General features: G+C 37.0%; 12 protein-coding genes and 4 long non-coding RNA genes across 17 annotated transcripts; 10 read left to right on the top strand and 6 right to left on the bottom strand.

Moving 5' to 3' along the window:
- Nucleotides 1–7,958: 7,958 nt before the first annotated feature.
- On the bottom strand, nucleotides 7,959–9,953 carry LOC130710366 (uncharacterized). The gene is made up of 2 exons (XM_057559599.1): nucleotides 9,893–9,953; nucleotides 7,959–9,766 (listed from the first exon to the last, which is right to left on the bottom strand). Exon 2 carries the CDS (start codon nucleotides 9,759–9,761, stop codon nucleotides 8,193–8,195), a length of 1,569 nt encoding a protein of 522 aa, XP_057415582.1. The 5' UTR covers nucleotides 9,762–9,766; nucleotides 9,893–9,953; the 3' UTR covers nucleotides 7,959–8,192.
- Nucleotides 9,954–18,151: 8,198 nt separating this feature from the next.
- Nucleotides 18,152–19,511, bottom strand: LOC130746263 (uncharacterized). Its single transcript, XM_057598832.1, has 2 exons — nucleotides 18,645–19,511; nucleotides 18,152–18,394 (listed from the first exon to the last, which is right to left on the bottom strand). Exons 1-2 carry the CDS (start codon nucleotides 19,509–19,511, stop codon nucleotides 18,152–18,154), a joined length of 1,110 nt encoding a protein of 369 aa, XP_057454815.1.
- Nucleotides 19,512–28,498: 8,987 nt separating this feature from the next.
- On the top strand, nucleotides 28,499–31,063 carry LOC130746255 (uncharacterized). The gene is made up of 3 exons (XM_057598824.1): nucleotides 28,499–29,336; nucleotides 29,466–29,596; nucleotides 29,966–31,063. Exons 1-3 carry the CDS (start codon nucleotides 28,499–28,501, stop codon nucleotides 31,061–31,063), a joined length of 2,067 nt encoding a protein of 688 aa, XP_057454807.1.
- Nucleotides 31,064–36,505: 5,442 nt separating this feature from the next.
- On the top strand, nucleotides 36,506–36,952 carry LOC130746220 (DNA topoisomerase 3-alpha-like). The gene is made up of 2 exons (XM_057598777.1): nucleotides 36,506–36,685; nucleotides 36,782–36,952. The coding sequence occupies exons 1-2, from the start codon at nucleotides 36,518–36,520 to the stop codon at nucleotides 36,950–36,952; spliced, it is 339 nt and encodes a 112-aa protein (XP_057454760.1). The 5' UTR covers nucleotides 36,506–36,517.
- A 417-nt stretch (nucleotides 36,953–37,369) lies between these two features.
- On the top strand, nucleotides 37,370–38,055 carry LOC130732044 (uncharacterized). Its single transcript, XR_009016929.1, has 2 exons — nucleotides 37,370–37,878; nucleotides 37,982–38,055. It is a non-coding gene; the product is annotated as an uncharacterized LOC130732044 (long non-coding RNA).
- LOC130746211 (uncharacterized) lies at nucleotides 38,053–40,059 on the bottom strand. Its single transcript, XM_057598768.1, has 4 exons — nucleotides 39,460–40,059; nucleotides 38,368–39,375; nucleotides 38,193–38,253; nucleotides 38,053–38,075 (listed from the first exon to the last, which is right to left on the bottom strand). Exons 1-4 carry the CDS (start codon nucleotides 40,057–40,059, stop codon nucleotides 38,053–38,055), a joined length of 1,692 nt encoding a protein of 563 aa, XP_057454751.1.
- A 9,724-nt stretch (nucleotides 40,060–49,783) lies between these two features.
- Nucleotides 49,784–50,730, top strand: LOC130732043 (uncharacterized). Its single transcript, XR_009016928.1, has 2 exons — nucleotides 49,784–50,141; nucleotides 50,446–50,730. It is a non-coding gene; the product is annotated as an uncharacterized LOC130732043 (long non-coding RNA).
- A 1,865-nt stretch (nucleotides 50,731–52,595) lies between these two features.
- Nucleotides 52,596–53,435, top strand: LOC130746201 (uncharacterized). Its single transcript, XM_057598755.1, has one exon. It carries the CDS (start codon nucleotides 52,596–52,598, stop codon nucleotides 53,433–53,435), a length of 840 nt encoding a protein of 279 aa, XP_057454738.1.
- A 17,298-nt stretch (nucleotides 53,436–70,733) lies between these two features.
- LOC130746186 (CDP-diacylglycerol--inositol 3-phosphatidyltransferase 1-like) lies at nucleotides 70,734–71,501 on the top strand (the record flags this gene model as incomplete). Its single annotated transcript, XM_057598738.1, has 5 exons — nucleotides 70,734–70,756; nucleotides 70,843–70,908; nucleotides 71,026–71,140; nucleotides 71,229–71,285; nucleotides 71,391–71,501. Coding segments are annotated over 5 exons (372 nt in total), but the record flags the coding sequence as incomplete, so codon positions are not given.
- Nucleotides 71,502–73,765: 2,264 nt separating this feature from the next.
- On the top strand, nucleotides 73,766–74,308 carry LOC130746177 (uncharacterized protein At4g04775-like). Its single transcript, XM_057598728.1, has 2 exons — nucleotides 73,766–73,933; nucleotides 74,015–74,308. Exons 1-2 carry the CDS (start codon nucleotides 73,766–73,768, stop codon nucleotides 74,306–74,308), a joined length of 462 nt encoding a protein of 153 aa, XP_057454711.1.
- Nucleotides 74,309–74,598: 290 nt separating this feature from the next.
- LOC130710261 (uncharacterized) lies at nucleotides 74,599–75,471 on the bottom strand. The gene is made up of 3 exons (XR_009010339.1): nucleotides 75,301–75,471; nucleotides 75,045–75,206; nucleotides 74,599–74,966 (listed from the first exon to the last, which is right to left on the bottom strand). It is a non-coding gene; the product is annotated as an uncharacterized LOC130710261 (long non-coding RNA).
- A 1,614-nt stretch (nucleotides 75,472–77,085) lies between these two features.
- Nucleotides 77,086–83,484, top strand: LOC130710244 (potassium transporter 2). Of its 2 annotated transcripts, none has more exons than XM_057559456.1 (10): nucleotides 77,086–79,174; nucleotides 79,319–79,427; nucleotides 79,626–79,860; nucleotides 79,944–80,186; nucleotides 80,264–80,311; nucleotides 80,534–80,794; nucleotides 81,207–81,259; nucleotides 81,386–81,503; nucleotides 81,727–81,981; nucleotides 82,161–83,484. In XM_057559456.1, the coding sequence occupies exons 2-10, from the start codon at nucleotides 79,389–79,391 to the stop codon at nucleotides 83,276–83,278; spliced, it is 2,370 nt and encodes a 789-aa protein (XP_057415439.1). In that variant the 5' UTR covers nucleotides 77,086–79,174; nucleotides 79,319–79,388; the 3' UTR covers nucleotides 83,279–83,484. The 2 variants fall into 2 exon arrangements, with proteins under 2 accessions (XP_057415439.1, XP_057415431.1); XM_057559448.1 differs by having other exon boundaries at nucleotides 79,316–79,427.
- A 1,022-nt stretch (nucleotides 83,485–84,506) lies between these two features.
- LOC130710237 (uncharacterized) lies at nucleotides 84,507–85,846 on the top strand. The gene is made up of 3 exons (XM_057559438.1): nucleotides 84,507–84,854; nucleotides 84,977–85,040; nucleotides 85,535–85,846. The coding sequence occupies exons 1-3, from the start codon at nucleotides 84,549–84,551 to the stop codon at nucleotides 85,702–85,704; spliced, it is 540 nt and encodes a 179-aa protein (XP_057415421.1). The 5' UTR covers nucleotides 84,507–84,548; the 3' UTR covers nucleotides 85,705–85,846.
- Nucleotides 85,847–89,220: 3,374 nt separating this feature from the next.
- On the top strand, nucleotides 89,221–94,252 carry LOC130710219 (mini-chromosome maintenance complex-binding protein). The gene is made up of 14 exons (XM_057559417.1): nucleotides 89,221–89,470; nucleotides 89,559–89,672; nucleotides 89,767–89,877; nucleotides 90,034–90,141; nucleotides 90,336–90,380; nucleotides 91,330–91,449; nucleotides 91,552–91,707; nucleotides 91,913–91,987; nucleotides 92,188–92,301; nucleotides 92,480–92,685; nucleotides 92,777–92,912; nucleotides 93,129–93,356; nucleotides 93,718–93,785; nucleotides 93,873–94,252. The coding sequence occupies exons 1-14, from the start codon at nucleotides 89,303–89,305 to the stop codon at nucleotides 93,985–93,987; spliced, it is 1,764 nt and encodes a 587-aa protein (XP_057415400.1). The 5' UTR covers nucleotides 89,221–89,302; the 3' UTR covers nucleotides 93,988–94,252.
- A 4,976-nt stretch (nucleotides 94,253–99,228) lies between these two features.
- Nucleotides 99,229–100,873, bottom strand: LOC130710208 (expansin-A10-like). Its single transcript, XM_057559393.1, has 3 exons — nucleotides 100,631–100,873; nucleotides 100,087–100,399; nucleotides 99,229–99,979 (listed from the first exon to the last, which is right to left on the bottom strand). The coding sequence occupies exons 1-3, from the start codon at nucleotides 100,773–100,775 to the stop codon at nucleotides 99,676–99,678; spliced, it is 762 nt and encodes a 253-aa protein (XP_057415376.1). The 5' UTR covers nucleotides 100,776–100,873; the 3' UTR covers nucleotides 99,229–99,675.
- Nucleotides 100,874–107,179: 6,306 nt separating this feature from the next.
- On the bottom strand, nucleotides 107,180–110,293 carry LOC130732042 (uncharacterized). The gene is made up of 3 exons (XR_009016927.1): nucleotides 110,184–110,293; nucleotides 109,443–109,520; nucleotides 107,180–107,998 (listed from the first exon to the last, which is right to left on the bottom strand). It is a non-coding gene; the product is annotated as an uncharacterized LOC130732042 (long non-coding RNA).
- Between the last annotated feature and the right edge of the window lie 9,565 nt (nucleotides 110,294–119,858).

Below are 119,858 nucleotides of genomic sequence, written 5' to 3'. Positions count from 1 at the left end.
ACAAATCTACGAATATTGAGAAAGGATAAAACGAAATAGAGAAAGGACATGACGAACAAACCTCACCTTGTGTGATAATCGCGTGGCTGAGCAGATGAGAGAATGGAGGGAGTGTGTGAGAAGAACTCATAAATTAGATTCAGCAAAATATCAAGTGATGATGGAATAATCAACAATATCGAGTGATCAAATAGACAAATACTACTGAGTGATTTATATACAAAACACTGTTAGATGTTGAAAGCAATGGTGATTGTCATGCATAATGGTAATCAAAACATTATGTATAATTAGAATTTGAGAATGAATACACGACGACAACCAGTAGCTAGGATGCACTGTATGTTGTAATGTTAACTTCCTTTTGGCATGAAATGACTTTTATGATGTACTGGGTTGTCTCTTAAGACTATTGACCTGGACAATGGAATATCTTACCTTTTATTAAGTGAAGAATTTAGTTTGGACAAGGAAAATTGTGAAGAAATTCTCACCGTGCAAAGCACGGGTTACTATACTAGTGTTTCTTCAAAGGAGAATGGTAACTTACTTTTGAGTCCTGGAGGGGAGGCCTAGTTGAGCTGAGTTTTCTTGTGGTCACTTTGGTAGAATGATAGTTTCATTGCTCCTAAATAAATAATTTTTTATTTAATTTTGATTCATTATTGATCTGAAAGAGAACAGATCTTTCAATCTATAAGGCATGGATATTGTTTAAGGAAATTGGACCCACAAAAGATGTCATGGTTTGTAAGAAAAAACAAGCAATTTCTCTTTGGGATTGGTTATTTGTGATTTTGTGTGCGCGTGTTTAACATTTGTTTACCTTTCGTAACGCATTGTTTGGCAACAAAGGGAAATGAGGGAGATGAGGTAGAGAAACAAGTCATTCATATTTGGATGAGTGTGAGAATGAAAGAGGTGAGCAAATCATGTGAGATCCATCATCTTTTGTGGTTCCTCATTGTGCGAAGAAATCCAAAGAGGCGTGGGTCATTTTATTGTTTCTTCTGTTTATTCCTTCATTTCTAGAGTGAGTTGAGTGTTGACACTCACCGACGTGCAATAAGCACCTAGCAATGACATTGACATAATCTTCGGGGCTTCAACATTGGCATTAATCCATCAGCAAAAAGTCTTTGGTCTTTTGTCAACAAGTGGATCGGTCTTCCCAACACCTGTTTCGACCCATTATCTAATTGCCCACAAACCCGACCTTTGATGACAGACCGACATCGAAGTGTCCGACGATACCCAACCATAAACCATGCTTTCTTCTATCACCAAGCTCATGCAGAGTCAATCTCTATTTTGTTCACCATTTTTATGTCTTTGGTAAATCACTTTGCTTCTTCTAAAGGACCCGTTTCTATACTCTATTTTTGGTATTAATTTGTTAAATGAGATTCATTTTTTGTTTTTTTTTTATATTGATGTTGTTCTTTGGTATACCAAAGTTGTAATAAGGATAATTAATATTATAGTAGGAAAATGTTTGGTTTTATCTATATATATATATGTAAAGCTCACTTGAGCTATAAGTATTAAATGCATTAAAGAATGAAATTTAAACAAATTTTTATTCAACTTTCAATATACATCCACTTATTATTAATTATTAATGAGTAATTGTTAAACTTTTCAATTTCTCATATTTTAAATTAAATATTAATATTATTTTAATTTTAATTATTAATTACTACCAGAGATAATTTTTAAATAATAATAATAACTGAAATTGACTAACTTTACATTAATAAAAAATTTGATTTATTTGTGCTTCCTAAAAGAAAATTAGATAGCTAATAGTAATTGTTTTTTTAAAGCAAAAAAGATTGATATTAAAAATGAATAAATTTGTCTAAGTCATTATTTTTTTTTTTTTGACAGAAAACCACATTCATTCAATAATCAGGCATGGACATAATATCCTTGAGCACACAGTGCTGAATACAATAGGGTGTAACACCCATCCAAGTACAATCCGCATGAGACAAAGCAAATTTAGATAAATCATGAGCCACAGTATTGGCTTTTCTACCTATATGAACAACATCAAAAGACTGAAAACTACCACCTAATTCAATTATATCTTTTAAGACAGAGCCCAGATATGAGCCATGAGAACCACCTCTTGCAATAGCATCCACTACACCTTTACAATCTGATTCCACAGTTGCAGCATTAAAACCGTGTTCCAAAGCAAACCCAATTCCAAATTTAATAGCACAGGCTTCTGCATATTCAGCTCCCAATTCAGCCATGAGAGCCCTTGTACCAGCAGCCACTACATTACCAAAGTGATTTCGCACCACCACCGCCAACCCCCATTCCGAGCCAGTCCCTGAGGCATCAACATTGATCTTCAATTGCTGAGTGGATGGTGCTTTCCATATCTGTTGGGCTTTCTGAGGCTGCCCCTCCAAACTTTGATGAACCTGCAACTGTGTTAGCTGATACGCCATTAAATCCCCCATAGCCTTTGCAGCAACATTTTGTTCTGAGCTCTCCCGGCCTTCAAAACATAGCAGATTACGAGCTCGCCAAATGTGGTAGCATATGGCCGCAAACATTTCCCCAACATCCTTTGGAGCATTTACAATCAAATCCCGACACCAATCACTCATAGTTTGACTCATAGCACCCTGCCATGAGAAGCCCAAGGGGGATGCAAACCACACTCTTCTGGCCCATGGGCAATCCCTTAGAGCATGCTCCGCTGATTCTGCAATCTGTTCACATCGAGGACAAAACAGCGGACAACGAACACCTCTGTTCCATAATCGTTGACGCGTCGGGACTATCCCTTTCAATACCTTCCATAAAAAGTGACCATAGCGAGGAAGCACTTTCAAGTCCCATAACCCTTGTGGTCGCTGATGAAGACCCAACATCCTGTAGCTCCCATTTTCTGATGCAACGGTATGCTGACTGCACTGAAAAGAAACCATTCTGCGTGGCTACCCAGACCAGATTATCCTCCCGTGCACCATCTAGAGGAATTCGCTGAATTTGCATTGCCTCAAAAGGTAGAAAAATCTGCTGCACTAAATCATTTATCCAAGATCCAGTAGCATGGTTTATCAGTTCAAAAACATGAGAGAACACACACCCATCAGGCTTGGGGGACCAGACCTTATAACCTTGTTGATTTGGAAGCCAATTCGTGTCCCAAATCTTGACCTCCAACCCTGAACCAATTCGCCAGAAAGACCCATTTTTAACTACCCAAGATGCTTGATATATGTTGCGCCATGTGTAGCTTGACAAAGTACTAACCGATGAATCAAGGAAATTTGTTCTGGGAAAGTACCTCGCTTTTAGACATTTATATACCAAGGAATCTGAGCATGTGGCCAGCCGCCACCCTTGTTTTGCAAGGAGAGCATCGTTAAAAGCTTTAAAACTTCTGAAACCCATTCCACCATCGTTCTTTGGTTGACAAAGAAAGTCCCACTTAACCCAATGAATCTTCTTCTCCCCTTGCTTACTCCCCCACCAGAACCTACTAATCATACTCTCTATATGATGACACAAACCCATGGGCAAAGAGAAACAACTCATAATATAAGTCGGGATAGCTTGGGCTACAGATTTAATTAACACCTCCCGCCCTGCCATAGATAGAGTCTTCTCCTTCCACCCTTTCAATTTCTTCCATACTCTCTCTTGAATGAAGTTAAAAACTTGAGTCTTTGATCTTCCCACAAAAGCCGGTAAGCCAAGATACTTAGATTGAACCTCCACTGCCTTAATATGCAATCTCCCCTGTATGACATGTTTACTTTCTTCTAGAACATGTCATTAGCTATTTAACTACCCACTAAAATGTATAATTCAATTGAAATTTTATTATAAATACAACAAAAAAAACAAAAAATTCTTTGTATTATATATACATTAAACTAAACTAAAAACTCATCAATACATTTTTTAGATCAATTAGTAAGTCAATTGATTTTCATGTTTGTTGTATAAGGTATAATAGAACATGACAAAAGACTCCTGAAACTTAACACTTTAGTTCTCTAAAAAAGAGTGAAGAAAAATGAACAAGACACTCTAATATAAAAAAAACCACACTTTTATTTAAGGTAGGAAGGTTAATACGAGTTAATACAACGATTTGATAAAATATTTAATTAGATACACAAATATTTTTTTAAAATATTTTAGTCATAGTCATTTATTTTTTAATCTAATTATCATAAAAAATTAGTTAAATGCATTAAGCAGTAAAATCTTCCTACCTTTGTAGTAAAATAAAGGAAGCCATAGCAAATTTCTTCGTAATTAATATATTAAATAATAAAATTAAAAACTGAAAAAATTTGTATTTTCAAAATTAATTCAATTATCTAAATTGAATAATAATATTCATAAACATAAAAATTGACTTGAATTTTGCATTAGGGAAAAATAACTAAAAATAAACTTGATTAATGACAAAATAATGTTATCAATAAATAATTTAGATAAAATTATTTAAATTAAAAAAATGAAGCTATAAGGTATTTACTATTAACTATAACATATGTGTGATTTATTTGAAGAAACAATCCCAATATAATTTTACGATCTTATTATATATTAGTAAAAACGATTTTGAGCAAGGTTAATAGAGAAAAAACGTTATGACCAAAGTTGAATAAATATAAATTTACTACATAATACTTAATTTATATCTTATTATAGTTGAAAAAGATGAAATTAATTTATTTTAACATGTGTAAACCTGATTCGGAAATTGTGATCGCCCTTCCCAAAAAATGGTTTTCTCGGTAAAAAGTAAAAAAATGGTAAAACAACTATTTTGATGTCATTAAATTTTTTTTGCTTAATTATGTTTTTTAGGGGCCTTGTGATAGTTTTGTGGGTTGTGCCTTTGTTCTTGGGACCTCTATGGGCTTTGGGTTTTTGTTTCTTGCTCTTTCGGGTGGCAGGCTTTAGGCTTTGGGTTTTTCTTTTCTTCTTAAGGGCTTATCAGGGTTGGTAGATGATTGTTTTTTGGGTTGGATTGGGTGTTTTTTTTGTGGTCTTTTGCTTCCTATTGAGGCGGGCTGTATATCTTGACTTTTTTCCTCATTAATTTTATTATCTTTTGCTTTCGAAAAAAAAAAATTCACATTATTAAATAATTAATTAATTAAATTTTAAAAATGATCCAATGCTGATTATTAAATATTAATTATTAAATTTGAGTAATATTAATTATTTACAAAGAGAACTCCAATACTATTTATTGAAAAGTATTTTTTTTTGAAATTATTGAAATGGTTTAGGGAAATTATTATTATTTATTTTAAAATAAAAACTATTTTAATATTTATGTAATAATTTAAACTATAATCATTATTATTTTATGTTAAAAATGTTGAAAACAAACTCGTGCATCGCACGGGTATAATATCTAGTTTCAATAGTAAATATCTTGAGCCACATCTATTCTCTATGTATGTTCTTTGAAAACCATGGGTGGAACTTTGTTCCTTGATGATGATTTTTTGCAGTATCTCAATATAGAATAAAATTTTCAAGAAAACAAATGTTCTTAATCATGCGATTACCAAGGGGTAAGCTTAGGTGCATTTATGTAAACACTAAGATGAAATACCTAAAAGGTGGTGAATTAGGTATGTGCAAATTCGAAAAATTTCAAAGAAACTTTATGTAATTTGTTATTGTTCATTGGTAATTTGTTACCGACAATGTAATAATCCGTTATTCATGCCCAGTTTCAGGTTACGTAACTAAAAATTCAAAACGAATCAGTAATCACAACAACGGAAATGCAATCAACTAGTAATTAAGTCATGATCAGTGTTAACAAATATCTGCCATGGCGCCGCCATGGCAGTTCCTCATGGCGGTTTGTTGGGTTTCCGCCATGGCCGATATCGCGCCATATGGCGGCCATATTCCATCATATTCCGCCACATCCCGCCATATTCCATCATATGGCGGGATTTTGGCTTTCCGCCATGAACCGCCATCCGCAATTAACAACACTGGTCATGTTTATTAAAGAAATAATGAATACAACTCAATTCATGTGAATCTTGATACACAAATATGATCAACCAAAGAACCCTAAGATTGCAAAATACTCAAACCAAATATAAGCCAAATTTAGAAATTAAAAGGATAGAGTTAGAGAACTATAGATTTATCCTTATTTACCTTTGCATCGCCAGAAGGCTACATCCAAGATGCAACTTGCAATGCAATTTGTTTACCTTTTTAAAAAATCAATTATAGAACTCACACAAAAATTTCTCTCGAAAAACACTCGAGTAAGCACATTACTTACTTTCACATTAATCTCACCAAATTCTAAGGTGAAGAATTTGAGAAGTATACTAGCTCATGAATTCTAATTCATGGCATGTGGTTCCTTTAAATTATAAGGCTGAATTATGAAATTTAAATATCCGTTCGAAAACAAGGCGAGGCGGATATCCGCATCCGCTATAGAAAAATTACATAAATGCCCTTATTATATACTTAATTGTGGGAGTGTCGGTGGGAGTGGGGATCCCACCTAAGGCATTGGTGGGAGATCCCAAGGCCATGGGCATCCCTATCCAGCAAACAATTTACAGGGACGCGCTTGCTCCCTTCAAGTTCAACTATCATTATTGTTGTAACATTGGTCTCACTAACGTCAGGTATTAATATTATTAAATTTCTAATTTTCATTTCACTATGCTCATTGCTCTGATCAAATCATCTCCGTTCTCATGCATGTTTCATGATGTTCATTTGCTTTGATCAAATCATCTTAATTAGGCATGTATGCAAGATAACAAATATATTGTTTTGTTTGTCCATTTATCTCGTGCTATCTGGCTGTATGTGTGGTTAAATCTGCCTCTTTATATGTCAATTAGTAGGTAGTAGCTAGTTATAAAAGAAGATCTTGCTTGAGGTTTATGTGAGAGTCAGAGTACACTTCAGGCTTTCCATCTTTAGGTTGTGTAAGAGAAGGATTTATGGTTTGAGGTTTCAACTGACTGACTACAATTACAATTAGTTGAGTATTGAAACAGTGAAACTTACATATATTGTTTGGTTATAGGGGAATGGAGGGGAGGGGAATAGAGGGGATCAAATCCCCTCATAACTTAATTTTGTGTCCCTGCGAAACTATGGGGAATAGGTGGGAAAACATTTTATTGGACAGAAATATCATCATCTACTATCGAATATCGAGGGTTGGGATTTTTGGTGTGACGTTTCCTTAGAAGAAAAATAGCAGACGCAGCTGCTACTAGAATACCATAGAAGCAAAATGAACATTGTAATTCTTGTTACACCCCCAATAAACAGAGCCAAAGGTATTGCCATTTAGTAAAGCCCCCCAAAACATGACAGTACCCAACCTTTTATTCTCTACCATTACTAGAAAGACCAGATCAAATAAATTGCCCATGCCTTCAACTATATGCCAGAAACAAAATGATCTCCACCACCAAATTGTTTCGCCCTTTCACTCACTGATTGAAACAATGATACCATTAAGAACCTTCAAAGCCCTTCTCATTAAACCAATTTCTTCTGTAGAAATGTTAATACTGACATGAGAGTTTCTAACCAATGAAGCAAATATGTTTTAAAATAAGGGTCGTTAAAGTAATTATATTTTAAATTTCTGTGAACAAAAATTAAAAATAGGCTTGGCAGTTTTGACATTGAGGAGGGAGGCTACTTGGGTGCTCAGCTAGAAGTCAAGAATCTGAAACCCCAGTTCCAAGACAAACACTTCTAATTCTGAGGGTCAGAACTTATAGAAAACATGCATTGTGACTTTAGGAGTGGCTGTCAGAAGTGATGATCAATAACAAAAACTGGGCAATAATAATATAAGCTAATCTTAAACAAATAATAAAATGATGATCAATAACAAAAACTAGGCAATAATAATACTTGTCCATACTCAAGAAAAGCACATCAGGCCATAATCAAAATAAGGGAACAACTTGCCATAATAAAACAGGTCCAAGAGCAAGATAAATAAAAATAAAATAAAGAGAGCATTACAGACCAATCCAGAACTTGACTAAAATAGTCACAAAGTTTCCCAACGCAACTTTCACCCCATCATTACAAATTAAAACAAATATGAAAAACACCATTAAAGTAAATAATACCAAGTTTCATAAAATTCTCTGTTATGATAGAGCTGCTATTGTTTATTCCATCATGAAGTCCTCCTCATCTTCATCCTCGCCCAGCTCAAGATCAGCCAATAACTCCTCCAATGGAACAGAAGGTAGCTCTTCCCCATCAGTCACAGATGCCATCTCTGATGGTTGGAACTCTATATTTTGGTACAGTGATAGGTTGAACCTCAGGTCAGGGTTTTCTTCCAGATCATTTAAGAATTGTTCATATTCTGAGTTCATCTTGTCTGGGTCAATTCTACCCTTATCATCAACCTCCATGTTGAGTGATTTAAGCTTCCATGAACGAGGCTTCCCACGTTTCTTCAAGCGCTTCTCTTCATAACTCTTCTTTACTAAAATTGCATGAGGAAGGTCACCTTTGTATATGTCCAATTCAATGTTGTTACAATTAGCCCCATATAGATCATAACCAAGAGCATAATCACCAGGATTTAAAAGATGGCCAAGATGAGTCTTGATGGAGAATATTGTGTCATTCTTTCCAAAATCTGACACACGAGCCACTTCAACAACAGCTAAGGCATATTTCGTGCCACCAACAGTAACCACCTCAGATGGCACAACCTCCTCCACATCCAGGACCACATACTCCACTAGCTGTCTACTAGTAAGTAAAGACTTGAAGGATGCTCCCCAATACTGATTGGCATCTAAGGAACAGTGTCTCAAGGTGAATGGATCAAGCAGAACAATGCTGTTGGTAACCTTAGTGCAAATCACCAATGGGCCAATATTTCCCAAACTTAGAGCAACATGATGAGGCAGACATATTAAATCCTCACGGCAAATGGGGCTAATTTCAACAGAATAAGTATATCTGTAGTTGTAGGTGTTGCTCTTTGTATCATGAGAAACAAGCTGCCTATTATCACCATTGCTCCTTATAGGGGCTACTTTCTGTATAAATTGCACAAACTTGTTACCATGGCTTTTGTTGGAGAAATAGAAATCAATGCCCTCATCCATTTGTTTGATTCTTATAGCCGTGGCCGCAACACCGTGCTTGAGAATCAACTGCTCCAAATAAAAGAAGGTTCGCCTATGCGAAACATGTTGCCTGAGTTGCACAACAGCAACCCACTGATCAGGGTTAGCCGCCAACCTGGTGCAAGAGTCACACAAGTGTTCCAGCTGAACATACTCGACGAGGTAAGACTGTTCAAGAATCACCCCATTCAGAACCTCTTTCTGAACCTTGACATTGACCTTAATCCTCTTGGAGTGAGGCTCAGTCCAGATGAAACGAGCATCCACCACCCTCACTTTGTTGGTACTCAATTTCTTCTTCAACATATTCAAGCAGAATTTGAGTAGCTCATCAGATTCCAAACGAAGATATTTGATCCAAGTTTTTGGTTGTTGCTGCAAGTAACTCTCGCACTCAGGGCAGTGATAGATTTTGATTTGCTTTTGGAGCCCCTCTGTGATGTCCTCTTGGGAGCTTAAACACTTGACACACATGTTTGCAGCGTTCGGTTGCATCGGAATTCCACATATGCAGCACAAAATATTGCAGATTGTTTGGGGAACCGAGAACATACCAGCTTCAATCTCCATGCCCAATGAACCTAACATGGTGACTGAAAAAGAAGACACAAAACAGAAAAATGAGAATACTAAAAGGAAAGCTTAATTGGAAAATTAAAGTTCAACGAAAGGAACAGAATATAATATGATGAGCAAAAAATTCACATGTCAAATCTAACCTTGTGTGATAATCGCGTGGCTGAGCAGATGAGAGAATAGGGTTTAGTCTTTTTTTTTATAAATAAAACTAGTGTTTATTGTAGGCAGTTATTTGTTGGGCTTTTTAATAAAATAGACAAATAAAAAAGCAACTACACTTCAAACAGCCACTAAATAATTTACATGGCCCAAGTCCATAATGCTTTATACCAATTTCTTTTCATTTCTATCTACCAAAAATAAAATTTCTTTTCATTTCTCTAACTCCTAAATAAAAAAATGGGAGTTATACGGATTTTATCACATTTATTCGAACCTTTCTTTAAAATATAAAACAAGATATTGTTTCGCCAAGCCTCCTGCAGTGTCCCAGGAGAAGGATCAAACAACATATTGTTTCGCCACCTCCAAATGCCCCACAACACCACCACAAGTTGAACTCTGCAGTTGCTTCGAGCTAGTTTAGTGACCCATCTTCTGGGACCTTGCTGCAGAAAATCATCTCTGGACAAGATTCTCAAACGAAGCCAGATTTCCCTCGAATGAGGGAAATCCCGCATGCAGTGAAGGATCGTTTCTTCCCCTCCTGAGCATCGGGTAAACCGCAAGTCATGGCTCAAATTGCACCTGAATCGATAAGTATTAACATGCAAAGATTCATGACAGATAATCCAGATAAAAAAACGCAACTTCTCAGGGACCGCAAGCTTCCAAATCCAGTTCCACATCCCTGATGGAGCCTGCGGATGATCCTAGGCATGGAGCCAGGCATATGTGTCCCTAGTGGTGTAGCACCCTGTCGGATTTCCATCCCAAATCCAAAGGTCAGCTCCTCCCTCTCGAAGCACTGGAGCAATCAGGTTCAATTTATCTCTGTAGATGGGAGGCATCTCCGTATAGGCCCGTTCAAGATTCCACTAGTTGCCTTGAATCAGGTCTCGAAGACGCAACCTGGTGTCTGTAATATTAACGAAAGGAAGCTGGTGGGATAGGGCACCCAACCCGCTCTAATCCACATACCAAACGGAAGTGTCACAGCTCCCAAGACGAAACTGAAAGTGTTGTTCCTTTGTTCATGATTGTCAGCATTTTAACTAAGTGTGTTTGTGCCAACATGTCGGACACGATGTTGTAACATCTTGACTATGACATGTGTCCCTGCGGATCTGATAGGAGCTGACTGAGTTTTCTGTGAAGCTGTGCTTTGATTACGTGGTATTCCAGCTAGGGTTATTGATTTGGTTTGGTTTACCTTTGGAAACATTTTCCTAAAAAACCAAACCGAAGCAACCATGTTTGATTAATTCAGTTACTTTTTTTCACCTATAATCATATTGTGATTTTATCACTTTACTGGTAAAACTTCATTACTAGGACTTCTTCACAAGAGGGTTAATACCTAAGCACCACTACTAGCCCATCTAGGAAGTTTTTTTTTTTTTTTAACAGTAGGAAGTTGAAAATGCAAGTCCATTAATTTTGCAGTGGAATTTGGGGTAATAATAACAAGAAAAATGTAATCTTCTTTTAACATGATTAGTATCGAAACATATTAAGGCCAAAAAAAGTATCCAAACATATCATACATACATACGTAGTCCGAAATGAGAAGCATCTGTTTGATTTAAAATAAAGATTGAAAAGAGATAAATAAATAAGAGAAAAAATGAGTAGAGAAAAATGTGTGAAAAAAAAGTAGATTTTGAGGTTCTTTAATCAATCAATACCAATATTAATATTAATATCAATATCATCAATATATAATAGAAAAGAAGAACTTCTATCAGACTCATTTAGTGATGTGGCAGAACCAGATTAATTTTCATAAAAATAATTCCACGTGTCAATTTGTTAGATGGTTTTTTATGTTTAAATATGAGAAACTTTTTCATAAAATATTAAGATTTTAAAAGATTTGCCCTAATTATCTAAGATTTACCTAGATTAAATAAAAAACCAAAAAATACCATAAAATGTATTAATAAAAACTATCAAAATCTACCAAATCACAATAAAAACTCATGAAATTATGAATTAAATAAAAATCCGAAAATTCTATAAAAATATTATAGAATTTAATTAATACTCTAAAAATAAACTTTTTCTTCACCTAAAGTTTATTTCCATAACAAATCTTGAAACCGATTTTTTAAAGGTAATTTTAAATATGAGAAACTTTTTCATAAAATATTAAAATTTTAAAAGATTTTCCCTCATTATCTAAGATTGCGTCTTCCTCCTTCGAAGATTTTTGTGCATATTGTGATTACGTTCTTTTGATTTCAAAAATTGATTAAGTTTTTTTCCTTTAAAACTCTTTGTGATTCTTTAGGGTCTGAAACGTAGCCAATATTCCCGATCCGATTCCAGTTTTGATTCTTACGAAGAAGCAGGGTTGATGATTTTTTTTATGATGCACATGTCACTCAAATTGATGAAAGCATATGAATAGCTCATATTTAATCTTCATGAGCATGTCTAGCTCATTCTTAAGGGTCAAACTCATCAGCTTTACATATAATCAATCATGTTTTAGTACGCCAATTGGGTGACATGTCTTACTTTGCTTTATATATTTCCTTAAGTTCAATTTAAATTGATTTTTAGTATATTCATTGGTGAAGTAACCACAATTACTTTTGACATTACAAAACTTATGAATTAACCTGTCTTGATACTTGATAGTTGATCTTATTGATAGAATTATTTTCGATGGGGGGAATTTTGACTTTGGATGGGAGAATTATTTTATTCTTTTCTCACATATATGAATAATTTGTTGGGGTGTTCACATGAGGGGCATTACATCATTTTTTTGTTTCACTTGACTGAAATGTGCCTTTGATTTTTGTAACTTATGATGTGAATCGGATTTACGCGATTTGATTAGTAGCACTATTGTACTCTAGTGTTGATTATCACACAGAAAATATCAGAAGTGTTTTATGCTGATAGGCCCGGTCAAAATTTGGTGTCAAATGCAGTCTTATTTCTTATTTCTTATCATTCTTATACATGTGCTAAGTAAAAGCTTGAGCATTTTCTTATTTTTGCGTTACATGTTGGGTTCATATCAAAAATCTTTGAAATCTTTGTATTAGAGTCAAACAGTGTGAGAAGGAATGCTTGAGAAACTGCTGTCATACAACCCATGCAGTTGCTGATGTGAGGAGTGGTGGAAACATGGACGGAGCCACACCAATTTTTTTTTTCTTTTTTTTTAAAAAAAAAAATTATTTGCTCTCACAATTGTGTGTTGCTTTCATTCTATTATCTTCTTGAATGTATTTGATACTGCGTCTGTTGTTCATATCTATCATGAAATTAATGTTTACTCAAATTATTGTGCTCATCATATCATCCAATACAATACATATATAAAGAAGAATATACTCAAACATATAAATTATAATAAACGGAAAAACCTTCACTCAGCACTTTGCAAGCTACTCAAAAGATTCATTAGAAGAAATTTTGCTGTAACCTGCTATGTGTTGTTGTGGATTTCTCATGCACCTCCTATTTTTCGGCCTCCACTATTAGTGTAGTATAGATTGTTGTCTTCCTATTGTATTTTCCCTGTTTTATTGTTCTTGTTTCTTTACTGTACTGTTGTTTTCACTTTGTTTCTTTTGTTATATTTCGTTGTAAGCCTAGTCCTTCTTGGACTGTAAACTCTTCTATTTCCATGAGAAACTTTCTCTCATGGTTTTATCTATAATATTTCTCTTGTTCAAAAAAAAATTTTCAATATATTTAGCATATGATTTCTTTATGTTTAACCACACTGATATAGTAGGTCTGGATCCGCCCCTGGGTGGAAACTACGTAGATTAGACACAGTTCATGAATTGGAGTTTGGGGTTTTTGTGTAACAGTGAATTTTTCTTAATTTAAGGGTTTTTGTGAATTGATTATTCGAATCTTTAGTGTTATATTTTTCTATTTCTGTATTAATTAGTTTGCTTTGAGTTTTTTGTTATTGTAATCTACTATGATAAGTGGGCCGAGCCCTGAATTTTCTATTTATTTTCTGTTGTAGTTTAAAGAGGTTGATACAAGGATTTGAGTATGTGGGTGGTGGCGCTAGCCCTGAACCACCTGACTGAAGTACGTTTTTTTGGTATGTCTCTTTTACTTTTAAACAATGAGCCTCTTTACCTGTGGTTTTGTAATGTGTGATTTTTCTCACGAAGAAGTATTGCATCTTTGAACAGGTTGTAGAAAGTGAGGACGAATGCAATATGTGGTTCTCCCTGTGTATTTCTCTTTTGATGACCTCTACTCGCTGTGATTTGCAGAAGTTCTTTAGGTACCCTACAATGTTGACTCAAACTTGGATGACTTGGAATAAACACAATAATGTCATACTTTATGTTTTATCTTTCACAATCCTGATTTGTACTACTAGCACATTCTTTTTTTTTAAGATTAATATGTTGGTAATTCCTTATACCTATGATTTATGCTATTGTTTTCATATTCACGAAGAATGTGAAACGAGTTCCTGTTGGTCTCAATCAGGCTTAGAATAAAAGTCTTTATGTCCACTTTGCTTAACATTTCTAACTCATATTTTATCCGTTATTTAATATATTTTTAATAATCAAGGTATTAATTTACGTATCAAATACAATAGACATATTCCCCGTGCAACGCGCAGGTAAAAAAAACACTAGTTTTGATAAAGATAGAAGAGAGAAAATTACATAAATAGTGCCAAAAAGAAAACTTTGTGTTTTGACTTTATTTCCTTTTATAGCAATCTCCAACAGTTTCATATTTCATATTGCAGATATTTTTTTAAAAATTTGTGTTATTTTTATTAATTTTATCAAAAGATATTTTATGGATTAAAAGAAAAAAATTAATAAATTAGATTTAAGAAAACAAAAACTTGTAATTTCGTGATGAATGTATATGATTTTATTTTGTAAAAATGAAATCATTTTATTTATTTGTGGCTTTTGTCACTGTTGATCTAAATGTTTCACAATTTTATTTTATTTTCTATATTTTTTTATAAGCTTTTATTTTTTATATAAAATTTAATAGTTTTTAAGTCATTTTTAAATAAAATTTTTACTACTTTGAATTACTGTTTATTCTATATAATTGTTTTTTACTTACAAACAAAATGTAGGGTTATGTAAATAATAAAATTTTAATATAAAGTACTGAAATATAATTATATTAAAATTTCATTATGTGACAATTTTTTTAAAATGATTATTTAGTTGGCATAGATATCACCAATCGGATTTCGAAGATATGAGAATTTTTTTTTTATTTAATTTCATTAATTAACCTGGCACATCCTTTCAATCTGATTGGTTGACGGTGTAAAAATTTTCACAATATCAGTGCATCATCCTTTTTCTCTAGATCTTTTTGTAACAAAAACAAAGTTGGCGTAGATATTTTCTCCATTGTTTAATGAAATTATGTATTTAAATACTGAAAAATAACTTATATAAATAGTAAATTAGTTTAGAAAAATAATTTTAATTATAATCAAGAAGTCAAAATGATTAGTTTTGAACCATTTTAGGTTTTATACAATTTACACTTAGAGGCTTTCTTGTATTGTATCTTGAAAACAATTTCTAATCTAACAAAACAACCATGGTTTTAATGGATCTATCCTTCAAATAGCTTTTCATTTTCATTTTTTACATATCTGCATACTAAAAGAATGCCCGTCAATAAATTGTAAGTTTAGTCATACTAAATCATGTAGAAGATGGATCTTAAGATTTCATAGTCTTCACATAATAAGAATGGTTATGAGGTACTAACCTCTATCCATAATGTGAAATTGATCCTCTTGAAGTTGTTGTAGAATGTTATTGATCAGTGATGGAGAAACACTTCTATCTCTTTCCATTTCCTTATATGCTCAATCTTTACATTTGTCGCCTCATTAAAAACCTCCTCGAGGAAAAAAGAGTGGGACTTCTTTGTTCGTTCTTTTTAACTGAAATATTGCCTCAGGTGCGAGGCGTTCCATGTTCGAGGAACTTTCTTGCCATCTAACTGTTCTAGCTTATAGGCTCCATTTCCCATGTATCATATGACCCTAAAGGGTCCATCCCAGTTTGGCGAGAGTTTGTTATGTTTGGTGGGCATTGTTCTTTTCCGAAGCACTAAGTCTCCCGCCTTCATAGTCCTTGGAACCACCTTCGTTGCGTACTTCCGGGCGATCCTCCCTTTGTATGCTTCATTCCTTATGTGGGCTTCTCTATGCTCCTCTGGTAGCAAGATCAAATTGGAAATCAAGTTTTCCTCATTCTCTTCTTCATTGAACCTTGATACTCTCCAACTTTGATTTTCGATTTCCACAGGTAACATGGCATATGTCTCATAGGTCAGCCGATATGGCGTTTCTTTGGTGCTTGTTTGCTATGTTGTGTTATAAGCTCATAAGACGCCTGACAGTTCTTCAGCCCATAGGCCTTTCGCCTCATCTTGCTTCTTCTTTAAACCATTCAGAATTACTTTGTTTGCTGATTCAGCTTGCCCATTGGTCTGAGGATGCTCCACCGATGCAAACCTCATTTCAATCCCAAGATCCGCACAAAACTCTCTTGTCAAATTACTGGTGAACTGAGTCTCCTTGTCCATTATCAATGCCATAGGAACACCAAATCTGCATACTATCCTTCGCCATAGAAAATTCCTGACCTTGGCGACTGTAATGGTTGTCAATGCTTCGGCTTCTATCCATTTAGTGAAATAATCCACCACCACTACAATGTATTTCATTTGCGCCTTTGCCACTGGGAATGGACCTAGAATGTCCGTCCCCCACATGGCGAATTGCCATGGTGCCATCATGGTTGTTAATTGTTCAGGCGGGGCTTTATGCAAATCGGAAAAAACTTGGCACTTGACACATTTTTGACGTATTCTAGACAATCTTTCTTTACCGTTGGCCAATAAAACCCTGCTCTTAGTAACTTGATTGCCAAAGACAACCCACCTATGTGGCTGGAGCACACACCGTCGTGGACTTCTGCCATGATACCTTGAGCATCCTTAATGTCCACGTACTTGAGTAATTGTGACATTATTCCTCGCCTATATAGTTCATTTCCCACTAGCGTGTAGAAACTGGCCTCCCTACGCTTCTCTCTTGTATTCAAAGTGTCCTCTTTTGGAGGGTTTTGGAGAAAAGCTTTGATTGGCTCCAACCATGAAGTCTCGCCTTCGACTATTGCTTTTACTGCTTTCACCTTTATTTCCACTAAGTCAATGCTAGGGCAAGGAAGAGTTTCTTGTATTACTATTTGATAACTTCCCAATCTGCCCGTGCTTGCCAATTTTTCTAACACATCTGCCCGCTCATTTTGACTTCTTGGGATATGTTCTATCCTAACTTCTTTGATAGCCATCATTAATCTGTAAACAACTTCTAAGTACTTAGAAAGTTGTGGGTCTTTCACTTGATATTCTCCTTTGACTTGTTTAACCACCAACTGAGAATCACCCTTTATGAACAATTTTTGGACTCGCAGTTCAATGGCAAGCCTTAAGCCAGCGATTAAAGCTTCATACTCTGCTTGGTTATTGTTTTCCCTAAACTCAAACTTCAGTGATTGCTCAATCGTCATTTTGTCCGGGCCTTCAATGGTAACACCCGCCCCACTTCCAATGTCATTTGACGATCCATCGACATATAATTCATTCGCTGTCCACTCCCTCGCCTTCTGAAGGAGTCACCTCCGGCACAAAATGAATTAGAGTTGAATTGTGACGGTTCCCCTTGGCTCGTATTGGATATCATACTTTGACAACTCTACTGACAAACTGACTAAGCGCCCTGATAAATATGGCTTTTGCAATATTTGTCTTAACGGGATATCAGTTTTTACTTTGACTTGAAAACTCTGAAATTATGGTCTGAGTCTCCTTGCCGTTTTCAAGATTGCCAAGACCGACTTTTCTATTTTTTGGTATCTTACTTCAGCACCTTGCAAAGTATGACTGACGAAGTAGATAACTTTGTATTTCTTCTTCTCTTCTTGCAGTAAGACTGTGCTGACCGCCTTATCGGTGACCGCCAAGTAGAGAATTAAGGGAACAGTTGGAGTGGGCTTGGATAAGATTGGAGGTGTTGCTAATAACTCTTTTAACTTGGTGAATGCTTGCTCACACAAGTCAGTCCACTGGAATGATGAGTTTTTCTTTAGGCATGCAAAGAATGGGGCTGCTTTGTCACCCGCCATAGGCAAAAAACGAGACAAAGCAGCCAAATGTCCTGTTAACCGTTGTACTTCTCAGACATTAGCTAGGCTTTTCATGTCCAAAATCGCCTTGCACTTGTCTGGATTTACTTCAATTCCCCTTGATGTTATCATGAATCCTAAAAACTTCCCCCCTTGAATTCCAAAGGAACATTTTTCAAGATTCAATTTCATGCTGTACTTTCTTAACTGAGCAAAGGCTTCCTTTAGATCTTCACCATGATCCCCGGCCATTGGAGACTTAACAATCAACATACACCTCCATGTTTCTTCCAACTTGATTTGCAAAAATTTTGTCTATCAGGCGTTGATAAGTGGCACCCGCATTCTTCAAGCCAAAAGGCATGGTTCTGTAGCAGAAATTAGACTGATTAGTCATGAACGCCGTGCTTTCTTCATCTGGGGGGTGCATCATGATTTGATTATAGCCAGAATATGCATCCATGAGAGTCAAGAGTTCATTCCCTGAAGCTCCATTCACCAACTTATCAACATTGGGTAATGGGTAAGAATCTTTGGGACATACTTTGCTCAAACTCGTATAATCGGTACACATTCTCCACTTTCCGTTAGCCTCCCTGAACATCACAACATTGGCTAGCCATGTTGGATATTGTACTTCACGAATAAACAGAGCCTTCATAAGTTTATTGGTCTCTACTTGCACCGCCTTATCTTTCTCCTCACTCATTCGCCGCCGTGCCTGCATAACTGGTTTCGCTCCTGGGCGTATGCCCAATTTATGAGTGATTACACTTGGGTCTATTCCAGGTACGTCATTGATTGTCCAGGCAAATAGATCCAAATTGTCGCCCAACAGGGTGATCAACCGGTCTTCTTGATTTTTTGATAATCTACTTCCAATTTTTAATATCTTGTCCTTGACTCTTACTGACTTTGTTTCTTCCAGCGGCTGAGGGCGAAGATCTTCCTGTGTGAAAATTCCAGTGATTCTATGACTCTCTTTGGCGGCTTTCTTCCCATAGAGGGCCACACTTTTGAGGTAACATCCTCTTGCTGCTTCTTGATCAACACGTAGAATTCCTATCTTTCCATTACATGCTGGATATTTTATGGTCAAATGACTTGTAGAGATTATTGCACCCAACTTGTTGAGCGTATCCCGTCCAAGCAGGGCATTGTTGTTTGCCCGACTCGCGATAACAAGGTACTTGAGTTGAAATTTCTTGAAAAATTCTCCCTCGCCAAAGGCAGTTGGGATTTCTACATAACCTCGTACGCTCACTCGACCGCCTGTAAATCCTACTAGAGTTCCTCGATAAGGCTTTAGGTCTGACTCCTTAAGACCCAAACGATCGAACGCATCACCATAAATAATGTCAGCAGCAGATCCCTGGTCTAAGAACACTTTCTTAGTTTTGTAATTATTCATCCTGATTGTTACTACTATTGGATCATTGTCATGTGGGATTACATGAGCGAAATCTTGAGGGCTGAATGTGATGGGTGAATGATTCAACTAGCATGCTCCTTCATATGCATGGTGAACAAAATGCACCGCCGCCGCATGTCTTTTTCTAGCCTTGCTGGAAAGCTCGCCACCACCAAATCCGCCTGCTATAGACGCACATTCCCCCACGAGATCGCCTTATTCTTCCACTACCTCTTTGCCGTTTCCTTTTTCACCTTGAGTGGCCTTGGCGGGCTCCTGAACAGAGGCGTCCTTGATAAAATTTGCGAGATGTCCTATGATGACCCGAATTTAGTAGTGTTTTTAGGGTCATTTCGTAGTTTATTTTAAGTCTTTTTCTTGTGTCTCATGTAGTGTTTCATGCATTTCCATGCATTTTTATCTTTATTAGTGCTTTTGCATTGCTTTGGTAATTTCATAGTTTTATAGGGTCTTTAATGGTATTTTAGTAGAGTTTAGGGGTCTAGTTTAATTCCTAGTTGATTTTATACTCTTGTGCAAATTAACCTTTGAGTTTCTTGGCTTTATTTCTAGTCTTTTTGAGCAAGTAATTAGGTTGTAACAGCTGAAGGAAGAAAGCCAAGGGGTTTAGAGACTCGAAGGAGGCACTAAAGAGGAGTTAAAATGCAGTTTAAGAGGTTTTCAGGCGAGCTGGGGCGCTCACGCGCCCATGTGGGCGCCTGAGCGCTAGGGAGGCAGAAGCCAAATGCTGGGAAAATTAGGCCTGGCGTTTGAGCGCCTGGCACACAGAAAACACGTTTTTTTGCATATAAATTGTATCTTTTCATACTTTGAAAAATTCAGAGGTAGAGGATCATCTAGGAGAGTGAGAGAGGGCTTCCAAGCTTGTAATTTAGGTTCTTAGCCAGCTTGGCTAATCTCTCTTCTTATGCTTTGGTTTTTATGTAAGACTTTTCATCTTTAAGTTATAATCTTAAGTTCTTTCCCACATGTCCTTTTTCTTTCCTTGAATCCCATTTTCTGAACTTCAATCTAAGCTTGTATGCATGCTTGCTTTATGATTTTGTATAATCAGAACGGAAGTTTGTTATAGATTAGGGAACCGATTTGCGATTACCCCTTCAATCTTGGCTACTAGGAATAGAGGAAGGGTTGGGGTTTTGAAATTCTGGCACATGCGGACAGATGTTCTACCAGATGTCTTAGATGTCTAAGACATCTTGTACAACATGATATAAAACAGTTAATTGAATATGCAATATAAAGAACATAAATAGAGACAAGACACACATGATTGTTAATCCAGCTCGGTGCAAAATCACCTACGTCTGGAGGGTTTTCACCCAAGAGAAAGATAATCCACTATTCAGAGAAATTGTACACAAAAGGTCTTAACCGAACTGCTCCAGTTCACAGCCTTTTCTACCTATCTCTACAAGTGTTTATTACTTAATCCTCGCCTTAAGTATGAGAGCCCCTCTCACTTTCTCTCAATCACTTCCACAGTGATTCAACAGCTCAACACAAGAGCAAAGACAGATCTCATGATCAAACAACAAAAACTCAACTCTCAGCAAAAGAATCAATACGTGAATATGCTGAGATAACAACAAGTGTGAACACAGAAAAGAGTAAACCCTAGTTTTACTCAACAGAAGCTCTCTACCTAAACACTAGGTTTCGGTCTTCATATATAGTAGTCATCCAGGCCTTGTCTTCGATGGGCTTGGACGAGCAAAGGTCCACACAACAAACAGGGAGTTACTAGGAAACAAATCTGCAGAAAAGTCTTCAATAAAAAGTTTCCTATTCCAGAAATAAAACTCCCACACACTCTCAGATCAAATCATTGAAACCGATTTGATCACATAGAATATAATCCTTGAATGACGCATAGAAGCTTCCAGAAATACCCTAGCTTGATCACCAAGTAATCAAAATGAAGCTTCACAGAAAACCTAGCCAACTCATTGCAGATTTCGCAAGGACAGATGTCACAGGCAAGATGTTGTGACATCGGTCCGACATGTGGGCCAAAAACTTAACTTAGCTAAAATGCAGACAGCATAACAAAAGAACAACAAGTTTGTTGGCCTGAATTTGCATGATCTAAAATCTCATATAAATGACTATGTACACAAGCAATTGGGCTTAACTTTTAGTATGGGAGAATTGCATATATGAGGAATCAATAAGTGAGTAACTAGGCTATAACATCAAAGAGAGATTCATGAGTTCATGTGCTTAGATAGATGTGCTTAAATTGACTAGTTGAACAAGAACCCAAAGCATGTTATTTTCTGAATTGTCTTTTTATTTTCCTTTTTCCTTATTACTACTTCGACATATCTCTTTTTCAATAAAACAAACCTTTGAACTCCAGGCTTAAACCGAATCTATTCACTCACAATCTATGTGGTTCGATAATTATAACCGGGTGGATTCGTACACTTGTGGATTTACCAACAAGTTTTTGGCGACGTTGCCGAGGATTGTTTGTGATTTTTGGTTTGAGTTACGAGTTTGAAGTAGTGTCTACCCAAGACTATAACTTAGGGCTAAATGGGAGACAACCCATGTTTTTTTTTTCAGGTTTACGTTTTTGTTTCTTTTGTTAGTTTTTCAGGAAATAAAAGTGGAGAACACTTGGAGGCACTCAATCACTTGAAATGAGGTTCTTTTCTTACTCTGAGTTTTAGTCCATGCATTTTTAGCATATTTTTCTTTTATAGATTTTGTTCATCTCAACTTAACCCATATTTTGGCAGATTGGCGGGACTGACGCACTTAAAAACATTGTAAAATAAAACAAGTTCTGCAATGAGCAATGTTAAGAAATCTTTCACATTTTGTATGTTGATACATGTAGAAATTAGGATCATTACAATATATACTTATTCTTTATCACTAAAGGTTATGAGCTCAACAAGAAAGTTTCATTGATGACAATATCAGACAAATATTTATCGTGAGTTTCTATTTAAAACTGTAATTGTAATTTTAATATCAACTATCAAGTGTAGGTGTTAATGATGTTCACCAAATAATTCGTAAATATACATTTTTCTTTAATACAAGCTCACTTAATTTCAAAAAAAGCTCACTTAATGTTCATAACATCAATAAATGTGCTATATAACCATCAACAAAAATTCACTTCAGTCAATAATAATAAGCCAACAAAAAATAATGTTATGTAAATATGAAAATCTTAGACAAAATTAAACTACAAATAACAGTGAAAATATGGGTTGGCGGGCTAACTCAATTCACCATTAGCTCGCCAAAATGTGAGTTGGGTTAGGTTAACCCACTTCAAGATTTAGATTCAAAGTCTCAACCCAACTCGCCTAAAAAAGGTGGGACAAGTGGGCTGACCTAGCAGGCCAAGCCCATTTTACCACCCCTTCATGCTAGATACTTTTATTCCATGAAATATGATGGTGCCACATGCCTGTATGACCCTTCTTTGTTTAACCTAAAGATTGATTGATTCTTGAATATTCCTCTCCCAATCTATATTTCCTTAACCGCGTAAAGTATATTTAATGCTAAAGTTAAAACAACAACATGCTAAAAAAAAAACCTTAGTTCAATATATATATATATGGATCACTTGTTTTTTAAAGGAGTAAGTTAGCAACCAACACCTTTTCACTTAGACAAAAAAACACAATTCTTTTAATTCCAAACTAACACAAATGTTAGGGTATTAAAGTAATTTGCATTTAAATTTTTTTAAATCTGAAAAAAATACAATTTCTCTCCTCCTAATCCCTAACCCTTCTGCTTCTCTATTCAACAGAGTGAAACGATTTCACTCTTCCTCCGTTATCACTCCTCTTTTTCATTCTCGATCCACCACTATCATTTTTTTCTTTCAATTCATTTTTTTCTTCTTCTTTCAATTTTCTTTCTGGCACTACGTCTCCTTTTCCTTCAAGTAAATTTGTTTTCAAGTTATGGAAATGAAAAGGAAAAGGAGAAATGGGTTTGTTTACTTTGAAGGTAGGAGAGGCAAGGCCACACATGCTTGAAGAAAGAGAAGAATGAGAAGAAAAAAATGTGAGTGCAGGTCTGATGGAGTTTTTGGAAGTTGATAGAGGATGAAGAAATTGGGGAAGGAGAGAGAGAAAGAGGAGAGAGAGTTGAACAGAAATCAAAGTTGGAAATGTAATGATGAGAGAGAAATTCAGTTTTTTAAATTAAAAACTGAACCCAAAATTACATTAGAACCCTGTAATTTAAGTTGGTTTTAATACAGAGTGTTGGTTTTTTTGTAAAAAAAAGGTGTTGGTTGCTAATTTACTCCTCCTGAAAAACAAGTGGGAGTAATTAAGTTAGCATTCCCCTATATATATGTGTGTGAATATTTTAATTAGTAATTTTAGCATGGTCAACCATAATATTCGATTAATAAGTGGATTGTAAAAAATATTTATTAAAGATATGATACAGCGGAAGTCATACTAGGATTGCAAGCGCAAATCCTAAGGAAAAGGTTTCTGGAATCCACCAGAAAGGGAATTAGCAAGCGCTAAAACCCTAGAAAATACACTGGAATCCACCAGAGAAGAAGAGAAAACTCTTAAATTTTATTATCAATCAAAACTGAAAAGGGATATGTCTTACAAGTGCTTAAATAGGAAAAGAAAATATCCTAATAGAAAAATAAATAATATCCTAAAAGATCCTAATTGAAAATAAATAAGTTCCTAACAAAAAATAATTAGGATCCTAAAAGATCCTAATTACAAATAAGTAAAATTACTAAAATACTAAAATTATCTTAAAAAGCTCCTACATCAGTCTCCTCTTCTTGTAAAGAACTCGACCTCGAGTTCACATCACGATAAAGGACTTCAGTTGCCTCAAAATACTAGGATCAAAAGGCTTCCAAATTAAACCAAGGAGAGTGAGTGTTGAATATCTAATAAAAGCACATGGAAAAGAGTGTGGAGACTCCTGTTTTGAAAAACTAGCATCCATCTTGTTGATTCCAGGATCAAATTGTTTTCGCCAAATACCATGAAATTGAAGGAGTGTTATTTCTGGATGAACTAGCCGTGATTGAAACAACTTCCAGTGGCATGGAATAAATTGTATGAATTGCGAGTTAGACAAGTTGGATTGCAGTTCCTTTTTCTCAGGCATATTACCAAACAAATGGGGTGCAAACTTGGGAACAAGGACATATCGAACCTGAGGCACAACCATAAGTGTTAGATTGTAAGGTGTGAACACTGCCTCGATGCCCAAATTGACAGAGGTGTCTGACTCAGATATAACATGGGGTACAACCTCTAAGATGTCATCAGATCCAGATAAAAGAGAACTGTGTGTTGGTGTTGGTGTGCTCTCGCTGCACAAATCATCCATCAACGTTTTTGCCTCATCTTCCAGGCCAAAAACAGAGGATGGCGCAAATGAAATTTGAGAATCAGATTCTGAAGAAGTTGCGTACATAGGTCTTGTAGAGGGACATGAATTTAAAGTAGGTTTTGGTAGGGGTTGTGGTAAGGAAATTTGATCTGCAGTCGGTGATATGTTGGGGTAAGGATTGATAAGGTTTGGAGTAGCAGGTTGGGGGTGTGGAGTTTCGGTGGTTTTAGAGGTTGGGTACTGAACTTGGTAATAAGGATGAGATACGGATGGTGAATGCAAAGATTGGGAAGGTAAAGATATAGCGGAACGATTGTTGTTGTTGTCGCGCGGAAACCTATGTGGTTTCCCTCTCCTGTCTCGTCGCCGGTTACCGTTGTTGGTATTGTTGATCTGCGCCGTTAAAGCCGCCGTGAACGTCGCCATATGTTGTGTCATATGTTGCGTAATAGCAGTTAGGGCCGCGGTAAGAGCCGCGGTAACATCCTTCAGGTCTGCTTTGGTCATTGGTTGATCTTCCATGGTTGATCAAGCAAAGAAAAGAGACAGGAGAAAGCCTGCTCTGATGCCACTTGATACAGCGGAAGTCGTACTAGGATTGCAAGCGCAAATCCTAAGGAAAAGGTTTCTGGAATCCACCAGAAAGGAAATTAGCAAGCGCTAAAACCCTAGAAAATACACTGGAATCCACCAGAGAAGAAGAGAAAACTCTTAAATTTTATTATCAATCAAAACTGAAATAGGCTATGCCTTACAAGTGCTTAAATAGGAAAAGAAAATATCCTAATAGAAAAATAAATAATATCCTAAAAGATCCTAATTGAAAATAAAAGATCCTAATTGAAAATAAATAAGTTCCTAACAAAAAATAATTAAGATCCTAAAAAATCCTAATTACAAATAAATAAAATTACTAAAATACTAAAATTATCTTAAAAAGCTCCTACATCAAGATATATGTGGATACTTATAAGTGTGGATAATTTTACCTATAATGAATTTTGATCTGAGTTGTTGGGATTTTGGACTCCCTTCCTATGCGGAGAAATGCCCAAATATGTAAGCCTACTTTGTCTCTTAAACAAGTGGAGAGAGGTCAGCTAGGGTTAAGAGAGAGATCTAATTTGGCAAGAGAAGCAAAGAGAAAAGTGAGAGAGAAGAGAGGCAAAACTGGTTCGCACAAACCCACACCAGTCAGACGAAATTCCCGATATCTCCTTCTTCACCGTCGGATTGGGCCGAAACGTTTACAGCAGGTTCGTGGCTCATAGTACTTCATTCTGGACGGTTGGATCGACGAGAAGTTGTCTGAGATGGGAGAAATTGAGCTCGGACAGTAACAATGTTTTCTGGTTTTTCAGATTCTCGATCTATGTTCTCTATTTTGAGTTTCTTACTTTATTGTTAGGTCAATTGTTCAGCACGTTTTGTGCTATATTTTGATGCTCTCTTGTAACCTAATTTGATCATGGTGGAGCTTGATTACTGGCTTGGTCCCGTGGTTGTATTACTGCTCACACTGAGAAGGTTTTTACCACGTTGAAAATCTTGGTGTCTTTTAATTGTAATTTTAGTTGCTGCATTATTTGTTATTGCTCCTCACAGATTCAATAAGTTGGGGAAATTATTATTTACTATGCATTGCTCTGTTAGAGTTATTGTTGTTATTTGTGTTGAATTTTCCGGTCTCCGCAGCACTAAGGCATATTAATTTTAACATCTCAAGCTCTAACATAAATTGTATTTTGTTAATTTAGAGCTACAAGTAACAAGTATAACGTATTTGGATTTTGGACACACAAAAACAAGTTTTGGATACCATTTCAGCAGCTAAATGAATTGTCCGACAGCTAAATACATCTCGTGAATACGCGTGTCACGCATACGTACTGGTGGCATTGATTAAATACATGCATAAAATTTAAAGGAACACCTCCAATTGTATAAATAAAAAGTATAATATATGGTATATACATAACAAAATAAATCAATAAAGAACAAACAAAATAGATAGAAAAAATTGAAAATAAAGTGAGACTAGCAACTAGATGACAAGCGTTGATGCATCCACCAATAGTAGTGTTGTAATAAGTAAAGTCATAGTTGACTAGTTGTTGATGTTGTTGCTTCGTTTGCTTGGACCAGAAGATGGGACAGTCCCCTTGGGTAGCATGTTCAGGATCATTATTGGCCTATATTTTCCACCGCGGATTCTCATTACCGGCGGCGATGGAAGCTTTCCGGTGACCCTCCCGTGTCCAGCTGTGATCTCTTCCTTTTCCGGCACCGCCGTGTCACTTGGGAGCGCAAGGTTGAAATCATTCAAAAGCCTAGCAGATGATGAAAGTGATGATGAAGATATCAGAATCAGAAACACTAGCAGCACCGCTGCATGGTGGAGGTGGTGGTGGTGGTTTGAGGGTGGGTTTGCCATTACTAAAGGCTAGCTAGCTCTTAGTGTGAGATGAGATTTGTGGTAGCTAGTGAGAGAGATTGAGAATTTGAGAAGATTTAATTTTCTCAATGTTTGATTTGTAGGGTGAGGTTGGGTTATGACTTATGATTTATATATATATAATGTGGGAGAATTGTGAAGAGGAGGTGAGAGGAACTGCATAGGAAGTATCCTTGATTGACAAGCCAACTTGGTATAGAGTAAATGGAGATATATATGTGGAAATTTTGACAAGGTCAGACATATGAGAAAATACAACACTAATTAGACTAATAGAGTGTGAAACTTGTTCACACATTTGCAGACTTTTCTTTTCTTATCCTTGTATGACTTCTTCTCTGACTACTGTTAATTGTGGTGACTTTAATTTCTCAATAGACAATGTGAATAGGTTAAACTTTCAATTTAAAAATTTGAGCCGTCCTTGTAAAAATATTAAAATATTATGTGAATTAATTAATGTGACGCGTTTGTATATATTTGAGTACGTAATCCTTGAAAAAAATCCAACAAATATAGAAACTACGCTTTCAATCTATCTATTCACCATGAATCTATCTGTTGCGTTCTTGTGAAATCGATTTGTAACTAGCTGGAGTGGCAGTGCCAGCTCACTATACTATAGCATGGTCCATGAACCAATTTCCACCATGGTTCCAATGGTCAATTTCAAATTTCCAATACAAAGTCGCCGAGTCCGCGTACTCAAAACGGAATGGAATTAAACCTTCACCGCCTACTTTCATTTAGTGTTGTTACTGTGTAAAAATACTAGAGTGTTCACTGTTCAAGGACTAGTATGTAATAAAAGCAAGAGTTCAGGACTCTTTGTAATAATTAGTAGTTAATTAGATTGTTAGCTCCAGCTGTTAAGTTTGTTATAGCAGTTATAACTGCAATTAGTTCAGAGTTTACTATATAAGCAAGCTTAGCATAAACACATTGTAATCTGAATATTCATTTCTACAAGATTCAATACACTTTCTTCTTCTTCTTCTTCTTCTTCTTCCTTCAGCTTCCTCTGTAAGCCAGGTTAAGATTTCTTTTAATTTCTTCTTCTTCTTTCTTGAGCTTCCTCTATAAGCTAGGTTAAGATTTCTGTTATGGTATCAAGAGCATAATCATCGTAGAGCTTCCGCAATCTGCAACAATGGTGAATCGTCAAAATCAAAATCAAAATGTTGTTCCTCATGCGGTGCTTGATCCTGCTCAGAATCCAGCATCACCTTACTATATACATTCAAGTGATAATCTCGCAGCAACAATGGTGAATCCACCTCTGAATGACAAGAACTACAACGCTTGGGCGAGATCGATGAAGCGCGCTTTGGTCGCGAAGAACAAGTTTCGATTCGTCAGCGATGAAATTTCAGTACCAACAGCAACCGATGCAAACTTTGAGGCTTGGGATCGCTGCAATAGCTTGATCCATTCGTGGATTCTTAACTCGGTAACAATCTCTATAGCAAATAGCATAGTTTTCCTTGAAAATGCATGTGATGCTTGGAGAGACTTGCGAGATCGATTTTCTCAAGGGGATCTAGTTAGGATTTTCGAATTGCATAATGAAATCAGTAATTTGAAGCAAAATTCAATGTCTGTGAGTGAGTATTATACTGAGTTGAAGATACTCTTGGAGGAATTGGAACATTATCGTCCAATTCCACAATGTAGATGCACTGTCCCTTGTAGATGTGATGTTATTGAGAGTGTGAAGTTGTTCAGAGAACAGGATAACGCTATCAGATTCCTTTTAGGGTTGAATGATAGCTTTGGAGTGGTGAAATCACCGATTCTAATGAGTCATCCTCTACCGTCATTAGCTAAGGTTGTTTCTCTAGCCACACAACATGAGAGGCAAACTGAGACAGAAGAGAAAGGAGATTCACTAACAATAGTGAATGTTGCAGAAGGAAAGAAACCACCATATGGAAAAGGTCAATTTGGTGGTTCTTCCTACAGAAACACAAGAAAATTTTGCACTCATTGTAAGAAGTCAGGACACACTGTTGAGATATGTTATAGGCTACATGGATATCCAACTACTTTCAATTCCTGAGGTAGTACAAGTCATGTCAACAATACATCCAGAAATTCTGATTCCACTGATGATCCAGATTATGATGATGTTTACTCACAAAGAGGAGTTGAAGAACCTTTTACTGCATATCAGTATAAAAGAATCATAGACATGATTCATCATGAGACCACAGCTTCAAAGAAAGGATCAGAGAATGGTAGTGCTTCTGTAAATCATGTAGTGAAGGCAGTTGCTTGTGAAGGAGATGCTACATGACATGGTAATCCCATTGCTCTATCTTGCTTTCAACATTATGAAAATAAAGATTGGATTATAGACTCAGGTGCAAGTGATCATATATGCTTTGATAAAATGTCTTTTAACACACTCACTGAAGTGAAACCAATTAGTGTTTAATTGCCTAATGGTACTATCATCAAAACATGCTATGCTGGAACTGTTAGAATCACACATACCATTCTCTTGACACATGTTCTTTTTGTGCCTGAATTCACATGCAACTTAGTCTCAGTACATAAGTTAGCAAAGCACCATGATGTTGATGTGATTTTTGGTAAATTTCACTGTTTTGTTCAGGAAGTGCAAACCAAGAGGAGGATTGGTTTGGGTAGTTTGCAGCCTGATGAACTCTATCACCTTGTAGTTAGTAGTTCTTCTAGTACCTGTTTTTCAATTCAGCATAGTTCTATTTCTGAAATAAATGACTTTAGTCATATCATTCCACCTGGTGCTTTATGGCACTTCAGGTTAGTGCACTTATCCCATGATAGACTACTTGCTTTACACACTGTAAATAATTCCATTGATGTTAGTAAGTCCATTGTCTGTGATGTTTGTCATTTGGCCAAACAAAAGAGAAAAATGTTCACTGTTAGCTTTAGTAAAGCACAAAAATGCTTTCGCCTGGTTCATATGGATATTTGGGGTCCTCTTGCTCAAGCTTCTGTTCACAATCACATGTATTTCCTCACTATTCTGGATGATTGTAGCCGATTTGTTTGGGTTGTATTACTCAATAACAAGGGTGAGGTTCAGCAACAAGTGAATAATTTCATCACATTGGTTAAGACTCAGTTTGGACAGACAGTAAAAGCTATCAGAAGTGACAATGGGCCAGAATTTCTTCTTCCTGCATTCTATTCTGCTCAGGGCATTGTTCATCAAAGATCTTGTGTGAGCACCCCTCAGCAGAATGGGAGGGTTGAGAGGAAGCATCAGCATATTCTCAATATTGCAAGAGCTTTATTGTTTCAATCTAAACTGCCTAAGAAAATGTGGTGTTACTTTGTGTTGCATGTTGTATTCCTTATGAATAGGATACCTAGTAAGCTTTTGAAGAATAAGTCACCATATGAGTTGCTATATCAAGAAGCAGTGGATCTGGAAATGATGAAGGTCTTTGGATCACTTTGCTTTGCTAACAATCTGGCAAATAACAGATCCAAATTAGATCCAAGGGCTAGGAAAAGCATTTTCTTGGGATACAAGCAAGGAATGAAAGGTTATGTCTTGATGGATCTTATATCACAAGAAATTTTTATCTCAAGAGATGTTATCTTCCATGAGCATGTGCTGCCTTACAAAGGTTCCAACTCACCTGCTTGGAATTGTCTTGATCTACAAACACATGGAGATTCTACAGGTGAGAAACTGAATGTTGCTCTAGAAATTTAATTAGCTGAAGGAGATGAGAGAGAGAGAGATGACTTCAAGTGATTCTACTGAAGATATAGCACAGAATGAGATAACCTCAGGAGCTTCCATTGAGAATGCCATCCCTGGTACTCAAGTAGTAGATGAGATTCCTCAACCTGGTTCAATCACAGCTGAAGCAGAAGTTGAAATCAGAAGATCCAGAAGACCACTCAAAAGGCCTGCACACTTGGGCAAATTTTCAATATAGTGCTCTACCTACTCGCAGCAGCACTGCTCACAATATTTTTCATCATTATTCTGATGAAAGACTATCTGCTGCACACAAAACTTATGCTCTCAACATTTCTCAGGATCAGGAGCCTTCTACTTTTGCAGAAGCAAACAGAGATTTACACTGGCAAGAAGCTATGCAGGCAGAAATTAGAGCACTTGAGAGAAATGGTACTTGGAAATCGGTAGATTTACCTGAAGGAGTAAAGCTAATAGGAAAAAAATGGGTTTACAGAATTAAAAGGAATACAGATGAGACTCTTACTAGGTATAAAGCAAGGTTAGTAGAAAAGAGCTATAATCAGGTGGAAGGTTTGGATTACTTTGACACTTTTTCACCATTGGCAAAGTTAACCACAGTAAGAGTGATTTTGGCCTTGGCAGCTTCTCAGAATTGGCATCTTCATCAGCTTGGTGTAGATAATGCTTTCTTACATGGCAACTAGGATGAAGATGTGTATATGAGTATACCAGCAGGGGTGACTTCAGAAAAGCCAAATTAAACTTGCAAATTATTGAAGTCTCTTTATGGACTTAAGCAGGCTAGCAGAAAGTGGTACAAAAAATTGTCAGCTCATCTAGAAGCTCTCGGCTTTACAAAAATTGCATCAGATCATTCTCTCTTTATTAATTTCCAAGACTCTTCTTTCACAGGCTTGCTGGTATATGTGGATGATGTGATATTGTTTGGTAACACAATGACTGAATTTCAGTCAGTCAAGGACTCTCTTGATCAGGCTTTTGGAATCAAGGATCTAGGAGTGTTGAAGTATTTTCTTGGTCTTGAAGTTGCTCATTCTTCCTCAGGAACCTTAGGAAGTAAGCCAGTTGCTACTCCACTTGATCCTTCTATCAGATTATCTCAAGAACAAGGAAAGCCATATGAGGATCCAGCTGCTTATAGAAGACTAGTGGGAAGGCTTTTGTATCTCACTACTACTAGGCGTGATATTTCACATGCAACACAACCGCTTAGCCAGTACATGAGTAATCCTATGGATGGATATTTCAAAGCTGCACAGAGGGTTCTCAGATACTTGAAAGCTTCACCTGGGTTAAGATTGCTGTTTCCTAGAAATTCTTCTATCAATATACAAGGTTATTCATATGCTAATTGGGCAGGATGCTCAGATACAAGGAGGTCCATCTCAGGATATTGTTTCTATATTGGAAGATCTTTAGTTTCTTGGAAGGCAAAGAAACAAACTACTGTGTCTCGATCTTCCAGTGAAGCAGAGTACATGGCATTGGCTTATGATGCTTGTGAGCTTCAATAGTTGTTATATCTTTTGAAGGATCTTAAAGTCTCTTGCACTGCAACACTAGTTCTGTTCTGTGATAACCAAAGTGCTCTTCGCATTGCTGCTAATCCTGTTTTTCATGAGAGAACCAAGCATTTAGATATTGATTGCCATGTGGTTCGGGAAAAGCTGCAAGTTGAAATTCTCAAGTTGCTACCTATTCCTACAGCACTACAAGTTGCAAATGTTTTTACCAAGGTACTCCAGCCACGAGTCTTTCAAGATTTTGCAGCTAAACTGGCCATGATAGATATCTTTCGACCTCCAGCTTGTGGGAGGGTGTGAAAATACTAGAGTGTTCAAGGACTAGTATGTAATAAAAGCAAGTGTTCAGGGACTCTTTGTAATAATTAGTAGTTAGTTTGTTAGCTCCAGCTGTCAAGTTTATTATAGCAGTTATAACTGCAATTAGTTCAGAGTTTACTATATAAGCAAGCTTAGCATAAACACATTGTAATATGAATATTCATTTCTACAAGATTCAATACACTTTCTTCTTCTTCTTCTTCTTCCCTGAGCTTCCTCTGTAAGTTAGGTTAAGATTTCTGTTAATTTCTTCTTCTTCTTTCTTGAGCTTCCTCTGTAACTATTGTAAAATTCAGACCGGTCATTAAGTCAAAGTATTGTTTTAATTAGTGAATTATTGGTTGGATTGATGATCACTGGTTGACTCATGTATTAATATATTAATATATATATATATATATATATATATTAAATAACATATAGTGTGTGGTCTAGTGGTTAACAGACTTCATTTTCCTCTTAGATTCAAGGTTCATATCTTAGGGAAGACATTTTATTTTAATGTTATGTTTTCCTCAAAATCGAAATGTAAATCGGTTTGATCAAGTTAAGGGTTGATTCAATCGTCAGATTAAGATCGACTCACAACTCGAGTTTGACCGAGTCAATTGCAAAACTAATTAGATTGAATCATTGATTCAGTCACATGTTCGGATTCTGATCTAGCAAATCTGACCGGTCAATCTGGTTTGAGTCTTTAAACACATGTCCCTCCTGAAATAGAGCTTTAAACACCTTTGAAATCGAACTTCAAACACAAATTTGATGATCTTTGTATGGTGGATATGGATTGAATGTACATGTCCACGATATAGTTTGACAAAGAATGGTAGAAGTGTACTTGGAAAAGATAGTCCAACGCTCAAGTCAATTTCTATATCGCATGTAAAAGATACTAACGCTCAAGTCAATTTCTAAATCAGATAGAAAATCTCTTGGTCTAAGAAAATTATTCAAGTAGAAAACTGATAAATTCCTATGTAAATCAACGATCAATTTGTATTTATAGACATGATAAGATCTGCAAGTGAGACATTAACTGAGCCTTATTGGAACTCTTATGTAAGGCTTTTAAATTGATAACTACACTTGAGTAGCTCACATTTGTTTGGAAAGTGTGTCGGTTTTGTTCCGTTCGGTTAACTGTTAGATAAAATAAATCTTTGTTTTAGTCGTCTATAACCATACCAATATAATAATACTAACTTAATTAAATGTAAAACTTTTGAGTAATCTAAAACAATTTTTTTACGGAAACAAAAGAGAATTTATTAAAATAGTAGTGAAATCACAGTGTACAAAGAGATTGAAAAAGAAAGCCCAACAAACAGGCCAGCCCAAGAAAACCAAACAATAAAAGACCAATAAAGAAAACCAAGCAAACGACCAGCTCAACAAAGAGTTGCTGAACCACCCGCCAAAACACAAAAAAACAAAACAAAGAACTGTATTATGCCTCATCCATTTGGGCCGGAAAAATCAGATGTCATGATCTCAATTTATGTCCACAAACTGTGTTATGTTATATTTATAATCGTCATATTCATAAGTTTTTAATTAACACAAGTACAATTACTGACAAAAAAAAAACACAAATACAATTTAATTGTTAGTCAAGGAAATGGACACATGATTTCTAGTCCTCTACCAAATACAACCCTTTTATTCTCCAAATTTAAATGAGTAAATAGTCATTTTGGTCCTTTAATATGTTCACTTATGACGGTTCAGTCCTCATACTTAAGAAATTATTTTTTTTGGTCCCTAAATGTGTTACCGTCGGTCAAGTTGGTCTTGGATTTTGTTTTCCGTTAGTCTTTGAAACGGAAAATGCCAAATGACAGGTTTTTTCTACGTTGAATTGCCACGTCGTGCTCCAACAGTCAGATGTCAATGGGTACGGGTGGGCATGGATAGTATATACCCACCACCCGCTCCACATGTAAAAATTTATATCCATACCCGCTCCATACCCACATGGATATCTATTTAGTGGGTTTTAGACGGATTTTAAACTATCCGTGGATATCTATGGGCACCCGACACCCATGAACATAAATGAATTACATATATTTGTTCAAAAGAAAATTATGTTAAATATAAAATTTAACATTGGACTTTACAGTCAATCAATGTGTAAAGGAAAATACTTCTTTTCTACTCTTTTTTGGGTCTAAGGGCTTCTTTTTACCATTACCATTGTATAAGTTTACTTGAAAGAGAACTATAACTCAAACACAAATTCATTAGATATTTAATATACATCTATGTATATACATATAAAAGATATTTTAGTATTTTATATATCGGGTGGGTATTCGTGGGTATGGATACATCAATATTCGTACCCGCCCCATTAATAAATGGATAGTGAAAATAGCCATGAAATAAATCCATGGATACCTGTGGCCTGTGGGCATGAGTAATTTTACCCATAGCGGGTTTTTATCCGCGGGTATCCACGGGTGTGGGTAATTTTGACATGCCGAGATGTGAAGTTTTGAAAACAGTCAATTTAGTGCTCGAGTCAATCTTCCAACGTATAAGGACTGGATCGTAATAAGTGAACACATTCGAGGACCAAAATGACAGTTTACTCATTTCATCATCTTCAACCTCATCTTCATCTTCAACCTCATCTTCATCTTCACCCTCAACATCACCTTCTTTCATCATTTCCAAAAAACGAACACAAAATCCCCAAATCTTCATCCTCCCTCATCTTTTTCCATATTCAACCATTAAACTTTAAAATCTCAAAAAAAATGTTTCTTCAACTTCATGTTACTCATCTTCTTATTCTTTATCTCTTTTAATTCTAATTCTTAAAATTCTCAAACCCAGAAATTTAAAAAGCGAGACCCACCTTAACCCTGAAATAAGAGAAGAGTGTCTTGATCTTATCCAAAGTTGCAAAGATGGATCTAGTGGTTCGAGGTCACTTACATGTTGTTGTGTCAATTCCAATTATACAATGATGATATTGATTATTTAGTGAGGCTTTAATTTCTGCTGAGCAAGATTGTGCCAACCCTTTATTTGACCTTAACATGTGATATTCCATATTTAAAAGAAGGGAAAAATATGTAAATGGTCCCTAAACTTTGGTCACCGGACGTTTTTGGTCCCTCCCCGGAGGAACTTCCGGAAATAGTCCCTCCGGTGACTCTAACCACCGTGCCTGAGAAACTTTCCGGCCACCGTGCAGACATGGACATGCCACGTCAATTATTGAGCTGACGTGGCATTTTATTTTATTTAATATTTAATTTTTTTCTGTAATTAAAAAACATTTTAAAAAAAATAAAACCCTAATTAACTAAATCCCTAATAACAAAATCCCACTAACCCTAAAACCTATTCCATTTCCAATACAATAAGATCTGAAACTAAGATCCCCAATTCATGAGTTAGGGTTCTTGAGTTTCCCCCAAATTCAACCTTCCTCCTCAAATTCGAGTTCATCCCTAAATTTGACCTTCCTCTTCATCATCGCAATCATCTCTCATCTCTCTCTGTTAGTAATCGAGTTCGACGTGGTCTGCCTTGCATCATCTTCATCCTCACATCATATTCATCGATCTCATCGGGCTTCATGGCAAGGACGACGTCTTGCAGTTCTTCGTCTCCGTCACTTGGTCGATCCACTGCTACTGCCGTCCTGCGTCGAGGCTTCTGTGACTGTGGAGAAAGGATCTTGTACCTGACCTCCCACAGTGATGCCAATCCTGGAAGGAAGTTCTGGAGGTGCAAAAATTGGAAGGTATGCATCCTCATCCTTATTATGGTTCCTCTTCCTTATTATGCATCCTTATTCTGCATTGTCATCGTTTTTATGAATCTCCATTTTAATTTGCAGTCACCAACAGAGTGTGGCTTCTTCTTGTGGGACGATGAAACTGTGTTTGACGCAGCACATAGAAGAACTGCAATTGAACTCACCAAAACACTACATGAGCTGGGTGAGATGAAGAAGAAAGTGGATGATAGCAAGAAGGACTTGGACGAGATGAAGATTAAAGCAGAATAATTGAAGATGAAGAATGATAAGGTTCATAGGAAGCTTGAGAAAGAAATTTGGAAGAAGAATATGGTCATTGTGTGTCTTGTTGTGTCTTGGTTTTGGTTTGTGGTTATGTCAGGAAAAGAAAATGTTTCTGTGTAAGGTAGATGAAAGAGGTATTGTTGTGTATGTAGATGAAAGGGATATGGATGAAATACTGATGGAGATTAAGTGTGGTTGTTGGATTGTACCTAAATGTATGACTGGTTTTCCCTTTAATTAATGTAGGTTGGTTCTGAATTCATTTGTTTATCATTCTTTCCCTGCCTTTCTTGCTTCCAATGAAATACAGAAAGTGACATATAACAGATAACATAACATAACATAATGAGAATCTCAACTATTCATGCACTGACAAAATGGGATAACTTGTTGGGACTATTGTCAACAACAACACATGACTAATCCAATGAGAATCTCAATGATTCATGTCTTGACAAAGGAAAAATATGTGGTCCAGCCACTCTTAAACAACAACACAATAAACAAAAGCTAAAAGGTCTAAGTGGTCCACAATACACAAAGTTTTTCAAAAGATGCACCCCATGTGCAGGCTAAACAATATTACATTTCTTCTGGATCTACTCTTCTACCCTAACCCTTCACAATTCTTGTTCCTTTTTTGAGTTTCTTTGCTCCTCCTACACGACCAGCAACTCCAACATAATTGACTTCATGATCTGCAACTTGATCTTGGAGCTAAGAGTTATGAGGGATTGCAGCAGTATCTACAGGTTGAGTACTTGCAACAGCAGCAACACCTTCTGTGATCTGAACTCTCCCCTTCATAAAAGAACAAGTTTGAGGGTTCTGGACATCAAAAATTTGGAAAAAAAATTGCAGATCTAGGTAGTATAATTACCCCATGTGTTTGATCTGCAGCTGCAACTGAGGTTTTTCCTTTTTTCTTTGAAGGTCCTCTTGTATTCTTACTTACCTGTAAATAATGTCACATGCTTATTACTTCAATACACTGAAATTGGTTAAACTTAGCAGATGTGTGCAGGATATTTACCTTCCCAACTGGCTGTGTTGAATCAATCACTTGGCTAGCATCTGCATTAGCACTAGTTCCTGGCTTTGTCTTCACCTGAAATTTTAACAGTTTTAAATTTCCAACAACATGTTTGAGAATAGGATAAAGAAAGGAAAAAAATGAGTTTGTATTTTACCCTCTTAGCAGTCTGCCTTCTTGTTCTTGCAGCACCTTGAGTAATACTTTCAGGAACTTCAGAAAACCCTGCATCAGCTACTGAGTTTGTCCTCACCTGTTTCAAGGTTAGTCATCCACATGAGTTTAAAATTGTCATTGAACAAAGAAAATAGGATTTTCTTTGGATAAAGAAAGGATCAAAATGAGTTTAAATGATTTTGTTATTTACCCTCTTAGCAGTCTGGCTTCTTGGTCTTGTTGCACCTTGATTGCTACTTTCAGGAGGTTGAGATTCTGGGCTAACAAATGGATTCTTGCAGCTTCTTAAGTTGTGGCCAAACTCTCCACACCGACTGCACTTGTTCCTTGAAACCCCACCTCTATGCAACCTTGTGTGATTTTCAGGTGTGTCCTCATGTGGGTCTCTCCTCCTGAGTTTCTTAGGTCTCCCTGGTGCTCTCTTGTACAAGGGAGGGAGGATGTATTCATCATTGGTTGTTGGCCACATTTTCTGACCATTAATGGGAGTTATCAAATGGCCATAAGTTGCTCTATATGCTTCCCTCCTATAGTATGCATTCACAAAATCTTCTGGCTTTTGTCTATTATGTGAAATGGCAGCAACTGCATGCCTACAAGGGATCCCCACCAACTCCCAGAAGTTGCAACTACATCTGTGTTTCTCCAAATCAACAACAAACTGGTCCTGTGTCAGCATGTTCTTCACCTCAAACTTATTTTGCCCAAAAGCTGTAGGCACCCAGTATCTAGTCATTTCAATCTCATGGTTTAGTCTTTTCAATGGCTTCGGCATCACATCCCCCGGGTACTTATCTAGCTTTTCATTCATGGTAGCAAACCTCCCCATGATGTAGCTTCTTATCCAGTCAACCATTGTCAGAATTGGCTTATCCCTAGCCAACAGTATTGTAGCATTGAATGACTCAGACAGGTTATTCATCAACACATCACATTTAGGATAAAATGTGAAAGCATGTTTGCACCATGCCCTTGTAGGTATTTGCATCAGATATGTGTAAGCTTCTGGATTCAATCCCTGCAGCTCTGTCATCTTCTCTGTCCACAGCTGGTGATAGGTTGCTTTTGCAGCAGCCATCATCAAGTTCCTGATCACAACTCCTCCTCCAAATTTTTTCTTAAAATTGGCATATAAATGCCTCAGACAGAACCTATGCTCAACCCCTCCAAGTAGATCATCAAAAACTGTCAGCAAACCCTGAAAACAACAGACATATTACTATTACATTTTAGGAAAAAACAAGATCAAATGTCAACAACTGAGATAATAGTGAAAATTTACCTTCTGTTGATCTGATATGAAGATCCACCTCCTATCAGGGCCAATGTCATCTAACAAGAGCTCAAGGAACCATCTCCAACTCTCCTTGCATTCTGACTCAACAACTGCAAATGCTAAGGGAAAATACTGATCATTGGGGTCCCTGGCTACTGCACACAGTAAAATCCCCCCATACTGTGTTTTCAAGTGGCAACCATCAAGACCTATAAATGGCCTGCACCCTCCAATAAAACCCTTCTTGCAACCCTCCAAGCACATATAAAATCTCTTAAACCTGGGTTGTAGTGTTCCAGGCAACCTTTCAATATTGATCTTACATGTATTTCCTTTAGACTTTTGCAATAGCTCTGCACTGAACCTATACAGAAGATAGTACTGTCTGCTTGCATCTCCCTCTACAATCTCCATGGCAATCTGTCTTCCCTTCCATGCTCTCCATTTAGTGATTCCAGTAGAAAACCCAATTCTGACCTCATCAACCACCTCAGACAATCTCAGCTTCCTTGTCATCCTCACCTTCTCAAGCATTTTGCTAGCTACCCACTTACTATTTGCAGACTTGTTGTTGAAAACCCTTGGACATGAATGTGGTCCATGCATTGTCTTGATACTGAATGTGTGTTTTCCTCCCACCTTACTGCAAAGCATCAGCCAAGGACATTTATTCTCAGATTTTTTCTTACATTCAACCCTGCACCTAACACCATCATTCTTCTCATACTTAATTTGCCTTCCATTACGAATAGCATGATCCCTCACAGCTACTTTAAACTAATTCAAAGATTTGAACTCCATCCCTATTTTGAACTTAAAATCCTCCCTCATGTCTTCTTTGTAATATTGTGGGAATTTTTTCCTCTTAATAGGTAGTTCCTCATCATCACTTCTAGAAACACTGTCCAGCTCATCAGTCTCCCACTCATACTCCATGTCATGGTCACTGTGTAAAAAACTTCCACCTTCTTCATCACCAAGAACCACAGAAGGCTCACCACCAGCAATTTCATATACCCCCTTCATGCATCTTCTGCACCTGCTCATTCAACAAAGCCTCAGCCACCCCAATGTTGTTACTTTGAAACCCATCATTATCATCTGCTATCCTTTCTTCTTCAGAGTCACTAAAGTGAATATCATCAACATAATCCTTCTCTGAATCATCAACAGAGTCCTGATCTGATTCATCTCCATCATGATCAACATCAGCAATGTTTTGAGTAGCTTCTTCACGAGCTACCATCTTCTCAAGAACTCTATCAAAGGCTTCATCAAATTCTCTTCTCATGTTTTCTTCATGTGCATCACCTTGTAAGGTAGTTAAGGTAAGGGTATTAAGTAAGGCACATATTACCTAACATATAAGTAAGCTAGTTAATTAAGGGAAATAACTTCTTAAATTTACCTTGTTGCTTGACCCCTTTCCCTTTGTCATGTACTCCACCTTCATCAAAAAGGTTTTCATTGTGTGGAATGTCCTCATGTACATCACCTTGCATCCTCACTGGAACTGTATCACCACCTAGCAGTTCAAAATACATTAAGTTAACATATATATAGGATTTGAAAATAAATTAAGGTCACATTAAGGATATTTACCTTGCTGCTGGAACACTTCAACATGTGGTCCATTTTCATCAATAACTTGACTCTTAAGAACCACTTGACTATCACCAAGCACTTGATTTTGAGTCTCACCATCCAGTTGACCTTCACCATCAAAAGCAAAATTGGCAGCAAAGTGTGGATTTTCATGCCCATCTCCTCCAACAACTTCTTCATCATCACTAGACAAGATTAATAGTTCAGGCTGGCTATTGTTCCTTTTTGCTCTAGATTGCTGCCATTGGACCCTAACTGATCTTCTAGGAGGCTGTGTGGAAGAAGCATGTCTTTTGGCAGCAGTATTTGACTTCTTTGGAGGAGCAGTAGGTTGAGCAACCTTCTTTGGTGGAGCAGTAGGCTTTGTTGTGTTCTTGGTTGACAAAGTAACATGTTTGGGTCTTGTTGTGCCATCCATGAAACGGAGAAGACCAAGTGGAGAAATAGGCAACTCATCTGCTTCATGTTCCACAAACAAATGCACCAACCCTCGATTATCAACAGCATATGTGCGGGCATCATTGTCAGTCAAAACAGGGTGAAACTTCTGAGCAATGGCATCCTCTTGGGTCCTCCACCATAGTTTGAACTTGCCTGCCCTATACCCTATATCTTTAACAAGATCAACACATTCAGGGTAGCTCCACCGGTCCAGATCAACATCAGTAAAGGTTGTGACTTTTCCGTCCCGGTAATGAGGATGTGGTTCCAAAGCAAAGATCCCATAATGGTGCACAACCAGTGTGAACGGCATATCCCTAAACTCGTATTCTCCTCGTCGACGAGAGCGATAGCAGAGAGCACAGACCACGTCGAACTCGATTACTAATAGAGAGAGATGAGAGATGATTGCGATGATGAAGAGGAAGGTCAAATTTGGGGATGAACTCGAATTTGAGGAGGAAGGTTGAATTTGGGGGAAACTCAAGAACCCTAACTCATGAATTAGGGATCTTTGTTTCAGATCTTATTGTATTGGAAATGGAATAGGTTTTAGGGTTAGTGGGATTTAGTTATTAGGGATTTAGTTAATTAGGGTTTTATTTTTTTAAAAATGTTTTTTAATTACAGAAAAAAAATTAAATATTAAATAAAATAAAATGCCACGTCAGCTCAATAATTGACGTGGCATGTCCATGTCTGCACGGTGGCCGGAAAGTTTCTCAGGCACGGTGGTTAGAGTCAACGGAGGGACTATTTCCGAAAGTTCCTCCGGGGAGGGACCAAAAACGTCCGGTGACCAAAGTTTAGGGACCATTTACATATTTTTCCCTTAAAAGAATCATATATTGCATCTAGGGTCTCAAGTTTAAACTTTTTACATACTTGTAGAAGCTTTGTGCCTTTGTCACTCAATATGGTTCTACATAACTGAAACGTCATCCAATTTCTGGGTTAGGGTGGGTTTGAGCTAGGGGTGGGTTTTAAAGTTAGGGGTGGATTTTTTATTTCTGGGTTAGGGTGGGTTTGGCTTTTTAAAATTCTGGGTTTGGGGTTTTAAGAATTAGAATTAAAGAAGATGAAGAATAATAAGATGAGTAACATGAAGTTGAAGAAACACCTTTTTTGGGTTTTTAAAGTTTAATGGTTGAATATGGATAAAGATGAGGGAGGATGAAGATTTGGGGATTTTGTGTTTGTTTTTTTGGAAATGATGATAGAAGAAGGTGAGGTTGAGGATGAAGATGAAGATGAAGATGAGATTGAAGATGGTGACTAAGTGATTTTTTGGAGTAAACCGTCATTTTAGTCTCCGAATGTGTTCACTTATTACGATTTAGTTCTCATATTTTGGAAGATTGGCTCGAAGACTAAATTGACTGTTTTCGAAACATCACATCTAACCGTTGGAGCATGACGTGGCAATCCAACGTGGAAAAACCTGTCATTTGGCATTTTCCGTTTCAGAGACTAACGAAAAACACAACCAAAGACCAACTTAACCTACGGTAACACATTCAAGGACAAAAACAGACCATTTCCAACATATGGGGGGATTGGACCGTCATAAGTGAACACATTCAGGTATCAAAATGACCCTTTACTCAAATTTAAACTATGGAGTTGAATGTCAGTCTTATATTAAATTGCTCAGTATTTTAAAACCAACAAATTATATGTAACTTGCATGATGAGTAAGGATTCAGTTACTTTAGAAGGACTATCCAAAAATTACTGTTTAATAGTACGAACTACGAAATTAGCTGTTTCAAGACATGGTCAAAACATGCATGTATAACCGTTCCACATTAAAATGTTCAACTTCAAAGATCAAAGATAAAAAAGAACATACTCCGTAATAATACAATATGTGCTGGTGGAGTAAAGAGAGAGGTGAAGTAGTCAATAGAAGTATTCTTAAAAGCCTCAATCTTCTATTTACTAATGGGAAAATGTATATAGACACACACTAATTCAGTCAGAAATATTCATCGATCATGGCCAAAATGTTATTGTCAAAATAACTATTCAGTTATATATATATATATATATATATATATATATATATATATATGTTTTCGTCCCTGCATTCGTAATATGGGTACAGTTAATGTTGTTGTCCAATAAAAAAACTCAATTACTTTCTTTTTTATTGACTTTGTAAATTAGTTTTTCTCCCATTTATATTCATCGATCATGGCCAAAATGTTATTGTCAAAATAACTATATATATATATATATATATATATATATATATATATATATATATATGTTTTCGTCCCTGCATTCGTAATATGGGTACAGTTAATGTTGTTGTCCAATAAAAAAACTCAATTACTTTCTTTTTTATTGACTTTGTAAATTAGTTTTTCTCCCATTTTTTCACTTTTTAATCAACGTGTCAATGATGTCATCATGTTGTAATTGGCCAAAAGCCCAAAGCTAAAAATAACACCTAAGAACCGCTTCTAAGTTTTTGTTCTAAAAAAATGGGGTGATTGTAATTTCATTTTTTAATTTTAATTATCTTAAATTGAAAAATTAACGTGGATGGCCCACCAACCTCATTTTAACATGGGGAAAATACCAGTGTTATGAAAACCGGACCGGCCGGTTCAACCGGTTCAACCGGGAACCGGGCACAGTACCGGTCCGGAACACTGTAAAAACCGGCTACACAGTGGACCGGAGTTGAACCGGAAAAGCCGGAACTGGACCGGTCAAAACCGTGGGTTACCCGATTTTTTCCGGTTCAGTATAACCAAGCCAAAAGCCCAAAACGACAGCATTTTGGGGGGAAAAAAATCCAGAACCAAATTCCATAGGGACAACGAGAAAGATTGAAAGAGGGAACAACGTAATCTGCAACAGAAACCCTTGCCTTGAGCGCCGGCTTCCACCCTCCCTGCGACGGCCGTTTCCGGCGACCGTGGTGGCATCTGCGGTGGCGTTTTCCAGTGAGTAGCAAGCACAACAAGCGGATCGAACAGAAGAAGTGAAAAACAGAGGATCTGGTGGGTTCTAATTTCAAAGGGACAGATCGACATCGTTTTAGAAGCCAAGTACAATTTGGAGTTGCGTTCTTTGATTTTCTCTTCAAAAACAGAGGAATTGCAGAGAAAAGTTATTAGAAAATCAAGTTTTACATCCTCTGTTTTAGAAGCCAAGTGTGGTGGCGGGCCATGTACTGTATTAGGATGGGTATTGGAGTCATGCAAGTCAAGTTACATGTATGCTATATTGGATATCAATGGGAGGGATCAAATTGCTGATGCAATTATTTGGTGGCAAACACACTAGCTGGTACCGTAGGCTTGGAGGAGTGAGTATGTTAGGCGTTGCGGGTAATTAGAATGGCAGAGAGCTTGTAGGTTGTTTTTTTATGATGGGTTGTTTTTTTGCTGTGTTGTTCTCATGTAGTTTGGGCTTGATCAAAAAAATTCAATGAAGAAAGGATCGTTTTAACAAAAGATCATTTTTTGTTTAAAACAATTACCACTCTTGGTATTTTCTATTTGGTATTTAGTAGTCACAAAGATGTCATATATTGTCTATATTTTTTATATGTATATAAATTATATTATTTAAGTTAATAGGGTTCGACCTCGGTTCAACCTCGGTTCAACCTTTAAACCTTAAATCGGTGCCTCGGCCGGTTTGATGACCGGTCCGGTTTTCAGAACATTGGAAAATACCATGCATGCGCTCACTACTCACTAGACATGTAAGCATTTCATCTCAGCTTATTCTCAAGTGAGGACTAAAATTAAACAACTATGTAACTGTTCGGACCAAATTATAATTTTTCTCATTTGAGGACCAAAATGAAAATTTGTTACAAATGTAGGGATCAAAAACATATTTAACTTAGAACCATTTTACCACAAATGACTATGAGCAAATATCCGCATCTCATGTATGTGGGCTTTGGGAACCTAGTTCAGGGCAAGGGACGTCAAAACAACGTCGATTTCTCCGTCCCCGCAGTCAGGTAAAAGGCTTAATTAGTTGGTCTTGGATGCAGTTGGGCACTAGGGACCGATCAAGTCATTAGTCGTCTCAAGGTGGTTGTTAGCTGAGTTGTTTGATGCCTAGTTCCTTGGGCACTCAGGGATTATGGCCAGGTACGGTATATTCGGGGATATTGAGGTAGGTGCTTGTGTAATGGTGGCGATTTTCTGAGTAGCGGAACAAATATGGCAATTGACAATATCTGCAAATTGTCATAGTTTCTACCCAAAGTGAACATGGTTGGCTATACTATCACACCACTTTAATTTTTGGCTTTAAATCTGCTACAAGACTTAATGCCCGCAATGTAATTATACTTTATATGAGACTTTCAAACAAGTAAAAGATTCAAGAAAGCTCTAAAGATGTAGGTGTAATTCTGACTCGATCACAAGCTTCCTCGTGCCCTTGGCCTTTTTCAGTTTTTCTTAATTTTATGCTGATTAGCTAACCCTTCTACCTTTCTAAATGGACTTGATCATCCTCAGCTTTCGATGTGATGTTTGGGTTAGGTTTGGATTATTAAAGTGCATTAGTGTTAATGACATTAGCATGACCAAAGAATATAATTAAGCAGACACACAGAATTAATTATAGTGGTCGCTTATAGAAAAGCAAAATCGATGTGATACTCACCGATTAAGAAGTGGCATTTGGCTGCTTGATAATCGAAAGTAAAAAGAGGCATAGGGATTGAAAAGCAGAGGACCCCAAAGCCAAAACCAAGATAAAGAAATTTAACACAGAAAATTCCTCTTCTGAGTGGCAAAAAATCAACATGACGCACCATAAGCTCTACTTTTAATGCATGTCTCGCCAATCTGATTTCAACTTTCCCCCAATATGTATTCATTGCAAAAGCTCGGTATTTCAATCTTTAACTTATTTGATTCTCATACGTATGTCCTAAAGGGATAGAAACATAGCTCTCATAGCCGCGATAAACCTTCATATCTTCTAATGTAAAAGTTGCTTCTCTTTAAGGGAACTATAACATTTCATTAGGAGGAAGCAACTATCACATTAGAAGACGTACATAAAGGTTTGGGCCTTTGGGGAACTATTCTATTATGAAAGTTCCTGTTTCTAACCCTCTTGAGATTGGCATTGGGAGAAAAGAAGTAAAACTTAGCTTGTTGTAGTAAAAAGAACGTCTAATAGCTCTAAAGTTTAAAAAAGTGGTTCATAAGTCATGTGTAATGCATCTCATGACTAATGAAGACAAAGGAGCGCATGAGTTTTTTTTTTTTTTTAATATTGATTGTTAATGTTTGTGCTTCATACAAATGTATTTGAGACAAATTTGAAGAGTGTTTTTCTTTAATATCATACATCTAATTCATTTCGATAAACTCTTCAGTTCATTAGTTTAACATCTAAATGGTACACTTATATTGTTTTTTTACAAATAATATCAGCTCATCACACCCTATATCATTTAGTTTCACTTTGTGTAGTAATTATATATAGTAGTATTAGGAAAATTGTAATTTTAGATGATGAGTAAGTTTGTTCAAAAAATAAGCATATTTTATATGATGGGTGCATTTTGTCATAATTTGGGATGTCATGCAGATTATCTTCACCTTGTTGCTCGTAATGCAAATATGATGATGACTTACATATTTGCAAATTGTTTGGAGGTCTCTATGTTGGCGGCCACATGTGTTACGATATATTAGGGGTGCCTATATAAATAGGTTTAGGCCTTGTAGAATAGTTATGTTGTTGATAGTTATGTGATAATGAAACTCTTTTCTATTCCCCTATTGTCTCTGATCTTCTCCCCCTTTCTCCCTCTGTGATTCTTGGTCGTAACATTGGTATCAGAGCACCGATCCGGTGCACCTGAACCAGAAAAAAAAAAGAAAAAGGAAAAAAAGAAAAGAAAATGGAAGCTTGGTGGGAAAAATATGAAAGCATGTGTGAATCCTGGAACCGGGAGCATGAGGAACGACGCAGGTTCTGGGCGGAGCGTGACGCCGCACATGAGCGATACCTGGCGGAGCAAGCGGCGAGGTATGAGGCGGAAGCGGCGCCGGCAATAGCCATGGCCGAAGAAGAAGACGCAGCGGCGGCAGAACGAGCGTCGGCGGAGGAAGAGCGAGAAGCTACAGCAAAGGCAGAACGCGTAGCAGAGGCGCTCTCAGAGGCGGAGCATGCGATGACGGTGAAGGAGGAGGACGAGCCGGCGATGGTTATCGACGGCAAACTTCCCCAAATCGGTTCGGCGACGATTCTTGACAGCATTATTTCCCCAATTGACACCGTTCTTCCTCAAATTGACGGTGTTCTTCTTCAAATTGACGATAATCTGCTTCAAACTCGTGAATTATGGTTTTCTTTTCCTCAAATTCACAAGTTCGTGCATTCCCAAATTGGAGAATTAGGGTTCGCAATTGAGTCACAGATTGGGAATTCAGAGCTTCATGGCAGCGTTCTGGGCAATTACGGCAGCGATTTCATGTTCTGCGGCGTCGTTTGGTCTCGTGTTGAGGATTCCAAGTCCGACGATGTGAGAAGACCGCCGCGAAAACCGCCAGATTCGCTTTCTCTCTGATCTTCTCCCCCTTTCTCCCTCTCTGATTCTTGGTCGTAACAACATGCAAGACAAGGAGTACCTCTAACTTGAAGACACTAAGCATATCAACTCCAAGTTAGGGGTATTGTTTGTCCAGGACGATGACAATCAATTTACAGGCCCCTAAGCATTGAGTAAATCTTTGTAAGCCTCGACCACAACCGATGCTAATATTTGTCCACGTTTTTTACAATGCCATAAATAGCATTGGCTTTAGAGTCGGCCTATATAACCGATGCTAATTATTATGAATTTGCGTTGGTCAAAGTGTCAATGAGTTGTGTCGGCCACCGGGACCGTTGCTAAATCATTAGCTTTAGTCTATTTAACACTGAGTCATGGCACTGTCGTTAAGTCGACGCTAAATCAGCTTTAACATCACCTTTGGTCTAACACTAAGAGCCACTTTTCTTCATGCTAAAAAGTTTCAGGCTAAATAGTCTTTCTCTAAAGAATGGAAAATTACTATTTGACACCAGACGAAAGAAAAACATTGCACGATGTATGCAGTGGTGGATCCAGGACTCGGGGTGAGGGGTTAATATATTTATACATCAGAAATTATACAAGTCATAGTTGTGCAAATAGGGGTCTTTAATTGGTGCAAATTGGTGCAAAACTTAGTTTACCAGTATAAATAAAAAATTTCATGGAGCTCAAAAAAAACTATACACGAAAGTAAGTGCAATTTTTTTTGTTCAGGGTTCATGAACCTCCTCAAAGCTAGATCCACCCCTGGATGTAAGTATGCATTCTCATTTACCAATGATATTAGTAACTGTTGTTAAATATCATTTACATTTTCCCTCTCCATGTGATTGGTTGAATTATCTCAACCTCATCTCTTCCGTGCTAACAGCTATCAGCCTAAAAGGCCTTACTCTACTGAAAGGAAATCACAATTTGGCATGAGATGATGAACGATGTATGTATTTTCATTTATCAATGTTATTAGTAACTGTAAACATGATTTCCACTTTCTCTTTCTGTGTGATTGGTTGAATCTCAACCTCATCTCTTTCATGGTAAAAAATTTAGGCTAAATAAGGTTTCGGGGGTAAATAGCTCTGCTCTACTAAAAGGAAAACACTATTTGGCAAAGAAAACGAGGTGTAAAATGCATGTACTATCAATTATTAATATTTTTTAATATGATTTTCAGCACTGTCATATTGAAATTATTAATAAAAGAATAAGTAACTTTCTTTACAAGTATTCAACTAAACCAGACATTCAATATTGTTTACAACCTTTTGCACCCTTCCAAGGTTGGGGAAATTAAGGGTGGAGTAAAGTAAATTTTAGATCTTAGAATACCGCAATGATTTCTTGGCCCTATTAACCTATGCACCATGATTTATCAGACAAGCATTTTCAATGCATGTAGAGGTATTTGATATAATTAAAGGGATCAGGCCAGACAGATAAACACAAAACCTCATTATTACCTTGAGATAAAATTGAAACAAGGAGGATGATGTGTATGGTCAAAAGAGAGGACCTTACCAATCTTTATTTCTTTAAGTGGATCAACATGAAGAGAAGAAGTTGCCTTTTGTCATTAAAAAAATTAATTTATTCATAACATAGTCAATAATCAAGACAGATCATGACCCTTAATTAAAGCCCTACTTTATGAAAAACTAATTATACCAGGTACCCTACTTTTTGAACAAAGACTAAACATGCTATGATCATAGATTTATAGTGGCCTATAAATTATTGAAACACTACAACTTTTGAAGTTACACTCTGATCTTCTATACTTTTTTCATAGACAATAAAATGGGATCTACAAGGAGGTTTATGCTAATTGTGCTACCTCTTCTTCTGTTTTTGATGTGCCAAGAGGTTGCAGCTACGAGCAGATTAAGGAGCAAGGAGAATTGTGCTTCAGCTGGCATTGCATGCCATGTCAAAGTCACAGAGTTGCACAAGATGGATTACAGTGACGGCAATGAATCTCCACCTCATGAGGATTATGGTTATGACTATGATTTCTATAGAAAACATGGTGATATTCCAAGCCCTGGTGCTGGTCACTGATGAAGTGAGTATATTGATCTATATATATAAGTCTTCAATTTAATTTGTTTCTTCACATATTACATATATACATAAGGGGTTTGGATTTTCTCCAATGACACGATTATTGGAGAGTGGTTTCAACCATTCAAAATATGTTAGAAAAAATTATTTTGAACGGCTGAGATCTCCTATACTCATGTCATTTGGAGAGAATTCATACCTTTAGATAAAAAATAAAGTTCATTCCAGCCCTTTCTCCCCTTTGTCTTTTTTATCTTTACCAATGTGCCATTTGGTGATACTGTTCTTGAATTGCATGTTCCTAGATGGGCTTATGATTATATGCTACCAACTTGCTTACTGGCCATACCTTGCCAAAGAAGATTCCAGAAAAGTTTCCTATATATAGTATGTGGGTTTTTAGTTGTTGTTACATAAATTGATTATCAGATGAGATTTTGTAAAAGTTTGTAAATTTACTTGGTGGGGAGATGATGCAATTGCTGTGTATTTTATGTCTGGTGAAGTGAATAACATTTGAATTTCAATCCTGTCCTTAAACTTGATGTGAAATAAAGATGAGCAATACAGCTTGCTTGTTTCTTCTGTTATTCACTTTGCACTTGCAGTCCCCAGTTTTGTACCCTATATATACACTCTTTTTTCTATCTCTTCATTCCCGTCATATTGTATTGCATATCACATATATTATTTTTCTCTCTTCTTTTCCTATGTTTAGGTGTTTAGTGTTTACACACAAAATGGTACAAAAAAATTGTTTACTTTGTAAGAACTTGAGGAGTGGGACCAACACACTCTTTTAAAGACACACTTCAACATACTCAATGTAATTAACTTATTTTTTCAAAATTAAAGCCTAATATTTCTCTCAAATTGTGAAGAGGAAAAAATAGACACAAAATTGCAACTTGATGAAATTGGAGGGAGTTTACAATTGAGAGAATCTTGGTCCACTGTTCTGGTAGTCGCCAAACCCTTGTTGTCATCATGTCCCATTAATAGCTCAATCACCACCTTTGATGTCGACTAAAGCTAGAGGTCTACTGTTCTGGTGGTCACAAATCGACACATATTCACTGTAGGAAGTAAAACCTCAATCGAAATGTAAAAGCAAACTCTGCCATGACCGTCGAGGTATTGAGTGCTAAAAATAACCTACCACGTACCTTGCTGAGATATTCCTCGATCTCAACATACTACATGCCTTGTCGAGGTATTGAGACTTGGTCCCAATCTACCCCCTTACCATCATATGGTCAGATTACTAGACGTTGCGATGAAGCTACTCAATAGCGGACAAGTCACTCAACCTCCCTTATCCACTCTGAACCTTAGTAAAATCAAAGGACATAAAGGCTCATACCTTTTCAGCCTCACAACAGTTGACCATAAACACTAACCGAGGTCGAGCAATATGCCTGAGGAAAGGATGTCCATTGGGCAGGCTAACCCTCATGGCTCATATTTGAAACTTTAGGAGATATGAAGAAGATTGAAGAGTCAGTCGTAAAGCACGCAACTAGTGAGCATGGGACGATGTGGACTTAACATTGTTAGAGTGACACCTTTTTGTGTAATTGGTGACTTGATCATCCAATCTCAAAACTCAAAACCTACTTTTTGTCGAATTTCCAGCTATAATTAATTAAAAAGAATTTTGAGTATTGCTGATTCAAAAAATATAAAAACTAACCAAATTAATGGGTCCCAACTTAATAATTTCTGAAACATGTTTATAATTTCTATCTTTCAAAAAAAAATGATAAATTCTAACTTTTGTTAAGGTAAAAATTTTATGTTCTACTCTATAAGTTATCAAATGCTATTAGCTAATACTAATAAGGTGTTTGGTCTAGTGGTAGTTAATCAGATTTCACAAAGGTAATATATAAGTTTGGACTCTAGAAAAGTTACTTGTTAAGAAGGATTGCCACATCGATTGAGTTTACACTCATCAAATACAAAAAAAAAATGCTATGAGCTAATGCTACACTTGCCTTTCCAACTTTCCATAGAAAGCTAGATAATTTGTCAACTTCTTCATTCCTTTTTTTTTTGTCAAGTTAACTTCTTCTTTCTTTTGTTTTTGTCAAAACTTCTTCATTCTTTTTTTTTCAAAGGTAGTTATTTCATTGATAGAGAGAAAGGGCAAAGCCCAAATTGGTCTAGCCCATAATACAACCAATACTACAAGGCCTAAGATACATCTCGTCAAAGCACTATTAGAGAAAAAAGAGTTATTACAGCTGAGATCTGCAACTCTTTTCTCTTTTAGCGTCCTCTGCTAGGGTTTTTCGTCTAGGGTTTTGACCTTAACGGAAACCAAGGGGTTTTGTCTAAGAAGAGTTCATTGCTTCACTGTGGGAGCTCCTTCTTCCTCTAGGGAAGCTGCTGGGATATTCCTTGGATCCCATCTTTCTTTAGATACCCTTTTAAATCTGGGAAATCTCACTCAATGAACACTAACACTGAACCTATGAGAGATCCAGCCACGGAAGAGCAAACGAATGTTCAACCCTCGAACAGCAAGCACCCGGGAGTAGATGACCATGTCGCCTTGGTAGAAAGAGGACTGATTGAACTACAGAGTGAAGCTGAGAGTAGCGAGGATCTCGCACGCCGCACACTTGTTGGTAAAGCCATCACAGACAAGACACTAAACAAAACGACGATGAAAACGATACTTGACAAGGCCTGGGGATCTCCTCCAGGGCTGCAAATGATAGATATGGGCCCTAACTGCCTCCTCTTCACCTTTCAAGAGGAAAGCACAGCACAATACATCCTAAAGGAAGGACCTTGGAGTGTTATGGGGAACCTTCTCAGCTTACAGCTATGGGCACCGCAAATGACTATCTTTGAAGTGAGATTCCATAGAATCCCCTTTTGGGTTCAGCTTCATGGAATCCCTCTAGACATGATGACAACTAGCAATGCTACAGGCATAGCCTCGATCCTGGGAGAACCTCTAGAAGTGGAAGACCCTAGGGTGGGGGGAAAGCTCCTCAGGCCTTTCTTTAGGGTTAAAGTTAGCATAAACACAAATAACCCTTTCGTAACAGGGTTCTGGGTACCGAGGAGGAACTTGCCTAAGGTCTGGATAACTTTGAGGTATGAAAAACTTCAAGGTTACTGCTATAATTGCGGCGTTGCCGGACATGAGCAAAAGGGCTGCAAAGCCGCCAAGGCAAGATCCATGGTCAATCCAAGCCTACCACGATACAACCAAGGTCTGGGGGTTCCCCCGGCGAGAAGCCTAACGTCAATTGCTTCCTCACAAGGATACAGAGGGTAACCAAAGCAACAGACCACAAAGAGCTACTCTGAGGACACAAGCGATGATGCATCTCCACCAAACTCTAATGATGCCCAGGTAGATCGAGAACTCAAATTCTGGCAACAGAAATTAAGTTCTCAGACGAGATTTGAGGTAGAAATTGAAGGCGAATCAAGCCAAAGTGGGAAAATGGAGGGTTGCTTTTACAAAACAGGAACGGGGCGCAATGAAGTAGATATGACCACGGGTCCTTTAACTGAGTTCCCAGTGCCACAAGAAAACAATGACCATAGCCTCTTGGTTGAAAAAGGAAATCAGGAAGAAGCAAGGAATGAGGCGGCCTCGGTAAGCTCCACAGTGGGATTGGCAAGCGATGAAGAAGACAAGGATACGGGGGAATCTTCACGGAATGAAGGAAACCATGAGGGGCTCCAACTCACAAAAGAAAGCCAGGAAGGGGAAAGTGCTGAGAGGAATCTGATCTCTCGGGAGATACACCCTGGGCCTGATCCTCTTCAGGGGCAAAATGAAGCAAGCTCCAACGCAGAACCAAGATTTGCTCGCTCAATGACCAACATAGGACCCCCCATGGTAAAGGTCCACTACTCAAAGGCAATAATCTTATACGACTGCACCAAAGATTACTTTGTGGATTTCCCTGATGAGGAGCAAACTGATGACAACTCCCCGCTACAGTCACTAGAATCAGTGAATGAACATGCCTTAGCAAAAGACTTTACTGAAACATTATCCTTAAAAAGGAAAAGAGATGCTAACCTTGGAGAAGACAGGGTTGAACCAGGAGAAGAGAGACATCCCAAGAGACTCCTGCTGCAATACCAAGTAGAAGAGTCAAGTTCCAAAACTTCTAAGGCTGAGGAGGCGGGCCAGTCCATGTTGGTATATGCACTAGTAGCTTAATATTTATATTTAAATATTACAACCTAAATATGTAAGAGATACCTATAGGGTCACACGCATAGAATTAGCCCACTAGAATTATGTCTTATTGGACCAGCCCATTGGATAAGCCCAATAAGGCTCCAATAAGAATTAGGGTTAGCCTCCTTGCAGGTGCTTATAAATAGAGCATGAGATGCTCAAAACCTAGATAAGAAAATTACACACTCTTGTCTCTGCTAGTACAAAGAGCCGCAAGGGAGATCTAGTGGGAGAGTTCGCGTGGACTTCTGTAGAGACAAGACTACCAGTGCTTTGTTTGCCCAAATTGTCTCCAAGAGGTAATCCTTATTACTCCTTTACATGTTTGATTGCAACATGAACTTTGAAACATGTGTTTTGCAAGATCTTCTCATATAGGGAATTTTATTCCGCTGCGGTAATCAACCACATGATTCCCTTCAGTCCATGCCCCCAACGCCTAAATGAGCCTACTCAGCTGGAATTGTCGCGGCTTGGCGGCTGCCGCGACAATTGATGAGTTAAAGAACCTCTCAAAAAGGTTTAAGCCGTCCATAGTGTTCTTGATGGAAACAAGAGCACAAAAAATATGGGTTGAAAACACAAAGAGATTACTACACTATGACCATTACTACTGTGTTGAGGCAAAAGGAAGAGTGGAGGGCTGGCTCTCATGTGGAACAAGAGCACCAAAGTTAACATTCTTGGGAGTTCTCAAAATTACATTCACACCCTAGTGACGGAAGGTCACAACTCTTGGCATGTAACTTGGGTCTATGGTCACCCAACCTTCACCCAAAGACGTGAGCTTTGGGGTGAACTTGCGGCCCTTCATACAACTGATGATCCTTGGTGTTTGATAGGAGACTTTAATGAGATCTTGGAACAACACGAAAAGGAAGGGTTGAGGCCGCAGCACAGAAACCGTATGGAGCTCTTTAGAGATTTCATTGACTCGAGAAACTTGATGGATCTTGACCTGAAAGGATGCAGGTTCACGTGGGTTAGCAATCCAAGGCAAGGCCAGGTCACTAAGGAAAAGATTGACAGGATACTCTTTAACTGGAAAATGCGGGCTCTATTTCAATATGCAGTGGGAATTGCCCTTCCCATTGTAAGCTCGGACCACTCTCCTCTTGTTCTTCGTTTAAAATCTGCAAGTAAACACACAAAGATGTTCAGATTTGAGGCTTATTGGGAGGAAAATCCAGCTTGCAAGGATACCATTAAAAAAGCTTGGGAAAGTAATAGTGCAGCCGATCATTGGAACAACTTATCTGGGAAAACACAAAACACAAAACGGGCACTCACTGATTGGCATCATATGAACTTCTCTAGGGCTGATAAGGAAATAGCCGAGCTCAAGAACCAGCTGGAGCACCTGCAAAACCACAGCAACTCTGAGGCGGACTGGCAAGAAATTAAGAGATTGCAAGTGAGGCTAAAAGATCTCTGGAGGCAAGAGGAACTTTTCTGGAGCCAAAGGTCACGAATCAAATGACTGAAAAGCGGTGACAAGAACACAAAGTTCTTTCACGCTTCCACTGTCCAACGAAGAGAGCCAAAGGTCACGAAACAAATGACTGAAAAGCGGTGACAAGAACACAAAGTTCTTTCACGCTTCCACTGTCCAACGAAGAGAAAGGAACCGGATTGAGAGGATCAAGGACACTCACGGAAACTGGGTCAGAGGCCAATTTGCCATTCATAGAGCTATGCTTGACTTTTATACCGATATTTACAAAAGTGAGAACTGCCAGAATATCACTGAATGCCTCAGCGCGGTGCCCACAGTCATCACTGAAAGCTTAAACAAGGATCTTTTGGAGCAGGTAACGGAAAGCGAAGTCAAGGAAGCTGCCTTCTGCCTGGGGAGCATGAAAGCTCCGGGACTGGACGGATTGAACGACCTTTTCTACCAAAAACATTGGGATACAGTGGGGGAAGAAGTTAGCAAGGCAGTTATTTCCTTCTTCGACACAGGGATCTTGCTAGAAGATGTTAACGAGGCTCTAGTGACCTTGGCTCCAAAAACCCAAAACCCAGAATCCCTCTCTAATTTCCGGCCCATCAATTGTTGCAACTTCATCGGTAAAATCATCTCCAGGATCCTGGTCACACGGCTGAAACCAGCAATGAACTATATAATTACCCCCCAGCAAAGTGCTTTTATCGGAGGAAGACAAATTCAGGACAATCTTGTCATTGTGCAAGAGGCTTTTAACGCACTGAAGAAGAGAGGAAGAATAGGAAGGGATCATTTGAGTGTCAAGCTCGACATGAATAAGGCCTTTGATCGCGTAGAGTGGATGTTCCTGGAAAAAGCATTGTTAGCTTACGGTTTTCACCAGAGCTGGGTTAAATTAGTCATGAAGCTGGTCACGGGAGTTACTTACCGTTACAAGATCAATGGTGTGTGTGGAGAAAAGCTCAAGCCTGAGAGAGGCCTTCGCCAAGGCGGCCCTCTCTCACCTTACCTGTTCTTACTGGTTATGGACGTTCTTTCTCACATGATAATTAGAAGCAAGGAGACAGGGGGAATTCAGGGCATCAAACTGGCACCACACTCACCAGCACTAACGCATTTGTTTTTTGCAGATGACGCTATACTTTTCGCCCAAGCCACGGAACCGGAAATGTATAAATGGCAACAAATTCTCCAGCTCTTTTCTACAGGGTCTGGACAAAGGATCAATTGCTTAAAATCCGGTCTGATTGGGGGCAAGGATGTTCCAAGTGATAAGAAAAGAAGACTAGCAGCCATTCTTCAAGTGCAGGTTTGGGACAACCCCGGTATGTACTTGGGCATGCCGGGTGAATGGGGGCGTTCAAAAATCAGCTCACTAGGATGGATAAAAGATAAGGTACTGAACAAGCTTCAGGGTTGGAAGGGTAACTTCTTAAACCAATCGGGTAAAGAGACCCTGATCAAGGCAGTGATCCAGGCTATACCTTCATACGCTATGGCGATACTCAAATTTCCCAAGGCCTTTTGCAAGGACCTTTGTTCCAAAGTAGCGTGTTTTTGGTGGACTTCCAAAGGAGACAAAGGTATTCATTGGTGGAAGTGGGAGCTGTTGACGGAACTTAAGAATGAAGGAGGGCTGGGCTTCAAAGATTTTGAAGCACATAATCAGGCCCTGCTGGCTAAGCAGGCCTGGAGGATTATGCATAACCCTGATTCCCTCTGGGTCCAGGTCCTGAAAGGAATCTACTTTCCTAACGAAGACTTCTTACACGCTCCAAAGCGCTCTGGTTCCTCGTGGGTCTGGACCAGCATCGTCCATGGCCGCGATATCTTACTTAATCAAGGACATTGGCAAATTGGAAATGGGGAGACAGTGCAAGTTTGGAACTGGAGATGGGTGGCCACTGGAGAAGTCCTCCAGCCGGTACCTGGAAAACAGAACATGAAGGTAGGTGAGCTAATTGATAAAACAACTAAAAGCTGGGACACAAGCAAAATCAGAGAAGCACTTCCCAGCGTGGACTTAGGCAAAGTAATGCAGACTCATTTCAGATGGGGAGATGGATCTGATGAGCTTATTTGGCCCCATCATCCTTCAGGTCATTATGGAGTTAAATCAGGGTACAGGAAAGTGAAGGAACTATCTAGACCAAGAGAACTCATAGCTTCATCGTCTGAAGCAGCCTCAACAGTACTCTGGAACAGCATCTGGGGGGCGCAGGTACCTGAAAAAATTAAAATGTTTATCTGGAAGGTCGCTCACAATGCACTACCAGTCAAACAAAATCTGAAAAAGAGGAACTGCTCACCAGATGAAATTTGCCCGATTTGTGGAGAAGAACCTGAATCCATAGAACATATGCTCCTCAAGTGCCACTGGACCACCCTAGTCTGGTTCGGAAGCCAGCTTCAATTGAATGCTCAAGTTGCAGCAAACCAAAGTATCCAAAGTTGGCTCTCAGAAACATTTCAAAGACTAAGCGGCTTAGAAGACACCGCGGATTTCTACATCGGGGTATTTTGCTTCACGATTTGGGAAATTTGGAAAACTAGGAACAAGATGGTCTTCGAAGGCACCAAGCCTAACCCGTCCCTCTCTATTGCAAAAATCAATTCTGCTCATGAGGAATACTTGGCAGCAATCACCCCTCCCCCCACTCCAATCACTCAGGGTGGAAGCGCTAGAACCCCCCTATCTGGCATCTTCCTCCTCCAGAGCACCTCAAATGTAATACTGATGCGGCTTTTCAAAGAGACCGGAGGAAAGCTAGCGGGGGAATCATCCTTAGAGACGATAGAGGAAACACCGTCTGTACCTGTGCAAAGATCTTTGCTGCCACCTCTCCTTTAATTGCTGAGGCCATCTCGCTTCGCGAAGCCATGGTTATCGCAATAAACTTAGACCTTCAGAACATCATCTTTGAGTCTGATTGCCGGCATCTGGTTCAGGCTTGCAAAGGGGAAATGCTCTATGGGGAGATCCAACATATTGTGAAGGATCTCCGCCTCTGGCAAAGTAATCACCATAACTGGAGCTTCGCTTGGATAGGTAGAGATGGAAACAAAGGTGCCCACACCATTGCAAAACTGGCCCTCAACGGTGATTTGATGGGCAACTGGGCTTTTAACCATCCGGCAGCACTTAGAGAGACACTGCAACGTGATAGAGCGATGGCACCAAGGATGGAGCACAACGGAGGAAGATAGGAAGCTCTTTAGATCTAACCTCGAAAACTTACTCTAGAACAGGGAAAGAAAGCTTCTTTATCAGTTGGGAAGTGTGTTCACATGGGCCACCCTGCTTTGACTGACAGGCTTATCTCCCACTGAATTTCCATGTGCAGATGCAATCTTTATTAGATCTTGTCAGTAGATAGTTTGATTAGTGAGTAGAAGTAAGCTTACAAGGGCCTCGGGCTAATTTCCTTCTACAGTGTCACTAATGTATTGTTTCAGTGTTTTTGGGCCTAGACCCATTAATCAATGATAACTCAATCTTTGTCCAAGAAAAAAGCACTATTAGTGGTTCAATTTCTCACTCCATTAGCATGTTTTGACATCCCCTTTAACATTTCAAGATATAAAACTCGGAAGCTAAAATTTTCAGGATTTAAAACCAGAAAGGTAAAAGTAGGGGTTTATTGGGTATGAATTTAAGTTGGTGGGATGAGAAATTTAACATCGTAAGAATAGTTTTTTTGGTCTAAATGTCAACTCTCAAGATCCTTTCACTTCGGGGGAAGGCCCAGCTCCTTTTAGTTATGGACACAACACACTGTCCCAAAAAAAACCTTTAAAACAAAAAGAAAAGGAAGAAAAGCAGGGGCATTGTGGCCTTAGGCCTTGTTATGGAAATTTGGATCCTGTTATTTATAATTTGCTCATATTTTCGTCAATATCTGTCTTATGGTCCATATGTTAAAAATATTAGTCTCATGACTTCTGTAAGTGTGATATCTTGGTAACCAAAAAAGTTATGTTAAATATTAGTATAGAATCTTAATAATATATAAAGTCAATCCACCAAAGTGGGCCACATTGCTACATAATTTCCACATGTTTGCATTCTATTGGTTGTTACCATTGAATTTCCAAATGGCATCGTTTGATTGGGCCACATGTTTAATTTTCATTGGTCGAATTTAATGAGTCAATAAATCAATAATTAAATAAATCAATAAATTAATCAATTAATAGTTTTTTTTTCGACAAAAGAGAATAGAATAACATTAAAAATATAGTAGTCAATATAGCACAAGTCTAGACAAACAAAAGGAAGCAAAAATCTAAACTACACTTACGGCAAAGAATGCCAAACAAGAAAAAGTAGCAGCTAGTGAAACTAGAAAGAACAAGCTGTAGAAGTACTACAAGGCCACAAGCAGAGAAGAATTGAACCAGCTGCAGCAGCAAAAAAATAGACTCGGCCTTAATAGTTGATACCTTTTGATTCCTTTCATGTGGAATCAATTAATTTGATACCATTGGTTTGACTTTTTTATTGACAGAATAGTCAATCACGTTAATAAAATAGTCAATCACGTTTTTTTTACAGAATAGTCAATCACGTTAATTGCTATTTATTTTCTAAATCTAATAGATATTTTTAATCTTTTTTTGGATACATTTTTAATTTTAAAACATAATTATTTTAAATTTTGATTTTTTCGAATTTTTGCAATTTAATTCAATAGGTAACCTGTTTTAAATGTGTGTGTGTGTATATATATATATATATAAGTTTTTTATTCTGAATTAAATTTTTCAACATCTCATTAACTAAACAAAATAAACCATTTACTTTTTTTAATGCACTCAACTTGAAAGGTTTAGAAGATCATACTGATTAATGAAAAATTATTCAAATTTGAAATTATTCATAAGATTAATTATTATTACTATTTAATGCAAAATTTCAAAAGAAAAAATTAAATTAAAAATTTCAAATTACTTATACGGTTCCAATAAAAATTTATTTCCATTTTTTTTTAATTTTAAATTTTAAATGAAATATTAATATTCAATTTTTTATCATTAATAAATAAATTCTCAAACTTTTATATTTAAAATTTAAATTTCGTTTAATATTTAAATTTTTTACAATATAATTAATATTAGATTGGTTTTAAAATGGGTAAAATGAGCAAATAAATAAATAAAAATAAAATAAATATTGATTTTAAATTTACAACCTCAATATTAGTTTTATTTTTATTTATTTTTTCAAATATATTTTTTATATTCTAAGCAAAATCGGTATTTTTTATTTAAAGCATCATTATTTTTTGAAATCTGATTATTTCAAAACAAATAAAAATTTCCTATTTTAGATATCCAAAATTAATGAATAGACTTAATTACAATTTTCAAATTCAAATACAAAATTAAAAACCAGAATTCAATATTTATTTTGAATTTTAATATTTTCAAATCAAATGAATATATATATGTGTGTTATCAATTTTTGTGCATCATTAATTATTTAATTTTCAATTTTCCGAATTTAAACAAATAAAAAATTATTTCCTAATTTATACCCAAACCATTATTAACGAAAAATTAAAAATAATTTTTCTTTGAATTAAGTGCAAAATTGTAATAAATGCCAAAAATTGAAAATTTTGCTTAAATGCTCATAATTTCTGATTACTACATAAATGACACATATAAAATGTCAAAAAAGATACCATGTTTTATTCCAATTGTTGAATGACTTGCTGCAAGTAATATTCTCATTGATTAAATGCTCATAATTGATACCTTTTTTTTTGCAATTGGTGAAGTAAAAGTCTGATTGGTATATTATCATTTCTTTTTAAATTCAACGAAAATTGTTAGTAACTATACAAGTCAATCGTTTGAGCCTGATTAAAACCTCTCTAGGTAAAACCCATTGGGAAAAAACCTAGAGTAGGAAAAAGAGTACAACAAACTATAAAAAGCAATTGAACAATACATCATGCCATACCATTAAATCCACCCAAAAAAATTGAACAAGAAAAAGCAAACAGCCTGTATTCAACCCATTTTTATGTCACAAAATATCACCTAAAGTAACCAATGCCCCACATTCAAACTCCCTATTCAAAGGTCAATCCAGAAACAAAATCCTTCCAAGCTATTCACGCATAGAATGCACCAGAACTACCAGCACAAAAACACTTAGCCACTGCCACTACCAAACTTAAAGATTGATTTGATAGAACAATATAAAACTATAGACAAGAGTTGGGTTGCTTTTGGATGATTTTCAAGTTTTCATGAGGGTGTTGTTCTCATGGAGGTTTCAATATTAATAAAGTTCCTCTTTTTGCTGTAAAAAAAAATATACAAGTCAATCACAGTTAAATATAAACATAACCATTGATATTGTGTTTATTTAGAGCAAAATATTATCTTTTTTATTCATGTTGTTAGTGACTTCAGAGATAACACACTATGAATTCAAAATTCGAATCTATCCCCAGAGTCAAAAGCTTGGAAGATAGTTGTCAGAATACTACGACTATGGAGGGTCCCTAACGCAAAGCAGCCTGATCAACCTGACTTTATCGACATGCTCCTCATGAATGCTAAGGTTTGTTTGAGAAAATTCATATTTATTTTGAAAATCAATATTTTTGTAATTAGATATGAATTTTAAACCAATATCGGGAATAAAAATTTTATTTACTAAATAGATAAAAAAATTATTGTGCATCATTGATTTTTTTGAAAGTTATACAAATTAAAAAATATTTTTATTTTAGACCCAAACCCTAACTAAACTTTTTACTATTTATAATTAAAATTGATAACGGGTATGTTATTTACTACAGTTGTAATATGCATTGCGAATACAGTAAATTGATACTAAATTTGAAAAAACATAACTTTGTGAAAATTGATTAATAACTCAGATATGTTACTTATTACAATTGTAAGGACAACGAAGATCAAGCGTAAGAGCATGTGGACAAGGTAAAACAATATTATGATTGTCGTTATATTTCTCTGTGTGAGGCAGCTTGAAGAACATTTGCCTTTACCATATACAAACGATGACCGTCGGTGCAAAAACTAAATTTTTTTCTTCCAAATGAATGTTTGGTATATTATAATGATGATGAAGACGTTGGAGATGTTATTGAAAAGAGTCGTAAGAAATCCACAATGTTTATAGCTTGGTTTGCAGCTAATGAGAAATACCGGGACGAGCGGAATCGAACATAAGCTGAATTTTTCAATAGATTTGTTTATCATAAAAAAGATAGAATCTAAAAACCAAGAAATATAGGTTTTAAAATTGGCAGACTACAATATATCCCTCCAGGCATCGAAGAATTATATTACATGAGAATCCTACTAATTATGCTAAAGAGTTGTACATCATATAGAAGTATCGGAACGGTGAAAGGAATAACATATGATACTTTTAAGGAAGCATGCAATCAATTGGGGTTGCTAACAGATGACAAAGAATATATATATATGCAATTAAAGAAGTCTCTGATTTAACTTCCGAACAATAAATGAGGAAACTCTTTGTAAGAATGTTAATGATAAATTCAATCTCAAAACCTAATGATGTTTGTGACGCATGCTGACTTCTCTTATTAGAAGGCATTCTACACCATAAAAGAAAAATATTTCATTATCCAGGTATGTAGATTTTCAAGTTATATTATTAAGATTTAAAATGTTGCCATAATAATATAATTATTTCTTGAGATTTAATATAAATGAAATTCAAAAGTTTAGAAAATTACGTTGCGCATGATAATTATGCAAAATGTGTGAACATTATTAGTTATATACAGTTAAAAAACATTAGTGAATATTCCTTCTCGACTGTTGGACTACGAATTGCAGATGCTGATTTGAAAATTTTATGTGTCATTGAAATTGAGAAGTTGCTCCAAAGAAATGGTAGTTCATTAAATGATTACTCATCTTTGTCATCTCCAGAATATGATGAAGTCTTGCAATATGATAATAGATTTATTGTCGATGAACTAAACTATGACAAAGATGCATTAAAGGTACAATATTAAGAGTTGTTCTGTATGCTTACACCTTAGCAGAAGTCTGTATATGATAAGGTTGTCACATCTGTGTTGTCAAACTCAGGAGGCTTCTACTTTTTATATGGCTATGGTGGAACCGAAAAGACTTTTGTTTGGAACACTTTATTTGCGTCACTTGAAAAAGTTTTGTTTCGAAACTCTTTGACGTTACACTCCGAGATTTAATGGGGTTGAAAAATGAAGACAGCGTACATAAACCTTTTGGAGGAAAAATATTAATACTTGGAGATGATTTTAGACAAATATTACATGTAATAACTAGAGGAAGCAAACAGTAAGTTGTGGAAGTTACTGTAAATTCTTCATCATTGTGGAAGCATTTTAAAGTTATGAAATTGTCGAAGAACATGCGTCTAAGCACAGCTGAGACGGCTGATGAAGCAAAAGAAATCAAAGAGTTTGCAGATTGGATTCTTAAAATTGGAAATGACGATCATCCTGATTCCAGAGCATGAAAGTATGATGTTCAAATCTCGCCATATCTGCTCATCCCAATTAGTCCCGACCCATTAATGGAATTGATTAAATATACATATCCTGACCTTCCACGCAAAATGAAAGACCTGCAATTCTTTCAAGATAGAGCAATATTTGCCCCTACACTAGAGACTGTTGAAATGATAAACACTTACATACTTGGCATGGTAGCTGCACCATAACATGAATATCTGAGCTCCGGCTCTGCCTTTCGATCTGATGAGGATTATGAAATCTGGGGTGAGTGGTTTTACCATAGAATTTTTTAACGACACTAAAAGTTCAGGAATCCCTAACCACAAACTATTATTGAAAGTAGGTACTCCAATCATGCTTTTGAGAAATATAGACCAAGCAGCAGGTTTAAGCAATGGAACCAGGTTAATTGTGGATGAACTTGGTGAACGTGCTATTGGTGCAACTATTATCACGGGAACACATGCTAATGACAAAGTACACATTTCAAGAAGGAACCAAGTCCATTCTAATTCCAAATCTCTAATTAAATTCAGAAGAATACAGTTTCCAATTGCAGTATGTTTCGCGATGACCATAAACAAAAGCAAGGATAAACACTATCTCAGGTTGGACTCTTCCTTCTGAGGTCCGTCTTCACTCATGGTCAGTTATATGTACCTCTCTCTGCAATACGCTCAAGAAAGAGTCTTAGAATTTGTATACTGGATACAAAGATGACACTCGCCCTGGGTGGGGGCGGGGAGTGCCTCCCCATCCCCTCTCTGTCCCCATCCCCACTCCCTATCCCCGTGACGGGGTGAATTTTTACTACATCTCCACCTCCCCACAGGTCCCACGGATCCCCATAGGGATCACTAATATATCATTAAAAATAAAATAAAAAATACATAAATTTATACCTGTACCACAAATGTTTAAATATAAAAACCACATATTTTTTACCTCAATAACATCTTTATCATCATTAGAAATATGTTGTTCAAACTGAAATTTTGAAGTACTGAATCGGCTACGTTTATGATCCTTTATTTTTTTTTATTAGCTACTTATTATTAAGGGTATTATTTAATTTTTACCTATGCACATGGGGCGAGGATCCTGCGGGGCAGGGAGGGTGATCCCCACCCCATCCCCAAATTCATCTCGGGGGGATTTCGTCCCCACGCCCACCATCACGGGAAAAAATTCCCCAAGAATGGGTCCCCAAATAGGGTAATCCCCACAAGGATCCTCACATGCAGGTGAAAATTGTCATCCCTAACTGGATGATTCGGGCAAACAATAAACCAATACTGTAAATGTAGTGTTTAAGAAATTTTTTGAAATTGTTGATATATACAACATAATTTCATTTATTTATTTCATTTTTCTCTTCATATATTATTATACGGTTGACTTCTACACAATTGACTTATTTATAATTTAATTATATATGAAAACTAATTTATTTATTAAAAATTATAACATAAAATTCCGTGCAACGCACGGGTTATCGCACTAGTTTTATAAAGATCAAAGCCAGTGACGGATCTTGGAGAAAAAGCTTAAGGGAGCTAAAATAAGAAATCAATACATAAATTAAATTTTTTTTATCATCAATAGAAAAGATGGAGATAAAATTAATTCATGAATATTGAACATTTGTTTTAAGTTATGATGATAAAGGAAAAGATGGAGGAAAAACGAAATACTATCAAAAAGACCTGGGCTAGGTTTAACCTTGGCTGCAAGGTTGAAGGCAAGACTTATAACCACTGGGACGACAGACATTCTTTGCTACATTGCACTTTGTATTTTACATATTGTTACAAAAATGAAAAAAACTAGAGGCGTATTTACTATATTAGAATTTTTTCGAAAATTTTCGGGGAGCTAGAGCTCCTCCCTGTCATAACTAAGGTCCGTCACTGATCAAAGCTTCGACATAATTAGTTTCATTACTGCCGGATGTGGAATATCTTTTTATAATTAAAAAATTATTATTTTTTCCAAAATTATTATCTAATATGTAATGCATTTTTATATAAGTAATAAAAATATTTCACAAGATTCATATGTTTCTATAACGGATCGGATTTGGCTGTGGTGCGAGATGTTACCAAAAGGAATGAACATATATCCATTCTTGGATTCTACCCAGGTTGTCAACAATTAAGAAAAAAATAGTAACGTTTGTTTTCTCCTCCTTCTTTATTCTGCAACATATTCGTCATTATCGGCTAAGTACAGAGCCTCCACCACTTCGTTTAAGGATAATGTTTCATCTACACCTCTCTTTTGAGGTGGAGGGGTGGAATGGTGAGAGATATAGGAAGAAAAAAAGTAAGAGAGAGAAAATATGAGATGTGATAGATGATAAAATGAGAGAGATAGAAATAAAAAAAAATGTGAAAATGAAGTGTTTAAAAAATAAGATGTGTATATATCATTACTCCATCATTTAATCAGAGCATAAAATTGGCTTTACCACTACTGTCATATCATATCCCTAAATCTTTAAAAAAGGTAAAGAAAAAAAGAGATATCTATGCAGTTCAAAACTGGATATATATGTCTGTTGTGGTTGTTTTACACTTCGTTTGGTAGAGTAGAGAGAGATAGAAAAGAGAGAGTAGAAAAGAGAGAAGTTGAGTAGAGAGAAATAGGTGAGAAATAAAGTAGGTTGTTTAGTACGGTAGAGATAAAGAAGAGAGAGATTAGAAATAATGATGTGAAAGAAAGAAAAAAGTAAATATTTGATTAAAAATAATTTAAATGCAAAACAGGTGAGAGAATGCAAATAGTGGCGGTTTGTACCGCAAGAATGGTAAAAAAAGAAAAAAAAAAAAGGAATCTCTTCGCGTTTTGCGAAGAAAGGAAAAAGTGAGAAAATCTCACTCTCAATCTCTCTCTCATCTACAGTACCCAGAAACCAAACAAAGTTGCTTTATTAATCTCTCTTGTATCTCTGTCTCTTGTATTTCTCTCTTGCATCTCACCTCAAACAAATATACTGTTAAAGTGCTAAAATGGAATATAAAAGTGAGCTCAATTTAGTAGAGCTTTCTTTCATTTCACGGATATATATAGCTAGGATCTACCTCTCAACATTATAACCACGTGGCACATGGTGGCTAGTATAAAATCATGGATTTCATTCTTAGAACGTGTTGAGCATAGTGCGTGGTCCAAGGTGGATCTTCTAGCTCCAAAATCAACGTGATTCATACCTGTCACAATCAAAACGTTGTTGGTGGTGGATGCTTGATGAAATCGCGTGAGCCACTAATTGCGTATAAAAGTTAGAAGCTGGTATGATTAGGGGTAAGTGAAATTACACATTTTCAAAGGTTTACAACTTATAATCATGCATAAATGAATAATTATAGGTTGACACCTCAAAAATGAGGTGGAGGAGGAGAGAGATAGGAAGAAAAAAAAAAGTAAGAGAGAGAAAGTATGAGATGTGATAGATGATAAGATGAGAGAAATAGAAACAAAAATAGGTGGAAATGAAGTGTTTAAAAAATGAGGTGTGCATATATCATTGCTATGCATAAATGTTATTAATGTGGATGAAGATACGTGATATGATTTATTCAAATTATACTTTGTTTATCATCTAGTTTTCATTCATTTTCACTTTTTATCAATTTTTTCTTTTTTTTTTTGTTTAAGACCACAGTTGTTCTTCTTCGGAGGCAATCATGTTCGAGTCGGAAACATCCACATAATGGTTGAGCTAACTCTCCGAGAGGGGATTTTTTTTCCTCCACAAGACTCGAACCCGAGATCTTACTTAAGGGAAATCAAGCATGTACCACTTGAATCAACCACTCATTGATATCATTTTTTCTTTCTATATCACATTACTTATCATTTCTCAAGTTTTGATCAATTTACACTTCACTTTCTGTTTTATCTCATTTTCTCTACAATATGTCTCTTATCTTCCTATCACATAATTGATCAGATCTCTTATTTCTCCTTTTTTTTTTTATCTTTCTATTTCTAAGTTGGTGTGAGTGTGAGAGGTGTGAGTCAACATTTATTTTCATTTCTCTCTCTCTTTTTTCCTTCATGTTATCTCTCTGTCTAAGTGGATATCAAAATGTGAAAGAAGTTTTTTCCTATGGATAAACTTGTAACAGTGTGTTTCAATCAATTTTTAAGAAATTTTTTTGTCATTGTTTCTTTTAAGGTGTGTTCCGGATGTTAACTACGAGAAATCAACTTTTAACATACCTCTCTGTGTCTTTTCTTTTTGAGCTGCTGTTAAAATATTATTTTCATCTTCTAGTTAGGGTTTAGGGACTCCTATTTCAGCGGCCAACATTTTGTCATCACCGCCGATCATACTGAACACCCAACCTACCGATCACATGTCACTAACCGACCAAGGCTGACCAACATACTAATTCGGGTACATGGTTATCCACCAACCATCCAACCATATTGGGCGCATGTCGCTCATCGACCATAACCGGTCAAACATGCTTATTCGAGTACATGGTTATCCATTGACCATACTGACCACATATGGTCCGCCAACCAAACAATTCGAGTACATGGTCATCCACCGATTTAATATATGATCTGTGTTCTGGTTTTAGGGCTATTGAGTTTATCCCCCAAATGATAGAATATGTTATATTATGAATAACCTATAGTTTTTTACTTTGGTTTCCAGTGGTTTTACGGTAAGCTCATTGCTTCATTTGCTTGATATTTTGTTTTGGATTGGAAAAATATGTAAATGAGATGTTCTTAGTTTGTCAAACATATCTTGTATTATATTAGTTCTGACAATTTTTTGAGGATCTATTAGTATGTGGTTTCCATTTTGAATGACTACATACACGTTTTTGTAGAAGCACCCTCTCTCATAGCTCGTTTAAGATATTTGAATATGTGTATTGACCTTCTTTCTTTTCCTTCTTTTTTTACATGTTATAGAAGATGTGTACTGATCTTTAAATTGAAATATGTTGAGTGCAAAATGTAATGGGTTTGGTTTGATGTTTGTGAGTATTCAAGCTTGCAACTCTAAGAGTTTCAGTTTTCATTTACCTTGACATAAATTTAAAGTCATTCTTCCCTAAATGATAATGACGACGATGATGTAAATCTGTGTTGTGGTCAGTAATACTGCTATTATCATTGCTGCTAAGAAAGACCCGAATAAGGTATGTTGTTGTCGCTGCTACAACATAGAAATTATACTTTGCAATAGTCTAATTCTCATTGTTTTTGCTTTGTTTATGCAATCATGGCAAAGGTCAAGCGTTTCCAGAGTCTGACAAAAATCAGCACCTGAACCACAATGTAGAGCATATCCTCCAACACATATAGAGCCTACACCATCAGTTGAAGTTTCTTCGCAATAGGTAAAAGTGTTATGCTTTCATTATCTTTAAATAATTAGCATGTTGATGCAATAGGTGTAAATAATAAGAAAACGAAAGTGTTAAGTTCAAATAATTAGAAAATGAAAGGTGAATTCATTTAAAAAACTGTAAACAAGCTAATCTAAGCTTGTTTACATAAGTTTCAGTTCAAATAATTAGAAAATGAAAGGTGAATTCATTTAAAAAACTGTAAACAAGCTAATCTGACGTTATTCAAGCTTGCAACTCCAAAAGTTTCAGTTTTCATTTACCTTGACATAAATTTAAAGTCATTCTCCCCTAAATGATGATGACAACGATGATGTAAATCTGTGTTGTGGTCAGTAATACTGCTATTATCATTACTGCTAAGAAAGACCCGAATAAGGTCTGTTGTTGTCGCTGCTACAACATAGAAATTATACTCTTGCAATAGTCTAATTCTCATTGTTTTTGCTTTGTTTATGCAGTCATGGCAAAGGTCAAGCGTTTTCAGAGTTTGACAAAAATCAGCGCCTGAACCACAATGTGGAGCATATCCTCCAGCACATATAGAGCCTACACCATCAGTTAAAGTTTCTTCGCAATAGGTAAAAGTGTTATGCTTTCATTATCTTTAAATAATTAGCATGTTGATGCAATAGGTGTAAATAATTAGAAAACGAAAGTGTTAAGTTCAAATAATTAGAAAATGAAAGGTGAATTCATTTAAAAATCTGTAAACAAGCTTCTTGTTTGCCACAACCACAAACTGTGAAGTATGCCCTTACTGTGCAATTAGGAAAACTCTCATCTCCTTACTCTTATTTTTCTTTTTTCTTTTTAAATTTTCAAAGCATTTGTTCCTTCTAATAAAACAATCTATTAATCTGGCATTTTCATTTTTTTCTTCATTTCGTTTCATTACTTTCTTGATTCAGTGACAACCTTTGGAGTCGTGCTTGACTTGATAACAGACAGGTCATTCTATGTTCTCTCTTTACTCTCTGTATGCATGCAAGCCAAAGGAATGTGCTGATTATTGCTGTTTTAACTTCTTTATATTGTTTCACAAGTGTACAAGTAAGATATTTCTCCTTTCAAGCGATTCATCAGTTGTTATAATTTTAAGCATGTGCACCTGACTTTTGGGCTGAATTTGTGTAAAGGCCTGGCTTGATCTTCTTGTCATTGCTCGCCTTAGATATTTCCAGCCACTGTATGCAAATGTACAGGTATTCTATCAAAATTTGTGTGTTTCTCCCCCTAACTCTGATTTGATGATTCTCCTAATACTACTGGGTTTGGTCTTTGATAAAAATTTTGGGCTGGATTTTTTACTTTAAATGCAGCACTTTCTTGGCGGGCAAGGCTAGTCATAAAGATGTAAAAGACAGCAACAATTGGCTTTTCTGGGCATATTATGGAAATAGGATGTTTATGGCATACTGTTGCGTCTCATGTGAGGTAACTTTAATACCATCGTCTAGATCTTTTGTGAAAAACTCTTTATAGAAGGTTTTTTAGGTTCTTATATATCCTTAATATTCTACAGGTTATTTACTTAACTCTGTTTTATCTTTCGGAGACTCAAACAAGGAATTTGGTGGATGTCAGTTTTCTCTCTTTGTTTCTACTTTCTACTGATGTTACTTATCTGTAAGGTTTCTAGAGAGTTTTCTGCGATCATCTCAGTTTCTCAAGCTTTCATTTTCAGGTTGTATGGAGTAATCTCCAAAAGATATCATTTATTTCTTTCCTAATTGGTACTACTTTATTTGGATGGGAAACCAAACAAGTTATAAATGTTATTCAGGTTGGTTCATGATACATTCTAGCCATATAAAGGCTTTCTTGGATTGAGAGTTGTGTCTGGGTTATTTTGGATTGAAAGTTGTCCATGGGTTTGTTTGTTTCTTTATTTGAAGTGTTTTGTTATTTTGGATATTGCAACTTTAAGTTTCTCTCTATGGATGTTTGGATTATGAGGTTAAAAATGTCCCAAGAATAAACTCTAGTAGCCAAGAGAGATTTAAAGCTGTAAATAATCTCTTGCATTTAAGGGAGGTTGAAAACTCCCGTTAAAAAAAAGCTTGCGGATAAGGGAGGTTTAAAACCGCCGCTGAATGCACATACAGGTACCAGGGTTTGCTGAAAAACGCCGCTAATAATTTGTGGTGAGTGTAACTTCGGAATTTTTCAAAACTCCCGCTAAATAACTCGCGGGGTTGAAAACCCCACTAAAAAAAAGCGTAGTGATGGGTAAAGGGTAAAATGGAATGGTGAAAGGCATGATGGGGGTTGAGGAAATGAAGAGCACGTTCACTTGTTATGGGCGTTTCAAATGACATCAACAATGATGCACATGCCTCTTGCTTTTAAGTTTTAGGTAGACCATAAATGTTGCATTGTAACAATGTGTGGTCCATTTCATCATTTTCCTATTACAATCTCATCATTTTACCTTAACCTCTCCTTCTAGGTTTCTTAAGACAGAAAAATGAACTCTATTAATTTATGTTTAGCCTGCTTTGTCCGATATAATTGTTTTATTGAATATGATCAGTTTTCGTCCACATCCATAAGTTCGGCAGGAAACTTAAATGGGAACGGAGCATAGAGAACCAAAGAATTTCAAAAAGTGGGTGAGGTGAGTGGGAACATTGAAAGTTTGGTTTGTTATGCATATCGTTACTATGCATAATAAATAAATCAGGAGTAGAGTGAGGATGTACATTATTAAAGTATGAGGAGAAGAGAAGGCAAATTAAAAATGATAACTGGTCCCTGCAAATTGGTCTCATTATAGGGAGGCTATGCGAAAAATAATGCATCAACCCAAAAATTTAAGTTGTTAAATAAAACATAAATAAATGATTATATTTCTAACAAGTTTAATGTGAAGAAATTCAATTTTTATTAGAAAAGTTGGGTGTGACCATAATCGAACTTTAAATAATTTTATCATAGATTCTAATTTTGCATTATAAACCAATTATTCATGAAGTTTAACCCGTTAGATAAATAACACATGAAAGATTATATTTATAATAGTCTCTTAGTGAGTAGTAGTGGAATTCTAACTGGCACAGAATCACGTGATTCTGGTGGACGGTTGCTGCCTTAAATTTTTCTGTTTTTTTCTTCCCATTATTATGTGACTTGATATCTCCACAATGACACTTCAACCAACTAGAACCTTGAAATCATTTTCATTTGCTTCTGCTTTCTTCATATCACTGTCCTAAGTCCTAACTCCTAACTAATGACTTGTTATGTAATACAGATTTCCTCCCTCTAAGGCTAAATAATTTCTGTTGGACTTGCCAGCAAAAGGTGAGGTGCATATCTTGTTTTCCTCTCCATCATCCAGAAGAAGAAAAAATTTGTGAGCACAGGAAAAGTTTAAGAAAAATAATATTGGTAATGATAATAAATGATATAATATGGAGGCAATAATTTAACTGGTTTTTGGAATGATTATTGGATGGATGAGATGCACTTGCTTCTGTCTCAGTCTGAGTGGTGCACCTTTTCTCCATTCCTCCCTCCTTTTTATCTTGTTAATTTTTAGGGTTAAAAACTATAACCGTCCCTGAACTTTGGGCGAGATTTGAAAACCGTCCCTCGCCGGAAAATTATCTGAAAACCGTCCTCAGACTATTGAAAACTAAATTGACTCGTCCCTCCGGCCACCATCCCTCCGGCGAGCACCTTATGTGGCACGCCACGTCATTTAATGAGATGACGTGTAATATTTTTTTTTTTAAAATAATAACAATTAACCCTAAATCCCAAATTAACACAATTAACCCTAAATCCCAAATTAACCCTAAAGTCCCAATTAACCCTAAATCAACCATTTATCTAACACTAATTTTACCTAAATCCCAAATCTATCTACACATAAAACCCCCAAATCTGAGTTAGGGTTCATCATGTTCCTCTTCTGCTCTCCCTTCGTGTTCCCCTTCTTCCTCTTCTGCTCTCCCTTCGTGTTCCCCTTCTTCTCCCATCGTGTTCACCTTCTTCTCCCATCGTGTTCTCCGTTTTCTACTTCTGCTTCTCCCATCGAGCAACACGAGCAACACGATGAGAAGACCAACAACTTCTTCTACTTCTGCCACTGGTTCTCGTGCTTCTTCTCTGAACGCATTGCCTCCTGGAGGAACTTGCGAGTGTGGAGAATTGATTTTGCACCTGACCTCACACACTCCTAAGAACCCAGGTCGGAGGTTCTGGAGATGCAGGAATTTCGAGGTAAATCATACTCCTCTACCCCTTCATGGTTCTGTTTTACCTCGAATTCAATGGTGTGATGATTTTCTTTTTGATTTGCAGACATCTAAAGATTGTGGGTTTTTCTTGTGGGATGATTTTGTCCAAGGGCAAGGTGCTGAAAGACAACCAGACCTTGAATTACTGAAAATAATGCATGAATTGGAGGATTTGAAGAGGAAACATGATGAATTGAGCAGAAAATTGGAAGAAAGCAAGAAGAAGAACAACAAACTGCAAAGGAAGCTTGACTGTGAAACCATGAAGAATAATGTGGCCTTTTTTAGTGTTGGCTTTGCTGTGCTGTTGTGGGTTGTAGGATTAGGGTTGTTCTTCACTTCTGGGAAATTCAAGTAGGTAGAATTGTGACTAGTTAGGTTGATGCATCTTTGTTGGTTGTGGTTGCAATAGCACTATGTAAGCTTGACAAAATTTCAACTGTAACAGCTTTGGTATTGAAAAGTAATGACAAAAGTATGGTTGTTGTTGTCTTTAAAAAGTTGTTGTATTCCCTTGTCCCTTTATTGTTTCTGATTTCTTTACTGGCCTAGAAAGCACAAATAACTTAAATAAAGCATATTATAACCTTTAATCAATGCTAACAGCAATTAGAGAAGAGAATCTCATTGACTAAATTGATCCCAATAGGAAAAAGTGGTCCATCCCACTTGCAATAAAAAACATAACATCACAACTTGTGGTCCACATTGAATGTCATCTACATCAGAAAAACCCACCCATATGGTGTCCAAAGTATATCAAAATGAGCACACATGTGCTATGCAAAGTACATCAAAAAGAGCACCCATGTGCTACCAAAACAAAACAGAGAGTAATTAGCCCTAATTACATCAATCATTCCTCCTCATACAGCTTGAGATGCAGATGCAGCTGCCAGATCTTCCCCACCATGAACCTGAGATGCAGCTCCAGATCCTGGCAGATTCGCCACACCTTCGACCTGAGTTCTTGCTCCATCTTCAACCTGAGATTGCACAGCTTGGGAGGCTCCATCCTGCAATTTCATGAATTGTTTTAGAATAATGATTTGTTGTATATGACCTTAGATCTGTCAAGTATACAATAAACTTACATGAACAGCTTGAGAAGTAGCAGTTTGAGTTATGACAGGAAGACTGCATCTCCTTGAATTGTGTCCAACTTGCTTACATCTGCTGCACCTACGAACTTGAGGTGGTCTAGCAACCTGAGATGGCCCAGGCTGAGAAGGCCCAGCTTGAGAGGTTCCTCCATCCTGCAATTTCAGTTCATATGCATATACAATTTTCAGTTAATATGCAATTTTCAATTTTCAGTTCATATGTCAATTATAATTGAATTATACTTACTGTGGGAACTTGATTTTGTGCTTGGGTTTCAGTTTGTGTTTGAGTTTCATTAATGACCTGACTTTCATTTTGTGCTTGAGAATTTTCTCCTTCTTCATTTACAGGTGGGGGAAGTGTGCATCTCCTTGTATTATGTCCATGCTGCCCACATCTACTGCACCTGTGCCTTGCAACTCCTCTGTGTAGATGTGTCTGCTCTGTATCTTCATAAGGGTCCCTTCTTCTCAGTTTCTTAGGTCTTCCAGGCCTCCTTTTAAACAGTGGTGGTAGTATGTCAGGGTCATTGGTAGGTTCCCACATTGTCTGGCCATTAATAGGACTGATCTCATGACCATAGGTTGCTTCATAAGCCGCTCTTTTGTAGTAATCATGCACAAAGGACTGTGGGTTTAGACCATTGTATGATATGCATGCAACAACATGCCTGCATGGAATTCCTACCAACTCCCACAGATTACAAGTGCAAGACTGTGCCCTCAAGTCTACAATGAAGCTATCACCATTAGTACCCATGAACTTAACCTCAAACTTATCCTCTGAACTGCATGTAGGAAACCAGTATGCACTTTTCTCTATCTCCACTGATAACCTCTTCATGGGTTTGGGCATCACCTCTCCTCTATATTTCTGAAACTTTTCCCTCAGAGTTGCAAATCTACCCATTAGGTAAGTTCGAATCCAATCCATCATAGTCAAGATTGGCTTGTCCCTTGCCAGAAGGATGGTTGCATTGAAGGACTCACTCAGATTGTTTAGGAGCACATCACACTTAGGGTAGAAGCTAAAGTCATGCTTACACCAGGACCTTGTAGGTATGGCAATAAGGTACTCCCATGCTGCTTGATTTTGTGCCCTCAGCTCATTCATCTTCTTTTCCCATAATTGTCTATATGTTGCCTTGACTGCTCCCATCATGAGATCTCTAATCACAACCCCACCTCCAAACTTCTTCTTGAAGTTGGCATAAAGGTGCCCCAAGCAGAATCTGTGCTCAAACTCTGCCACATGTATGAGGAGCAATCAGAGTCTTGATTGCAAATGTCTGCTTTCCACCAACCTTGCTACACAACATCACAAAAGGACATTGATCTTTCTTCTTACACACTGCCCTAACTCTGTCAAAATCATTCTTTGGGAAAGTGATTCCCCTACCAATAAGTGTAGCATGGTCTTTAGCTGCCTCTTTAAACTGCTGCAGTGAAGTGAATTCCATTCCCACCCTGAATTTGAACTCTGGCCTCATATCTTCAGGTCTGAACTGCAGATGTCTCCTATCAGGTTCATTAGAATCATCACTGTCACCTTCTGACATGCTATTTAAGTCCTCACTCTCCCAACCAGCTTCCATGTCATGATCACCATGAAATCCACCAATTTCCTCATCCACATTCTGTACAACATGCACATTAGAATCCTCATCAGTCATTTTCCTCAACTGCTCATTCAAAAGTGCTTCAGCCACACCAACAGTGTTTGATTGAAATCCATCATCAATACCTTGTGTCCTCTCCTCTTCACTGTCACTGAAGTGCACATCAAGTTCAGAATCATCACTACCTGAAGTAGGATCTCCATCAAGTGTATTTTCATTATTCTCCTCATTCATCACTTCTTCTTGCACATCATTATGCCCTTCATTCATCACCTCTTCTTGAACATCATTATTCCCCTCATTCATCACCTCTTCTTGCACATCATTAACTGGAACCTCAACTTCAGGGCCTTCAAACATAAAGACATTGTAAGTCTTCTACACAACTATTGTATGTATTAATGAAAATAAAGGGTGACTTTATTGGACCTACCTTCAACCTCCACATTTGCCTGAACTTGAGGTTGTAATTCTGGTTCAAGTACAGGTACAACTTCTGGATCATGAACAATATCATTAATTGGAAACAACTATTGTATGTATTAATGCACATAAAGGGTGAGTTTTATGGACTTACCTTCAACCTCCACATCTGCATCAATTTCATCCTGGTTCTCTGCCTCACCCTCTCCATCATAAGCAATATCATTATCCAGTTGTGTTAGCACCTCTTCTTGTACTTCTGGTTGATCCTCTTCATCACTAGACAATTCCAATAAAACAGGAAGCCTCTTCTGCTTTGTCTTTGGAACAGTGCACATAATCCTATATGACCTTCTGGTAGGCTTGGGTGGAGCAGGTTTCTTTGCATGTGAAACATCCTTTGAAGGAGCAGGCATTTTTCCAGATGAAGCCATGAATGAAAGAGTAGCCTTAGCCTTTGATGGAGCCATGAATAAAGGAGTAGCCTTGGAAGTAGCAGGTTTCTTTGCAGATGAAGCAACCTTTGAAGGAGCAGGCCTCTTTCCAGTTGAACTCATTGAAAGAGTAGCCTTGGATGGAGGCCTGCTAGAAGGAGTAAGCTTGGATGGAGCCCATAATGAAGGACTAGGCTTGGATGGAGCCTTAGAAGGAAGCTTAAAAGGCTTATTTGATGTTGTAGCCTTAGCTGCTGCTGCAGCACACTTAGAAGGAGGCTTCAAAGGCATACTTGTAGACTTAGTTGATGTTGGTGCATAGGCAAGATGAGGAGTTCTACCATCAAGGAACCTCAGCAATTCCATTGGACTAGAGGGCAGTTCATCAGCAGTATGCTCCACAAACAAATGCACAGAACCACCCATGTTTTTGATAGCAAATGTTGCAAGGTCCATGGCATCTTTGTCAGTCAATACAGGCCTGAAGTTGTGAGCAATAATATCATCGCGTGTCCTCCACCAAATTTTGAACTTCCCTCTTGTGTACCCCAAGTCCTTCACGGTATCAAGGCACTCGAAATAACCCCACCTATCCTTATCAACACCAACCTTAGTGATTTTGACATCTTTGTAATGCCAGTGTGGCTCCCTGGCGAAAACCCCATGGTGATGAACAAGCACACTGAAACTCATCCTACAAAATGCATAACAACACATGTCAAGAACAAGCAATGGTGATGAACAAACATGCATAGTTTCAAGCATCACTAAACCCAAATCGCACACAAATACCCTAAAATAGCAACAATCCGATTCAACTCCAAAATAGAAACCAAGTAAAAACAGCACACAACTAGCAATGAAAGGCACAAAAACACATTACGGACTCACAAATCGTATTCGAAACCCTAAAATGTTAAGCGATACGAGTAGACTACAAACCTGGAAATCTTCTTTCGATGTTCGTGCTCTTTGTCGCCTACTTCGTCCTCAGATCATCGAATCACCTTACCCAGATCGCAGCCTTGTCTCCTTGTTCTTCGTGTTCGTCAAGGATGAAAAACTGCAAGGGAGAGGGATGGGATTCGGACGAAAGCTATAACAGAAAGGATAGATGTTGATTTTGTTGTTTACAGTTAATTTGGGAATTTAGGGTTAATTTGGGATTTAGGGTTAATTGTGTTAATTTGGGATTTAGGGTTAATTGTTATTATTTAAAAAAAAAATATTACACGTCATCTCATTAAATGACGTGGCGTGCCACATAAGGTGCTCGCCGGAGGGATGGTGGCCGGAGGGACGGGTCAATTTAGTTTTCAATAGTCTGAGGACGGTTTTCAGATAATTTTCCGACGAGGGACGGTTTTCAAATCTCGCCCAAAGTTCAGGGACGGTTATAGTTTTTAACCCTAATTTTTAATTCTCTCTTTTTTCCAGCACTAAACCTTTTTGAATTTCTATCATGAATATATTATATTATATGAATCTTTGATTTCATGAAAAAGTGTCATCTTGGGAATCCTGCTTATTGGGTTATATGCTGCTGTCCACCTTAGTTTTTGACAAAAAAAAAATGTGTGCCCACTTTTCAAGAAGATTTGAGAGAGATATGGGTGTCATCACTGTCATGTGAATTTATCCACAAGTGAGTGAATGTTTTTTTTCCTTGTATCACATCTGGTTTGGTGCAGAGAGGATGAGAGAATTGTGTGGTTGTAATTCATGGTTTAGATTCCTTCACCCTTGTGTCACACAGTGCTTGTTCTTTCTATTTGTGTTACTGTAGCAGGTGCAGTTTCTCAGTGCAGATCTGAAGCTGGTGATACCCTTTGTGTGAAGAATATTGAGGATTGAAGCAAATGGATCTTGAACCTGGGAAGTGTTGGAACAACTCAAGGGTTAGTGCATTAACTTAGAAAACTTAGCCAGTAAAGAAACAATAGAAACTTGGAAATCTTTAACAAAGATTTCAACTTTCTAATTATGGTATCTATATCTATATGGGTTTCTTGGTGGGACCTGAAATTTTAGTTCAGAATGCTTCTGAAATAAAATGGATACTTATGGAGTAATTAAGATGCTGAATTGTATTTCAGAAGGAATCATGGAAGACCATTCTGCTATTAGCATACCAAAGCCTTGGTGTGGTGTATGGAGACTTGAGCATTTCTCCACTGTATGTTTACACAAGCACATTTGCAGAAGATATTGAACATTCAGAGACCAATGAGGAGATCTTTGGTGCCCTTTCTTTTGTTTTCTGGACCCTGACATTGGTGCCGCTGTTCAAATATGTATTTGTGGTTCTTCGAGCTGATGATAATGGAGAGGGTAAGCATTTTGAACAGATGAGTGAAGCCAATTTGCTGCTCCTAGTGCTCTTGTTGATATAATTTTCTAGTGTGGTTCTGCAGGCGGTACGTTTGCTCTGTATTCCTTGATTTGTAGGCATGCAAAGGTTAGTCTTCTGCCCAATCGACAGCTTGCGGATGAAGCGCTTTCGACATATAAGATGGAGGAGCCTCGAGAGAAGAACACTTCTAAAGTGAAGATGCTGCTTGAGAAGCATAAGGGCTTGCATACAGCTCTGCTAATTGTGGTTCTTCTTGGCACTTGTATGGTAATTGGGGATGGACTGCTCACTCCAGCCATTTCTGGTAAGAACCCTCCTTATTAACTGTGTTTTGACAAATAATTTCTTATCAGTTTGTTAACTAGCCATTGATTCTTGTAGTTTTCTCAGCGGTATCAGGTCTCGAGGTATCTATGTCTCACCACCAGTGTAAGTTCCACACTTTCACTTATGACATTCCTATATATTCCAATACAATATCTCAACAGCATTAAGTTGTGTAAATATCACATATCAGAAACTTAAAGAAGTATCAGCGTAGAATACAATGATGAAAGAGTTCATTCATAGCTTATCATACTAATTGAAGATCCTAATTTGCTGGATTTTCCCCTTGTTTCTATATTTGAACCTATTGATTTGCATTTGCAGATGCTGTGATTCCTATTACTTGCTTCATACTGGTGTGTTTGTTTGCACTCCAGCACTATGGGACACATCGGGTGGGGTTCCTTTTTGCACCAGTTGTGCTGATATGGCTATTGTGCATCAGCACACTTGGTTTATATAATATATTCAAATGGAATCCACATGTGTATAAAGCTCTTTCACCATATTATATGTTCAAGTTCTTGAAGAAGACCAGGATAAGTGGGTGGATGTCTTTGGGTGGAATATTACTGTGCATAACAGGTAAAATTAGAAAATTCATATATATGGTTAAACGGAATACCTTGTGTCGTGCTCATTCGCTAAATTACGAACAGATTCTATGTGAATATGCATATGTTGTGCAGTTGTAAGCTGTGAGACTATTAGTTTTGAGGCATCTTTTGAGGATCATCAAAATTATAACTATGATAGTATGATTTAATTAAGACATAGATTGAGTTCTATGTGCACATTTACTTGAGTTAATCCCGGACTGCTCCTTTATCATTATTCCCCTTTAAAGAAAAAAAATAGTTTATTTCAGTAATCAAGTAAGAGTTATGCCCTTAATAGAATTGAGTTTCACATGAAGCATTGTAAAATGTCTGAACTTTAATGTTGTAGTTTACCTGATGAAAAACTTCTTATAATCCTCTGTTGATTTTGTGGGCAGGCTCAGAAGCTATGTTTGCTGATCTTGGCCATTTCTCATATATGGCAATTCAGGTTGATTTACAATATTTTCACATTTTCTGTTTCCTACTTTATTCTGCAGTTTTGGTAGGCTCTTGTAGACCTTAGGAAAATGTCATTTAAATGGGAAAGATGGTCATAACCATTTGCTATGTGCAGCTTGCATTCACCTTTCTGGTATATCCTGCACTTATATTGGCATATATGGGTCAAGCTGCTTACTTGTCGCAACATCATAAATCCGATCTCCAAATCAGTTTCTATGTTTCAGTTCCAGGTATTCATTGTCACTGCTCACTTTTAATAAGCAATTACTAACTAGTATGTAAGCATTAAAATTAGAAAGCAGGCACATAAATAACTAGATGGAAAACTTTTACTGGCAATGTGGTAATATATATGAACTTCTCTGCAATGGCCTTCTTAGGTTTCTGAAATATATTTTGTTCTGGCCTGGTAGAGTATCATATTATGGAAACCATTATATTTTTCGGCTGCAGAAAGCGTGAAGTGGCCGGTGCTTATCTTAGCTATTCTAGCTTCTGTTGTGGGAAGCCAAGCAATAATCAGCGGAACATTTTCGATCATAAACCAGAGTCAATCTCTAGGTTGCTTCCCTAGAGTTAAGGTTGTTCATACATCAGACAAGATACATGGCCAGGTCTACATCCCTGAAATTAATTGGATACTCATGATCCTCTGCATTGCTGTCACCATTGGCTTTAGGGACACAAAACACATGGGAAATGCATCAGGTATGTCACATATTTGTACACTATTAATTGGATCATGTTTATGGCCTAATTGTTAACTATTGAAGTTTTCTGCCTACTTTATGATGCAAATTCAAATCTGAAAATCCAATTGGATTGCTTTCATAGGTAGAAGGGATTTTGGTGTTAATTATGTTGACATGTTCAATCTTTCAATGCAGGGCTAGCAGTGATGACCGTGATGCTAGTGACAACATGCCTTACTTCATTAGTTATTATCATTTGTTGGAACAAACCCCCCATCATAGCTCTATGCTTCCTCTTGTTCTTTGGCTCTGTTGAACTGCTATACTTCTCAGCTTCACTGACAAAGTTTCGTGAGGGTGCCTGGTTCCCTATCCTCCTAGCCCTGGTCCTTATGATCATAATGTTCCTTTGGCACTATGCAACCATCAAGAAATATGAATATGACCTTCACAACAAAGTGTCACTAGAATGGCTTCTAGCTTTAGGTCCAAGCTTGGGAATTGCTAGAGTCCCCGGAATAGGCCTAGTGTTCAGTGATCTCACCACTGGTATCCCCGCAAACTTCTCCCGTTTTGTCACCAACCTCCCCGCGTATCACCGCATCCTTGTTTTCGTGTGTGTGAAATCTGTACCGGTTCCTCATGTCACTGCTGCTGAGAGGTACCTTGTAGGCCGCGTAGGACCTGCTGCGCATCGATCCTACAGGTGCATAGTCAGATACGGATACCGCGATGTTCATCAGGATGTTGATTCCTTTGAAACTGAACTAGTACAAAGACTTACTGAATTCATCCAATATGATTGGTTTCGAACTCGGGGAAGCAACATGAGCATTGAGGATGATGGTTCAAACTCTAATGAGTCATCAAGTCATAGATTAACTGTAATTGGAACAATTGGTTTCTCCAACCAACTAGGATATGGAACTGATCATAGTTTGCAGCCAGCAAGTGTATCTGTTGGATTTTCGACTGTACAAAGTGTGACGGATGTTATCGAGATGGAACCAGTGGGCGCGGCTGAGAGAAGAGTGAGGTTTGCCATTGATGATGATGCTGAAAGTGACACAAGGTCTGAGGTAGGTGTGCAAATGCAGGAAGAGCTTGAGGATCTACATGCTGCTCAGGAATCTGGTATTGCATTCATTCTTGGTCATTCTCATGTGAAAGCAAAGCAAGGTTCATCTGTTCTGAAGAGATTGGCACTTAACTATGGTTACAATTTCTTGAGAAGTAATTGTCGGGGTCCGGATGTGACGCTTAAGGTGCCCCCGGTTTCGCTTTTGGAGGTTGGCATGGTTTATATTGTGTAGCATATGTATCATGTAATTAGCTTTCCTTTTTAGTTATGTTCTTTTCATAGAGTTAGAGGCTTTAATGGCAGATAATTGTGCAGTTAGTTTACAGAAGCTGTTGTGAATGGGACTGTGGGAGTGATTCTCCCCTTGAAATTAAACATAAGTTATATAGCATGCTTGAATTCATAGCAGAAGGTACAAATATATCACAATTTCCTGTCCCTGATGTTACTTCATCATAAATTTTTGAAATTGTAGCAGCACTGTAATGCTTGCAAACTTTTTTTTGGCCCCCTCTTAGTGTGACTGTGAAGTGTGAACTTAGATTTTATATAAAAAAGTAAGAACAAAGATCACCTTAAGGAATGTGTCCTCGCAAAGCACATTCTAAATGGTAGTGAACAAATTGAATTTAGTCTGGTGATGCAGGTTTGATTCTCCTTATAAGCAAGCAAAGTTTCATTTTTGGCTCTGTAGTTTCAGTCTTGTGAATGAATGAAAAAACGTTGCTAAGAGGAAAAGTAGCCACACCGTGGTGTCCCATGAAGGATACCTCTGGTAAACTAAAAAGAAGTCATGTATCATGTACTAATGAAAATGTGACTGTTCTAATATTTCATTATGAATTTTGTTAGTATATACACTAATAATGTAAATAGTTTAAAAAAACACGCAATGTATTATTGTTTAGTTTTTTAATTTAAATTTAATTAAGATGTGGATGATAAAATTAATTTTGAATATTTGTGTAAAACTTATTTACAATGTGGATAGGCGGTTTTTAAAATATTTCTTTCTTTATTTATGGCGCTACCAAAGGGAATCCTTAAACAACATATAAGAATATGGTTCACAAGTCAAAAAGGTTTTAGCAAATAAGAAGTATATTGCAACTAACATATACATATATTATATTAGTTGTAAAAATATGGTTCATAGATAGACCAAGTAACTACTATAAGAATATACATGAAATGATTATTTTTACATTATATAGATACTACCAGTTGTTAATGCCTGATATTTTAGATAATGAGGAACATGAGTTACTAATAATTACATTTACATGGCAAAACCAAAGAGAATAGAGATCCTCTCATTTTAAGAGCTCCCTAGGGTGCCACATAGTCATGTATTAACCACCAGGTTTTGTGAGTGGTAGCAGTGCTATGGACAAATGGACCAACACTTGTGGCTACAATTTGTGGCTCAAAAACTTAAATCAAACCCACTCATATGCACATATATACAACATAATATGCAGAGTTCAGAGCCAGGGTGCTGAATGCTTAGAGTTAGAGAAGCTAAAATGGGACTTGGAACTCTGCCGTTGACTCCATCTTATAGAAGTTTCCCTTCAAACTCTGGACTTGTACAAAGCACTAATCACAGCATGGTCAACAGGAGCATAAAATTCTCTGTTTCAGCCAAACAAGAGAAGGAAGAAGAACCAAAGAAGAAAAAACAATCTTTGTTCAGCAGCGTAACCGAAGCTCTTGATTTTTCTCAAGTGAGATCTGCAGAAGATGCTCAGCTTATAGACGAGGCCAGAGAAGCCACAACTTCTGGAGAAAGGATGAGCAGGGAACAGGTATATATCATAAATTCATAATCTTCCAACTCATACTGATTACATAAAGTGGCAAATTTTTTAGCATATTTTGTTCTTTGTAATCCTGCTCACTAATTATTATTTTTTCTAATATGATGCAGTATGGAGCTCTTAGAAGGAAAATTGGTGGGACATACAAGGATTTTTTCAAATCTTATGTAGAAGGTACAAATACTATCTACTTATTCTTCTATAAAATGTATTTTTATCTTTCAAACCATTGAGAAAATATAGCACGTTTGGATCAACTTAATCAATTTTGTCACCTAGAGAGTAGAAACTACTAACAGAAGCTTATACTCAGAGTTGATTTACACTTTAGAATTAACTGAAGAAATATTTTCAAACATGCTATTGGTCTGTTCCTTGAACTTGAATTGTTTCCTATTGAAAAGAAAGCATTGTTCATTTTCTTCTTTGACTATTGAAAATCTGCACAAAATGTTAATTTTCTGCTAATGGAAGTCTTTACAGAATGTACTTCTTCTACTAACAATAGAAAGAGAACGCTCATGACCTTCTAATCTAGCTGCTAATTTTCTTTTCAGTCTGAATTAGACTTTGGTTATCCAATTCTAACACCAATTAGCATTTTTCAGTTTAATGTTTTCTGTTTGGCTTAGCAACAAAGCTAAAACATTTTTTTTCCAATTGAGCAGTGGATGGGGCATATGTTGAAGAGGGCTGGGTTGACAAAACTTGCAAGGTGTGCAAAAAGGACACCAAGGGAGAGGCAAGGCAAGTGGACAATTTGGGAAGGTATGTTCATGTAGCATGCCTAGAGAAGTCGAAAACCGGAAACTTCTTTACCAGACTGTTCTCTAGATGAAGAGCAATCACGAACATTGGCGCGGTAGGGGAGAAAAGACATGTTCTCAATTAGTCATATACACAAGGATTCCAATTCTCAAATTAGATTCTCAGCTTCTGTATTGGTTATTAAATGAATGAAAGTGAATATATATTCTTCATTGGCCATGTGAATGATGGCAAATCTTAACATTTTTTTTTCTCTCAAGGTTTTATTGCCTTAGGCCTTACAACTCCATTTTTAACTACCTATCTATTCAGGAAACAAGTAAAAACCAACAATTTTAGAAAACCAAGAACTAGTTCCTAAAACAAGCAGATACTAAGGCATGATCTCAGTGTTAGAAGTTTGGGTATGATAATCCTGGATAACTTAGAAGAATTGTGTTCGTACACTTTCCGACCAAAGTATTTCGACCCTATTATTGCCTGGCTTCACGAAATCCTTGTTGGGATAATTCTTGAAGAACAATCTGTTTCTGGTAATAGAGAACAGATCAGGAATGTAGAGAGAATGTATGATTTCTGTTTTCTGTATATCCATCTGAGGTCAAATGACTCATTATATTGGAGTTTGTTTTAGAAACCGAAAACGGTTAATAAAACAGTTAACTTTTCGAGGTCAATTATGCGTTGGCTCAACAAGCGTGCACTCCGCACTACCTTAACTCGTTTCCGAGCTTAACGCGTAATCGCATCGGCCTAAAATAAATCACATTACTACTAAAATCCATTGATGATACTAAAATCACCAACACTCAGCACTATAGTGGTATGGATTAGGAGCTTTTGTTCTGAAAAATCTCTCTCGTTAGGTTCGGTAATCCTTAATTTCTTTCTATTTTTATAGAGGTTGTATTAGTCAACTTATATGGAGGAAAGTGTTATCTGAATATGTGTCAATAACAGGGTTCTTATCTTCTGCAAAGATAATCTAATTTCTTTCTAATTGTGTAACATTAGGTTCATTATTACTTGATTCATCCTCCAATATTTTCTTTTATCGCGCCAAGATTGAATGAACTGACCCCTATTAACGCTTGTTAGTTGTTACACATTCACTACTCTCACTAGTAAAATCCACACCTATGTGCTAAAGAATCAAGTTAAAATCAAGCCACATAGCAAAATGAGAGTCTTTCTTCTTAGTAGTTCATACTTCATCCATCTATATATTGAATCATTATCATTAGGGATAAAAATATACCCCATCATTCGCAGAATTAAACTCTTTCTTTGTAACGATGTTCACAAACTTAAAAATGTCATTTCGCTTCAATTTAAAAGTAGTTAAATTCCTTTTTATTTTAATTAAATTTAAAGCTTATTTTCTGATGTGGTAACAACTTATTTAATATCTATTTGTACCAAAAAAACAACTTATTTGATATCTATGTAAATAAATTTTACACTGCACATGCAAATTAAATCCTACAAAGAATATATTGTATGTTCGAGTTTAGTAAACAAATGAGCTAAGCAAGTAAAAACCCTAACGAAAATAGGAATTCCTTAAGACCTAGTCATTTTAGTGTTTGACACAGCTTCTTTTGAACTTTTAAGTTACCTTAAAGTTAAAGGTGGACCAAATACAATTTTATAAAAGCTCTAAAAAAAATTTTTTTTGGACAAAAAGCTCTAAAATTTTAAGTGACTTATTTTTTACAACAAAAAATAGAAATAAGTAACTTTTTAGAAAAAAAGTTATGGAGATCAGCTTTTAACTTTTAAGTAGCTTATTTTTATTTTGTGTATCACGAATACATAGCATGACCTTCTGCTGGAAGACGTTTGCCACCATGGATTTTGACAGCATCTTCTTCCCTAGTCTACATCTTAAACAGTTATGGCAGCAGCCCAAGTCTCTACCTCTCTGACAGGCCACCTTCGTATGAAGCTTCTGTCATGGATTTGAATTTTTTTATTTTATGTGCATTTTATTAAGGTCTTGTTGTGATTGAAGTTAATATTTTCGATTCAAACTAGACACTTCACCAGGTTTTGAAATGATACTCAGAAAAATGCAGATATGCAAGAGGGAATAAGAATTGGTACCCCCATCTTGGAATTGCTACCCCTTTATTTTCTAAAAAGCCCAAAAGTGCCCCCATGTTTTAACACCCCACTTTTGCTCCCTTTCTCGAGCCTTCACGTTCTCTGTAGTGCATCACTTTCTTCCGAGGTTTAGGGCTCGGGATTGGAAGTTATTTCCCGAGCTTTAGGGCTCGGGACTGGAAGTTGTTTCCTTATGTTTTCCTTCAATGAAGGTTTCCGAGGTTTGGCAACCTCGAGAACACATTTGTCACATTCCGAGCTTGACAAATCTCGGGAAATCCACGTTTATAAATTAGCGAGGCATAGCCCTCAGAAGGATTCCGGGATTTAGACCCTCGGGATGTCCCCGAGGTACCAAAGCTCGGGAAATTAATCAGGAAAATTATAATATATCCCGAGACTTAAGGCTCGGGATGTTCCCGAGGGTCCCAAAGCTCGGGAATTATTTTTAACATGGGTATTTTGGAGATTTCTCACTTTAAAAGTGGGGGTACCAATTCTAACTCTCTATGCAAGAAGACAAATTGGAACAAAATAACGGTAAGAATCTAAAGAAAATTATTTTCAAAGATCTGGAAGATCACAAAAATACAAATCAATTTTGCAGAGGTGGAAGTTCTTTTTAATCTGTATCACCACTAATAGGAACAAAGAAAAATGGTAAAAGGAGGAGAGGCGGCATAACACTGTATCACAATTTTTGAGTAGCTATACTCAAAAGTCAACACTTCACTAGGTTTTCACTTTTGGAGCTTTATTTTTTAAATATTATACCAAACATCTTCTCACATAAAAGACACTTTTAAGCTAAAAATAAATAAATGAAGACTGACAAACAACTTATATTTTTTTAAAGCTCTTATTTTCATCTTTAACTTAAAAGTAACTTTTAAGCTTAAAAAGAGCAGGGCCTTAGTATAATAATCAACTGAACATACCAATTTACATATGAATTGTTTTCTTTTATAGTGGAAATGTGTAAAACCCTAAACCTATGACTCTTGGGCCTCATAAAATTACGACCTAAGACCCATTACATATTGTTAATATACTTGACTTGTCCTACCCTGACACAACCCACCGGATGTGCCTAGATCGTTGAGGGCTCTCGCCTTTAGGTTAACTTCCGGGGATCCATCTCTTGCCACAACCATAGGCTATTCCGCCCTGCTGACAATGTGGGCCTTTAATGTGAGAAGTATCTGACCAATCTACAAGACACCATGCCTGAAATATAAATGTTGAGTGTATCTTCAATGGCTCTCCACACCTTCACTTCGTCATTCCCGGTTCAATATATTTCATTGAAGAGTAAAAATAAATAAAAGGGGTTTTTTGGGTCAATAAATGGTTTTTTTTTCTTGTCAACAAATGTTGGGTCACTATACCAAGTCTGAGATGTTAAGAAATGGCGGGAAGAATCGGCCCAACAAGTTTTGGCGGGAAATCATACACCCTACAAAGCTGCGTAGCGCGCGCGAGGAAGAAGAATCATCAGTCACCACTCACCGCACATTCACCGAGAGAGAGAGAGATCGACGAGTTAGCAGAACTCAGCCACCATGGTGGGTCCACAGTACGATCTGCTAGCGAACCCTCTCGGCGCTATAAGGTCCACCTTCGAGAACGCCATAGCCTCCGGCACCGATCCCACCTCTCTCAACCGCTGCGACTGGGGCGCCGTCGATCTCTTCCGCCAGTTCCTCGCCGACGAGTCCAACTTCTCTCAGGTACTTCTTATTCTTCTCTCTCACTGTCTCACACTTATTTCTTCCATCAAATCACAAACCCTAACTGATTCCGCTCTCTCTCGATTAGGTTCCGGTTCTGACCGCTGCCACCATTAGGCATGTGAAGCCCAACACTCTGGTTCGGTTCCGCGGCTTCATACAGGACATGTTTGGGAATGAATGTTACATTGGCGCTTACAAGGTTTTCCATCTTTTTGATTTTTGATTGTTATTTTCTAGGCTGAGTCGTGAGTTCAAATTTCTGCATTTTGATTTTGTGTGTTTGATTCTTGAAGGATGGTTCGGCGTGGAGGACCAACAAGTTTATGGATTTTTCTCCAGTTCCTATGGCTTCCCCCTCACCTGATACGCTAATCTGGGAACGCCGAGTGCATTACTGTATTCCGGTAAGTGCCATTTTCTGCTGTGGATACTTGTATTTGCTCTTTTTGTTTCTGATGTATGCTCATAAGCAATCAATTTTCCTTTGTTCAGTTCTTATGCCTTGTTAGTTTCTTATATAGTATATTTTTAAGGATTAATTTTCATTTATTTATTGTTAGATTCCCGGACTGAATCCGTGGGCTGAAGTTGGGAATGATTCTATGGATTGGACATCGGAACAAAGAGTAAAGCGGAGGAGACCAGAGGATGACTCTCCTGATATGCCTGTAATTTTTTCTGACCCTTTGTTGGAAATGTCCTTATTAATCTTAATATGCTCTTATGCCATGAGCATCCCTCGGAAATTTAGGGTCTTAATATTCTCATAGTTTTTTTCCTGATAGTTTTGTAGACATTATAATGAGGGTCATCAGTAATGTGTGTTTCTTTATCTCTCATACTGTTCTATGTTTATTTCCAGGTCTCTTGTGACAATGATCAGGGTTCTCCTAGTACTAAAAAGATGGTATGAAAAGCTTTCTGTAACTGCAGTTTTTTGTGATACAAAAAAATTACTTTTGTTTAAGTTGTTTTGTTAAAATGTTAGGCAAGATTGGATTCACACACAACACACACTCGAGAGTGAGAGGGGAGAGAAGTAATAATTAGGTAATTTACTCAACTGATTTATTCTCAATAGTAAAGTTATATATTACAACCCTTAATTGAGCTAATTAGGCACTACTAGCTCCTAGATTACAATTTGGTTATAGTCTTGACACACCCCTTAAATTAGTTTGTAGCAACACACTTCACCCAAGTGTGCTCCCCTCAAAGTTGAGCACATCAGCCACTTGCTCTTTGGACCTGCAAAACTCCAGCCTTAACTTGATCTTGCCACTTGGTCTCTTTGAAAATGGAACCTAGCCTCAATGTGTTTGCTCCTACCATGAGCAATAGGATTATTAGCAAGGTCGGTGGCTGACTTGTTATCTACAAACATCACCATTGCTTCACCTGAATCCATCTTGAGCTCACCAAATAAGTTTTGCAGCCACGATGCTTGACAACTGCCCATACTAGCAGCCGCGTTCTACTTCACTTGAAGATAAAGCAACTATTGGTTGCTTCTTCGAGCACCAGCTTATTGCAGTCTCAACATACTTGAACAAATAGCCTGTTATGCTTCTTCTATCTGACTTTGTCTCCACACCAGTCAAAATCAGAAAATCCCACCGTCTTTTTTCTTGATCAATTAAATCCAGAGTTTCCGTGTGAAATCATCTATGAAGGTCACAAGATATCTATTTCCAGCCATGGAATTGACCTCAAATGGTCCACAGACATTAGAGAAAACCACTTCCAATGATTTTAAAGTTTTAGATGGTACATAGGAGACAAGAGAATTTCTAGGTTGTCATACAATCAGAACAAGTTGTACCTTTTCAATTTACGATTGTATATTTCTTTTACAGAGAGAAGGTGAAGACTCTTCCCTTACTACTAAATCTCAGAGAGCTTCACTTGAGATTGCTGTGTCTAGTACAAGTTTAATGTCTGGTCTTGATAGTAACTCACCTGCCTGTATTGTTAAGGTACTCTTCTACTTTTGAAGTTATATATTTCGTTGATATGAAATTATTTTATTGTGTTTATTAATTTTTTTGAATGAACAAATCTTGGTTGTATTCTGCCAGATATACGATACTCCAGACTCTGAATTGAATCTGAATGACATTTTTGAGTTTGTGGGCATCCTTACTGATCCAGTGCTTCATGAGGACAATGAAGATAGTGAATTGTCAAATAGTGAATTGTCAAATGAACTTTGTGCAGAATTTATGCATCCTAAGGTATGTATTGTAATATAAATTTGAAGAATTTTCTCTAAACATTAGATACACCCCTTGAATTTGGAAGGATCAATAAGCATAAATAAGACCATAAAGAAGCATAAATAAGACTAACGAAATATAAATAATGCAGTTGTATATTGTTTATATGTCCACTGCATCTGGTTTTTAAGTTTTAACATGTTGCATTTCCCGCTTGTTGCAGGTACCACGCCTTCATTGTTTAATTCACAGAAAGCTTGCAGTTCAGGACTTCATTCAGAATAACCCTATTTTAGAGGTAACTTTCACATGTATCTAAGTGCAGTTAATTGTTTGCCTAAATTATTCATACTAGATGGCCATTCATGGTTGTTCTGATAGGATACTAGACATTTTCTTACATGGTGAAAAGGACGGAGGTTTTTAAGCTGAAATGTCATATCTATAACTTGCAATTCAAAATGACGGAGGTTCTAATATGTGTGTTTAATTTCACAGCCCAAGCCTGATCTGGTGAAAGGCATCCGAGAAACATTTTCAAGACATCTCTCGTCTGTTCTTGGCAATGATGATGTAGCTGCTCATTTCGTGTTGTTGCATCTCTTTTCCAAAGTATGCAGTTCTAGATCACCTTCCCTTAATTTATTTCATGTTTTTGTAAATGTACTGATTGTTGTTATTTGGCTTATACATATATCCTATCTCTACTCCTATACCAGTCATTGAATGCTTCCCAATTTCCCCTCCCTCCATTATTGAGCTTTATGTGTGAAGCATTGCTTTTGACCAGGTGCATGCTAGAGTGGATGATCATTTTCCTGTGGGAAATCTTTCAGTAAACCTTACATCTTTTAGTAAAGAAACAGCGTCTATATTTGGCAGTCAACTAACCCTTGTAGTCAAGAACCTTCTACCCTTCACACATTCCATACCCCTCACAGTGGAGTACTTGAACACTGCTTCACTTGTACCAACAAAAAATTATGAGACAGATAGGTAAATATCATTTTATTATCTGTCATGAACACAAATTTCTCACTAATATAAAAATCTATTTATATTACAAAGTTTAATGTTAATGCTCCAGATTAGAAACTGCGGTCTTGCAAATGGCTGAAAGTTCACACTTAATTGTTGATGAGACTAAATTAGAAGCTGGATCTCTTAATTCAGTGGGGGTAGAGAATGTAAGGTTGCTAGGAGATTTAGTGGAGCTGCAAAAGGTAATTGTTTGCTCATGTGTTCTGTTATGCTATGAATCTGCATTCTAATAGTTAATTATTTCTACTTTCATAACAGCTGATGGAAATCACTATACCGTTCTTTATACATATATTTGTTCGTTTTTTATTTTTATAGACACTTTTCCTTATTTTAATTGATTGTTTGCCATTATTGAGTTGTAATTAAAGATAACATACACTTGGTAAGAGTTTCAGGTGGACTACAACTTCATGTACTGCACAATGCCCATCGAAACTGATGTACAAGTGCTAGTTTTGTCAGAGGGGAAATCAAATATCTTGCCAGCTGATGTAATTGTGCCTTTCCAGCCTTCTGCAACCAATTGCTCTGAAGCTGTGGCCGCAGAAACTTTGGAAGCTTGGAGGTGGTATTTAGCTACTGTTAGACAACTTCCACACTCTATTGGATCAGAAGTTCAGAAGGTATGAGTGAGGTTGAAACTAGTTTTGATGAAAATGGGTTCTCTAGGGTTAGACTAGTCAAATAATTTAGGTTAGCCATATGCCTCTTTTTGCATAGAAATTTGTCACGAATTAGTTTAAGTTCGGTGAAAGGGCAATTCTAGGTTGATTTTTACATTATACACTTCAATCCACAGCACAACTGATATTTGAAAGAGTAGATTCTAGAGTTCTTACTGTTGGCATTACTATAAGAATGATTTGCCTAGCTTGTTTGTTATCATTAGGGACCACCAATTTGTTTAACAAATAGAGCATACTTAAATTTCTATGATAGAACATCTTGCATAATTACCTTGTAACTGTTTGTGGGTATTTTCAGGTAGTTGAAAATGATTTTGTAGAAGCAAGACAGACAGATAGGAGCTTAACTCCCCAAGATTTTAGCAGGTCAGAGAGTGAATATTTAACATGTATTGTAGCACGTTTTTTTATAGCATAACTTAGTTGATCAGTTGTTCCTCACTTCTATGACAGATTGTTAACGATGGGTCGCCTCATGTCCAAAAGCTTCGGTGAGACCAGTCTATCACTGGAACATTGGCAAATGGTCAAGGATCTGGAGAGACTGCGGAGAGAGAGGTTAAAGTGAAGGTCAAGTTGTTCCAATCTGTACAAGGTTTTAAACATCGGTTAAGCAATGATGGTCTGAGAGATAATTTGTTTTTTGGGTCAAAGGTCTGAGAGATATGAATGCAGTTAGATGGACTCAAGTGTAGAGTCTGTGTCTCATAGTTGCCTAATCTTATTAACCCTTGTTCTTCAACACTCACTTTTTAAATGTCACAATATTTAAACTGCTTTTATTAAAAATGTTGTCGAGCTAAAAAGATTGCAACATAAGAAATTTAATCTCATGTGATCATTGTCTTAAAAAACCTTGTTAGTAGCTGACCTGCAACAGGTTCATTACGATTTCCCAGTAGAGTCCAAAGTAGTGTGAAGGAAACAATATTGAGCTTACTCTTAGATGACAAGTTATCATCTTATAATTAAATTCGATGATTGGTTATAGCTATATTATATATGATTGAGTATCCACATTAGTATCCACATTCAGAGTATTGTATCAGTAAGTAACCATACTTTGTTTTTACCATTAGAGTAAACTTAGGTGATACTCCGAAGAGTTTTAAAATAAGGTTCGTGCTTCTACAAACAACTATGTTTTGTGATTAAAATTATATTATTTTTCTCTTGCATTAATAATTGATTTTCTGTTCTAAATTAAAAATATATATATGGGTTATTTGTTGAAAAAAAAAACTATCATTGAAGTAAAATCTACATGAGATGGGATAGGACAAGTGGTTTACTAGTGTTAGAAATCACATGGATTACTTCAATGGGATCCCAAACATAGCAAAAGGGAGAATATGAAAATTGATTCTAATATTCATTCATTATTAAAATTGATAATAGAAAAATACAATGAGTTTGCTATATATAGCAGAATTACCTAACTAACTATTAACTATCTACAATATGGTCCTCATACTATCCCTACTCACTAAATATGATCTTTGTATTTTAATACTAGTCTTCATTGTGGAAGAGCGCTAGAGGTTCCCTCCATGGTTGCACTCCGAAGCTTAAATTTGCATTGTGAAGTGAGTGAAGGGAAAGAGCAAATAGAGAGCTAGCTTCTCTGGTTGCCTAGTTCTCTTTTATTGTAGTAGTTAGCTCTTAGCATGGTCTGCCCAACACTTAATGAGATCTAAAACAAATTTTAAAGTGAAGGTTTTTTACCTAAAAAAAATATTTATTACTAAGACTTTTTACGGAAAAATAATTCTTTTCAAGGAGACTATTGAACTTGATTTTTTGAAATGAAACCTTGATTTTTATTTGATGTTTTCTTTACAAAAAGACTATTGGACTTGTAACATGAATAAGGGACCTTTTTTACTTAGTAAAAATATATTTACGCTTGTTTGTATGTGGGTGGTCTCCTCGAATGTTCTTGATACGGTGTTAGTAGGATGGCATTGACCTTGGTGGGACTGGTTGATATGATTAACAGTAAGGATGTTCTCAATCTCATCGCCAAGGATCTGGTTTACTTTTGTTAGTCTGAGATTTCGGGATTATGGTTGTCTATGGAAAACCAGAGTCATCCTCCGGAACAAGGTGCTTATAGATTGCTAAATTGATGTTTTTTTTCTTCATATAATATCCATACGAGAACAATAAATAATGAGAGATAAAAGATACGTTGTTAATGATAAACTAGGAAATTAAATAATGTGTTTTTTTATAAACAGCTTATAAAAAAACAAAGAAAAGGAAGCTAGATCCTCATGAACAGAGTGCTCATTTGATCCGCCAAACCAAAAACGCAAACTCAGAATAAGCTCCATACTTCGCTAAGAAATCCGCCACTAAATTTCCCTCGCGAAGAACATGTTGGCACTGCACTTTCCACAGTCGCTGAAGTAAAGCCTTAATTTGCCCAATTATCGCCGCATATCGATGGAAAAAAGGATGCTGCTCCATGATCAACCCCAAGGCTAGCATTGAATTAGAAATCAAATCCACACACCTAAACCCATGATCCTAGCAGACTGTTAAACCACAGAGAATAGCTATCAACTCTGCACACAAACTGTCTGCCTCACCAATATGACCTGCATATCCCAGGAGCCAATTTCCATGCACAGTGCGCACAATGCCACCAATTCCAGAAGCTCTCGGATTCCCCGGCGAGCTCCCATCGGTGTTCAGTGCAACATATCCCTCACGCAGAGGTTGCCAACGCACCTAGCGCACCGCCGACAAAGAAATATCACGGTGGTAAGCATCGGCGATGAGTAACCACAACTCTAGCTCTCGCCTCACGAACCACCTTATGGACAACCAGCGGTTGTGCAGCGAAAATGAAGTAACACCGCTCTTTCCAAATCACCAAGTCGTAGCCAACACAATATGCAAGCCAAAGCCATAAAAAATTCAAAGCACCTCACCGAAGCTCTGAATAGTGAAGAACGTGTGAGGGAGAATGAACCCAGTACCCCTCCAAATGCTCCTTGCGTCCACAAAGTCGCGATGACAATGCATGCATGATCGTTTCATCACCATTTCCACACCGAGGGCACAATATTAATTATATTTTTTAATATGTGTGTTTAAATTATATAATAAGAAAATTAAACATTTTCTTTACCAAATGAGATATAAGATGTAGTAGAAGATAAATAATTGTATAATTTTATTTACAAGAGGATAAATTATAGAAAATTAATTTTGATAAGGTTGTTTTTGTTGTGGTATTTTCGTCCAACAATGATATGTTCATACCTCACTTTCTCTTCCATCTCATATTCCCTTGCTTTTCTTCCTATCGATCACTTCTTTTCTTATTATATCACACATCATATCTCATAATCTCTCTTCTCTTTCTATCTTTCTCCACCCGGTGGAGGTGGAGAGGTGTGTATAGGCCATTTTCCATTTTTGTCCAGATATTTTAGAAACTACTTGTAGTTCATTTAATCCTGCAAAAGCCAGATCTTTTTGGTCGTAAGATCATCTAGTTCGTCAAGTTGTTTGACTACAACATCAAGTACGAACCTCGAATTGATATTAAGCGCAAGTTCTTGCAGATTTTGTGGTTAAGTTGACCGCAGTTTTCCATATGAGGCTTGAAGATGCAACTAGAACATGGATAATCCATGTTGATGTAGATTATAGTTTCGACATAGTGTAATTATGTTCTTTTAATTTGTAAGAAGAAAAAAACATTTTGTGGCCAATTAAAGGATCAAAGTAAAATATTTTTTTTCGGAAGATCTATTAAAAGCTTAAAAGCCCAATTGAGGCTACCTCTTGGGATTCTGTTAGAAGCCATTCTGTGGGTTGGTGGTGGGTTTGTGCATTTCCTATTGCACCTTTGCTATTGTAATGGTCTTTCTTGGACATCTTGTACTTCCTCTAGTCTTGGGTCACAATTTTAGCTCAGGCATCATTCTCAATAATATACATTTCATTTTTTTTAAAAAAAAAAGAATGCTTACTTTTTAAAAGGATTTCAAACAATATAATTAGTTTCAAAAAAGAAAAAGTGAAAAACAATATAATTGTGTATAGAGGATGGATCCATACTCCAGAAGTAAAAAAGCATGATAACCGGATTAAAAATACACATTAAAACATGTACTTTAAATTACTCACAGTCAAATAAGATATTACTCTTAAAATCCTGTCATGGACTCTTGGTCATGTGTCTAACACACCATGAGCAACCATTAATTAACCACCCTAATGTAGCCTCTGGAATTGCTGACCCCTAATTATTTGCTGGCAAAATCCCTTCTCTACTTTTATATGTAGCGTGAGGGTGGGTGAAAATGTTAGAGTATGATGGGAAGACAAAGAAGAGTGATGAGCTCTACAATGAGCCTAAGATCCAACATCACATCTTAAGGTAATGAGTATGAGTTTTCACACTTATATTATCTTTAATTAACTCATTACTAACCAATGTGAGCTTATTACTCACTTGAAATTTCTAATATTTTCCCCTTCAAGTAAGGGTGCAGAGTGAGTCCCAACATCATACCCGCCCTCGAGCATAAGCCGTACAGAGCAGTGCAAGTCCATCAACCATCACCATTCACCAAACTAAGTACTCCGCCCCATCGACCCAATAAAACCATAAGCTCTGATATCATTGTTAAAGTATGAGGGGAAGACCAAGAAGAGGGGAGCACTCTATAATTAGCTTAAGAAATAAGACCATAAAAGTGATCCAATACCACCTTGACCCAAAAGTACCTTAAGACAACACTTATTGTATTGTCTTTACTTAACCAATGTGAGGTTCATTACTCACACTTAAAATTTCCAACAGAAAATGCAGGGCCTAAGATTAGACAAAGAGATGTAATGGATGGACAAAATGTAAATATTCTTGTAGTACTCCTTGTTGGTCTTAGGAGAAATATTAGGTTAGCTGGAAAAATGGTTATTATTTTAAGGACGCAAAGTGCCATTGCTATTTCAAGATAAGAAAAAATAGATAAAATGGTTTGTGTTGACATGCATTCGATTACCGGATGGTTCGACGCTGAAGTAACTCATGTCATACTTACACGAAAAGCTCGAGCAACCATAGTCTTGTGGGAGACATAAGGTAGAGAAAAAAAAAAGAATTTTTTTTTTAATAATAATAGACTCTTGGTAGGAGTGTAAAAAACAAAGACTCTTGGTGGTAGGAGAAAGGATTAAAACCTAGGGATAGAAAACCATACGCTTTACCAACCGTTACAAAATAAAGTAACAACTTAGCTTAGTCTGAAAATTGACTAGCTTTCCTCAACAAATTGTATATTGTCCAAAGAACTTAGCTAAGGTAGGTCATGGCGGGGCCTTGTTCTAAAGTTTGCCCCTTCAGGCTGAGAAAGATGCCAGACCTAATTTTTTAGTATTTTATTACTTCTTGGGCTGGGGAAAACGTTGCATTTCTATTCTTATTCTTAGTAGTTGCTATTTTTTTTATTCTTAGTAGTTGCTATTGATGGTACAACTACAAGTCAAACAATAGCCCTAGTCCAAGTGCAAAAAGAAATATAGACAAGTTAAGGAGAGAAATCAGCCCAAAAAATAGAGAGAAGAAAATTGTTCTACTTGTCGAAATTCTTGACTTTAAAATAATTATACAATGCTTTGTATATTAGGCAACAACCTAATTCAATATTTGAAGGTGGAACTACAAATTGGTTGAGTTTTTCACATGTGTGACAAGTGCTAAGTCGGTGCAATTTTGTGTTCAGATCAGGTTTTGTTAGTAGTCAAGTCTAAGTTAGTTGCTGAACATGCAAAAAGTTGGAAAAGATTAGCAACAAAAAAGCATTATCAAATTTATATAAACTCCCCCTAAATTGGTTTTCAACCATTTGAGGGATTAAATATACAAGGCTATTGAGATCATCTCCACATTGACTTCATCAAAAGACTGTAATCAATGGGAAATATCCAAAACAAAAACAACAATACATTATACTAGGCCTAGCGGGTGCCATATTGCCACCACTGCATTAGAGGCCATGTTGGCCTGAAACTCCTAATCTACCTTTCTTTTCCTCACACTTTCCAACTCTTAATATGTTTGGATTTGCATCTTTCGTCAGAATCAATTCTGAAATCCAACGACTTCTCCTCAAAATTGATTCTGACTTCAGAATCAATTGGTGAAGAGTTTCCAAACATGCACTATAACAGAGCAATGACATATATTACAAAATGCAAATTTTAACTTAAATTGGAACTTTAGCTCTTGTAACTAAAACTGTCCTCCCGAAAATGTTTGTCCAAATTGCCAACCAGCAGGCACAGCATTGTTGCTGATGATAGTTCTTCCATCACTAGTGGTAACCTTGAAAGAAAGGCTCTGGCCATTGAGGTAAGAGTTGCTTTGCCAATTCTGCCCCCAGTTCCTTGACATGGTTTGCCATCCAGTTTTAGACCCCTTGATGGACACTGAATGAACATCTCCAGCTCCACCAACATTTGTGACCAGAACCAAGTTGAAGTAAGAGTGTCCATTAATTGTGAACCTGATTCCTCCTTTCTTGACACAGGAGACTCTGTTTTCAAGCCAAAACAGAGCATGTTAACACATGATTCTAGTGAAAACTGAGCTGAAAGCTGAAAATGGAGAAGAAACAAACAAGAAAAGATGATTTGGTTTTACCTTCTGAAGGAAATTGGAACAATTCCAGCTTTGTACTGAGCAATCTTCAAGAAAGCAGGCTCAGCAAGATCAAAGTGCTGCAGGGGAGGGTTGCACCAGCCACCATTGCTGTTGGAGAGTGCATAGTTAGGAGGGCAGAAGTTTGTGGCAGTGACCAATATGCTTCCAGGGAGACACCATCTTGGGTCACTGTCACATCTCATCTCATAGCAAGAACCACAGCTCAAGCCATTGTTGAAAAGAGCAGTGCTGAGTGCTGCAGTGTTAGTCCCATAGCCTTGGCTGTATAAGTTTCCATAACCACAAGCACCTCCTGAAATAATCACAATCTCATTAGATTCTCACATACCCAGATGAAAAGACAAAATCTTTGACTCATAATCATAGGAGAGAGAGTGTGCTTATGTGTGTGAATGTACATTTTAACTTAAAAGAGTCACTTTGAAGTTTTTACTTGAAGCCTAAAAGAAATCATTATGTTGCCATGTAGTTGTTTCTTTATATGGCCAAGTGAAAAAAAAAATGGTTATTTGTTTAAACTTACCCATTGTGCCTGATGCATCACCTCCACCATAAAATGTGGCATGTCCACCTTGCCATCCTCCTCCATAGTCACCATAAGTGCCTCGGAGGCAGAGATTGAGAAGAAAGAAGATAAGAGAGATGGCAGAGGTTGCTACAATTGCCATTGTGTGGTAAGTAGTAGTAGCTAGTGCTTAGAGAAGTTTGGGGGATGAGAGGATTTAAGATAGAGAAGCTTTAGTTCTTGGTGCTTAATGATTTAGCTAAGGTTGGTTTGCTTTATATAGGAAACTTAAGCATAGGCTAGGGGCACCAAAGACCTCAAATGTGGGGACTCATGGTTGGAAAAAGACAAGTTAGCATTTCTCATGAATGGTGTAAAGAGTGAGCCAAAACCACAAAAACTGATTCACATTTTTTACAGAAGTTCGAGCAAGATTCAAGGCGCACATGCACATGTTTCGGTTACACTACCAACTGCTTAATCTACGGTCCCACTTGGCACATGCATTTCTCAACTGTTGTCTTATAAGATGTATATATAATTTTTTTCTCTTTTTTTTAGTATTAGCTAGATTTCTCACCATTGGCAGTTATGAGACTAATCATTTCGAAGTTCGGAAATTACATTTAGTTAGTAGGTCTTTCCTACAAAATCTCCAAATAGACAACTTAAAAATCGACTCTCAATTAAATGTTTAAAAAGTCAAATTATCTACAATCTGTGTATGAAGTTAGCTGACCTGTTGGTTTTATTTCAAGTGGTTCGTTACGTATGAAAGCATGGCCTTTATTTCCCACCTTAATTTTACCCTTAAATCACGGCGTAGAGCAGAAAAAGACACTAATTTAGGGTTTATCCAACCTTCAAATAAGTCCAACTTGGTGTGCAGTTGCGGTCTGCACCAACCGAGTAGAATTTAATGGCATTTGTTAACGTATGCTTCTACATTGTTAATGCTATTGCTATACCCCATTTTTACTTTCATTGAATGAACTATTCAAAGTTAATGGTTTCACTTTGTGAATGTTGAACTACATATATACCCTTTTATCTGTTCCACTTGGTTCTTCTTATTGTGTATGAGGAGGAAACTTTCAATGAATCTGTATGAAGAAGGATTTAATGCATCTAGTAAGTAACCGACATGAACTGAAGCAATCCACAGGAATCAAGAGCTCAAGTATTTTGGTTACACGTGTGGCACTAATCAAGTTAAGAAAGATTTAGAAAATCAACACTGCTAATCAAAACCTTGCAATGATAACCAGAGCTTAAAAAAGAGAGAGTACAACAAATTCTTTTTGTCCTTTTCTTTTGGCTGTCTAACCCACTCAATCTTTGCATATATTATTAGTCACTTCAGCTGACTAATACTTGAAAAGAATCCTATATATATTTTATTTCTCGGCTACTATGACAAATCATATTTTAATTAGCAAATTATACTAGTATATGTTATTGTTAAACATGTCATCAGGCACTAATTAATGTGACTGTCCGCAATCAAAGTAAAAGTTACCTTACCTACGCCCATTTGTACGGTGAAACAACCAAATCTGGTTGCCGCCCTCTAATACCACAAAACAAGAAAGATTAATTAAATTAAAATACTCATATGAAACAAATAATTCGTTTGGAAGTACTTATTTAAGTTGATCTTATAATATAATAGTTTGTGTATGTGTTCAGAAGAATTTATATAAATAGATTACTTATATAAACACACAATTATGTTCTCACCAAGACCCAGGGGTTCTAGATCTAGGGTTTGTGTATGTCATTTTCTTAATTGAAGAGAGAACCTAATTTATCATGAATGAGGTCTTATCTTTTATAGAGGGGTAATGACCCTAACCCTAAATCAATTGCATAATGGGTCTCTCGTGAGTCCCGACCCATAAATATCTATACACGGATAACTTCTCTCCGTTGGCATGAGTCCTAAGTCTCGCCTTATTTCCTACGAGTCCCCTTAGCTAGGGTGTCAGTATAGGGTACAATGCCTTGTCCAATCCACATGCTCACTAGATGTCGAAGTTGAGGCACGAGGATGGAGTGCGTCTTTACTTGCACTCGCTGGTCTCCCACTTCGTCAGCATAAGATGTGGCACCCTATTCAATCCACATGCTCACATGGCGTTGAATCCGATGCATGAGGATTAAGTGCATCTTTCCTTGCACTTGTTCTTCTTCCACATCATTAGCATAGGGCGTGGTGCCCTCAGTCTACATGCTCACAAGACGTCGAATCTAGTGAACCCGCCCTATACTACAAAATACAGGCTTCAACAACAAGGCTAGAAAAGGCATAAATTGCCATCATAGTGTGGAAAGCTTAAATTGCCAACATGACATGAAGAATACATGAATAACACAAGAAAAGCCAAAACACCTAAATATGAGGGTGTCGCCCTCTCATAAAACATCACCCTCTAGTCACCAGATATGGAACATACCCATCATGTTGTAAAGTCATCGTCGGCGGGCTATTAAGTGACCTGCCAGGTAGAATATCACTCCCCAAATAAGTGAGGAATTCCCAACCGGTTCACAAGTTTACAAGTGCACCAAGTTAGAAGCACGAAGGCAGAGTGTGCCCTTAACTCACCATATATAGTTATTCTTTCATATACTTTCCATGTTTCCATGCCTTATTACCTATTTTTAGCATTTATCAACTGTAAATATGATCATTAGTTCACAAAATTTAATTAATACCTTGCGCCACCCTCTTTTGGACAGGTACGTCACTCGAACTTCAAGTGCGGCACCACCTTTTGGGGCAGGCACCACAAGCTTGAGCATTTGTAACACGCTTTTATGGTGATTCCTTTGAAAGTAAAAGGGAAAAACATGAATTACCAAAGCATTCGCCCCATAACAACCATCTTCTCAATAGATTCCTAGCCGAGCGAGCCCTTTATAGAGTAACCCAAAAGGTCTAACATAGTCAAATACTTTGATGTTCGACCCGCCTTAAAATATCAAGCCAGGATATACTTGTCAACACGCGAGACACCTCTCTATTACCCAACTTCTCCTTTTAATAAATCTCTAACAAAAATGAAAACTGTTGGCCGCACTATAACTCAAATCATTCGCCTCATTATACTGCAACAACACTTCGCCAATTTATGCCAAACCTTATCCTATTGGAGAATCATTCAACTTAGTTCTCACTCAATCCTCATATCTTCATGTACTAAATTTCAACAACTGTAAATCACCATGGTCGATGTATGTGCTGATTTGCGTCTCCTCCAATATCAGGACGTGGCTCTACTTTTGTAGGGTTATTGTGAATTTTGTCACATCAAGGTCCCCGGTAGTTGCCTAAGTCTTTATTGTAATATATTGGTATGGTATGATCCTTCTAGGGTCGGCTTTGTAACATTGGAGGATTATGCTCACCTTAGTGTGTGTTGTGTGTACTATCGACTATCATATATATAACATCATATATCTTTTGTTTTCAAAAAAAAGAAACTGTAAATCACCATCCAATTACCAACAAATCATATTTCAACAGTCACAACAACTTAAAAACCTCAAGTTGTAAAATTAATTACATGGCGAATTCTTTATAACGAGTCAAGTTCCTTATTTAAGAAGAAACATAAAAATATTATGATGAGCTGACATGTCTACTTAATATATTTCTAAGACTGTTGTTGTGGAACAAGTCTTTTCACTTGATGTTTTATCAAGGCTTTGCAATGCTCGCGTCGCGCAGATGCGAGGAGTCTTTTAATTTCTCAAAAAATCTATCGCGCAGATGCCAAGGCAAGGTTTTATGCTTAGAAATAGCTATTAGGGTTTTCACACGTTGACGTGCCAGTCAACTTGCAAATAATTGCATTTGAAAAAACATTTGCATATATACTTTTCATTTACATACACTAAGACACCAACTAAAAACCACCAATACATAGGGATTATAGATCTAGGGTTTGTGCTAATCATTTTCTTAGATGAAGAGAGAACCTAATTTATTATGAATGAGGTCTTACCTTTTATAGAGGGGCAAAGACCCCTAACCCTAAATCTAGGGATGGCAACGGGTATGATCGGGCACGGGTTTTACAATTACCAAACTCAAACCCAAATCCCAGAACCCAAACCCAAACCCAAACACAAACCTTATGGACGATAAAATGAAATCCATGCCCAAATCCATTGGGTTTCGGATTTACCCGAAACCCAAACCCAAACCCATTAGTTACGTAGCAACTCAATCCAAAACTTACTTTCATATAAAAAAAAAGTGAAATTCATAGAAAGAAAAAAAAAATACTATTCATCATCCTCATCCATCACTAAAGTGAGACAACAATAGTTTAGAGTTTACTTTCTCAAACATACAAAAGTACAATTAATCATCAAACACTAAGAACAAAGTTTATAAATATATATATGTGTGAGGGTTTTTTTGTAATTTTATGTTTCAGGTATCTTTGGGTTCGGGTTTGGGCGGGTATGGGCACAGATTTAACTAATACCAAACCCAAACCCATAAATGGCTACAGTAACGGGCAAAACCCAAACCCAAATCCAGTCAACTCGGATTTTGCCCGTCAAATCGGATCGGGTTCGGGCGGGTACCCATGGGTTTGGGCAAAATTGTCATCCCTACCTAAATCTATTACACAATGGGCCTCTCATGAGTCTCGACCATAAATATCAATACAAGGATATTTCCTCTCGCCCAGACTTGAGTCCTAAGTCTCGCTCTATTTCAAATGAGTCTCCTTAGCTAGGGTGTCAACATAGGGCATGACATTTTATCCAGTATACATTCCCACAAGACGCCGAATTTGAGACACGAGGATGATGTACGTCTTTACTTGTATTTTGCGGCCTTATGAATCATCAACATAAGGGCGTAGCGCCCTATCCAGTCCAGATTACTATGTTTGTTTTTCTATAAAATAATGTCCCCAATGTACATTCACACACATTTTAAGGCATAAAAGCCTACTAAATCAACTAGATAGATTGGGTGAATGTGTTTTTATTTGTTTCAAGTTTTAACCAAACACACACTAAACAATTATACTCATCTATACCATATTTCAAGGTCATTTCAATAAGTTTCTCAAATTAATTTATAAATAAATAATTTTTTAAATAAAAGCTCGTTAGCAATGCATTAAACAGGAAAAATAGAGTCTACAAAGAAAGTGTGCTCAATACAAACAGGCGAATCACTCCATCACACATGTGAGGGAAAAACAGAAGCATGAGATGCAAGGGCATGAGCCACACTATAAATATTTAACTAAGTTGGTTACCGCACTCTAACTCATAGATATAACTTTTCAATAATTTTTGAAAAAAAAATGTAAGAATTTAGTGATTAAGTAGTAAGTATAACTGCTTTAATTTACTCAAGTTGGCTTCTCACAAAATCACTTTTCCTCCCAATATGAAAAATTAACCTGTTTTGAAACAAACCAAAACATGTTTCTTTCGGCCCTAGCTATTAATTTAAATTGATAATATGGGAATTGCAGCTAGCGAATAGAGACAAATGGTTGAGCAGTAAATCTAAGGCAAATTCTACTTGGAAAATGCCAAACGGACACGTGGTTGCGTTCAATCAAAGGATCAAACAAAGAGCATGTTAATTATGACATGACAAGGCGTTTAACTAATTAATGAAAGGACTTAGCTTGAAGAAATTTAAGCATATAGAATGAGGGTGGTTATGTTGATTTCTTTGTTTAATCAAACAAGCTTTCAATGACCCACCATGATTTGAAGATGCTACTATTTGTATTTATGCATATGGCAATTAATTAATTAGCAAAAAAGGTTTCAACGGTGCTCGTTGTAGAAATTAGAAAATGTATTTGGTCCTACCATGTTACTACCACATGCACGTCCCGCTCTTTGCGCCCAATTTTATTCAAACGTCATTTTCACAAAATTATAAAGAAAAAGAAAGTACGTAACTACGGAAATTAACAGCAAAATTAGGATAATGACTCATAAAATAAATAAATCTCTTTTACTCTAATAATATTAATATCAGTGACTGATGTGTATTTATTTTTTTATTATTTTCTTATATATTTATCAGAAATGCTTTACTAATAATATGTTCAATTTAGTAGTTTTTTCTTTTATTTGGTTACATTCATTAATTTATGTTTGTTGAAGTTAAACAATGTATGCTTAATTTTTGAGCTAACGTTGCTATTGAAGAAGATGGGGTATGATTAGACTGAGGTATGGTGCTTCGGTTATTTGCTTTACTAGAGTATACAAATCTAACTAATGTTTACAAAATCTTTATGATAAAGACGTGGTTGTAAATAAAATTGTTGAAAAATATGTAAGGGCTAGTGAGATAGTTGAAGTGTTTCGCAAGCAAGCGTGGTAAGATTAGTTGTCGGGGTAGTAAGTCGAGTCAACGTGAACAACTGATCTTTCACGGTGAAGCGTGTAACACCCCGATTTCGGTGGCGTCACTTTAGTAACCAAAAGAAATACTTAAGCGGAAAAACGTGAATATTTTTTTTTTCGATATTTGTTTTAAGTAAATAAAGACTCGACTAAATAAAAACTCAACGACAAAAGGTAGACAAGACTAATGTACAGATATATGTACAATCCCCATAGCTAGTGGCAAAACCACGTCACGAGTAACCTCTAGTGACGGGTAACTAACCGAAAGTAGTGCCCGTGGGCAAATACGTACAAACCGGAACAAAAGGACAAGAGTTTCAAATACAGTCCTCCCTACAACAGTAGGTCAGCCAACAAAAACCTCCTAAACCGACCAACCCTCTGTAATTCCCGTAAAGAGAACCACAAGAAAAGCTAAAGGTCAGGGACCTACCCTGCCCAAAAAGAAAGGCTGAACATCAGAGCCAAGACGCTACTCCTACACTAATCCCAACTAGAGGAGCACATCACCGCACTCCCAACTATGCATCCTCAAGATCGTCGTCTGAATCTGAATCCAAGACGACTATGTCGATGACTGCATCGGTCTCCACAGCTGGTCGCGCGGGTTCTGCACCCGATCCCAAGTCAACAGCAGCCGCGACAGTGGGTGAACTAGTGCCTGAAGAAGTCCCTCCCGAGGGCACCTCCTCCGAGGGGTCCTCGTCGTCCGAAGGCGACGATGGTGGTGGTACTCCCAGTCCAGGTCCGCAGTGTACACCCGGTGGCAAGTTGAAGCTGACAGTGTAGCGCCTCCAAACTCCGTGCGTCAGGCTTGGCATCCGGTCAACGAGATCCTCCATTATTCGCCCTGAATAGATAGCTCGGTGGCCGGCGGGGTCGACCACCCATGAGCCCGGGGTGTCTTGGTCCAACATCTCAAACCTGGTCCCCCCTCGAAGGGACGACCGTCTCGTACCGGTCTGCCATGGACATCTGACAATAAAGGGCATACATAGCCCCCCAATCACAGGTAGCACGCGCGAGGGTCAACTCAAAGAATTACATAATAGTACATTAAATAGGTAAAGATAAATAGTAATAGCCACTTAGGCTTATAAGTTTAGGGATAACATCCTAGGGTTGCATATTTCACAATGAATATAAAAGATGATAATAACAAATAGCATGCATCAAATAGGATTAACAAGTATCAATCACACTCAGCAACTAAGTCAGTATGAATGCTGCATGAAATGCAATGCTGGTTGACAAGATGCATTCCGGAAGAAGGATGGACACCATCGAGTCAGCCCTAACACCGGCCATAGTGGGACCATTCCGCTCGGGCGTCTCTTACACCACACAAAAGTAGTCAGATCAGCAGTGAACCCGTAGGTCTGCCATTCCGTCTGCTACCAAGGACCACCGTAGTGTCCTAAATATGGAAATCCGGGTCTTATGACCATTTTGGAATCCACCGAAGTCCGGTATCACGCCGTGTATTAACCTCAAAATGAGTGCATGGATGCAAAGTGATTAGCCAAACAACGTCTCCGACCTCACTCGACACGTCGCCACGTGTTCTAAATAACCTAATGTCTCTAAAAGAATACCCTAAGGTAAATGTCGATTCTGCGACAAAATGAATTAATCAAAAGAAGAAGAATGTACTTTGGAAACTCATGGTTCCCGGCTAAACTTTAGATAGCCAATCAATAAACTGCTCATCGAGCGAAAGAGTACGAATGTACTTGGAAACTTATAGTTCCCGGCTAAACTTTAGATAGCCAAACAATAAACTGCTCATCGAGCGAAAGAGTATAAGCATACTTGGAAACTTGTAAGTTTCCTCAAGACTTGGACTCGACGACACTTCTCATTTTTTTTCAAAACTAATATTCTAGCTCTAAGCTCTTATCTAAGGTTGTTATCATTGTTCAAGGGTTTTAGAGATTAATTAGTGTCTTATGAATTTTCCTTGAGAAAATAGGTTTCATTTAGTCTTATAATACTTCCTATGAGTTTTCAGGGATCCCATAATCCCAAATAATTTCTGAGAAGGTCTCGATCCATTAAAATATAACAAGGCCCGAACTCCGTTCGTCCTTTCAAATTCTCTCAAAAATCTCATAAAAATTCGGCATGACCTGCCCGTTATCCTCACTCCTCAGTATCACAGATATAAGTGGAATCACCTAAATAAATCAGCTCAATCAATAAGCATAAACAGCATATTCCAACACATCCTAGATTAACCATTTAGCACATAACATGTGAATCATTTAGCACACAATATCATGGCATCCAGTACTCAACAAGATCGGCCGAAGCCTCAGAAAACATTTCAGGCATTTAGCAATTAAGTGCATAACACATAAATCAAGTCGAATTCGTCGACACCTAAATCATTATCTAGTATTCAGTGAGATGCCCTCACCTGTTGATTTTCCAGCTCGCTCCTTGAACTTTCCTTCACGATCTTCCTCCTCAAGTCCTCCGAATTCCTCGAACGAACCTTAAAGCAATTTCACAGAAATCAATTACAATGAGTCAGAAACTCAGCAAACAATCAGTACTAGGGGTACACGGAACACTACAAACTCCGTGGTACGACAATCTAACGCGTTAAGACAAGTGTTCGAAAAAGTCGGATTTCCTCCCCCCTTGAGGGTGCTCTCGGCCACTTCCCTTAATTGTGTGTGTCGATTTTTCTTCGATCAAACTTGGTTCCTAGGTTATCATTTGTTGTAACTAAGGCGAATCTAAACTCGGAAAAATTTTCGGATCGAAAACTGAAGCAGGGGTATTTTGGTCAGAGTTTTAGCTCGGAAAATCAAAAATCGGAATTTTGAAAAACTAATCCGATAGAAATGTTACTAACGACGTTTATGACAACTAATCTTATTGACTCTAAGCTAAGTCGAGAGTTCTAAGCTAAAAGATTGAGACTTTGCCCCAAAAATGGGTATTTGAGGTAAAAATTGATTCCGGCGGAATTCCGGCGACATTACGGAAAAACTAATCCGACAGAAGTGCTCTTGGGCACATAGGGAAGATGTTTAGACAGAGAAATCAAGCTATTTGGACAATTTCACAAAAAGCTCCAAACTTTGAGCTCAAAAAAGTCTAGAGAAAATTGACGGAAATGACGATCGAAAGTGAGGAATAGTAACTATACCTCGTAGTCTTCGATTAGCAACGAACTGTGAAGAAAACAGGCAAGAATCGGAGAAAATATTTTTCCTCTCCTCTCCTCCTTGTGCTCGCGGGTTTGGGGCTGAATGGGTGAAGAACTTTGCAAAATTTTCATTTTCTAGCTACAACCTATATATAGTGAAGGAAAAGGAAGATATTTTGCAAAGTTTAGATAACGATGACTTGGTGGAGGGATAAGGATGGATAGATATTTTTTTTTTTGAGAAGATATTTTGTAAAGATATTTTGTAAACCGGTACAGATTAGTTTAGATATCGGAGGATTTAACTCATAGAGTTAAGATAAAAATATAAGAGTGATTCCGATATTTTCCTGCTCATTCCTCTGTGAATTCTAAGATAGGTTTTGGCGACAGAATTCCAAAACTCAAAAGAGATCTTCTTGGAATTAAGGTAAACAATCAAAAGTCGGTATAAATCTATTTTACCCGAAAAGTTACTTTTTGCAGTGAATGTCGGATGAGCAAACTTCCTTCTGAAGAAAGATTGAAAACATCAAGAGAAATGGGTGTACGCGTGTGGAATCTTCATTTGAAGCTCCGAATAGAAAAAGTCTTCATCGTGGTTGATTTTAGGTTTCTTGAACTATCAGGGTTTTAGTTTCGGAAAACTTCCGATGATTGGAATCGGACGTTCGTACATCCTAGAGTTTCGCCTTAAAACGATTGTTATAAAAAGGAATAAGAGAAAGTCTTATATTCCTCTTGAAGATTTTTGGAATTATTCCTATAGTGTTCCAAGGGTGGAACTTAGTCTTTTCCTAAGGTTCTTGTCCTAGGTTTAAGCGAATCGATCGTGCTATACCTTTTATCGATTTTGATACAATCCTTAGACTTTTCCTGAACTTTCCCCTTCATAAATTTATTTCATCCGATAAACTCTTGTTCAGGTTTTTCCTTCGCGATACATCAAGCCTAATCGTAAATGGAAATCTCTTCCACTTATTCTAAGCTTAAAAACTTGGGTCTTACAAAGCAGCTAAATTTGAACTTGGACAAGATTTGGGCAAAGGGGCTTCAGCATACGATGAAGATACTTTGCAATGTTTTAGAAGCCCACATGTGCTAAAGACGCCCGGCCAGTGATTCATCCCTTTAATGTAGGGAAAACAATTATCGTTTAAAGAACTAGCCGATATAAAAAAGTTCGGCTTAAACCAAAGCTTCTAAGCTAGTCAGGGGAAGCAACTTCAACATTCCTACAATTGTAATTACTAGAAAACGTGGTTAGTGGCAGGTGTTGTTAACTGTCATAGGTTAGCGAATTTTCCTCTATAAATACTTGTCGATGTTGGGCGCGCCCTTCAATTCATTTGGTATCAGCAATGGTCATTTTAGTGCTAATGCTAAATGACTTGGTGAAATTCTAATCCAGAAGCGTTGAATCAACTTCTCTACATACCCCTTCTTCCGACTTGCCAACATGACAACTGCTATATATGCGGCTTGGATTCTTTAAGCTGGTGTAGAAATTTTTCGGCACCAACCCTTAGCGATATTTGAACTACACATGCTTTGCAGGCATCGAAGTCGCTTAACCAATCGTGACCTACAAAATTATTCCTTCAGCTTCAGATGACTCTCCTTTGGCTTTCAATAACTAAGCCTTCTCCTTTCCCCGGACATCCAATGTTTATAAGTTTTGCTTCCGACATCCTGGATGCGACAAAGGTGATTTTTTCCACCAACATCATTGATGCATAGTAATGGAACTCACATTTAATTTGTATAGAAGGATGGTGTAAATAATTTAATTATTTTCTATATATAGTTATAAGAGAAAAATAAACCGTCCCCAATTGATAGCTCAAGTGGTAAGAACTAGGAGATATATGAGTTGGGAGAAGAAGGTCTAGAGTCATTAATGCATGTAGGGTGAAATCTATCTTTTCGATGTAAAAAAAAAAAAGCAAAAACTATACTAGAGCATCCAGGGCTCCAGGCATAACGCCTTAATAACAAAAGAAGTAGAAGTTTCCAAATAATTTAAAATTTGATTGGCCGTCTATTAAAATTTATTTATTATCATGAGTGTGTAGTTATTAAACTCTTGTAAATATATTTTCCAAGTTGTAAAAATAACTTGTAAATTTATAAAATGTGAAGTGGAGACATCTTGGGAATTACTTTTAAAATATTGATTAATACTAAGGAAAAAAAATCAGCCACAATGGAGATCAGCTACTGTTTTACTGTTTTAGGGTATAAAATCTTTTGGTTCTATTGTGGACAAAATTTTGATTAGGACACAAACATCCATTTTTAAATCACCGTAAGAACATCTATCCTTGAAGCCTGCAAATTTGTCTTTATCTGGGTTGAAATAATTAGAGGAGAATTTCATGAATTAATCACCTCCGTGAATTGCTTTTCCTTTAACAATTTTATCAATGAGGGGGAGTTTCCATAGAAATATAAAAAACAAAAGATAGAAGAGCCAATGTGATTAGGGTGTACCGATTTTGGTGCCACAAAGTCAAGATTTATGACTTCACCACAAACTAGAATAGCAGCATTTAAAGGGGATTTCAAAATTTTGTGTCGGTTTTTGATAGAGAACCAGAAAACTCGTGTCCAAAAAGAAAAAGACCAAAAGGGAAAACCAGTGTTATTAAACTCGGCCCGGTGATCGACTCGGTCAGGGCACTGGGTCAATGGGTCACTGGTTCAACCGGTGAGTCAAAGGTTCAACCGCTTAACTCGGTTTATGTTAAAAATTAAAAATCCATAATAAAGTAGCAGCATATATTAATAACAATAAAATATTTATGATGATATATATTACAAATTTAATATATATTATTTAGTAAAATACATAATTAATTTTTTACGGTATATACATAATTAATCTAAGAGTGATATATTTTTTAACTAAATTAATTGGTTGGCACCAAGAACCACATCTGCCGCAAAAAAAGGCTTACAGCCCAATACTGTAGTCCAATGCCTATTAAGAAGAGATAACATTGAACATAATATAGTAACAAGAAACAACGTTAAAAGAGCAAGCATGTAACAAAAAAAAAAGCGTTAAAATAGCAAGCAGAGCCCATACCCATCATTTAATATATAAGACTCAGTGCAACCCTAATTGATAGTGCACAGCCGCAATATGAGAGAGATAAGGTTTCTTGGTTTCGAAATTACTTCCCAATGTCATACAGAGAGCAATTTCCTTTGAAGCAATCAACCAGTATTTTCTTTTCCAATGTCATACAAAGAGCAACTTCACGCCATCTCTCCTATCTGATACTTTTTTTTTTCTTCTTCTTCTTCTTCTTCTCTTTCTATTTCATTTGAATCCATCAATCAGTATTTTCCTTTCTTAAGAAGGGATTGAAGAAAAGAAAGAGTAGGAGTGAGGAAATTTAGATCCCGTTCTCCACTCAACAGTGAAGAAAACCAGTGTCAGCCTCCATAAAAAAACTCTGTTTTTTCCTTCCTCCAAAACGGATTTGACATTTAATTTAAAAAAAAAAGATTGACATCCGGTTGAACCGAGTCAGGCCGAGTCACCGGGTTTTTTACTAAACCGGCCGAGTTAAAACGGTTCGTACCGAGTCAGATGCATGGCCGATCCGATGTGTGGCTCGAACCGGCCAGGGGTCCGGTTCACGGTCGAACCGGTCGGACCGGCCGGTCCGAGCCGAGTTTTATAACTCTGGGGAAAACAATTAAGCCCCTTGCCTATGCTTTTATGACCATACAACATTCCAAATTTTTCTTGAAATTGGTTCTATATACTCCCTCCGTTCCTATATAACTGATACTTTAAGGTTGTGGCACAAATATTAAGAAGTATCAATTAATATTCTTGTTTTACTAAAATTACTATTTAACTTCCTATTATATCCTCTATCTCTCTTATCAATTCTAACTTTTCAATTTTCCTACCAACAATAAATGAAGGGCACAATTGATAAAGTAGCATTAATGTTCTCTTGAAATTGTAAAAGTATCAGTTAAATAGAAACAAAAAAAAAGAACCAAATTAGTATCAGTTATTTAGGAACGGAAGGAGTATATTCAAAAGAGGGGGGACGATAATACTGACAATGCTGAAATTAAAATGGATAGAATGATTATGGTTAGTGCTCTAGAAATGAGATCCACATAAAAATGTATATGTGGAATAAATGTACATTCACATATATAGGGACCATATGAAGCCATCCACTAAGGGTTGTCCCCTCCTAAAGCCACTTGGGCAACATGGAAGCAAAACTGAGAACATGGAATGAACTTGAACCATAAACAAACACTGTTTCAGGTCACTTTCCAGTGGTAGTTACCTGCAATGGTCATACCCATATGTGGAATGCACATAAATTGCTTCAAAGAGGAAGTTTCTTGCATTGTTTAAACTGCAAATTCAAACCCTACCATGTGCATATGTAAATGAGTTGTTGTATCCTAGTAGGCTAGGCTATCCATTACGTTGCAATTTGTTACGAATCCATCGAAATTACCTGTCCCGCGGGGTAATTAATCTATTTATACGTTGATGTGAAAGTTCTAGGGTTGTTATTTACTCCTATTTATTTATGTTAGAGTTTAATGGATATGCACTGACAGTGTAAAATAGTTTTACACAGTCATCCAACCAAAGCATGTCACATAGGAGAGATAATTACATTTGACTTTAATTTTAATTAAAAGAATAAGATATTTTCTGATTTGGCGGAATTCAATTGGATGTCTGTGTAAAACTATTTTACACTGTCAGTGTATATCCATTAAACTCTTTATGTTAAGTTGTAGTAAACATTTATGTTATGAGTGAGGGTGGAAAAATGTTTTATAGGTTCACTCAATTTTTTTGTTGTTGTTAATGTACCAAACAAACTCAATATTTTTTTTTTACAAGAGGAAGGCATAAGGTCACTCAATTAGAAGTTATATTAAGTTGTCATGGTATAATTAAAATTGTAAAAAATATTTAAAATGAAAAATAAAGAGATATGATTGAATGCATGTGTAATATTTTTTATGTTATTTGTGTATATAAATTAAATTCTTATGTTACTAGTCATATTTATATATTTTCACAAAAGTTTAAAATTAATTTATACACCGTGAGTTAAAAAAATATTGCACGACATTTAATAGTTTTATGACCTATCCTTTTTTTTTTTTGTCTTTGACAAATATCACAATTTATTCAGAAAATGATTGCATATCCCTTCTTATCATTTTTTTTGTCATAGCCAAAATACCCCCACAACTGATAGGCCATTAGATTAATTCTACGCCCACAGTCAGCTCACTAATTAAGTGGTAGGGGCTAGCCAAGGGGTTTCTCTATTATTTTTCTTTCAATTTAATTAAATTTGATATGACAAAAAAATTTGAATGTCATTGTGTAGTTAAGTTTTACATTTACTAAATTCTTGAGTTAAATATATTTTTAGTCTTAGTAAAATATGGGTGAAACAGTTCTTCCTTGAAAAAAAGAATTGCATCTCACCATGACCTTCTCCTGAATTCTCAAATCTTCTTTCGCTTCACCCCTGTAAGGGCGCCGTAGAGAACCCATTGCTACCATTGCTATGTCACTGTGCTATAGGAGGCTTCGAGGAAGTCGGAATAGAAGACCACTCATCTTAGGGTAGGCTTATTGCTTATATCCTTAATTAGCAGTTGTCTGCTTCGCACTTGGCTACCCAGTGTTTACTTTGGACACGATAACTGGCACACAAAAGGTGCGTTATTTGGTCCCTCTAAGAATTTACAAAGTTTTTAGTCCCCCAACATTAATCAAATATGTAAAGTTAGTCTCTGTGGTTCATTTTGTGGTGTTTTTTTTTTGTATTAGTAGCAGTTTTTTACAAAGTTGAGGACTAAAAGATATGAATTTTTTTTATAGACACTAATGCTAGTTGACCCTTATTTTGCAAGGACTAAAAAAATTTAACCCTAAATTATTTATAATAATATATAAACTTAGGGTATGAGATATGAAGTTATGGAATTCTAAGTTTTTAAACCTCTCTCTTACTAGACAAATTTTGATGATTGTATTCTTTGGTTAATTCTCTTTTGAACTCTGTTTCAACTTCTCTCAGTCTTAAATTTTACATCTATTATCTTTTTAATCCTTCTTGCTGAGTTATTCAATGATTTCATAGAAATGATAGCAACATAATTTCCTCTATTTTATTTTTAAATTTTTAGAATTGAAACATCTAAATTATTGAAGACAATAAGTTTATATAATTAGTGGAATCCAATAGCAAAGATTATGTCGAATTCAACAAGTTATGTGCAATCAAAATATTTTTTTCTTCTAAAGTACACGTGTATCACTACAAGCGCATGAAGTCTTAATCTCGATTATGAGTTTAGTTATTTTGTAAATAAATTTGAAGTCTTTAAATGGCCCAATGATAAAGGCTTTATCATAATTTCTAGAATCTAATGATACGTGAGCAAATCTTAATCTTAATAATGGTGTCGTTCATAGTGCATTTGATTTTCTAAAAGATAAAGGACTAAAAAGACCAACACAACTCGTCACATTTGATAGATAGTTAAAGATCATTAACCTTTGATTGTTTATTTATTCTTTGTGGAGAAGTTTTTTCAGCTTTGATTGAACGAGCTATGTTGTCATCTAAGATTAGTGGTATTAAAATTAGTTGGCACGCGCCTGTTATTTATCATTTGCTTTTTACATATGACAGTGTCTTGTTTGCACGAGCGACGGTAGAGGAGGCCCAATGTTTGAAAAACATTCTTGGGACTTATGAGCGTGCCTCTGGCCAGATGATAAACTTTGACAAGTCAATGCTTTCTGTGAGCCGAAATGTGGCTAATAATCTCTTTCATGAGCTTGAACAGCTATTGGGAGTAAAGGCGGTGGAAATCTATGACAGATATTTGGGTTTTCCGACTATCATTGGTAAGTCAAAAACCCAAATTTTCAATTTTGTCAAAGATAGAGTCTGGAAAAAGCTTAAAGGTTGGAAAGAAAAAATCCTTTCGAGAGCTGGGCGTGAGGTTCTGATTAAGTCAGTAGCCCAGGCTATTCCCTGCTATGTTATGTCGTGCTTTATTTTACCTAATGCTATTTGTGCAGATATTGACAGTATGATAGCTCGATTCTATTGGGGTGGGGATCCTACCTAATGCTATTTCGAGAGTTGGGCGTGAGGTTCTGATTAAGTCAGTAGCCTAGGCTATTCCTGCTATGTTATGTCGTGCTTTATTTTACCTAATGCTATTTGTGCAGATATTGACAGTATGATAGCTCAATTCTATTGGGGTGGGGATCCTACTAAGCGTGGCCTGCATTGGACAAAGTGGGAAAACTTGAGCAAAAGTAAAGCAGAGGGAGGCCTAGGCTTCCGAGATTTCAAATCTTTTAATATGACCTTAGTGGCAAAAAATTGGTGGCGTATCTATACTCGCCCAGAGAGCTTGGTTGCTAGAGTATAAAAAGGAGTTTATTTTAATACCTGCTCCATGTGTGAGGCTAAAAAAGGTTATCGTCCAAGCTATGCATGGACGAGTATCCTGAAAACGGCTTGGATGTTTGAGCGAGGAGGGATTTGGAGGATAGGTGATGGGTCCACGGTTAACATATGGACGAACAATTGGGTACCGGGAGAAGCTACCCTTATTTGCCGCCAAGATTTGGTTGACGAGTTTAATTTAATTTATGTGTCATCCATCTCTTATTGACCCTGCCAGCAATTGTTGGAAGCAAGACTTGATTGAGATGGTCTTTAACCCAAGTTTCGCGGCTAGAATCTTATCAATTCCTCTAGGGATGCATGGGGGCATGGATGCTTTATGTTGGCTTGACTCCACTAATGGACAGTACACGTCCAAGGGAGGCTATAATTTCATGCGGCAGTTGATTGCTAGAGACCAAGCGACGTCCTCGTCTTCGTCCAGTATGGAGCCTCGGTTTTGGAAGGATTTCTGGGCAACTAGAGCCTTGCCCCGATGCAAAGAGACTTGTTGGCGTGCGATTTCTAGGTACTTGCCGCTGAACAAGCGTTTATTTCATCGTCGTGTCGACGTTGATCCCAGGTGCAACTTCTGTGCTTCAGCGATGGAGCATGAGGATCATCTCTTTTTGCTTTGCCCAACAGCGAAGAGAGTGTGGTTCGCGTCTCAGATTGGTGTGAGGGGGGACTCCTTTCCGTCGTTCCGAGAGTTTTGGAGGGTCGTGATTCAACTTGGTGACGACGAGGTTGTTGCCATGGCATAGTTGATTGTCTACGCTCTTTGGGAAGCACAGAATCAGAAATGCTTTCAGCAGCGTGAGGTGGTCACAGAAGCTGTCCTTGGACGTGCGCGTGGTTTCATGGAGGAGGTCCAGGTCCGCGACCAAGCTAGTGCACCAGCGGTGGCTTTCCCTGCGCGTTGGAGGAGACCTGGTCCAGGTATTATAAAATGCAATTTTGATGCATCTTTCCTTGTTGATGGTCCAGCTGGGATGGGCATGGTGGCGAGGAATAGCGAGGGAGAAGTTATGGCAGCAGCTTGCACCTATCCTCTCTCTATTATTTCTCCCTTGTTGGCAGAGGCCGTGAACATGAGGTGGACTATGCAATTGGCTATTGATTTAGGATTTCGCCGGATCTTACTGGACACTGATTGTCTACAACTTTTCAAGGCTTGGAAAGCGAAGGAGGCCGGCAGATCATATCATAGTTCTATTATTTCAGATTGTCGTTTATTAGTTTCTGCTTTTGATTATGTTAATCTTAGTTTTGTTAGACGTACGGGTAACACTGTTGCGGACTTTTTAGCTAGGAACGCTGCAACCTATGCTGGTTTTGTATGGGTTGAAGAGGTTCCTGATGCCGTTCTTCCTTTAGTTATTTCTGATGTAACTCTTCAGGAGCCAATTGACATTTAATAGAATTGCAGTTTACTTTCAAAAAAAAATCATTAAGCGTGTTGATAATGTTTCAATCATTGGTTATGTACATATATCTTTTACTGCGGGAAAAAAACTCCTATAGTCCCTATATTTCGAGATAAATTATTTTACAACTTTACCTGGTGATTATCATTAGTGCAAAAAAATGGACTAAAGAAAATTATTTATTCCATATTTGATTTTTAAAAAGGTGGAGACAAAAAAAAAAGGTGAAATTAGACAAAAGTTTTTAAAACTTGTTAATTACTAAGTAAATGATGGGACAACTATTTGTTCTAATGATAACATCATTCCAAAGTCAAACATACTTAACATTTTCTTTGTATCTTCAATAGCCATTTTCTCTAAGCCTCCTCCTTTCCAAATCTTCTCCATTATACGTTCTTCCTCTCATTTACCTTAGAATTGTTTGTGTTATGTATCAATTACCAAATAATAGACAAAACAAAAAGTTATGTTATCACTCTGCCACTTGTTATGTCAAGTCAAGGTGCAAGGGCTAGCTAACTACTTTGGGTTATACTTGTTGTTCAAGAGCTCCGTTAGGTAGAGGTTGTTAGTTTGCTGGGGAGTTGATGTTAGGTGTGAAGTAGGGAAACGATCTTCATCACCCACAAATAAATCAATAAAAAGATGCATCATTTATGATTTATCCTGATTGGGATGCTAGTGAACTTGACGTAATACTTACTGTGAACAATGACAGTCCAGGTCAGTGATTAACTTTGTGAATTGTCAAAACT

Source organism: Lotus japonicus, chromosome 1 (genome assembly GCF_012489685.1).
Source record: "Lotus japonicus ecotype B-129 chromosome 1, LjGifu_v1.2".
NCBI classification, from domain to species: domain Eukaryota; kingdom Viridiplantae; phylum Streptophyta; class Magnoliopsida; order Fabales; family Fabaceae; genus Lotus; species Lotus japonicus.
This window is presented reverse-complemented; position numbering and strand designations above follow the sequence as displayed.

Coding starts and splice junctions, on each gene's coding strand:
- LOC130710366 (XM_057559599.1), bottom strand. CDS start 9,761: ATGTTAGGTTCATTGGGCATGGAGATTGAAGCTGGTATGTTCTCGGTT.
- LOC130746263 (XM_057598832.1), bottom strand. CDS start 19,511: ATGAATAATTACAAAACTAAGAAAGTGTTCTTAGACCAGGGATCTGCT. Junction 18,395..18,644: donor ATTATACGAGTTTGAGCAAA/GTATGTCCCAAA, acceptor TTGCAAATCAAG/TTGGAAGAAACATGGAGGTG.
- LOC130746255 (XM_057598824.1), top strand. CDS start 28,499: ATGGTGAATCGTCAAAATCAAAATCAAAATGTTGTTCCTCATGCGGTG. Junction 29,337..29,465: donor AAGAAAATTTTGCACTCATT/GTAAGAAGTCAG, acceptor CTGATGATCCAG/ATTATGATGATGTTTACTCA. Junction 29,597..29,965: donor CAGAGAATGGTAGTGCTTCT/GTAAATCATGTA, acceptor TGTTTTGTTCAG/GAAGTGCAAACCAAGAGGAG.
- LOC130746220 (XM_057598777.1), top strand. CDS start 36,518: ATGGCAAGGACGACGTCTTGCAGTTCTTCGTCTCCGTCACTTGGTCGA. Junction 36,686..36,781: donor GGAGGTGCAAAAATTGGAAG/GTATGCATCCTC, acceptor TTTAATTTGCAG/TCACCAACAGAGTGTGGCTT.
- LOC130746211 (XM_057598768.1), bottom strand. CDS start 40,059: ATGCATGGACCACATTCATGTCCAAGGGTTTTCAACAACAAGTCTGCA. Junction 39,376..39,459: donor TCATATCAGATCAACAGAAG/GTAAATTTTCAC, acceptor TGTTGTTTTCAG/GGTTTGCTGACAGTTTTTGA. Junction 38,254..38,367: donor GAAGCCAGACTGCTAAGAGG/GTAAATAACAAA, acceptor ACCTTGAAACAG/GTGAGGACAAACTCAGTAGC.
- LOC130746201 (XM_057598755.1), top strand. CDS start 52,596: ATGAACACTAACACTGAACCTATGAGAGATCCAGCCACGGAAGAGCAA.
- LOC130746177 (XM_057598728.1), top strand. CDS start 73,766: ATGAGAAGACCAACAACTTCTTCTACTTCTGCCACTGGTTCTCGTGCT. Junction 73,934..74,014: donor GGAGATGCAGGAATTTCGAG/GTAAATCATACT, acceptor TTTGATTTGCAG/ACATCTAAAGATTGTGGGTT.
- LOC130710244 (XM_057559456.1), top strand. CDS start 79,389: ATGGATCTTGAACCTGGGAAGTGTTGGAACAACTCAAGG. Junction 80,312..80,533: donor ATCTATGTCTCACCACCAGT/GTAAGTTCCACA, acceptor TTGCATTTGCAG/ATGCTGTGATTCCTATTACT. Junction 81,504..81,726: donor TTTCTATGTTTCAGTTCCAG/GTATTCATTGTC, acceptor TTTCGGCTGCAG/AAAGCGTGAAGTGGCCGGTG.
- LOC130710237 (XM_057559438.1), top strand. CDS start 84,549: ATGCTTAGAGTTAGAGAAGCTAAAATGGGACTTGGAACTCTGCCGTTG. Junction 84,855..84,976: donor AAAGGATGAGCAGGGAACAG/GTATATATCATA, acceptor AATATGATGCAG/TATGGAGCTCTTAGAAGGAA. Junction 85,041..85,534: donor TTTCAAATCTTATGTAGAAG/GTACAAATACTA, acceptor CCAATTGAGCAG/TGGATGGGGCATATGTTGAA.
- LOC130710219 (XM_057559417.1), top strand. CDS start 89,303: ATGGTGGGTCCACAGTACGATCTGCTAGCGAACCCTCTCGGCGCTATA. Junction 89,471..89,558: donor ACGAGTCCAACTTCTCTCAG/GTACTTCTTATT, acceptor TCTCTCGATTAG/GTTCCGGTTCTGACCGCTGC. Junction 91,450..91,551: donor CACCTGCCTGTATTGTTAAG/GTACTCTTCTAC, acceptor GTATTCTGCCAG/ATATACGATACTCCAGACTC.
- LOC130710208 (XM_057559393.1), bottom strand. CDS start 100,775: ATGGCAATTGTAGCAACCTCTGCCATCTCTCTTATCTTCTTTCTTCTC. Junction 100,400..100,630: donor TGATGCATCAGGCACAATGG/GTAAGTTTAAAC, acceptor TGATTATTTCAG/GAGGTGCTTGTGGTTATGGA. Junction 99,980..100,086: donor GTTCCAATTTCCTTCAGAAG/GTAAAACCAAAT, acceptor GCTTGAAAACAG/AGTCTCCTGTGTCAAGAAAG.